The sequence below is a fragment of the Saimiri boliviensis genome, chromosome 2 (genome assembly GCF_048565385.1).
Source record: "Saimiri boliviensis isolate mSaiBol1 chromosome 2, mSaiBol1.pri, whole genome shotgun sequence".
NCBI lineage: Eukaryota > Metazoa > Chordata > Mammalia > Primates > Cebidae > Saimiri > Saimiri boliviensis.
Genome location: NC_133450.1, coordinates 122227011 through 122364605, shown reverse-complemented (window position 1 = coordinate 122364605; position 137595 = coordinate 122227011). Strand labels below are relative to the sequence as shown.

General features: G+C 42.8%; 3 protein-coding genes, 8 non-coding genes and 2 pseudogenes across 16 annotated transcripts; 8 read left to right on the top strand and 5 right to left on the bottom strand.

Annotated features, from left to right (window-relative positions):
• Window positions 1–16251: 16251 nt before the first annotated feature.
• On the bottom strand, window positions 16252–16663 carry LOC101034875 (peptidyl-prolyl cis-trans isomerase A-like; annotated as a pseudogene).
• A 16115-nt stretch (window positions 16664–32778) lies between these two features.
• On the bottom strand, window positions 32779–32850 carry TRNAP-UGG (transfer RNA proline (anticodon UGG)). Its single transcript has one exon. It is a non-coding gene; the product is annotated as a tRNA-Pro (tRNA).
• A 1767-nt stretch (window positions 32851–34617) lies between these two features.
• On the top strand, window positions 34618–34690 carry TRNAT-UGU (transfer RNA threonine (anticodon UGU)). The gene has a single exon. It is a non-coding gene; the product is annotated as a tRNA-Thr (tRNA).
• Window positions 34691–35333: 643 nt separating this feature from the next.
• Window positions 35334–35424, top strand: TRNAY-GUA (transfer RNA tyrosine (anticodon GUA)). The gene is given in 2 exon segments: window positions 35334–35370; window positions 35389–35424. It is a non-coding gene; the product is annotated as a tRNA-Tyr (tRNA).
• Window positions 35425–42824: 7400 nt separating this feature from the next.
• TRNAL-UAG (transfer RNA leucine (anticodon UAG)) lies at window positions 42825–42906 on the bottom strand. Its single transcript has one exon. It is a non-coding gene; the product is annotated as a tRNA-Leu (tRNA).
• An 8625-nt stretch (window positions 42907–51531) lies between these two features.
• On the top strand, window positions 51532–51869 carry LOC141582787 (small ribosomal subunit protein eS26 pseudogene; annotated as a pseudogene).
• Window positions 51870–55374: 3505 nt separating this feature from the next.
• Window positions 55375–55447, top strand: TRNAT-UGU (transfer RNA threonine (anticodon UGU)). Its single transcript has one exon. It is a non-coding gene; the product is annotated as a tRNA-Thr (tRNA).
• Window positions 55448–55763: 316 nt separating this feature from the next.
• Window positions 55764–55835, top strand: TRNAP-AGG (transfer RNA proline (anticodon AGG)). Its single transcript has one exon. It is a non-coding gene; the product is annotated as a tRNA-Pro (tRNA).
• Window positions 55836–59701: 3866 nt separating this feature from the next.
• TRNAL-AAG (transfer RNA leucine (anticodon AAG)) lies at window positions 59702–59783 on the bottom strand. The gene has a single exon. It is a non-coding gene; the product is annotated as a tRNA-Leu (tRNA).
• Window positions 59784–60468: 685 nt separating this feature from the next.
• On the top strand, window positions 60469–60540 carry TRNAP-AGG (transfer RNA proline (anticodon AGG)). Its single transcript has one exon. It is a non-coding gene; the product is annotated as a tRNA-Pro (tRNA).
• An 11284-nt stretch (window positions 60541–71824) lies between these two features.
• Window positions 71825–73125, top strand: RNASE12 (ribonuclease A family member 12 (inactive)). The gene is made up of 2 exons (XM_039462958.2): window positions 71825–71939; window positions 72439–73125. The coding sequence occupies exons 1-2, from the start codon at window positions 71906–71908 to the stop codon at window positions 72918–72920; spliced, it is 516 nt and encodes a 171-aa protein (XP_039318892.2). The 5' UTR covers window positions 71825–71905; the 3' UTR covers window positions 72921–73125.
• A 13915-nt stretch (window positions 73126–87040) lies between these two features.
• RNASE9 (ribonuclease A family member 9 (inactive)) lies at window positions 87041–93491 on the top strand. Of its 6 annotated transcripts, XM_010346286.1 has the most exons (5): window positions 87154–87209; window positions 88020–88054; window positions 88737–88788; window positions 90632–90742; window positions 92497–93491. In XM_010346286.1, coding segments are annotated over exons 4-5 (636 nt in total). In that variant the 5' UTR covers window positions 87154–87209; window positions 88020–88054; window positions 88737–88788; window positions 90632–90741; the 3' UTR covers window positions 93132–93491. The 6 variants fall into 6 exon arrangements, with proteins under 6 accessions (XP_074247874.1, XP_003935845.1, XP_074247878.1 ...); XM_074391773.1 differs by lacking the exon at window positions 90632–90742 and having other exon boundaries at window positions 87041–87209; XM_010346287.1 differs by lacking the exon at window positions 88020–88054.
• Window positions 93492–108686: 15195 nt separating this feature from the next.
• Window positions 108687–114788, bottom strand: RNASE10 (ribonuclease A family member 10 (inactive)). Its single transcript, XM_003935795.4, has 2 exons — window positions 114700–114788; window positions 108687–111785 (listed from the first exon to the last, which is right to left on the bottom strand). Exon 2 carries the CDS (start codon window positions 111778–111780, stop codon window positions 111130–111132), a length of 651 nt encoding a protein of 216 aa, XP_003935844.1. The 5' UTR covers window positions 111781–111785; window positions 114700–114788; the 3' UTR covers window positions 108687–111129.
• Between the last annotated feature and the right edge of the window lie 22807 nt (window positions 114789–137595).

Genomic DNA, 137595 nt, shown 5'->3' with positions numbered 1-137595 from the left:
CCACGGCCGCATTGGGCGGCGAAGGCGTGTGCCCGACGCCTGGGTGCCTTGCGGTACCTGAACCCACCTGGTCAAGTGGCCGCTGCACCGCGTCGCTGACGGACCGCGGCAGGGTGGAGTCCGTGGTCCCGGCGGTGCTGGAGGGCGACAGAAAGGCTCAGACTAGGGACTGCTCTCAACTTTGCGCCCTGCCGCTGCCTGCGCTCGCTGCCAGTGACCGCTTCCCCGCCTCCGACTTCCAGCAACTCCCAGCGCAGCTTCCCCACCTTGTGCACTCAGGCGCCGACACCGCCCACCGCACAATCCCCGCGTGGGACCCTGACGCGGCAGCCAATCAGAGAGCGCCGGCCGCACAGCGCCCGGGCCCCGTGCCGAGGGGCGGGGCGAAGGGAGGAGGTTCAGGAGGAGGCTGTAGCCTGAGGGCGCCTCGCCGGTGTGGGGGGGATGCCTTTCCGGGGTGGGGCTTTAGAAGGGCGTCTTTGCCCCCTCAGCCCTCCCTTTGTCCTCCCTGGAATGTTACGGCCATCCACCTCTCTCTAGGAGGGACAGCAGGCAACCTAGGGGCGGGCAGTGGCCCCAAGAAAAAGGAGCGAAGTGAGGGACGTCCCAAGCATTGCTGCGGACATTGGGGACCAAGCTTGGGCCTGGGACGAGGGGGATAGTGAACCAAACCTAGCTGAAAAGCCCCTTTGTCTTCGAAACTGCTGTGTAAAAGCCCAAAGTTGCCGGGCACGGTGGCTCAAGCCTGTAATCCCAGCACTTTCGGAGGCCAAGCGGGGTGGATCACGAGGTCAAGAGATCGAGACCATCCTGGTCAACATGGTGAAACCCCGTCTCTACTAAAAATACAAAAATTAGCTGGGCATGGTGGCACACACCTGTAGTTCCAGCTTCTCGGGAGGCTGAGGCAGGAGAATTGCTTGAACCCAGGAGGCGGAGGTTGTGGTGAGCCGAGATCGCGCCATTGCACTCCAGCCTGGGTAACAGGAGCGAAACTCCGTCTCAAAAAAAAAAAAAAAAAAAATGCATTATAACACTTCACACCCACCAAGATGCCTAAAATCAAAAAGATAGTAACGGTTGACAAGAATGTAAAACAAGTGGAACCCTCATACATTGCTGGTGAGAATGTAAAATGATACAGTCACTTTAGAAGACAGTTCCTCAAAATGTTAGGTACAGTTATCATATGAGCCAGCAATTCCACTGCTAGGTATACACACAGAAGAAGTAAAATCTACACAAATGTTCACAGCAGCATTATTCATAATTGCGAAAACATGAAAACAACCCAAATGTCCATCAACAACAGACAAATAAAAAGTGGTATATCCATATAACAGAATATTTGGCAACTAATAAAAAATGCATGATGATATGCAAAGATAGATAAACCTTGAAAACATGCTAATGAAAGAACTCAGACGCAAAAGACCACAAGTCGTCTGAATGCACTTACATAAAATGTCTAGTATAGGCAAATCTATAGTGACAAAGTAGATGAGTGGTTGCTTCAGGCTGAGAGGTTTGGGAAAAATAGAGAGTGACTGTGAATGGGTACAAGATTTCTTTTTTTTTTTTTTTTTTTTTTTTGAGACGGAGTTTCGCTCTTGTTACCCAGGCTGGAGTGCAATGGCGCGATCTCGGCTCACCGCAACCTCCGCCTCCTGGGTTCAGGCAATTCTCCTGCCTCAGCCTCCTGAGTAGCTGGGATTACAGGCACGCGCCACCATGTCCAGCTAATTTTTTTGTATTTTTAGTAGAGACGGGGTTTCACCATGTTGGCTTGGATGGTCTCGATCTCTTGACCTCGTGATCCACCCGCCTCGGCCTCCCAAAGTGCTGGGATTACAGGCTTGAGCCACCACGCCCGGCACAAGATTTCTTTTTGTGATGAAAATGTTACAGATAGACAGTGGTGATAGCTGTACAACTGTGAATATATTAAAACCATTGAACTGTATACTTTAAATGAGTGAGTCCTATGGTATGTGAACTATATCTTGATAAAGCTATTAAAACATATTGTGCATTATCTTTAAATAATTATAGTTTAAACCATCAAATGACATGTCTTATCAAGATGAAGTATGGACATGTTGTCACCCCAACAGCTACATTCCATAGAGTTCACAAAGTCCTCTCACAGCCCCCAGTCCCCAAGACCAAGAGTATTCCCCAGGGCATTACTGCCAGAGCTCCCAGAGAAGATGCTTTCTCTTCCTAGGATCACAGGTGGAGCTGGTTTCACTGGGGCTGCTTCTGTGACAAGAGAGAATGGGCCAACACTCTAAGAAAAGCAGAATGAGAGAGGGAGTGGGGCAGTGGGATAAAGAAGGAGGGGGAAGAGGAAAGTGAGAAAGGAGGAGACACAGAGAGGAAGAGCACAGTAATTATTGTTGGAGCATCTGCATCCAGCCATGCTGGCTAGTTTAAAGTGGGTTTCTGTAATTTGCTTTTAGGAGAGTCTTTTAATATGTTACTTTACTACAAACTATTTCCTTACTTAACTGATAAACTTTCTAAGGATATATACACAAGTAAAACTAAATCCTGGGCCTTTTTTGTTTAATAAAAAGACATATGAGGCCGGGCGCGGTGGCTCAAGCCTGTAATCCCAGCACTTTGGGAGGCCGAGGTGGGTGGATCACGAGGTCAAGAGATCGAGACCATCCTGGTCAACATTGTGAAACCCCGTCTCTACTAAAAATACTAAAAATTAGCTGGGCATGGTGGCGTGTGCCTGTAATCCCAGCCACTCAGGAGGCTGAGGCAGGAGAATTGCCTGAACCCAGGAGGCGGAGGTTGTGGTGAGCCGAGATCGCGCCATTGCACTCCAGCCTGGGTAACAAGAGCGAAACTCCGTCTCAAAAAAAAAAAAAAAAAAAAAAAAAAAAGACATATGAAACATTGGAAAGAGCACACATAGCTCAGTGGTTAAATGAACTCAGACAAACTTAGATTCAAATGTGAGTCCCAGGCTTACCTAAGTGACCTTGGGTACACACAATTTAACTTCCCCAAACTTCAGTTGCCACTTGTGTAAAATGGGAGCCTTAAGTTTGGTTTTCTTACACACAGGCCACTGTCCACATTATAATGAAATAACTCATGGCAGGGTCTCAATACAGCACCTGGCATATGAAAACACAACAATATGACCCACCATTATTAGTGGTACACTCATGATTTATCACAGATATATTTAGAGCATAAAAAAGTATTGTTTGAAAGCAAAGATAGCATGAATAAGACCAGTAGGTAAGAGCCAGAGAAAACTGTACCATGCTTCACAAAAAAATACTTCTTATTCATTTGGAGAGCATTATTTTTAAGACATGTTAGAAACTAAACCTAGTAATGGTAAACAGCAGCCAGAACCAAAAATGCTAATTCATAAAAATCAATTCTGGTTCTTAGCTAACCTTGCCCAATACATACTTTGGTCAGTTATTTCTTCTTAGCCTTCAGTCTGCAATCACTTTTGGAAGCCACTCCCCACTTGCAAATAGACAGCTTTAGACAACTATTTAGATTGCTAAGCTTTCTGTCCTTCTATAACACTGCATATTATTGCATCCACATGAGAGAGTTCCCTCCACTCATCTACTGCCCATAGATATCACTAACTTGGCTCAGACACAAGTCCTCTCCAAAAGTGACCTTGTGATCACCCAGTTCTGAGTTTATTCATTCATTCAACAAAGACTTAATGAGAACCTACTATGTGCAAGGTACTATACTAGGTACCAGAGATGAAGAGAATAAAAGAGATACCTCTTCTCTGTGTTCTCATGAGGACCTGTTGCCTCCTCATCACAACACCGACCACACTGATCACTGATTTCCTAATTACTTCTCTGCAACCCCTACAGAGACTCTAAGCAACCTGAGGTCAGGGACCATAGCAAATCTGATTTGCACGGTATCACATTATTTTGAATAATACGTCATGAAAAAAATTGAAATAGAATGAGGTGTCAGCACAATATAGCCACAGTATAGCTATTTGTATGGTCAGAGACTCATGCAGAGCAAACTCTGAAGTGTGTAGAGACACAGACTTTACAGGTCACTGAGTCTCCCATCAGTGCTGAATATAGCCTGCCCCTGAGATCTTGGCTACATCTAGAGCTTGATCCAAAGTATATGATACAGATATAAAATTATATGATAGAAATACAAAAGATACGTTTATTTTTATAAATATATGTCTTAGATTACCTTTTCATTGAAAATATGTCTATACAAGGTAAAGAATAAAACTGCACATAGATTAGCTAAAATTGAATTTTTTAGAAGAAATGCACCAATTCCAGAAAAAACACAAACTACAAAAACTCATCCGATATGAATTTAAATAGCCCTACAACTGTTAAGAAAACTGGCTTTGTAATTTAAAATCCCATAAACATATCTAGGCCAGTGAGGTGTGGTGGCTCACACTTGTAATTCTAGCACTTTAGGAGGCCGAGGTGGGCGGATCACCTGAGGTCAGGAATTCAAGACCACTCTGGCAAACCTGGTGAAACCCTTCTCTACCTCAAAATACAAAATATTAGCTGGGCGTGGTAGCGGTGTCTGTAATCCCAGCTACTCAGGAGGCTGAGGCAGAAGAATCCTTGAACCCAGGAGGTGGAGGCTGCAATGAGCCAAGGTCATGCCATTGCACTCCAGCCTGGGCAACAAGACTCCCACAAAAAAAAAAAAAAAAAAAATACTTGGCCCAGATGGTTTTATTGAAGAATTCTATCAAACTTTTCAGAAAGAATTAACACTAGTTTTATACAATCCCTCCCAGAAAATAGAAGAGGAAGGAATACGTTTCAATTCAATAAAGGGAGTGATCTAGATGTAAGGAGACTAAGGAGAGTTTAGAACCAAATGCAACCTGTAATTCCAAACTAGATCCTGTTGTTAAACAGAATTTGATGAGATAACCAGTAAAGCTTGAATAAAGTTGAAGACGTGATAACAGAAACATATTAATTTTCTAATTTTGATGGTCATTTTGATATTACACAGAAGAATGTCCTTAGGAAATGCCACGAAAATATTTGGAAGCAACTTATTAGCAAATGGTTCAGGGAAAAGCAAATGTTACCTGAATTGTACTGATAACCTTCCTGTAAATTTAATCTTGTTTTAAAACAAAGAAAAAATATTTCTTAAAAATATAGGAGGCTATCTTTATGATCTCAGGATACAGAAGAATTTCCTAAACTAGGTATAAAAACACTGCAAATATGAATGTTATAAATTCAGTCACATGAAGATTAAGAACTTTATAAATGGAACATCATTCAGCTTTTCAACAGAAAAGAAATTCTGGCTTTTATGAGTCATATAACATATATCATATGTGACAACATGGATGAACCCTGAAGACGTGCTAACTCAGATATGCCACTCACAAAAAGACAAACTAAGTTTCCACTTATATGAAGTATCTAGAATAGTCAAATTCACAGAAACAAAAGGCCAGCTGCCGGGCCTGGGGGAAATAGAGAGCTGATTAATTAATATACAGTTTCAGTTCTGTAAGATGAAAAAGTGGAGATCTAGTACTCAATGTTGTGAATACACTCATCACTACGGAACTACCCACTTAAAGATGGTTAAGATGGCAAATTTCATGCTTATTACCACATACATTTATACATTTGTTAATAACACTTGAAGAAAGAAAGGGCATGGTCGGCCGGGCGCGGTGACTCAAGCCTGTAATCCCAGCACTTTGGGAGGCCAAGGCAGGTGGATCACAAGGTCGAGAGATCGAGAACAACCTCAGCAACATGGTGGAACCCCGTCTCCACTAAAAATACAAAAAAAAATTAGCTGGGCATGGTGGCACATGCCTATAATCCCAGCTACTCAGGAGGCTGAGGCAGGAGAATTGCCTGAACCCAGGAGGTGGAGGTTGTGGTGAGCCGAGATTGCGCCATTGCACTCCAGCCTGGGTAACGAGCGAAACTCTGTCTCAAAAAAAAGAAAAAAAACAGCATAAAAGATAAAAAGTGGTATACCTATATAGGGCACTCACCGTGAATGGAGACTGCAGGACTAAAAGTTGTTTTGGGTAAGTGGGTGGTGAAAAAACGTTAAGGTCTAAGACATTGCTGTATACCACTATTGACTTTATAAAGACTTTACACTTAGGCTACACTGAAAAATTCTTGTTTCTTCTGTTAACCTTAGCTTATTGTACCTTTTTTTATTTTACAAACTATTAAACTCTTCTATAATTGCACTTAGCTTAAAACACACACTGTGCATCTGTACAAAATATTCTTTCCTTATATTCTAATTCTATAAGCTTTGTTCTATTTTTAATTTTAAAACTTTTTTGTTAACAACTAAGACACAAACACCCACTAGCCTAGGCCTACACAGGGTCCAGATCCTGCACATCACTGTCCCCCACCTCCAATCTTGTCCCACTGAAAGGTTTTCAGGGGCAATAACACACATGTAGCTGTCACCTGCTATTATGACAGTGCCTTCTTCTGGAATAAAGACCCACCTCAGGCTGTTCTATAGTTAACTTTTCTTTTTAATCAACAGAAGTACACACTAAGCCGGGTGCAGTGGCTCACGCCTGTAATCCCAGCACTTTGGGAGGCCAAGGCGGGTGGATCACGAGGTCAAGAGATCGAGATCACCCTGGTCAGTATGGTGAAACACCGTCTCTACTAAAAACACAAAAAATTAGCTGGGCATGGTGGCGCATGCCTGTAATCCCAGCTACTCAGGAGGCTGAGGCAGGAGAATTGCCTGAACCCAGAAGGCGGAGGTTGCGGTGAGCCGAGATCGCGCCATTGCACTCCAGCCTGGGTAACAAGAGTGAAACTCCTTCTCAAAAAAAAAAAGAAAAAAAAAGCAGCACACATTAAAACAATGATAAAATGGGTAGAAAATACACAAACCAATAATGTATTTAACGTTATCAAGTATTATGTACTGTATATAATTGCATATGCTACACTTTTACAGGGACTGGCTGCACAGTAAGTTTTTTTTTACACCAGCATCACCACAAAAACATGAGTCACTAAGAAATTATGAATACTACAGCTTCACTAGGCAATGGGACTTTTTCAGCTCCCTTATAATCCGTGGGACCAAAATCATATATGAGCTCTGATGACCTCACTGGCACTATGCAGTACATAAATGTACTACACAAATTAGGTGTAGTATATACGTGGCTGTACAAATTTATAGTAGTCCCAAGCTACAAACTCAAGACCTTCAGCTAAACAAAAAAAGACATGTCAAAAAGTTTGAAGTCCCGTCTCCTTCCCATGGTTCTCCTGATTATTTGAGTACTGAAAAGCACTTTCTCTGGTTGCTGAGATGTTTAAATAAGTGCATTACTATGAAATCACTTTTAAAAAGTTATAAGCATTATGTAAATTAAAAGGTATTATTAGCATAACAAAGAAAGTATTTTGGCATGGGAGGGAGGGGTAAGCCTATAGCAGACGCGGGGTTCGGAGAAAGGAAAGAAAGAGGGAAGAGAAAGAGAATGTGAACACATGCTGGTCTCCCTAAAAGAAATGTAAGGGCCGGGTGCGGTGGCTCAAGCCTGTAATCCCAGCACTTTGGGAGGCCGAGGCGAGTGAATCACGAGGTCAAGAGATCGAGACCATGCTGGTCAACATGGTGAAACCCCGTCTCTACTAAAAAATATAAAAAATTAGCTGGGCATGGTGGCGCGTGCCTGTAATCCCAGCTACTCAGGAGGCTGAGGCAGGAGAATTGCCTGAACCCAGGAGGCGGAGGATGCGGTGAGCCGAGATCGCGCCATTGCATTCCAGCCTGGGTAACAAGAGCGAAACTCCGTTTCCAAAAACAAAAAAAAAAAAAGAAAAGAAATGTAAATGGACCGGGCGCGGTGGCTCAAGCCTGTAATCCCAGCACTTTGGGAGGCCGAGGCGGGTGGATCACGAGGTCAAGAGATGGAGACCATCCTGCTCAACATGGTGAAACCCCGTCTCTACTAAAAATACAAAAAAATTAGCTGGGCATGGTGGCGCGTGCCTGTAATCCCAGCTACTCAGGAGGCTGAGGCAGGAGAATTGCCTGAGCCCAGGAGGCGGAGGTTGCGGTGAGCCGAGATCGTGCCATTGCACTCCAGCTTGGGTAACAAGACTGAAACTCCATCTCAAAAAAAAAAAAAAAAAAAAAAAAAAAAGAAATGTAAATGTATATGGGTATCTCCCCTGCTCCTCATCAGCAGTATTTTTTTTTTTTTTTTACAGACACCTACCCTGCATTTGCTGATACACTGGCAGCAGCCTGTTTAAATCAGAGTGTGACATGTTACACTGCATGTCAGGGTGGTAAACAGCGATGATCTTCCACACGGCTGAGAAGATGAAAAACACTAAATTCTGATCAATTGATTAATAAACAGAGAATAGTGTTTTCTTCAAATACACGATGAATTTCACTACCAATACTTTATTCGCAGGATACACATTATAACTGCTGTTAAAGATAGGTGGGGATGACCGCAATAAGAGATTTTAAGAGAAGGCAGAATTATTTATTTTTTTCTATTTTTTTTTTTGACACTCGTTCCACATAAGTTTATTTAAAAGAGTAAAGTGCAAGGCAGCCTGTACCCTAATGTCATGTTTCCAGCTTGCTGCTAGGAAAAGCAATCTGGGTAAGAGAGAATCTGTAGTATAAATGAAATCCCCTAAGACTAAACATGCGCACATTCCAGCTAAGGACAGTGAACCAGTATCCCCTGCAAAGTGCAAACACTTACTTCTAGTTTAAGTATGCTACAAACAGGCCGGGCGCGGTGGCTCAAGCCTGTAATCCCAGCACTTTAGGAGGCCGAGGCGGGTGGATCACGAGGTTGAGAGATCGAGACCATCCTGGTCAACATGGTGAAACCCCGTCTCTACTAAAAATACAAAAAGTTAGCTGGGCATGGTGGCACGTGCCTGTAATCCTAGCTACTCAGGAGGCTGAGGCAGGAGAATTGCCTGAACCCAGGAGGCGGAGGTTGCGGTGAGCCGAGATCGCGCCATTGCACTCCAGCCTGGGTAACAAGAGCGAAACTCCGTCTCAAAAAAAAAAAAAAAAAAAAAAAAAGTATGCTACAAACAATTGGAAGCAAAATTTCCAAAGTCATCTACTTTTAGCTTGGGGCTAGAGCAATCACTTAACTCTACCTCCCACAGCTGGCATCAACAAGTTCCTTAAATCTTATGCTACTTCCAAGCTTTCCTTGCTGAATAAAAATGGCGCTGCTTTTCCCATTACAATATTGTTGATTTCTCAGTAATCCTTAGAGCCTTTAACCATCAAACCCAATTGGCCTCATTTAAATGCCACCTTCCCTGAACACTGCCAAGTGCCTTTTTGAGGATTGGGCCAGGAAGTAAGTAAGGATGGCCGCTTCTATCTACAAGGCTGCAACTTTCTCAGCTAGAATCCTGGGGATAACTCCCTCTCACTTTTCTTCATAACCTCTGCCTTCCCCAAAACTGTTGCCTTTGTCTCCCTTAAACCGCACTCCAATTGCAAACTGTCCCCAAAGTGCAGCAGCACTTAAGCTTCTCTGTGCCCCTCGCACCCATCAGCGCCATCTCTAATGCACCGTTCACACCTAGAACCACGCATCAGCCTTTCCCGGGGTCGTTCAGAGCCACCTGCCGGGCAGGCACCACCACGCCAGCCTCTCCGAAACACAGCCTTTCGCTCCGTCTACATCCCAGCCTGTGCACCCGGAGGAACCCAACCGCTGAGTCCAGCCCCGCTGCAGCGGAGGGCAGGGACCAGCACGCACACCCTCAAGTCTATATAAAGACCCTCCCCGGGGCTGTCGCCGGCACCAACGCTGGGACCACCACCGCCCTGGGCGGCGGATGGGGGTCTGGGGGGCACACCGGAGAGGCAGGGAGGAGGCCGGTGGGAGCAGAGGTCAGCGGGACAGGCTTGCCTTCCCCTCCCTTCCAGGGGCAGCGGGTCCCAGTCCCCACCCCTCTCCCAGGGCCCCGGTCTGGCGGCACCACGGCCGCATTGGGCGGCGAAGGCGTGTGCCCGACGCCTGGGTGCCTTGCGGTACCTGAACCCACCTGGTCAAGTGGCCGCTGCACCGCGTCGCTGAGGGGCCGCGGCAGGGCGGAGTCCGTGGTCCCGGCGGTGCTGGAGGGCGACAGAAAGGCTCAGACTAGGGACTGCTCTCAACTTTGCGCCCTGCCGCTGCCTGCGCTCGCTGCCAGTGACCGCTTCCCCGCCTCCGACTTCCAGCAACTCCCAGCGCAGCTTCCCCACCTTGTGCACTCAGGCGCCGACACCGCCCACCGCACAATCCCCGCGTGGGACCCTGACGCGGCAGCCAATCAGAGAGCGCCGGCCGTACAGCGCCCGGGCCCCGTGCCGAGGGGCGGGGCGAAGGGAGGAGGTTCAGCTGGAGGCTGTAGCCTGAGGGCGCCTCGCCGGTGTAGGGGGGATGCCTTTCCGGGGTGGGGCTTTAGAAGGGCGTCTTTGCCCCCTCAGCCCTCCCTTTGTCCTCCCTGGAATGTTACGGCCATCCACCTCTCTCTAGGAGGGACAGCAGGCAACCTAGGGGCGGGCAGTGGCCCCAAGAAAAAGGAGCGAAGTGAGGGACGTCCCAAGCATTGCTGCGGACATTGGGGACCAAGCTTGGGCCTGGGACGAGGGGATAGTGAACCAAACCTAGCTGAAAAGCCCCTTTGTCTTCGAAACTGCTGTGTAAAAGCCCAAAGTTGGGAACAATCCCGTGGTCTGACCCTTTCAGTCCCCCTCCAGCCTCACCTGGGCCTTCCAGGTGGAAGGTGTTCCTGGGTTGGACGCCTGTGGTCGCAGGGAGACCAAGTCACCTTTGTTATGTCAAAGTTTAGTTCTTTGGTCGCCAGCCGCTCATATTGAACGTCCTGCCTTCCTCCTCAAAGGGTCAGTTTCTAAGCCTCCCTTCACCCCCTGAGCACAGTGACGCTCAGACTTTTGAATTCTGCATGTCCACATACCTTTTGAGTGTTGAGGGAGGGTGATATATACGTGTAATTCATTTGTCCCAAACTTCATAAAAGTTAATTCACTTGAGCTCTTTGAAAACGCAACATCGGGCAGGCGCGGTGGTTCAAGCCTGTAATCCCAGCACTTTGGGAGGCCGAGGTGGGTGGATCACGAGGTCAAGAGATCGAGACCATCCTGGTCAACATGGTGAAACCCAGTCTCTACCAAAAATACAAAAAATTAGCTGGGCATGGTGGCACGTGCCTGTAATTCCACCTACTCAGGAGGCGGAGGTTGCGGTGAGCCGAGATCGCACCATTGCACTCCAGCCTGGGTAACAAGAGCGAAATTCCGTCTCAAAAAAAAAAAAAAGAAAGAAAGAAAGAAAAGAAAATGCAACATCGACTTTTGTTCAGCAGACTTTTAGAAGAGGAATGGCACAGGAGGGTTCCTAATTCCCCTTGGGAGCTCAAGACTTAAGGGTTTGGCAGTTTGTAATTTGGGTAAAAATAGTGTTTACTGGGAGTTTAACCGCATGTTTTAATACTTTTCGTAGAATAGCTCAATAATCCTCACAATTACGCTGTGAGATAGATACTATTATACACCGTCTTTCAAATAAATTGAGGCACAGAAATGTTATGTAATTTGCCCAAGAACACACAACTAAGTAGGTTGGAATTCAAGTAACCTACCTCCAGAGCTGACATTGCCATTAGACTTTTGTCTTCCTCGCACCTAAACCCATTCCAGAAATTCCCATCAGCTAGCAGTTACACCATTTGCTTTATGACTAGTCCAGGATCTTGAATAATAGGACAACACAGATAAGAAGAATACACCCACTTTGGTAAATCGGTCCGTGGGCTTTAATTTCTTTGAAAAGGAAACAGTTGAACTAATCAATGCAGCCCCTTTCTGCCTAAAACTGAGTGGTCAATGTAATCTTAGTTTGGTAGATTCTCAACTGAAACTGAATAGAGGATGGAAGGAAAAATAAGAAAAAAACCTGGACCTTCAGTCAACCTGGGGAAGTGTTCCAGTGGGAATTGTAATCAATTAGAGAGCAACCTATTGAGTTAGGTTCTTTTTAAAGAATATTAATCCAAAAATATAGATTTCTCTATTAATACAGTATTAGAAAAAAAGATGTTTTCATTTTCTTCACTTTGGAAATGTGCAGAGGAAGCATAACAGCTGGCAGAGCATACAAACAGAAGGAAAAATTAAAATACAATTTTAAACCATTAAAGATGTGTGTTGGGAACATACAGCAACCTAGAGTAGGCAGCATGGAGATACAGTCTCTGTGTGCCACCACACCCAGCTAACTGGGCATACTGGTATTGTAGTACCAATAATGTCTACAAAAGGAGTTTCCTTAGGCTGAATTTTTATTTTAGTCATACATGACAGAACATAGCCTGTAGGCTTACTTCATCTAAAAGCCTTAACAGTTTTGTGTTTACAGAAGTAAATACGATAACAACTAGTTTTGCTCTATTTCGAGCTTTTACAAACTACACAGTAGGAAAGGATTTCAAAAAAACAAGCAGTAATTATATAATTCATGGATGAAAGTTAAGCAAATAAATGTATAACTTATTTGGATTACGGTATTACTTTGTGGCACATTTAAAATTATTACTCTGAGGGGCGGGGCGCGGTGGCTCAAGCCTGTAGTCCCAGCACTTTGGGAGGCCGAGGTGGGTGGATCACGAGGTCAAGAGCTCGAGACCATCCTGGTCAACATGGTGAAACCCCGTCTCTACTAAAAATACAAAAAATTAGCTGGGCATGGTGGTGCTTGCCTGTAATCCCAGCTACTCAGGAGGCTGAGGCAGGAGAATTGCCTGAACCCAGGAGGCGGAGGTTGCGGTGAGCCATTGCACTCCAGCCTGGGTAACAAGAGCAAAACTCCGTCTCAAAAAAAAAAAAAAAACTATTACTCTGATTGATGACTTTGAAAATTCCAGGCACCGTTAGACTCCATTCTTCTGGACAGTATTTCTCTAATTTCATACATATTTATGTTTTTTGGTTAGCGGCCACCTTTTAATTAAACAATACTTCAGGCTGGGCGTGGTGGCTCACGTCTGTAATCCAAGCACTTTGGAGACCAAGGCAGGTGGATCGCCTGAGGTCAGGAATTCAAGACCAGCCTGACCAACATGGTGAAACCCCATCTTTAAAAAATAAAAAATAAATAAATAAAAACCAATACGACATTATTCTAGGATGGGAGCCAGGAACTTTGGTCTTACAGCATAAAACTACTCTATTACTCTTTGTGTAAAATATATTCCACTACTGATTCCTAGATACTTATGTCGGAGAGTACTTAAAATTGTTCCCTTTGCCGTTGCTTGAGTGTCATTGAAAAAAAAAATCAAGTCATGTATATCTGATACAACTCAACAAGAGAGTGGGTCTCCGTGGGGTTCCAGGACCATCTTTTTTTTTTTTTTTTTTTTTTGAGATGGCGTTTCGCTCTTGTTACCCAGGCTGGAGTGCAATGGCGCGATCTTGGCTCACCGCAACCTCCGCCTCCTGGGTTCAGGCAATTCTCCTGCCTCAGCCTCCTGAGTAGCTGGGATTACAGGCACGTGCCACCATGTCCAGCTAATTTTTTGTATTTTTAGTAGAGACGGGGTTTCACCATGTTGACCATGATGGTCTCGATCTCTTGACCTCGTGATCCGCCTGCCTCAGCCTCCCAAAGTGCTGGGATTACAGGTTTGAGCCACCGTGCCCGGCTTCCAGGACCATCTTTATTAGAATCACTCAGGATGCTTATTGAAAACCCAGATTTCTAGGCAATAGTCAACCCATAAAATAATCAGAATGTGCTATGTCAGAGCCCTACAATCTGCCTTTTATCAGTGTTCATGGGTAATCCCTAAGAACCATTGCCGTGGGCCTTTAATACCTCTCGTTTTGTTAAGAACTTCATTATGATTCAGCAAATGCAAAAATAATTCACATATGCTGATACTTATACCAGAACAAGTAATTTAATCAGGTTTTATTGTTTCTAATTTACAAATAATAAACCCATACTTTTCCTATGCTAAACGTGAAGTAAATTCACTAACATTAAATCAGCACTAGTAACCATGACAACTAACATTACTAGACCCATTGTATCATTGAAATAAAGTAAGAATCAAATGCCCAGGGCCCTTATTGATTGCATATGTGTCATAAAGATATAAATACTCCTGTATATTTCTGAGTAACCATAGTTTCTTACACATCATAGTTTGTAAGATCTGTGTAGGTCTGTGTCCTAGTCAGCACAGATCTAAGCCAGCAGAAAGTTCTTTGCCCCCTCCTTCAGAAAAATCAGGTGGAATGCTTTAAACACCTGGCATTTGAAATTGTGTCATGTATTTGTGTGTGTTTACTGATTTGCTGTCTGCAACCTGACCCACAAAGTGAGAACTGTATGAGTGCAGGGGCTGTGTCTACCACTGAAGCACCAGCACCTAAAATAGTGCCTAGTGGATACAGGTGCTTTACAAATATTTATTAAACAAAAAGAAAGGGAATCGTCCCACATTAAGACAGTGCATAATATAAAAACTTCACCCTAAATCATCAATGAATCTTTGAAACCACAATGTTTATTTTCAATAGTCATTTAATTGTGTCAGTTTGTTTTATTAGCCAAAGTTTGTAGTATCATACTGCCCTTTTATGCTATTTGGTGCCTGGAAAATATCCAGCAGAGGCTTTTCTTTTTCTTTTTTCTTTCTTTTTTTTTTTTTTTTTTTTTTTTTTGAGACAGAGTTTCGCTCTTGTTACCCAGGCTGGAGTGCAACGGTGCCATCTCGGCTCACCGCAACCTCCGCCTCCTGGGTTCAGGCAATTCTCCTGCCTCAGCCTCCTGAGCAGCTGGGACTACAGGCACGTGCCACCATGCCCAGCTAATTTTTTGTATTTTTTTTTTTGTTTTGTTTTTTGTTTTGTTTTTGTTTTTTTTTATGAGACAGAGTTTCGCTCTTGTTACCCAGGCTGGAGTGCAATGGCACGATCTCGGCTCACCGCAACCTCCGCCTCCTGGGCTCAGGCAATTCTCCTGCCTCAGCCTCCTGAGTAGCTGGGATTACAGGCACGTGCCGCCATGCCCAGCTAATTTTTTGTATTTTTAGTAGAGACGGGGTTTCACCATGTTGACCAGGATGGTCTCGATCTCTCGACCTCATGATCCACCCGCCTCGGCCTCCCAAAGTGCTGGGATTACAGGCTTGAGCCACCGCGCCCGGCCAATTTTTTGTATTTTTAGTAGAGACGGGGTTTCACCATGTTGACCAGGATGGTCTCGAGCTCTTGACCTCGTGATCCACCCACCTCGGCCTCCCAAAGTGCTGGGATTACAGGTGTAAGCCACCGTGCCCGGCCATCGGAAGCTTTTCTTTCCTTCTTGGCCCCTAACATTTCTGTGGCTTAGAGGGGAGACAGGAAGGGAACAATGTTCATGTGTCTTCACTGCTGTATTGCTCTCATAGCTCAAAGGCTACGTTAGAATCATCACATCCTTCCTGAAATATGTTGCCAGCCTGTCCTTGGAAGCAGAACTCTGATAACTTTGTCCTAAAGAGTGTCTAATGCACTAGACATTTATTTAAGATCACTTATGTGCTAATAATGAGACATTCAACACAGTGCCCAATTCCCTATATTTAAACTTATCTGTTAGGTCACCTTTACAACAAAACATTTCTATTTTTTACCCTTTACGCTTCTTTCCCTAATAAAGTGTGGAAAAACTGAGAAAGAAAATTTAAAATATTTTAAGATTGCAAAAATGTAGTTAACCTTTTGAAAACGCTGCAATGTCAAGCAATGTATTAACAAAGCAATGCTGACATTTTTAAAACAGGTAACATTCAATAAGTTAATTTCGTTGTATTATCTCTAAGATCTGAGTTATTTCTTTTTCTTTTCTTTTTTGTTATTTAGTCTTTTTTTTTTTTTTTTTTTTTTTTTTGAGATGGAGTTTTGCTCTTGTTACGCAGGCTGAGTGCAATGGCGTGATCTCAGCTTACCGCAACCTCCGCCTCCTGGGTTCAGGCAATTCTCCTGCCTCAGCCTCCTAAGTAGCTGGGATTACAGGCACACGCCACCATGCCCAGCTAATATTTAGTCTTTATTTCATAATCATAAACTTAACTCTGCAATCCAGCTAAGCATGGAAGGGAACAAGGAAAACATGGAACCCAAAGGGAACTGCAGTGAGAGTACAGATTTTAGGATACTGCGAGCAAATGGGGTGGAGGGGTGCTCTCCTGAGCTACAGAAGGAATGGTCTGGTGGTTAAGATAAAACACAAGTCAAACTTATTAAAGTTGTCCACAGTCGGCAATGGTGATCTTCTTGCTGGTCTTGCCATTCCTGGACCCAAAGCGCTCCATGGGCTCCACAATATTCATGCCTTCTTTCACCTTGCCAAAGACCACATGCTTGCCATCCAACCACTCAGTCTTGACAGTGCAGATGAAAAACTGGGAACCGTTTGTGTTGGGTCCAGCATTTGCCATGGACAAGATGCCAGGACCTGTATGCTTTAGGATGAAGTTCTCATCATCAAATTTCTCCCCGTAGATTGACTTGCCACCAGCGCCCCATTATGGCATGTGAAGTCACCACCCTGACACATAAACCCTGGAATAATTCTGTGAGAGCAGGAACCCTTATATCCAAATCCTTTCTCTCCAGTGCTCAGAGCACAAAAGTTTTCTGCCGTCTTTGAAACCTTGTCTGCAAACAGCTCGAAAGAAATGCGGCCCAGTGGGTGGCCATCTACGGCAATGTCGAAGAACACGGTGGGGTTGACCGTGGCTGATACTAGAAGGCTCCACGCGGCGTCGGCGTCTGCAAAGCCTTTTTTTTTTCTTTTCTTTTGAGATGGTGTTTCACTCTTCTTGCCCAGGCTAGAGGGCAATGGCACGATCTCGGCTCACCACAACCTCTGCCTCCCAGGTTTAAGAGATTCTCCTGCCTTAGCCTCCCAAGTAGCTGGAATTCCAGGCATGTGCCACCATGCCTGGCTAATTTTATATTTTTAGTAGAGGCAGGGTTTCTTCACGTAGGTCAGGCTAGTCTCAAACTACCCGCCTCGGGTGATCCACCTGCCTCAGCCCCCACAAAGTGCTGGGGTTATTTATATTTCAAATGTCAAACGCATTAGGCCAATTCTTCCAAAGCAGGAGCAAAATGAGCTTTTAACATAATAAGCACCATAGTTACACATTTATCATATTTTTGCACAAATATCAATGTTGCTTATTATTTCTTCAGTTTTGTTCAAATATATGATACAGTCAGTAGTCTATTACACACAAACAGCATTTTTGCACATGGAAAAATTACACATACTCTACAGATACAAATAAGCTGAATAAGAATGACAAGTGTAGAAAGAGGAAAATATGCAGCGTTTTCAATCTTGTATTTGTAAAATACATAGTCACTGTTTTCCTAAATGATAATTCTTGTGTATGACACGGCTAGACATTAGAAGAAAAATAAGAGCTATAAATAAGAGACGTCAGCAAGTACCCTCCGTTTTATATTGCCATTAATGGCTGTGCCCCACTGTGAGCTCACAAGGCCCTACCTGTCCCTGCAACACACCATCATGGTCTCTGCCTTCTCTGACCCCACAGAAACTGACCCAGCACCCTTGCCAGTCTCTCCAGAGAAGATGCTTCCACTTGTCTGTGCTCACGGATGGAGGCCAGAAGCCTCCACCTCCTCATTTCACAGAACCATTTTCATCTTGGTTCCGTTGCTGCCTTATTAACCACCGTTTTGCCCATTACACTGTGCCCCCTCTTTCACTTCAGTTCATCCACCTGGATTTAGCTCTCAGGGAAGATAAGGGACAAGGCAAGAGTGATGGCTGATAAATATCCCTCAAGGGAGAACACCTGCATGAGCAGCGGCATAAGTTGGAGGAGTCTATGCGAATATTTTCTTTTCAGCATAATATTTAAACTTAGGCATCACATGGTCTCACTCACACACGGAAACTCGCAAAGTAAATCTCATGGGGACAGAGAGTGAAATGTGGTTACCAGAGGCTGGGAAGGGAAGAGGGGGATGAAGAGAAGTTGATTAAGGGACACAGAAATACAGAAAAACTAAGTTTTAGTATTTAATAGTACAGTAGGAAAATTATAGTGAACAATAATTATTGTGTATTTCAAAATAGCTGGAAAAAAATTGTAATATTAATATTCCACACAAACACAAAACGATAAATGTTTGAGGTGATGAATATTCCAGTTAGCCTGATTGCTTCCTTACACTTTCTATACAGCTATCAAAATACTACATGTAGCCACAAAATATTCACAGCCATTATATAGCAATAGATTTTTTAAAAATTAAATGTAGGTGTTATAAATAAATTTGAGTCTAACCACGGATTCTTAAGAAACAACATAAATTTAGTAACTATAAATATATAGTTAAATAATATTTTACTAAACTTTCTACAACTATCTCTATTTTAACGGCAGTGATTTAAGAGTTAGAAATAGCCGGGCGCGGTGGCTCAAGCCTGTAATCCCAGCACTTTGGGAGGCCGAGGCGGGTGGATCACGAGGTCGAGAGTTCGAGACCATCCTGGTCAACATGGTGAAACCCCATCTCTACTAAAAATACAAAAAATTAGCTGGGCATGGTGGCACGTGCCTGTAATCCCAGCTACTCAGGAGGCTGAGGCAGGAGAATTGCCTGAACCCAGGAGGCGGAGGTTTCGGTGAGCCGAGATCGCGCCATTGCACTCCAGCCTGGGTAATAAGAGCGAAACTCCGTCCCCCCCCCCCCAAAAAAAAAAGTTAGAAATAGTAACCAGAACTCTTATCACTCATATCTGCATTCTACCATAGTATCTACTCCAAACAACATATACTGAGAAAGATTACCATCTATCTGGAAGTGTATCACTAGTAAATATTAGTTAAGAACCATAGAGTCTTTATCTGTTTTGAGATTCGTTGAGTTTGATCTATCTTAGACAAATGTCAATTAGTGTTATAACCAATTTTATTGCCAGAGAGATGGCTCCATCTTCTTGAATATTTGAAGTGAAAAATGATCACCTTGAAACAGATTATGTAAAAGTATTGATACCCTGCAAAAGAATTTTTTTCTAAATTCCTCTTATAGCTTTTTAAAAAAATGAAAGTGTAAGCAATACTATATGCTAAAGGAACCCCTTTTTTGCCTCCTACTATGTCATATGGTAAAAATATGACTAACTGTATTAATAAGCAACATGTGTTTAAATAAACTTTATACCTGAAGCAACATGTGTTTAAATAAACTTTATACCTGTTATATGTAAACTGCATCTATGAAGAGAATCTGAGATGTCACTAGCTTTGAAGAGTGCCCTAACTTAGCTGAACTTCAAATGTCCATTTATATATAAAATATATATATATATATATATATATGTTTAAAAAAAAAGATATTTGTTGTCCTTTGAAAGGAAATAGACCATAATGATCACAGGATCTGCCTATGTGGAGAGCATTGACTTTCATGCATTTAGGCTCTCATTAGCAGATTTGTATGCACATCCAGAGACTGATGTTTGTTCCACGATCTGCTTATACCAGTTATGGCTTTGGCTCACCCCCCACACCTCTATGCGGAGGGCAGGCCTGTCCACAGGAGATGGTCCCATCACTGAAACTTCTTGGCTTGCTGGACAACTGACAAGACCCGAATTCGAAGATCCCCATCACCCTTGCCGAGCCCAGCGTAACGCTGCAGGCAGCGGGTAAGTCCATTTCCTTCCTAAGTGGACACCGGGGCTCCCAATTCTGTATTGCCTTCCTACTCAGGACCTAGCATACCTTCCCAGGTTTCAGTCATGGGAATTGATGGCAAGCCTTCCTGTCCTAATCAAGCCTACCCTTTAGCCTATGTCCTCGAGGGACACCCCTTTTCCCACTCCTTTTTAATCATACCCTCGTGCCCAGTCCCCCTTTTAGGACAAGACATTCTCCAGACTGTAGGGGGCCACTCTCCAACTCACTGGCACCCCCACACTCAAGCCCATCTTCCACTCACCTCCTAGTGCCACTCCTAACCGGCACCATGCCCTGTCTTAATCCCTCGCCTCAACCCCCTATCCCTCCTAATGAGGTTAATCCCTTGGTATGGGATACCTCCAAGCCTGTGGTGGCCAGACATCACACGCCAGTTAAAATACTTCTCAAAGACCCTACCCACTTTCCCTCACATCCTCAGTTTCCCATCTCAAAAACCCACTGCGAGAACCTAAAGCCTATCATCACCCGACCTTTGGCCCAGGGGCTCCTTATCCCCACCAGTTCCCCTTCTAACACTCCTGTCTTACCAGTCCAAAAGCTGTCCGGCGACTACTGCCTAGTTCAAGACCTGCACATCATCAACAAGGCGGTGGTACCCCTCCATCCAGTGGTCCCCAAAGCATACACCCTATTATCCAACATCCCCTCCACTACCTCTCATTTTACAGTTTTTAACCTCAAAGACGCCTTCTTTACCATTCCCCTTCATCCTGAGTCTTACTTCCTCTTTGCTTTCACCTGGACCGATCCTGACAGCAACCTGTCACAGCAGCTCACCTAGATGGTTCTGCCCCAGAGATTCAGGGACAGCCCCCATATGTTCAGACAAGCCTTAGCAGCTGATGCCCGCTCCAACCCAGTCTCCTGCTCTAGTACGTGGATAACCTATTACTTTGTAGCTCCTACCTCTCCATGTCTCAGCAGCACACTGTCACCCTCTTTAACTTTCTTGGATCTCAGGGGTACCGGGTATCTCCCTCCAAAGCACAGTTGTCAGTCACCTCGGTAGTCTACTTGGGCCTCACCCCCAAAACTAAGGACCTAACAACAAATTGCCAGCAGGCACTTCTTTAACTGCAGCCCCCGGGAACTGCCAACCAGATTCTCTCCTTTTTAGGATTTGTATGATTCTTCCATCATTGGATACCTAACTTTGCCACTCTAGCTAAACCTCTGTATGTGGCAGCTAAGGACACACCCATGGGACCCCTCTCCCACCCTGGGATTGTAAAACAAGCTTTTAAAACCCTACAAACTGCCTTGTCCACAGCACCCTCACTCCAACTGCCAGACCTTAACCACCCCTTCCACTTGTTCCCTGACAAAAAGCAAGGGATTGCGGTTGGGGTCTTCACCCAACCCCTGGGTCCTGTATATCGTCCTGTGGCCTACTTATCAAAACAGCTTGACCCCACAGTCAGGGGGTGGCAGCCTTGCCTGCAGGCCCTGGGAGTGACAACAGAACTTAGGAAGGAATCCCTACAACTTACCTTGGGCCAGCCCATCTCAGTGTTCCCTCCTCATCAGCTAATCAACCTTCTCTCTCACAAATCTCTCGCTCACCTAGGACCCTCTCGCCTACAGGAGTTTCATATACTCTTTATTGAAGATCCTTCAGTCAGTCTTCATCCCACTTCTCCACTCAACCCAGCTACTTTGCTTCCTCTTCCATCCCATTCCCTCTCCTCAGCCGATTCCTGCCCTGAACTAATAGATACATTTGCTAAACCTCAGGAGGGCCTGTCTGACCTTCCCCTATCTAACCCAGATCTTACCTTTTATGTAGATGGGAGTTCAACAGTGACAGCTGAGGGGCAGTGAAAAGCAGCCTATGCAACAGTCACAGATTCAGCCACCCTCGAGGCATGTCACCTCCCCGATGGAACCACATTGCAAAAGGTGGAGCTCATTGCCTTAACCCGAGCTCTCACACTAGCACAGGGAAAGCGAGTGAATATCTATACTGACTCAAAGTATGCCTTTCTTATTACCCACAGCCACTCTGCCCTTACTACGAAAGGGCCGCCCATAATCAATGCTACCCAAATCTCCAATCTCCTGCAGGCCCTATCACTGCCCAAATAAGTTGCGATCATCCACTGCCAAGGACACCAGGCCCAGCAAGATGCCATTTCCCGGGGCAATGCAAGGGCAAATGCAGCAGCAAAATCCTTCACCAGTACCAGGCTAGTCCCCACTCCTGTCCTGTTCCTCACCATGGCCACGCCGCTGGTTTACTCGCCATCAGAAAAACAGGCCCTCATATTAAGAGGAGGAACCGAGTCTGATAAGGGCTGGATCTTCCTAAACAACAGGATCACCCTTCCACGGGAACAGGCCCCTAAAATTATTGACAAAATCCACCAAGCCTTACACATAGGGCCCAAGGCGTTTGCACTGCTTTGTGCAACCCTTCTTTTTCTCACCAGGTCTACAACAGACAATTGAGCAGGTACAGAAAGCATGCGTTAGTTGCTCTAAGTTCTTGCCTCAGGGAAGCTTAAGGCCACAGTTTCCTACTTACCAAATGCATGGTAACCTACTGGCCCAAGACTGTCAAATTGACTTGACTCACATGCCCACTCACGAAAGCTCCGCTACCTCCTAACTTTTGTAGATACCTTTTCGGGTTGGATTGAAGCCTTCCCCACCTCCTGGGTGATGGCAGACACGATGGCTTCCCTCTTTACTCAAGAAATTATTCCTCATTTCAGCTTGCCTGCAACCATCCAGTCAGACAACAGTCCAACATATATAGTCCAGGTGGTCCAGCTGGTCGCCAAGTCTCTCAACATCTCCTGGAAACTACATATCCCCTACCACCCTCAGTCATCGGGTAAAGTTAAATGGGCTCACAGCATCCTCAAAGATCATTTGGCCAAACTTGCTATTGAGGTAAAGCTCTCTTGGCCCACACTCCTACCTCATGCCCTGGCCTGGGTCCGGGCCATCCCAGTGGGACCAACGGGCCTTAGCCCCTTCAAATTGCTGTACAGCTGGCCTTTCTCACAACCTCCCTGTAAACCCCCCTCCACTGGCTTCCTACCTTCCCTTCCTCTCCCTCCTCCGACACCTGTTAAGGGAGCACGCAGACCGCTCCCTCCCTATTTTTCCAGGACCAGACAACTCCCACCTAGTGGCGCCTCTCTAACTGGGCAACAGCATTCTCCTCCAAGAACTCAAACCAGGATCCTTGCAACCCAGGCGGTCGGGACCCCACATTGTTATCCTAACCACCCCCACAGCAGCCAAACTCCTAGGTCACACTCCATGGTACCATGTGTCCTGCCTGAAACTGCCCCCCTAAAATAATCACTAAACATCCGAACCCCTGGGCCCCACTCACCTCTGCCTCACCCGTGGCCCCAACCCGTCGCCCCCTAACCCTTCAGAGCCTCCTTCCCTTTCCCTTGTGCACCTGTCACCTTAGTCCCGCAGTTAGAAGTATACCAGCCAAACGCCTATCCCTCCTTCCACCTTCCCCTAATCACCAAAACAGATGAGGAGTCTTCCTCCCAGTGGTCGTTGGTCTCTCTCTAGAATCCTCTGCAGCGGCGGTCGGGCTAGAAAGCGGCGCCCTAGGCTACAGTGTCACTTCAGTCACTCAACTAGAGGACAAGCTCCGTGTGGCTATTGAAGCGTCAGCCACCTCCCTGGCCTCCCTCCAGTGACAAATCAAGTTGCTGGCCCAGGTAACCCTCCAGAACCGACGGGCCCTTGACCTGCTAACAGCCGAAGAAGGAGGTACCTGTCTATTTCTTCAGGAACAGTGCTGCTACTACATCAATGAAACAGGCCTCGTGGATGGAAACATCGGCCTCTCTATCGCCTCCAAGAAAACCTCTGCGAAAAGCAAAATGCATCAGTCTCGCCTCTCAACTGGTGGCAATCCCCCATGCTTACCTGGCTAACCCCTATTATCACTCCCATTATCGTAGTTTGTCTTCTGCTAATGCTAGCCCCTTTTTTCCTCAGGTTTTTACAGGCCCACATGAGGAAAATCTCTACGGTGACCGTAAACCAGATGCTACTTCACCCCTATGTCTGGCTCCCAACCGAGGCACCAGCCAACTGACCCGCACCCTCACTCCGCCCCTACTCAGCAGGAAGTAGCCGGAAAGAAGCGGTGTCCTATATCATCAAAAGGGTCAGAATGTAAGGCCAGACACGCCCATCCCTCTCTGGGCCTGAAAACTACGTCACCACTCCGCCAAGCCTGCTGTTGAAAAACCCCACCAAAATTTAAAAGAAGCCCTGCCGAAACCTGCCCAATAGCATTTTGCCGCGTCCATGTACCACTCCCCGTGGGCAGCCCGCTCACTGGAAATCCCGCCCACCTAACAACAGCAGCTTGCCCCAAACACATTCTGTTCCCTCATAACCAATCAAGACACCCTCACTCGCTATAAAACCCCACGCCTCGGGAAGCCACGTGACTTCTCTGGCCCCTTTCTGCGGGACCATGAAACCTCGCCCAGAAGCTGAATAAATTGGCATTTAATTTTCTTATACTGGCCTCAGTTTCCTCATTTTAAACTCGACAATAACCCTTACAACTATCATTCATTAAACAGGAATTGTCAAATTGGAGTGTGTTTGTGTACATATGGACATTGTACAAAACACAAAAATATCAAGATATAGACAGCATACTAAAATCGAAATAGTGCTGCAAAACCGGCAAACTGACTTATCAGCATCAAAAGAGTTAGCCACAAGCTTCAGTGGGCATGGAAAATAGAAATGTTTTTAATCTAGTTCTATTAATGATGCATGCAAACACACTAGATAATAATTTTATTCCAAAAGATTTCTGAGTACCAAAGGAATGGAAAGAATGATCATTGATTCCATGGGGGGAAAGAAGTCTTCTGGAGTGATCTACAAGTGTTTCCCAGGGAAGAGATGTAGTATTGCCTTAAAAATTACCTGGTTTGGCCGGGCGCGGTGGCTCAAGCCTGTAATCCCAGCACTTTGGGAGGCCGAGGCGGGTGGATCACAAGGTCAAGAGATCGTAGACCAACCTGGTCAACATGGTGAAACCCCGTCTCTACTAAAAATACAAAAAAAAATTAGCAGGACATGGTGGCGCGTGCCTGTAATCCCAGCTACTCAGGAGGCTGAGGCAGGAGAATTGCCTGAACCCAGGAGGCGGAGGTTGCAGTGAGCCGAGATCGCGCCATTGCACTCCAGCCTGGGTAACAAGAGCAAAACTCCATCTCAAAAAACAAACAAACAAAAAAATATTACCTGGTTTTATGAAACATAAAATCTGAAGTCCATCCCAACCACTGGCCAACGAAAGGAATTTGTGTAACAATTTGCAGCATTTCTTGAAGTAATACCCCCCTCCCTGCTATGGCAATAAAGCATGTTAAACCATCCATTTTCAACATTTGTTTAATTGTGAAAAATAACTTTGGGCTCAATTTAATTCAATAAAATTAATTGAATATTGTATTCTGGGAAGTAAGTTGATATGCACAGGTACAAATATTGGCCTCTGCCATCAAGAAATTCATAGATTTTTCGGGTAGACATAATACATATGAATATATAAATATAGGCATACACACATCGATCTATCATCTATCTGTCGATCTATCTACCCATATGGGACTGTGGGCTAAAACGTAATAAGACCATTTTAAAATTTTAAAGTGACTCTAACAAGATGACATTTTACTAACAAAACATAAGATAATTGAACATGATTATGGAGAGAAATATCACAATAAAAACTATACCAGGGAGCAAAATTTTAAAAAGTATGAATACTTTGTAGTGTATCTGAGAAAATAAATTTCTATTTATTTTTGAGAAGGTAAATGTGACCACATATTTATTTAATGGGCTAATTATTATACTCTGGACATAGGGGAACAAAGATTAATAAAAAAGTAAATGTTGGCCTGGTGCAGTGGCTCACGCCTATAATCACAGCACTTTGGTAGGCCGAGGGGGATGGGATCATTTGAGGTCAGGAGTTTGAGACCAGCCTGGCCAACATGTTGAAACCCTGTCTCTACTAAAAATACAAAAATTAGCTGAGCATGGTAGTGTGTGCCTGTAGTCCCAGCTACTCAGTAGGCTCAGGCAGGAGAATCACTTGAACACGAGAGGCTGAGGTTGCAGTGAGCCGAGATTGTGCACTGAACTCCTGCTTGGGTAAGAGAGCAAGACTCTGTCTCAAATAAATAAAATAGGCCAGGTGTGAATGCCTGTAATCCAAGCACTTTGGAGGCCAAAGTGGGTGGATCACCTGAGGTCGGGAGTTCAAAACCAGTCTGACCAACATGGTGAAACCCCTGTCTTAATAAATAAATAAAATAAAATAAAATAAAATAAAAAAGTAAATGTTTTCCTTTGTCCAGATTAAAATGAATCTGGTGAAATTAGCCATTTCCCTAGTATAAAAAATATATTGGTTTAATAGTACATTGACTAATCAAGTTGGTAATCATAGAGTTAACAGGAAAACCACATGTACTGTCTAGAATTTCTATAAAAGTACCTTGACAAGTGTCTTTATTCAAACTCTTATATGAAATAAATTTGCCTGAAGTTTTGGTATGATGGTATGTGTACACGGAGTGTGCATATAAGTGTGTACATGGGTATAACAGTGATAAAAACTTGAGTGTGCATGAAAGTTTGTGGTTAGGCCAGGCATGGTGGCGCATGCCTGTAATCTCAGAACTTTGGGAGGCCGAGGTGGGCGGATCACCTGAGTTCAAGAGTTCAAGACCAGCCTGGCCAACGTGGTGAAACCCTGTCTTTAAAAAAAAAAAGAAAGAAAGAAAGTTTGTGATTAAATAAAAGAAAAAATAAAAGTCTGTTTATCGATGTTTATTTCTAAGCTTTCCTTTCTAAGATCTTACCTTCATTGACATGAAATTTGTATTTTCTTTTAAAATATACAGTTAAGACAGAATATACTTAATTTAGAAAAAGCATAAAATGCTTCTGTTTGCACCACTTCACATATAAAACTCTTAATAAAGCCAGGGGCAGTGGCTCATACCTATAATCCCAGCACGTTGGGAAGCCAACAAGTGAGGGTTCCTTGAGCCTAGGAGTTAGAGGCTGCAGTAGGCCATGATCATGTCACTGCATTCCAGTTTGGGCCAAAGGGTGAGACCTTGTCTCAAAAATTAAATAAATAGGCCGAGCGCAGTGGCTCACACCTGTAATCCTAGCACCTTGGGAGGCTGAGGTGGGTGGATCACCTGAGGTCAGGAGTTTCAGACCAGCCTGATCCACATGGCAAAATCCTGTCTCTACTAAAAGTACAAAAAAATTAGCTGGGCCTGTGGGAGCCTGTAATCCCAGCTACTCGGGAGGCTGAGGCACGAGAATCACTGGAACCCAGGAGGCAGAGGTTGCGGTGCGCCAAGACCATGCCACTGCACTTCAGCCTGGGCGAGAGGAGTGAGACTTCATGTCAAACAAACAAATAAATAAATAAAGATCTTAATGACTTTGTCAATAATGACAATGATGCTAAGCTCAGCAAGTGTACTTTACTCTTTATACTTGACACAGTTTAGCACAACTGGTCTTCTTGTCTTATTTGAAATAGTCAGTGTATTCTTTGTGATTTATTTATTTTATTTCAATAGTTTAGCAGGAAGAGGTGGTTTTTGGTTACATGGAGAAGTTCTTTAGTGGTGATTTCTGAGATTTTGGTTCACCCATCACCCGAGCAGTGTATACTGTACCCAATATGGAGTCTTTTATCCCTTACCACCCTCCCACCCTTTCCCAAAGTCCATTCTATCCTCCTTATGCCTTTGCATCCTCATAGCTTAGCTTTCACTTATAAGTGAGAACATACAATATTTGGTTTTCCATTTTTGAGTTACTTTACTTACAATAATGATCTCCAACACCATCCAGTACCATTATTTTGTTCCTTTTTATGGCTGAGTAGCATTCCATAGTGTATACATACCATTTTATTTTATTTTATTTATTTCTTTTTATACATATATATAAGATGGGGTTTCACCATATTGGCCAGGCTGGTCTTGAACTCCTGACCTCCAGTGATCTGCTCACCTCGGCCTCCCAAAGTGCTGGGATTACAGGCGTGAGCTACCACGCCCGGCCCCACTTTATTTTCATTGATTTATTTTTTTTGAGATGGGGTTTCACTCTGTCACCCAGCCTGGAGTGTAGTGCTGCATTCTCGGCTCACTGCAACCTCTGCCTCGATTCGAGTGATTCTCCTGCCTCAGCCTCCCGAGGAGCTGAGATTACAGGCATGCACCACCACAGCCAGTTAGTAGAGATGGGGTTTCACTATGTTGGCCAGGCTGGTCTTGAACTCCTGGCCTCAAGTGATCCACCCGCCTGGGTGCCCCAAAGTGCTGGGATTACAGGCATGGAACACCATGTCAAGCCAATATAGCACACTTTCTTTATCCACTTGTTAATTGAAGGACATTTATGCTGGTTTCAGCATATTTTTGCAATTGCAAATTGTGCTGCTGTCTTTTTGTGCAAGTGTCTTTTTCATATATTTCATATGTTTCTATTCCTTTGGGTAGATACGCAGTCATGGGATTGGAGGATTGAATGGTAGTTCCACTTTCAGTTCTTTAAGGACTCTCTGTACTGTCTTCCATACTGGTTGTACTAGTTTATATACTCACCAGCAGTGTACAAATGTTCCCTTTTCACCATATCCATGCCAGCATCTATTATTTTTTGATTTTTAATTATGGCCATTCTTGCCATAATTAAATAAAGAGTAAAGTGATATCTCATTGTGGTTTTAATTTGTATTTCTCTGATAACTAGTGATGTTGAGTGTTTTTTCATGTTTGTTAGCCACTTGTATATCTTCTTTTGAGAAATTTCTATTCTTGTATCTGTGGAAAGGCATTTGCTATGGGAAAAAAGAAGACAAGTAGAAAAAAAAAAGAGAGAAATGTCTATTCATGTACTTTGCCCACTTTTTCACAGGATTATTTGCTTTTTTCTCTCTTTTTTTTTTTTTTTTTTTTTTTTTTGAGATGGAGTTTCGCTCTTGTTACCCAGGCTGGAGTGCAATGGCGCGATCTCGGCTCACCGCAACCTCCGCCTCCTGGGTTCAGGCAATTCTCCTGCCTCAGCCTCCTGAGTAGCTGGGATTACAGGCACACGCCACCATGCCCAGCTAATTTTTTGTATTTTTAGTAGAGACGGGGTTTCACCATGTTGACCAGGATGGTCTCGATCTCTCGACCTCGTGATCCACCCACCTCGGCCTCCCAAAGTGCTGGGATTACAGGCTTGAGCCACCGCGCCCGGCCCTTATTTGCTTTTTTCTTGCTGACTTTTTGAGTTCCTTGCAGATTCTGAATATTTGAATCCTTTGTTGGATGCATAGTTTGTGAATATTTTCTCCCACTCTGTGGGTTGTCTGTTTACTTAGCCGATTATTTCTCTTGCTGTGTAGAAGCTTTTTAGTGTAATTAGGTCTCACCATTTATTTGTATTTTTGTTGCATTTGCTTTTGGTTTCTTGGTGATGAATTCTTCGCCTAAGTCAATGTTTAGGAGAGTTTTTCTAATGCTATCTGCTAGAATTTTTATGGTTTCAGGTCTTTAAGTCTTTCACCCATCTTGTGTTGACTTTTGTATAAGGTGAGAGATGAGGATCCAATTTCATTTCTCTACATATGGCTTTCCAATTATCCCAGCACCATTCTATGAATAGGATGTCCTTTCTCCATTTTATGTTTTAGCATGCTTTGTCCAAGATTAGTTGACTGCAAGTAATTGGTTTTTTTCTAGGTTCTCTGTTCTGTTACATTGGTCTACATGGTTTGTTGTTGTTGTTGTTGTTGTTGTTGTTTGTTTGTTTGTTTTACCAGTACCATGCTGCTTTGGTAACTATAACCTTGCAGCAGAGTTTGAAGAGGGGTAATATGATGCCTCCAGATTTGTTCTTTTCACTTAGCCTTGCTTGGGAGCTATGCAGGTTCTTTTTTGGATTTATGTGAATTTTATGATTTTTTTTTCTAGTTTTGTGAAAAATGATGGTGGCATTTTGATGGGAATTGCATTGAATCTGTAGATTGCTTTTGGCAGGCAGTATGGTCATTTTCACAATATTGATTCTGTCTATGAGCACGGGATGTGCTTCCATTTGTTTGTGTGATCTACGATTTCTTTCAGCAGTGTTTTGTAATTTTCCTTGTAGAGATCTTTCACCTCTATGGTTAAGTATGCTCCTAAGTATTTTATTTTTTATTTTTGAAGCTGTTATAAAAGGGATTGAGTTCTTTTTTTTTTTTTTTAATTTTTTTTTTTTTTTTTTTTTTTTTTTTTTTTTTTTTTTTTTTGAGACGGAGTTTCGCTCTTGTTACCCAGGCTGGAGTGCAATGGCGTGATCTCGGCTCACCGCAACCTCCGCCTCCTGGGTTCAGGCAATTCTCCTGCCTCAGCCTCCTGAGCAGCTGGGATTACAGGCACACGCCACCATGCCCAGCTGATTTTTTGTATTTTTAGTAGAGACGGGGTTTCACCATGTCGACCAGGATGGTCTCGAACTCTCGACCTCGTGATCCACCCGCCTCGGCCTCCCAAAGTGCTGGGATTACAGGCTTGAGCCACCGTGCCCGGCCGGGATTGAGTTCTTGATTTGATTCATGTCTTGGTTGTTGTTGGTGTGTAGAAGTGCTACTGATTGTGTATGTTGATTTTGTGTCTTGAAACTTTGCTGAATTAATTGATCATTTCCAGGAACTTTTTGGATGAGTCGTTAGGGTTTTCTAGGTATTTGATCATATGATCAGCAAACAGTGACAGTTTGACTTCCTCTTTTCCAACTTGGATGTTCTTTATTTTTTTCTCTTGTCTAATTACTCTGGCTAGGAATTACAGTACTATGTCGAATAGAAGTTGTGAAAAAGTGGGCATCCTTGCCTTGTTTCAGGAGGAATGCTTTTTTTTTTTTTTTTTTTTTTTTTTTTTTTTTTTTTTTTACATTCAAGTTCTATTTTCAGGAGGAATGCTTTTAACTTTTCCTGGTTCAGTATGATGTTGGTCATGGGTTTGTCATAGATGGCTTTTGTTACCTTGAAATATGCCCCCTTCTATGCTGATTTTGCTGATGGTTTTGATCATAAAGGATTTCATCAAATGCTGTTTCTGCATCTATTGAGATGATCACATAACTTTTATTTTTTATTATGCTTTATGTGATGTATCACAGACTTTATATCCAACTTCCTATTGGGCATATACACTGGTAGTCTTTCAGCAAAGACAAAGTCCCAAGCTAGACAGCTCACCTTTCCCACCCGCCAACCAACCTAGAAGACAGGGCATGTTGGCAGATTCTTCCTTTTCTCGTCCCTTCCTCTAATCACCAATCACGAAAGCCTTTATTTTTATTATTTTATTTTATTTTATTTTATTTTATTTTATTTTATTTTTTGAGACGGAGTTTCGCTCTTGTTACCCAGGCTGGAGTGCAATGGCGCGATCTCGGCTCACCGCAACCTCCACCTCCTGGGTTCAGGCAATTCCTGCCTCAGCCTCCTGAGTAGCTGGGATTATAGGCATACGCCACCATGCCCAGCTAATTTTCTGTATTTTTAGTAGAGACGGGGTTTCACCATGTTCACCAGGTTGGTCTCAATCTCTCGACCTTGTGATCCACCCCCCTCGGCCTCCCAAAGTGCTGGGATTACAGGCTTGAGCCACCGCGCCCGGCTTACGAAAGCCTTTATTTTCCTTGAAACACATAACTCTTCCAAGGGAAACCTCAGAAAGGACAAATATAATTGCGCTAGACAGAAATCCTGTCAAAGATTTCTATTTATTTATTTATTTATTTTTTATAGAGACGGAGTTTCGCTCTTTTTGCCCAGGCTGGGGTACAATAGCCCAATCTAGGCTCACTGCAGATTCCATCTCCTGGTTCAAGCAATTCTGCCTCAGCCTCCCAAGTAGCTGGGAGTACAGGTGCACATCACCACATCTGGCTAAATTTTGTTTTTTTAGTAGTGATGGGGTTTCACCAAGTTGCTCAGGCTGGTCTCTAACTCCAGACCTCAGGTGATCCATCCACCTTAGTCTCCCGAAGTGCTGAGATTACAGGCATGAGCACCCTGCCTGAAGGTTCCTTTCTAAACAAGCAGTTTAGAAAGACAAGTTTGAAGCAACCGTTATCCCAGTAGTTCAGCGTGAGGGCAACTTCTACACTCCAGAATCAAACCACACTCAAAGATTGTAGGTAGACACCAAACAGTACTGCCTGTTGATTTTTCCTGTGAATCAAAGAGAGCTAAAGGATCTGATGGGTTCTTGCCAGAAGTGGCAAAAGCAACTATTCTATCCTATGTTACACTGTGTTTTCGAAAATTAAACCGGGAAATAATTCAATTGCTCTTTCTTGAGCAAAACGGTTGTCTGCGTCTTCCTCAGGTACCCAGGGCTGCGATTTTGCATTCGAACGATGCAACAGCACGTGCAACTGTGGGATAGGCAGTCTCAAGACAACAACGCCTGCGGGGCAGGCGCCAACGCCAGGGCAGGGGCTAGACTCCATCCTGCAGCTAGGTCACTGCGCAGTCAGGGACCCAGAAAGCGGGTTCTATCGGGACATTGTGACCCCAACACGTCTTCAGGTAGCAACCTTTTCCATACGAAGTTACCTAGTGAGAAGTGCACTAGTTTGTTCCACACAAAATACTGGGTAACAACTACCCCAACACTCTCCTGACAAAAATGCCTGTCAGAGCCGGTCTGGGAACCCCGGTCTGCGATGAAGACCTCGGGCCTCCGTAGTATCTTCGTTTTCTTTCGTTTAGCAATCTAATCTCATCCCCAACAGGTTGACAAGAAGCTTTCAAGCTAGGTGGACCTAACCTTGGCGGTGACTGCATTATTTGCTAATAACTGGCTTTTAAAGATGAAAGAAGACAGGGCTCGTCCGGGATTTGAACCCGGGACCTCTCACACCCAAAGCGAGAATCATACCACTAGACCAACGAGCCACAACTGGAGAAGCACTTTTCTCTTACATTATTCATTTATTTTTTAGTTGTAGCACTTTTGAACAGTTTTGATTTTTTTTCAGTCCAGTGATTTTCTCCAGATCCCGGGAAAGTCAAAGTGCGGATTCAAAAGGACCGGAGCGCCTGCGTTTCATAGGTAGAAACTCATTTCAGGATCCGGGCCGAGCTGTGAGTCGGTCAATGGACTGAAAATGTCTGGGTACTCAAAGGGACCAGAACCGTCTCAGGTGGCCTGTGGTTGGAGGACCCAGGAAAAACAAGAACGACCGATTTTACTCACCAAGAGATGAATGCCACCTGTGGGAGTGGCAGGGGAAAAGGCGGAACCAACGCTCCCAAAGAGGCTGAATTCTAAACCTCAGACCTCTCGCCTACAGCACCCAACACTCCACGTGTGTGCTTTTGCCATTTCCTTTCAGGTTTACTTGATTACCTATGTACTATAGGTTTAGATTTAAGGCATCTTTCAAGGGTGTCCAGGAGGTGCCGTCAGGGAAAAGTTGCTCTTTGCCCACACTCTCTTCTACAGAAGCCCATTTCTCTAGCACTCAAAAGGTGGTGGGTGGGTGGGAGGGGAGGGGGCTGTCCTTACTCTGCAGCCTCTTCTGCTTGGGAAACGAAGCTCCCGGGCTCTGGCCCTAATCTCCCCAGGGCGGAGCAGTGTCTGCCTTGACCTCATTGCTTACCCTGAGCCGAGCTCGCTCCCAGCCGGTGGGAGATACCCGGTCAAGAGCTGTCCAGTGAATGACTGAGCCTCCTAGGAGGCTGACACCAAAGGAGAGCAGAGAGGAGAAACTCTTCCTCCCCAACCTTCCCACGCTACGATGCCACTTCTGCTCTTTCTGGACCTCAAGCTGGAGCTTAGAAAAACCCGGAGGCCCAAAGAGAAGGAGCTACCGATGGACTCCGAGTTGGCAGGAAGACGAACATTAAAGGACCAAGGAAAGGGATGGACCCCTTCTAGCCGCCTCTGCTTCAGGTAACAGAGGAATCTGTGACCGATCCTGACTCCGCTGACAGTCTGGGGGAGATCTGGAAGCCTTGGGGCCCTCGCTGTCTCCACCTCCAAACTCTGAAGGTCCGAGGGGTACTACCGTCCTGTGCTTGAAGACAGCCGTCACCCTTTTAAAAACAGCCCCAATCTCAGACTAAGAGACCTGGACTAAGAATACAAGCGGGTTAGGGAAGATGGCTCTGATCAGTCTTGCATTCTCTTCTGTAATGAAATGCACCCTGACCCTGGCGTTACTCGAGCTTTGGGACTTGTCAAGCCTGATGCTGGGGAGCAGGTACCGTGGAGCATGCGTTGTTAAGATAACAACATATATTAAATGCTCATGTCTTTTACGATTTGTTTGTTTTTGATGAATAAGCAAACTGAAAATTCATCTCTTTTAAAGAACATAAGCCATTTGTCTATCGAAACATACATTTAAGTATCTTAATAAAAACAGAGCCATTTTTAAAAGATAATGCAACTGTCTCCAAAGAAGCAAATAATCCAGAATTTAAAAGTTGAAATAAATAATCATTACTTTTTATTCAATAATGTTGTTATTCCCTATTTTACCCTTACAGTGACTTGCACTCCAGTCTGGGCCTGGTCAAGAAAATGTTTCTTTCTTATACATAAGAGGCACGTCCTTCAAAAATTCCTTTTATCTTTTAGAGTTTATTTAAATATGAATACGTTACCTACGATTTTATCTGCATAATTGATTCATTGTTAAGCATGTCTTATGTGTTGGCTCCATAGCTCAGGGGTTAGAGCACTGGTCTTGTAAACCAGGGGTCGCGAGTTCAAATCTCGCTGGGGCCTTAAGCATAGGAGTTTTTCTCTTTCCCCAGGCAATAGGAGCTTTTACCTTCCACGGATAAGGAGCATTTTACCTTTTCCAATGTTGAAACAGACTAGTGAAGAAAGGAAGTACTTTACGATCTTTCTAGACACTGGATTTGAGACGAAAAGTCCAGCGTCGGGGTCCTATGAACGATACCGGGAAAATAGGTATTTGTACCTTTCAGTAGGCAAGGAAGAAACTAGATTGGTCACGTCTCTGGGAGAAAAATGCTAGAGTTGGTCCATACCTCCGTGTTTGTGGAAGAGATCTAATTAGCCTGCTAATAGCCATGACCCCTGGAATCCTGCGCACTTCACTTGTCGTTTGCTTGGCAGTCGGTTCCTGCGCTTCTGGGGCGAAAACTGGATCGCAGATTATTCTGAGGGCAGCCTAGCTCAGAAGCTACGCAGATTCACCCCAAGCCGGTGGCTTCTGCTCTGTTTCCATTCTCACTACCTCGGACTCAGAAATCACTTTCTGCTGCCTCAAGGCTGTTCTCCGGACTCAGTCCCATAGACCTAGCTCTCTGGAAACTTCTTGAACTCTAATTTGAGACCAAATACAAAAAAGTAAGTGGCTAATCAATGCACAAAAATCTACACCAACGCTTGTCTTGCAGCCCCTTCGATAGCTCAGCTGGTAGAGCGGAGGACTGTAGAGGTTTGCAACTACCGTTATCCTTAGGTCGGTGGTTCGATTCCGCCTCGAAGGAGTGGCATGTTTTTGTGCTTCGGTCTACTCAAACAGCACAAGGTTTTATTAGTGTATCCTCCTAACCCAAAGACTGTGAAGCTCTCTAATTTGAATTCTATTTTCAGGTAACAAAAGAACATTTTGCTGACCATGAACCTTAATTTTATGCATCCTCTGTGATCCTGGAGTAGGTGTGATTCTGTTTACTCATGAGGTATGAATTAATTATGTTCTTTTTAGATTTGAATGCATCACCTAATCTGTAAAAGTAGTTTACATTGAGCGAATAATGGGTAACATCCCTCAATCTCACCCCGATCCCTACACTTTTTCAGTATTGTGAATAATTCATACTAGACAATTCAGACTTTAAGGAGAAATACTTCGGAAAGGCCTGCTCCTCAAAAGAATCTAAACAAACAATATCGAGAATAAGCAAAAGGTCAGCATTTTCCATAAAATACTCCTTTCTTAATAAGAAATCAAATTAGCGGCCGGGCGCGGTGGCTCAAGCCTGTAATCCCAGAACTTTGGGAGGCCGAGGCGGGTGGATCACAAGGTCAAGATATGGAGACCAACCTTAGTCAACAAGGTGAAACCCCGTCTCTACTAAAAATACAAAAAATTAGCTGGGCATGGTGGTGCATGCCTGTAATCCCAGCTACTCAGGAAGCTGAGACAGGAGAATTGCCTGAACCCAGGAGGCGGCGGTTGCGGTGAGCCGAGATCGTGCCTTTGCACTCCAGCCTGGGTAACAAGAACGAAACTCCGTCTCAAAAAAAAAAAAAAAAAAAAAAAAAGAAAAGAAAAGAAATCAAATTAGAAACCATTAATATCCAATACTGACAAGAACATTCTTGAAGAATGTCTTTGCTTTCTAGAGGACAGTTGGGTGTTATATCAAAAACTCTAAAAAGATATTGTATTTAATCAAGTATTCTATTTCTACTTTTAGAAATTTATTATTCAAAAATGAAAAAGGACATATGCCGAAATCCGTTTATCTGTGGGTGATTGATACTCTTAAGACTTTTACGTATTTTTCAAATGTGCCACTTGTATACATTACATTTTAAAAAACAGTTTTTTACTTTATAAAATGAAATTTTAAAATACCTGGTGCCATTATGATAGACAATTTCTGTAGTTTCTTACCAAATCAAATATATGTTTCTCATGCAGATCACACTTTTAGGTGCTTACCCAAATGAGTTGAAAACATATCTCCACACAGTACCCTTTACATTAATGTTTATAGCAGCTTTATGTATAATTGCCAAAACCTGAAAGCAATAAAGATATCCTTCAACAGGTGAATAGATAAACTGTGATATATCCAGACAATGAAATATTAATCAGCATTTTGAATAAATTTTTTTTTTTTTTTTTTTTTTTTTTTTTGAGACGGAGTTTCGCTCTTGTTACCCAGGCTGGAGTGCAATGGCGCGATCTCGGCTCACCGCAACCTCCGCCTCCTGGGTTCAGGCAATTCTCCTGCCTCAGCCTCCTGAGTAGCTGGGATTACAGGCATGTGCCACCATGCTCAGCTAATTTTTTGTATTTTTAGTAGAGACGGGGTTTCACCATGTTGACCTGGATGGTCTCGATCTCTTGACCTCGTGATCCACCCGCCTCGGCCTCCCAAAGTGCTGGGATTACAGACTTGAGCCACCGCGCCCGGCTTGAATAAATATGTTATCAAGACATACAAAGACATGGAAGTAAATTTAAATGCATATTACTAAGTGAAAGAAGTCAATCTGAAATGCCCATATACTGTATGATTTCAATTACATGACATTCTGGAAAAGACAAAACATTGTAGACAGTAAAAGCATCAGTGGTTTCCAGGGGTTAGGTGAGAGGGATGAACATTGGAGCACAGAAGATTTTTAGGGCAGTGAAACTACTCTGTATGGTGTTACAATAGTATATACATGTCATGATTATGATGCATTTGTTCAAACTCATAGAATGTACAAAACCAAGACTGAATCTTGATTTAAACTACAGACTTTGTTTAATAATGGTGTATCAATGTTAATTATAACAAATGTACCATATTGGTGCAGGATATCTTTTTTTTTTTTTTTTTTTTTTTTTTGAGACGGAGTTTCGCTCTTGTTACCCAGGCTGGAGTGCAATGGCGCGATCTCGGTTCACCGCAACCTCTGCCTCCTGGATTCAGGCAGTTCTCCTGCCTCAGCCTCCTTAGTAGCTGGGATTACAGGCACGCGCCGCCATGCCCAGCTAATTTTTTGTATTTTTAGTAGAGACAGGGTTTCACCATGTTGACCAGGATGGTCTCGATCTCTTGACCTCGTGATCCACCCGCCTCGGCCTCCCAAAGTGCTGGGATTACAGGCTTGAGCCACCGCGCCCGGCATGATGCAGGATATCTTTGTTGAGGGAGGCCGTGGGGACAGAGGGCAGAATGTAAGAACTCACCGGACTTTCTACTCAATTTTGCTGTAAACTTAAAACTGCTCTTGCATGTAAAATCTATTAATTTTTAAAAACTTGGTAACTTAAGTAATTCACAGTTTAGTTGAAGTAACAAAATAGATAACGCTGTGTTGATATATTGTTATTGCCATAAACATTTAGAAAACTATATAGGAGCACATTCAGGACAATGAAACGGAGTGCTCAGAATGGTGAGGAGGGACTAACTGAAGAGAGCTTCTTGAAGTTGAAATTTGAGCCAGAATTTGACAGAAATATCGAGGCATGCTTAAGTGAGTAAGGGAGCTTTCAGGTACGTGTGTGTGTTGGGGAAAGTGCCAGTTAGAGTGCCAGAGAGGAGTACGGGTAGGGGATGGGGGGGGGGCACGGGGAGCGTAGAGTAGAGCTGGAGGAGTGGCTGGGACTATCAAAACAAACAAGAGGAGGGGACAGAAGGAAGGATAGGGGTTCAGGATCATTTTGGTAGTGGGAGAGGTGATGGAGGCAGAAAATAGCAGGGATGGTGAGTGGCATGAGTGATGGAGATAGAAGCAAGTCAGCATTTTTCCATCAACAGGAGAGGGAATTCGTTGAAACTAAGACAAAGTGAAACTAAGTGAAAGCAGTGAAACAATACAAACAAAAACACTCCAAGGTGGTGCTCTTGAAAGTCTGGGGAATGCTAGTGTCCTTGGTGGATGCAGAGAATGTTGGAATGTGGGAAAAGCTGGCCTGTCTGAGGAGTGGGAGGAGGAATGGAGGAAGTTTCCGTTCACTTCATTTGAATGGAGACGATGGCCTCCAGGCAGCTGAAAACAGCTAGCTACATAGATCAGGTTCCTGGGAGTCACTAGAGGGAGATGAAAAGAAAAACAAAAATTAACTCAGTCTTAAGATAAAGCACATGATTCAATTTCAGGAAGAAGGGAAGACAAACTGTAAGCCTGAAATAATCAAAAGGGTCAGAATCTAATTTAAAGAGAGTTTACTAAAGCCTAAAGTGTGAGGATGGGCCACCCAGAAACACCAACTCCAAAGCAGTAGAGTCAGCATTCTGAAGTAGGAAAGTTGAGGTTTGATTTATATAGGCAGATACAGAGGAGTTTTTAGCAAGATTATGTTACTCATTATTCAAACAACATTATTCATACAAGGTTGGCACATAGTTACAGCTATTTGATTGGTTATAGGCAGTGTTTCTTTTTGGCAAGGGTATGTTTAACATTTTTTGCAGCGGGCGTAATAATCAAATAAAAATAATCAAATAAAATAATCATAATAAAACAGAGGGTTTTCTGTTATCTGGTCTAAGCAAACAAAGCCAGACAACTCAAAGGAAATTCATCTGTAACAAAGATCGTTAATTAAGAAGGCTGTAGGTGGCCGGGCGCGGTGGCTCAAGCCTGTAATCCCAGCACTTTGGGAGGCCGAGGCGGGTGGATCACGAGGTCGAGAGATCGAGACCATCCTGGTCAACATGGTGAAACCCCCTCTCTACTAAAAATACAAAAAAATTAGCTGGGCGTGGTGGCGCGTGCCTGTAATCCCAGCTACTCAGGAGGCTGAGGCAGGAGAATTGCCTGAACCCAGGAGGCGGAGGTTGTGGTGAGCCGAGATCGTGCCATTGCACTCCAGCCTGGGTAACAAGAGCGAAACTCCGTCTCAAAAAAAAAAAAAAAAAAAAAAAAGAAGGCTGTAGGTTTTTGTTCCTGATGTTGTTTAATTCTCTCTAGTCATCGTACACACAGAACAAGAACAATAAGAAATTGAATCTATAATTTGAGAAGAGAAGTTGTAACCATATGTGACTCAGATCACAGTCACATCTCTCTGAAGGCTTAGAGTGTTGTGGCAGTGGTGGTGGTGGTGGTGGGGTTTCCAGCAGCTTTTACGTTTGATTTATTTTCATAAAACAGAATTGGAAGACAGAATAATTGCCTTGTGGAAAAAGGAAGGACAATGATATGGAAATTATGCAAACAGGGAATTTTATATAAAAGTGCCAGGAAAGTTCAATTTATCCACAGATACAGAGATATTTCCCCCAAATAGGCACTGAGAACAAAACGTACCTTGTCTCTCGATTTCAAACAAAGTAAAACAAAAGTCTCCTGTTGTGAAGATCTTGGGGGCCCAAGATATTTCTTGGTGATAGGTGTGTGAAAAGGAAGGAAACTGATCTGGAGGAGTCATCAATGTGAAATGGAAGATGTTTGGAAGTGCATGGAAAAAGATTTTAAATGAGGAGGCAGGAAGATATACAAAGGATGGCAGACCTGTAATCCCAGCACTCTGGGAGGCCGAGGTGAGTGGATCACCTGAGGTCAGGATTTCAAGGCCAGCCTGGCCAATATAGTGAAACCCCGTCTCTATGAAAAATACAAAAATTAGCCGGGTATGGTGGCACACACCTGTAATTCCAGCTACTTGGGAGGTTGAGGCAGGAGAATTGCCCCAACCCAGTGGGCAGAGGTTGCAGTGAGGCAAGATCATGCCACAGCACTCCAGCCTGGGTGAGAGAGTAAGACTCTGTCTCAGGGGGTAGGGGTAAAGGGCAGAGTCAGGAAGTGGCATGGGGCTGAGTCTGGGAGCTCAGGAGTTGGAGATCAGCCTGTGAGACATAGGGAGACCACTGTCAGCTCCTCCTCCCTTCTCCCCTCCCATATCCTCAGCTCTATACAAACAAACAGCCGGGCGTGGGAGCGATAGTGCAGAACTTTGATCCTAGCTTCTTGGGAGACAGTTGGGAGGATCGCTTGAGCCCGGCAAGTCGAGGCTGCAATGAGTAGTGATCTCACCACTGCACTCCAGTCTGGGCGACAGAGTGAGACCCTGTCTTTCTGTCTCCCCCCACCCCCACCCCCCAGAAGGAGTTTTGCTCTTGTTACCCAGGCTGGAGTGCAATGGCGCGATCTCGGCTCACCGCAACCTCCGCCTCCTGGGTTCAGGCAATTCTCCTGCCTCAGCCTCCTGAGTAGCTGGGATTACAGGCTTGAGCCACCGTGCCCGGCCTGACCCTGTCTTTTAAAAGTGGCATGACGCTTGGTTCTGCAATGAGTCGCAGCTCTCTGCTCAGTTTCTTTTATTCATTCCTCATGACATGGCAGTGAAATCTCTCCTGGAGGAAGCTGCCTGGCCAAATCCATAAGTATTTCTGTAGGTGATGGGCTGTAGTGGCTGAAAAACGCAGTGGGACAACGATTCTGAGACGATATCACTAAATAGGCCCTGAGTGTATCCCTTCCTGTTTTCCACAGTGGGTTAGTTTCTACCCCGGCATTGTAGCTAGGTAGTTCGGAAACCTGAACAGTTGCCACCACCTTAACCTGATTCACTAGGAAGGGGCAGGAGGGTGGTTAAACCCACAACATTCACAAATGCCCCCTAGGCCCAATGAATAGAGTCAGTCAAGAATCTGCTTTGAAGTGTTTTTGAATCACAAACCCATCTGCAAAGTCAAAATCAAAATAACTGTTGCCGGGCGCGGTGGCTCAAGCCTGTAATCCCAGCACTTTGGGAGGCTGAGGCGGGTGGATCACGAGGTCAAGAGATCAAGACCGCCGGGCGCGGTGGCTCAAGCCTGTAATCCCAGCACTTTGGGAGGCCGAGGCGGGTGGATCATGAGGTCGAGAGATCTAGACCATCCTGGTCAACATGTGAAACCCCGTCTCTACTAAAAATACAAAAAAAACTAGCTGGGCGTGGTGGCGCGTGCCTGTAATCCCAGCTACTTAGGAGGCTGAGGCAGGAGAATTGCCTGAGCCCAGGAGGCGGAGGTTGCGGTGAGCCGAGATCGCGCCATTGCACTCCAGCCTGGGTAACAAGAGCGAAACTCCGTCTCAAAAAAAAAAAAAAAAAAGAGAGAGATCAAGACCATCCTGGTCAACATGGTGAAACCCCGTCTCTACTAAAAATACAAAAAATTAGCTGGGCATGGTGGTGCGTGCCCGTAATCCCAGCTACTCAGGAGGCTGAGGCAGGAGAATTGCCTGAACCCAGCAGGCAGAGGTTGCAGTGAGCCGAGATCGCGCCATTGCACTCCAGCATGGGTAACAAGAGCGAAACTCCGTCTCAAAAAAAAAAAAAAAAACTGTTAACTCGTCTTCTCCCCATTCCCCAGGAGGTAATGATGCCTGAATGAGAGGATGAACCTTGCTGCAATTTTTATTTGTTTATTTATTTATTTATTAGACGGAATCTTGCTCTGTCACCAGGCTGGAGTGCAGTGGTGATCCTGGCTCTCTGCAACCTCTGCCTCCTAGGTTCAAGCGATACCCCTGCCTCGGTCTCGGAGTAGCTGGGACTACAAGTGCGCACCACCAAGCCCCGCTTTTTTTTTTTTTTGGTAGAGACGGGGTTTCACCATGTTGGCCAGGATGATCTTGATATCCTGACTTCGTTATCTGCCCTCCTTGGCCTCCGAACGTGCTGGGATTACAGACTTCAGCCACCGCGCCCGGCCGCTGAGTTTTTGGTTTCTGTATTCATTCATTCATTCATCTATTCACCGTGTTCAATTACAAAAGTAATGTGATTAGAACCAAAATTGGGTCTGGGCAGGATATCTCACAAGCACAGAGCTGCAACTTCTAAAGCAGCGCCGGCCGCGGGCTGGTAGCACCACTTGGGCAGTTTCTGGCAGAACTTCTTGACCACTTTATGCTTAAATTCGAACATGACAATGACTCAGTATAAGCGTGTATTTTAGAAGAGAACTGAAGGCTTTCCTGACTGCCGGAACCCAAACGGTGCAAAAGCCGGCATCCGGAAAGTCAGTATAACTGAGCAAGTATGCATAGGAAACCGCAGGAGACCCTGCCTAAGGGAAAGAATTCAACTGGAAGCCGAGGCGATTTGAATACGGACACGACGTTGGAGCTGATGCTGCGTACGCCGGGAGAAAGAGGATTTAAAACCCATAGTGTTTACAATCTGTTAGTACTTCAGAATCCTTGCTGTGCTAAAACATACCATTGGCAGTGGTGGGATTCGAACCCACGTCCCCGAAGAGACTGGAGCCTAAATCCAGCGCCTTAGACCGCTCGGCCACACTACCACACCGAGCACAACCATTTGTAACTACATTCTTCATTCTCTCAGCATTTTGCACCAGTGTACAAGTACAAAATTCTGGCTTTTCTTTGCAAGCAGAGCTCCTGATAGCATATTTATCCATCCTTAGGAATCGGAGCAAACCCGAGGACAGGAGGAATTACTGCATTCTTACGCGACCTGGGAAGTGGGCTAGCAGGTAATCAACGATTATTAGCGTGAACATCTTTGGAAGAACTTTACCTTTTCTTTAACCTAGGCAATAAAAACAAGGAAACTTTAAAAATCTTACCGGTGATTTGCAAGTTATTCGAGAAGACTGAGGAATAAGAATTCCTTGCTGTTGGAGCGTTGTTGTATGGGTACAAATAGTGCTTAGAGTGTCATGGGATCAAAGCTCCGGTCACTTATGAGGCGCCCTCTCCTTCAGAGACCTGCTTACGCCTGTCACGGCGTTCAAAGGAAACTCCTTGGTCGCTTCCTCCCGCAGTTTGAGCATGGCGAGGTTGGGTGTAATTGCCGGGCTTCGTGGTCAGTAATTAAGGAAGAAGTTGGCTCTGCATGCTCACGTAGACTGACGTCCATGCCCACAGCAGTAGCACCTAAACCGTCTCCCTTTTATAGGGACCGAAGCGACCTCCAGAGGGAGGTCATATTCCAAGGGCATCCCCAGCACAGAAAGGGTGATTCCCAGCCTTCCCTGTAGCCCTGGAGCTGCTCATTCTGTTCTCTTTCTTTCTTTCTTTTTTTTTTTGAGACAGTCTCACTCTGTCACCAGGCGCCAGGCTGGAGTGCAGTGACGCGATCTCGGCTCACTGCAACCTCCGCCTCCCGGGTTCCAGCAATTCTCCTGCCTCAGCCTCTGTAGTAGCTGGGACTACAGGCGCGCGCCACTACGCCCAGTTAAATTTTTTTCTATTTTTTAGTAGAGACAGGGTTTTACCATGTGGGCCTGGACCGTCTCGATCTCTTGACCTCGTGATCCGCCCACCTTGGCTTCCCAAAGTGCTGGGATTACAGGCGTGAGCCACCGCGCCTGGCCTCTTTCTAATTTCTTTCTTTCATCTTTCTTTTCCTTCCTTCCCTCCTTCCTTAATTCCTTCCCTCCTTCCTTTCCTCCTCCTCCTCCTTCTTCCTTCTCCTTCCTTCTCCTTCTCTTCTTCTTCTTCTTCTTCTTCTTCTTCTTTTCTCTCTCTCTCTCTCTCTCTCTCTCTCTCTCTCTCTCTCTCTCTCTCTCGGCAGTATGGCTACTTTCATGATGTTGATTCTTCCTATCCATAAGCATGGACTGTTTTCCTCTCTTTGTTTCTGTCCTTTCTGATTTCCTTGAGCAGTTTCTCTCCCTGAAGAAGTCCTTCACTTCCCTTGTTAGCTGTATTCCTAGGTATTTTACTCTCTTTGAAGCAATTGTGAATGGGAGTTCATTCTTAATTTGGCTATTTGCCTGTTGTTGGTGTATAGGAATGCTAGCAGTTTTTTGTACATTGATTTTGTATCCTGAGGCTTTGCTGAAGTTGCTTATCAGCTTCTTCTTTTTCTTCTCTCTTTTTTTTTTTTTTTTTCTGAGACGGAGTCTTGCTCTGTCGCCCATGCTGGAGTGCAGTGGTGCGATCTCGGCTCACTGCAACCTCCGCCTCCCGGGTTCAAGCAATTCTCTGCCTCAGCCTCCGAGTAGCTGGGATTACAGGCGCCCGCCACCATGCCCGGCTAATTTTTGAATTTTTAGTAGAGACGGGGCTTCACCATCTTGGCCAGGGTGGTCTTGAACTCCTGACCTCATGATCCACCCGCCTCGGTCTCCCAAAGTGTTGGGATTACAGGCATGAGCCGCTGCGCCCGGCCTTATGCCGGTTTTCAAGGGGAATGCTCCCAGCTTTTGTCCATTCAGTATGGTGTTGGCTGTAGGTTTGTCATACCCAGCTTTTATTACTTTCAGGTATGTTCCTTCAAAACCTACATTATTGACAGTTTTTAACATGAAGGAATGTTGAATTTTACGGAAAGCCTTTTCGGCTCTATTGAGATAGTCGAGTGTTGTACCGTTTCTTTCTGAGGGAGCACAGAAGCTAGAAAACAGTTTCAGAGGTGATACTTGGGGTCTCTCTCCTGCACCCAAAGTGGGAATCACTGATCTGCCAACAACCCCACTCGGCGCAGAGCCCTGAATCATGTATTCTTTATGTTCTTTGCTGTTTTCACTTGGTCGTTTTCTTGGTCTGTGGATCCAGAAATTCTCCTCAGAGTCTAATTAAAGGTACCTAATTTTAAATGCTCCTTCTGTCCCCCACATCGATCACCAAAAAAAACCCACAACCCTCTGTCGCCTCTCCTGGCCCTAGGCCTCTGAAGTCTCTCCCCAAGCCCTGGTGGCCTACAGGGTCGGGTTGAAGGTTAATAGAGAGGCACAAAGCGTTCTTCCCGGGCGCGAAATCCTGCGAGTTCATGGCGACCGAGGCCAGGAGCTGAGGGAGGCGAGCCCAAAGGAAGTCTTAGAAAGCAGTTTTGAAATAGGGCTCAGGGAACACCGGATAAACGTAGAACCCAGGCAGAGAAGCGATGGCGGCAGAGGAAAGGGCCCGGACATTCGGAGGTCGGAGACGGCTCTCCTCCCGCGCCCCTACCCACTCTAGTCACGGCTCGCGGCAGTGCCTCCCAAACTCAACCCGTGTTACACCCCCTCTTCGCGCCTCGTCGCCCTCTGGAGCCAGCACCCGCCTCCCCAACCTCCAACTCACAGGCAAGCTACACTCACTGGGTACCCACCGTTGGCCCTGACCAGGTCTCTTTCTCCCTAGGAGGAGATGAGCACCCAAGGCCAACGGGCAGCATCTCTTAGGTTTTGAATCCAGCCAGATGGTCAAAGTTATGGCCTCCTACGCATCACTAAAGACGGAGAGATTAAAATACCCGTCGCCAGCCCCTTTGGCTGAATGCATGACTTCTAAGAAATTTCACATTGTGTTTTGACGCTTTGGAGGAAACCTTAGAAAAAAAAAGGAATGTGAGCTTACTGCCTCCGTCAGTACATGCAAGTCTTTGCCAGGGTCAGAAGTAGAAAGACTGAAGTTCTTAAGCTGGAGAGAATCCTAGGAATCCTGTGCTACCATCTCAATGTATAGGTTTGGGAAGCATCAGCTTGAAAGAAAAAAAAGAGCCTGTGGCTCTTTGTGACTTGAAAGAGCTGTGGAGGGTGAACGGGAGCGGAGAGAACAAATATTTTAAACACCTGTTGAACTATTATGCCTAGTATTGAGCAAATAAGAGACTTAGGGCCCGTGAATGGGCCTCATATTGAAACTTTTGATGAGATCTCCAGAGGAGATTTCACAGGCACATTTATGTCTCTTTGTGTTTAAGTACTAGTTTGATGAACATACCTGCTATGGTTTGGATATGGTTAATTTGTACCCGGTAAAACTCACGGCGCAATTTGATTTCCAATGCGGCAGTGTTGGGAGATGGGGCATAGTGGGAGGTGTTGGGATCACAGTAGTAAATTCCTTACGAATGCCTTGGTCCCCTTCTCTCTGTAGTGTGTGAGTCCTGGTACTGGTGAGACTGGATTACTTCCTTTGGGCATAGATTAGTTCCCTGGGAGAGTGAGAGAGTGGGTTGTTATACAGCCAAGATGCCCCTTGGTTTTGTTTTGTTTTGTTTCTCTTTGCTCATGTCTGCTTCCCCTTTGACCTTCTCTGCCATGTTTTGACCTAGTATAGTGGCCCTCTCCAGAAGCCTGATTGATGCTGGTAACACACTTCTCTTAATTTTCAGCCTGCAGAACTGTGAGCAAAATAAACCTCTTTCTTTCTAAATTACTCAGCCTCAGGTATTCTATTACAGCAACACAAAATGTACAAAGACAATACTAATTTGACCAGGCGCGGTGGGTCACGTCTGTAATCCCAGCATTTTGGGAGACTGAGGCAGGCAGATGGTCTTTCTTTTTTTTTTTTTTTTTTTGAGACGGAGTTTCGCTCTCGTTACCCAGGCTGGAGTGCAATGGCGCGATCTCGGCTCACCGCAACCTCCGCCTCCTGGACTCAGGCAATTCTCCTGCCTCAGCCTCCTAAGTAGCTGGGATTACAGGCACACGCCACCACGCCCAGCTAGTTTTTTGTATTTTTAGTAGAGACGGGGTTTCACTATGTTGACCAGGATGGTCTCGATCTCTCGACCTCGTGATCCACCCGCCTCGGCCTCCCAAAGTGCTGGGATTACAGGTTTAAGCCACCGCGCCCGGCCTGGCAGATGGTCTTGAGGTCAAAATTTCAAGAACAGCCCAGACAACATAGTGAAACCCCATCTCTACTAAAAATACAAAAATTAGCCAGGCATAGTGGCACTGCCTGTAATCCTAGCTATTCAGGAGGCTGAGGCAAGAGAATTGCTTGAACCTGGGAGGTGGAGGTTGCAGTGAGCCAAGATCGTGCCATTGCACTCCAGCCTGGGTGACAGACTCCATTTCAAAAAAATAAATAAATAAAAGACAATAATCATAATACTTATTTAAATAACCCATAGTTTCTCTATATGTTGACTTTTTTTATTTTTGACATATGAAGATTCTCATTTGATGGAAGTGATCTGAGCCCATCTTGATCTTTTTTAGTGCCACATCAGGCAATAAAAGGAACCAGTCAATGGTAAAGAACCTAGTCACAGCAGAGCTCTCTTTGATCCTGGAATGTTGCAGGTTCAAATTCCTCAAACTGATAAGTGTCTGAGCACTTTCTTTTCAAGAGAGAAAGTACCACACTCTGCTGTTCCAGGCCAAAGTTCCTTTAATAACAAGTGGGCATGGCTTCTCCTATTCAATCTCGAAAGTTGCTTGAGCACCTGTTTCCTGTTGTGTGCTCACTGGATCCTTCAGTGGAAGGAGGACACTTGGTTTCTTCCTTTCAAGAAGTGGATCACAAGTTGGATTGCACAGCTCAAACATGAAGCTCCCTGAGACCTATAAGCCAAGTATCTCAGCTTTCTTAGTGGAATGCCAACTTTGCTGCATACTTAATTGCCCAGCATCTAAAGCAAATGTATAACCACTCTTTAGGAAAGATGCCTGATACAAATACATGCAATGAATTTGTTTGGTGGCACACGTCTATTCCTTCGGTCTTCAGCACAGAATACTGGCATTCTAGGCTCCAGCATTCTATGATATTGTCGGCGAGTTTAACCTTGAATTTCCTGCTATTCATATCTTGTTAATAGTCCAGATGATGAAAATTTAGAGACAGCAAGAGATTTACTCTAAGGCCTTAATATGCAAAGTGTGACTGGGGGCCAACAGCATCACCATCTTCTGGTTGCAGACTAGAAATGCAGAATCTCAAGCCTACTGAGTCAGAATCTTAACAAGCTCCCAAAAAGTATGAATTAAATTTTGAGAAATACTCTATGTACCAACTTCTGTATCAAATGTTCTACGCTTATTTCGATCATCTGAACTTTTTCACCAGAATCTTTCTGGATCAATCTGCAGCAGAAGGCATGTACTTCATTGTAATGTAAAGCTCTATTCCTAGCTCCAATAGACAGCCATCTCTCAATTGGCCTGAGGACCCCTCTATGTGCTATAAAATCTTGCTTAAAATTAAATGCTATGTTTAAATTAAATAATATTTGTGATGATTGCATCAGATAGTCAATGCTTTCAGCATTTATTGAACCCCACTTACATACTTAGCTCTGATATGGTTTCATATGGTTATCACATTGACCATGACAGTAATGCAAAGTACTGTGATGTACTTCGACATTTTCTAAAGTAAGTGCTCAAAGATAAAAGAGAAAATTACATTTTTTTCTTTGTATTCAGCAGGGCGATTTAAGCCTCTTATTTCTAGTTTGTATTTGTCTTTACGCTTTTCAGTGAACTTCACTGGAGAGATAGGACAAGAGGGACTTTATGGAGCAATTCAATGGAATCAATCACTTCTGCAAGCTTCAGATGAAAAGAAATGCAAACTTTGAACTATGGTATGATCAACAGGAATGGAAAAGGGAAGGATATGAGGCATTATTTATTCTTTATTTCTGTTCATTCTTCTTCTGTAGCTCTGATAAAGAGCCATCCCCCCTTTTTCTTTGAGAATTTACTTTAGAAAACTTCTAAGTACATCACAGAACTTTGCATTACTATGACGGTCAATATGATAACCATATGAAACCATATCAAAGCTAAGTATGTAAGCGGGGTTCAATAAATGCTGAAAGCATTGACTATCCGATGCAGTCATCACAAACATTATTTAATTTAAATGTAGCATTTAATTTGAAGCAAGATTTTATAGCACATAGAGGGGTTCTCAGGCCAATGGGGGATGGATCTCTATTGGAGCTTGTATCATTGTCCTCCTTCCCCTACTCCGTCCCCACAAATATTGTAATAGTCTTGGTGCTTTGCATTTAAAAAGATCATGTCTGATGTGCAATTTAATTTCTTCTTTGATTTCCCTTTACTGCTCAAAACATGGTCAGCTTCTCAATGAACACACAGGAGTGTTTATAATGGGTTTAAACATTTGAGGCAGGCCAGTGGGGTGCATCTGCCAGGATGCCTTTTGGGACTTGGAAATAGAATCTTGCTCACTTCACATCCACCAAATAAATCTGTGCTCACCATTTGATCAGGTTTGGGGAGGGGCTGAAGACAAACAATGTTATTATCCTTGCTCATTGGGAACCTGAATTTCAATAAAAGAAAATATCTTCTACATCTTTTACAATACACGCGATAAAAACCTAGAAGAATGAACAAACACACAGAGACACACACACTACAGTTAGATAGCAATACAAGTAGCAGCTGATAATCACCAGAGTGAGCATAGCCTCAGTTTCCAGAAGGTAAGATGTCTGTGGAAATCTGAAGAAAATAACTTTGAGAAAGTACAAATCAAGGCAAGTACGTGCGTGCGTGTGTGTGTGTGTGTGTGTGTGTGTGTGTGTGTGTCTAAAGCTTTACAAAGCCATGTTCCTTGATATCTGAGATATACAACCTATGTATCTCAGAAAGCAATATAGGTGTTCCTGGATGTTATTATAGTGAATAATTGGTTGGGTCCTGGTAATTTTGCCTACTTTTCTGGGATATAAATTCCTGACCTTTAAAAATACTCTATAGCTAATGAAGCTGAAAATTACAAAGTCTCTCCCATAGGATGGCATTAAAGTCTCTTTATCTGAACAGAAGCTCCTTGAAATAGTGCACTCTCATGTAAATAAGTAACACTCATTAGACTTCATTCTTCCTGCTTGGGTTACTACAAATTCAGTCCTACCTAGACCCTAGAAAAGCTATCCTGGAAAATTGGTAGTAGTGTTCTTGACAAAAATATTTAAGCTAAATCTAATCATGAGGAAATAAGTAAATGTTAAACTGAATCTTATATGAGGAAATAATCACATTCAGATTGTGAGACTTCCTATAAGACAATTGCCATGAGAAAAGGAAGTCTAAGAGGAGGGGAATTTTCTAGATTAAAGGAGACCAGAGAGATGTTACAACTAAATGCAGTGAGAAACATTGTTAGAATTTCAATTTTTTTTTTTTTTTTTTTTTTTTTTGAGGCGGAGTTTCGCTCTTGTTACCCAGGCTGGAGTGCAATGGCGCGATCTCGGCTCACCGCAACCTCCGCCTCCTTGGTTCAGGCAATTCTCCTGCCTCAGCCTCCTGAGTAGCTGGGATTACAGGCACGTGCCACCATGCCCAGCTAATTTTTTGTATTTTTAGTAGAGACGGGGTTTCACCATGTTGACCGGGATGGTCTCGATCTCTCGACCTCGTGATCCACCCGCCTCGGCCTCCCAAAGTGCTGGGATTACAGGCTTGAGCCACCGCGCCCGGCTAGAATTTCAATTATTTTAATAGGAAGGGGGTAACTAGGAAAATTGGAATATGGACTGTATGTTTATTAGAATATAAGGAATTATAAATTTTCTTAGGTGGGATATGGTACTAATATTCTGCTCTTGGACAGTATATGTAAACAGGGGGATGGGGAGGTAAGAAGGAAGCAAACGTTACTAATAATTGGTGTTCTAGGTAAAGAGTATACAGGTTTTATTGTACTGTTTCTTAAACTTTTACCTAGGGTATAACTATACAAACAGACAGGGGCCAGAACATACATGAAAATAGAACTCTGACCAGCAGTAACCTACAACAGCCAGTGCAGGAAGTCAGCCCACAGTGACCAGCCCAGGAAGCCAGCCAATTATCTTTAAGCTAAACTACTAGGAAGTCAGACCACTTTCTCTAAGCATCCAACCCAGGAAGCCAAATAATCTCTGTAAAATCCAGACCAAAATGGCTGGGAATTTATGAAGAATTGGTAGTAATGTTCTGGACAAAAATATTTAAGCTAAATATTTAATGGCTTTCCTAATACTTGCTTCTGTTTCTATGTTAGGATCAACCACAGAAGGCCAAATATGCATCCCTAACCAATCACATGGGATGCCCCGCTTCTAGTTGGCCTGCCCACCGCTTCCCCATGCCACAGCCTCAAGTCAGGGCACACCTGAAGCCTTCCTTTTGTCCACTATAAAGTTTTCCCACTCCGCTGCCTGCCTTTGAGTCTCTGCCAAGTCACAAGTGACGCTCCTTCAGGTCTTCACTTCCAAGATGACAAAAAAAAGAAGTAACAATGGTCATGCCAAAAAAAGCCATGGCCTATTCGCTGCATGAACTATGCCCGATGCTCACCCAAAGGCAAGGCTACTAAGAAGTTCATCATTCAAAACATAGTAGAGACTGCACCTGCCAGGGACATTTCTGAAGCTAGTATCTTTGATGTCTATGGGCTTCGTAAGTTGTTTGTGAAAATCTGTTACTGTGGGAGTTGTGTCATTCACAGCAAAGTAGACAGGAATTAATCTGGTGAGGCTTGCAAGGACCAAACACCCCCACCCTGATTCAGACCTGTGGGTGCTGCCACAGGACCCTTACCAAAGCCCATATAAGAAGGTGAGTAAGTACTAAAGAAAAACTATCCTCTAGAGAAAAAAAATAACTTTGCTTGGTTTCACTTAGATCATGTTCATTTATTTCACATTAGAATTAAAGTTTTTCCAAATGAAAAGTTGAGGGGAGGCTGGGCCCAGTGAGTGGCTCACGCCTGTAATCCTTACACTTTGGGAGGCCAAGGTGGGCAGATCACGAGGTCAGGAGATGGAGACCATCATGGCTGACATGGTGAAACCCTGTCTCTACTAAAAATACAAAAAATAAATTAGCTGATCATGGGGGTATGCCTCTAATCCCAGCTATTCCGGAGGCTGAGGCAAGAGAATCGCTTGAACCAGGGAGTCAGAGGTTGCAGTGAGCTGAGATCCTGCCACTGTACTCCAGCCTGGCAACAGAACCAGACTCTGTCTCAAAAAAAAAAAAAAAAAAAAAAGCAATTAAAAATATTGCTAAGATTATAACTAGGGGTCAACTTGCTCAGCAGAAGAAGTGCTCAGGATGGGCCGGAATACAGTGGAGCACAATCGTTTTGATGTTGCTCTCTAAGTTTAATAAACTAGCAGAAGCCGGGCGCGGTGGCTCAAGCCTGTAATCCCAGCACTTTGGGAGGCCGAGGTGGGTGGATCACAAGGTCAAGAGATCGAGACCATCCTGGTCAACATTGTGAAACCCGGTCTCTACGAAAAATACAAAAAATTAGCTGGGCATGGTGGGGTCTGCCTGTAATCCCAGCTACTCAGGAGGCTGAGGCAGGAGAATTGCCTGAACCCAGGAGGCGGAGGTTGCGGTGAGCCGAGATCGCGCCATTGCACTCCAACCTGGGTAACAAGAGTGAAACTCCGTCTCAAAAAAAATAAAAATAAAAATAAAAATAAAAATAAACTAGCAGAAGGGGCTCTTGGAATTTCCTAGAGTCAGACAGGCCAACTCAAATGAATTATGGACTAAGGGGCTGGAAGAATGAGAGTACAACGTAAGGTCCTGGAACAACCTTTGATGGTAGGAGGTAGGCTGAATGTGGATGGGGTCAATTGGCCAAAGATTTATTTGTACTGATAAAGGAGTGAGAACCCTCTCCGCAAAACCAGCCTCTGTCTAGGAGAAATGAAAAACATCAGATCCATGGTTGTCCCCCTAGCTTCTCTCCTTGGCATACTAGTTTTAATATTTTAAATTATTCTTAAATGTTTAGCAGTCTGTGGTGAGAAGAGAAGAAATCAATTCATGTAGGGAATAGAAGAGAGCTTGCCAAATTGTGACAGGGTGAGGACGAGGGGACAGATTCTAAGAGGAGGCGAGGAGGCAAGAATACCATCAGAGAAAGACAAGCAAAGAAACAGCAAAGAGGAAGAACGCTGTTTGAGAGACAGTTTGCATGTTGCCTATGGCCACTCTCTCTGAAAATCATAATAATGCAAAGAATACTAACTATGATGATAATAATAAACACCTGTTTCCAAAACGGACTTTGAGACCTGGCAGAGTTAAATAACTGATTTCTAACCACTGTACTAAATACTCTATGTCTATACATGCCAACAATCACACTTCATTATGACGAAAAGTGTATGTTAGTTTGTTTTCTCTGCTCTAGAAAAAAGGTAAACCTACTTGTTTCCCCCATATTAAAAAACAAAAGGTGCCAGGCGCGGTGGCTCAAGCCTGTAATCCCAGCACTTTGGGAGGCCGAGGCGGGTGGATCACGAGGTCAAGAGATCGAAACCATCCTGGTCAACATGGTGAAACCCCGTCTCTACTAAAAATACCAAAAAAATTAGCTGGGCATGGTGGCGCGTGTCTGTAATCCCAGCTACTCAGGAGGCTGAGGCAGGAGAATTGCCTGAACCCAGGAGGCGGAGGTTGCGGTGAGCCGAGATCGCGCCATTGCACTCCATCCTGGGTAACAAGAGTGAAACTCTGTCTCAAAAAAAAAAAAAAAAAAAGGTAGGCAACCTGCCATTTCCTTAAGCTATGAGGGTGTCTTTAGGCACAAAGAGATCACCTTAGAGGTTTTCTCCAGTGAAGGGTCTTGTGTAGGCAAATAGAGTATAGAAATTCAATTGTTTTACACAGTTTCACTCTTGTTACCCAGGCTGGAGTGCAATGGCGCGATCTCGGCTCACCGCAACCTCCGCCGCCTGGGTTCTTCTCAGCCTCCTGAGTAGCTGGGATTACAGGCACGCACCAGCTAATTTTTTTGTATTTTTAGTAGAGACGTGGTTTCACCATGTTGACCAGGATGGTCTCGATCTCTTGACCTCGTGATCCACCCACCTCGGCCTCACCAAAGTGCTGGGATTACAGGCTTGAGCCACCACGCCCGGCAGAAATTCAATTCTTAATTCAGTCAGTTAAAACAAAGCCTTGTAGCTCCTTTGGAGCAGGAGACTGAGAGTTAAACATCCAGGAGTTTTGGAAGGAGTAGCCCTTGTCAGGCTACAGAGGATAGTATTCATCTCACCTTAAGACAACATTGTGAGGCCTGCTCCTGACTCATCCCTAATCCAAGAATATCTGCCACAAATGCCTTACTTTGTCTGTCTAAATAGAGCAATTTTCTTCCTTGAAAATGTGTAAGGCCAACAGCATCATGTTTTACATTTAAATAATGAAAATTAAAGGAGACAATGAATCATAATAACCTTACAGATTTCTTACAAATTTTATGAACTTGGACATGAAAGCACTAAAATAATTGTGAGTTTAAGAGCAGACCTGTGGTCAGAGGGTCTAAATCTTCCTAAGTAGAGTCGGTTCACTTCTTGGGGTTGCATCAATCAGTGCTTTTTTCTCAATGTTCTCTTCTACGGCTTATTTAAATGGGTACGAGGTCTTTCTTAGTTAAAGAAATGTTTCGTTTCTGTTCACCAGCTTATATAAACAAGGCTTCTAAAAATTAAAAACAATCTTTTCTAAAAAATTGTATTATTTTCATACCAACTATGTGAAAATCTGTGTATGTCTTTAGGGAAGGATTAAACTCTTCTTCCTTAATACCCCTTTTCCCTGTTTGCTTCTACCCCTGGACCTTTGAGAGAGAGGGACTAACTCCAGAAAGGCAAGGTTAGAGGTTTGGGGCTCCAGATTCAGAAAGGAAAAAACAGTGGGAAATCTCTTCTCACCACCGTCCCTGGATTTTACCACCATATTAAGTGAAAGGAGTGCACTACAATTTCCTTGTCTATCAGAAACCCTCCATAGACGCCTTCGGGAGGTGTAGGGGGGATGTTCTCCCTTGTACCCAAAGATCTGAAATTCTTCTATCTGCACCATTTCCATGCACCCCAGAGGCACAGTAGGCAACGTCTCCACAGAGTATCAGGGTGAGGAACGGGAAGACAGCCTGGTAGTGACTCTGCTCAAAGTAGAATCTTTTCGTGAGGTTTACAGTACACAAAAATGTTCTCATGTTGTAGGGAAATGTCCTGGAATTGACTTCAACGAAAAGACGCGCAATACAAATCTATAAGAAGAAAGGTAGAGAAGCAGGGCCCAGGCGAGGGCTCCATAGCTCAGGGGTTAGAGCACTGGTCTTGTAAACCAGGGGTCGCGAGTTCAAATCTCGCTGGGGCCTGTCCTACTTTTTTTTTTTCCACCCCGCCCACAGAATTTCCACATTAGAAGATAAGCGGGGGCCGGACAACGCGGCACCAATGTGGCTTTCTCTTGGCACATCTGCTTGTCTTCGGCGCCGCTTCGGCATCTGAGCTAGGCGGGTTCACATATGCTACAAGAAGCTGCCAGTCTCAATGACTCTGGCGGCTTGCGGTTTACTTCTGCTGCGCAAATAAGCATGCATTCCTGCGATAGAAGGCAAGGACCTAGTCGGTCAGAAAATGCCTAAAGGCTTTAATGAGGCTTCAGGCAACGCCAAAAAGCTTTTGCGTCGTGGCTCGTTGGTCTAGGGGTATGATTCTCGCTTAGGGTGCGAGAGGTCCCGGGTTCAAATCCCGGACGAGCCCCCTTTTTGCACTTGAACAAGGTATATCTGGTTGAAAACTTTCCGACTACATTTTGCTCTCTCTCTACACTATACATTGAAAAATTGCAGCCAAAGACTTCCCAGGGATGTGAAACAACAAAGCAGAGAAAGTCCCAGGTTATCTTTTTTATTCTCTCTGTCAAACTGTAACACATCTTCCTCTCCCTGCCTACTTCTAGCAATCCTATTCGGTCAAATAAAAGTGTATGTGAAGTTGATAAACACAAGGAGCTGCTTTCTTTCCTGGGAATGAATTGGGAGCTGACACATACCAACATAATCACCATGTGTAACTGTATGATGGGTATCTTTTAAAGGGGTGGGTTTTGTATTATTACATAATACTGCCTTTTCTTCTTCTTTTCCTTTCTTTCTTTTTTTCCCACCCTTTCTGGTTTTTTTGTTTCGTTTTATTTTTTCTGTGAGGTAGGTAATGAATTCTGTTAACTCCAGTGGAGCAGTAAGAGATGAGGGAAAGTGTATCTCCAAAGACAAATTTTGAAATGTTAAGTTAAAAAAAAATGTTTTACAGACCCTTAGCAACTTTCTTTATTGTGTGAATAACCACTACAGAATAAAACGATTCCATTAGAAGTGAACTATATCCCTTCCTGGCAGCAGATAGACTAACTTACCCATGTCAACACTCATATTCTCTGTCTTCTGTCCTGTTTCAAGGCCCATCTTTCACTTCTCATATTTAAGGGCAACGCCTTCAGTTTCACATCAGATTAATTTTCCATTTCCTCTCCTTTAGGTAAGGACCTGGTTTCTGAAATCAACATTACTTCCTCACCTCCACCCCCAATCCCCTAACTACACACACGGCAGCTATTTCCCCTAGTGTGCCCCAATCATTCCCATCTGCATACCAACACCAAAGAGCTGCAGTATCACCAATCCTTTAAAAAATATCGTTCTTAACCATTCTTCCCAGCTATCATACCAATTCTGTTTCTTCTGTATAAATAAAACAATGTTCTTAAAAGTTCTGCCATTATCTATCTCAACTTCCTCCCCCATGCTCTGTTCTCAACCAGTTATGATCAGGCCTTTTTTCTCCTCCACACCACTGAAATAAATGGCTTTTGTCAAGGTCACCAATGACTCTGATGTTTCCAGATCTAAAGGTCTTTTCAGTCTTCATCCCACTTCACTTCTCATCTCAGGAGCCTACCTTTCAGTCTCTTTTGATGGCTCCTCCTATCCTGACCCCTCAATATTTGAGTGTTATCTTGCTCTCCCCTCACCCTTTTTGTTTTGTTTTGTTTACATATCTTTTTTTTTTTTTTTTTTTTTTTGAGACAGAGTTTCGCTCTTGTTACCCAGGCTGGAGTGCAATGGCGCGATCTCGGCTCACCGCAACCTCCGCCTCCTGGGTTCAGGCAATTCTCCTGCCTCAGCCTCCTGAGTAGCTGGGTTTACAGGCACATGCCACCATGTCCAGCTAATTTTTTGTATTTTTAGTAGAGACGGGGTTTCACCATGTTGACCAGGATGGTCTCGATCTCTCGACCTCGTGATCCACCCGCCTCGGCCTCCCAAAGTGCTGGGATTACAGGCTTGAGCCACCGCGCCCGGCCTATTTATATATCTATACTCAGTAAATCATGAGGCTTAACATAGCATTCTATACTGATGATCCCTATTAATAAGCTTTCACCTAGGTTTGTAGATATAGTTGCCTGCTTGCCCCAGTACGTGAATGAGTAATAGGCATCTCAAAATTTACTTGTCTCAAATAGCAGCCTTGATTTCCTGCCACTCCTCTCCCAGTTGCTCTCCAACCACCACCCATATCTTAGGAACAGATCCATCATTTATCCAGTTTCTCCATACATCTCATCCAATCCACTGTTCTATCTTCATCTATTTCCCAAGGCACTCATTATCACCCTAGTCTAAACTCGCCTTCGTCTCTTACAAATCCCACAATAGCCTTCTAACTTATCTTCCTACTTCTTCTCTACTTACTATTCTAGAGAATAGAGTTAATAGAGTTATCCTATTAAATTGTGCCAAATAATACTCTCCTTCACGTAAAAGCAGCCAATAACTTCTCACATGTAGAACAGAATCTGTGATCGAGCCCTAGTGTGTTCTGGTGGAAACTGTCCTTCTGATCTCAATTGCTTACCTCTCCTCCTCCTTCTCACTCATTTTCTTCTAGCTATATTGGCCCTCCCAATGTTTCTCAAATCCATGGGCCTTGTTTCATGTTCCGGACTTTTCACCAGCTGTTTCCTTTGCCTAGAGCATCATTTCCTCAAATATATGTATCCCTCTGTCTCTCACTCTTTCTGTGCTCAGATGTGACCTCTTTAGAGACACTGTCCTTGACCACTCTTTCTTTTTTTTTTTTTTTTTTTTTGAGACGGAGTTTCGCTCTTGTTACCCAGGCTGGAGTGCAATGGCTCGATCTCGGCTCACCGCAACCTCTGCCTCCTGGGTTCAGGCAATTCTCCTGCCTCAGTCTCCTGAGTAGCTGGGATTACAGGCACGCGCCACCATGCCCAGCTAATTTTTTGTATTTTTAGTAGAGACGGGGTTTCACCTTGTTGACCAGGATGGTCTCGATCTCTCGACCTCGTGATCCACCCGCCTCGGCCTCCCAAAGTGCTGGGATTACAGGCTTGAGCCACCGCGCCCGGCCAATTCCTTGACCACTCTTTCTAAAATCGCCTCCAATTGCCATTATACCCAACACTACTTTATTGGTCTTCACAGCACTTATCACTACTTAATATGATTACATGCAGTTCCTTCCTTCTTTTCTTTTTCTGTTTCCCCTATTAGGATATAAGCTCCAGGAGGGCAAACTTTTCTTGTGCTCCATTTTGCACCCTCAGCACTTAGCAATGTGTACTATGTAGTTGGCAATTAATAATGAATATATGGATGAATATGACCACACTCCTGGGCACACATGCTGGTCTCCAGAGGCCACAATGAAATGGCAAGTTATTTACCCCTGAGATATGGGTGGTGGTTGGAGAGTTATTATTGCCCGTTTTTGTAGAGTTAGATGGGAATTTTCCCAGGGATAATAGCCGTGGCTATGGAATTTAGTTACAAATGGAAACCTAAATTGATCTTTTTCATCTCTGCAGACTATACACTAAGCATCTTACACGTATTCACTAATTTTCATAGTAGAGGTATGCCTTGTCTCCATTGTGCAAATGAGGAAATAGAGGCACACAAAAGGTAAGCAGCTTGCTGAAGTCACACAGTTAATAATGTGAGAATTGGCACCGCTTGCATTCTAACAGCCCAGCCCACGGACCCTTCACCATCCTTCCCACATCACTGCACTACCTTCCTTATGCCGCATTTGTTTTCTATTCAATCATGTTATACAATGTTTCAAGACCATTTTTGGTCATTGTAGCATTCGTTTTTCCAGTTTAGACTACGAGTTTCCTTGTGGGCAGGCATTTTTTATTCATCTTTCCGTACTCCTCAACAACGGTGCAAATTAAGCTCGTTTATTTTTGCCTTTGCAAAGCGCTCAACATACGCTCGTCCACTTCAAGGCAAAGTGAAGGCTACGCGTTAATGATATTAATGTCCTAGCACTTTCCCTTCTTCAGGAAACCATGGATTCAAAAGCATCTTTATGATCTTGAGGGGATTTTACTGTCTTCATGAAGTACTTCACATTATCAAAGACTCAGAAATAAGAGACGCTGCAAAATAGCACCCAGCTACTTTCTTTACCAACTGGAGAGAAGAGATTGGGTGCTAGAGAAAGGTGAAGAGACTGTGTTAACGTCGTAGCGCCCGTACAGTCTTCGTGATACACGGATGGTTCAAAAAAAGAGAAAGAAGAAAAAAAGCTACAGATGGCAGCGGTGGGATTCGAACCCACGCCCCCGAAGAGACTGGAGCCTTAATCCAGCGCCTTAGACCGCTCGGCCACGCTACCTGCCGGCGAACGCCCGGAAGCATATTTTCTACCCTTTCCTCCTTTGCCCTCCTCACCCGCTAACTTCATGACCTTCTATCTGTAGTTTTATCGGATTTTTTCTTTCTTTTCTTTCTGGTTTGTTTACCTTCCTCATTTGAGCTGCAATAGTTGAGATTGGTGGAAAGAGTTATGATACGTGCTTCGCAAGGCGTCCCGAGAGAGGGAGGGCAACCTTGTCAGGTCTAACGGTTCGGAGCGCCAGTCCCGTGCCAGGCACAGGCGGGCGATCCGGCAGCGGCGGGGCCCTCTTCGGCCCCGGGGTCCCTCCACCGAGGGCGCCCTGCGGCGGAGCTTTCGCCAGGCGGGCCGCGGGCGCGGCGGTCGGTACCTGTCCAAACGAGATGCCTTCCGGCCGCCGGAGAACTCGGGACAGTCCCTGATTTGCCCGCCCTCTGTCCTGCGGCACCTTTGGCTCACTCGGAGGTGAAAACACGCAGCTCAATGATTCCCGCTGACGCCTAAGAGAGATCTGCAGTCTCAAGGCGCCGCCTTCCGGAGTCTGGGGGAGAAAGCCTGCAGTGATTGACTTTATCCACTAGGTGTCACCCATGCCCATGATTATAAAAGAAGACAGCGACCAACTGTAGACGTGGCTAAAACTTGCCTTATTGAAGTTTAGTAACCCAAAGAAGTCTTCGCGGGTGGCTCGTTGGTCTAGGGGTATGATTCTCGCTTAGGGTGCGAGAGGTCCCGGGTTCAAATCCCGGACGAGCCCAGTTTTTCTTCTTTCGGGCAGTTAGCCGGCCCCCATAAAATCAGATTTTCTGTAAGTGCACACCCCAATAAGACCACAGCTTTATTCATGTTAAATGCCATCGCACCAAGTAAGCACCGTATGAAGTTACTATTAGTATGTGAATACCATTTAATGCTGCATTATTTCAAATATGTGTATTTTATCTTTAGGCAAAAATGCTTTGTCATGGTATTATTACATTAGGAGGATAAATACCAGGTGCTATCACAAATGTAGTATTTCTTTTACATAGTCATTATTTTAAATCAACCAGCTTTTCTCTTTGCAGTTCTTAAGTTATTATCCAGGAATTGTTATTCAGGACAGGCATATTTTAATATTTCACATAACCCTCACTTTTCCTCTATTGTAAGCGCAGAAGGTAGCAGATGTGGTGAAGGTCTTGTCACATAATAAAGGCTAGGCTCCTTCGTTCTAGCATGAGCTCACTGAGCCCTTCTGTGTGTGCATGGGGGTGGGGGACTCTCAGGTGGTGTGTGCATGGGGGTGGGAGATTTGCAAGCGTAGCTGCATATTAGACTCACCTGTGAAACTTAAACCATTCACTGCTGGGTCCAATACCAGAACAATCACAACTGTAACCTCTGAGGATGGGATCCTGGGAATGGCTCGCTCTCTCTCTCTCTGTCTCTCTCTCTCTCTCTCTGTCTCTTTCTCTGTCTCTCTGTCTCTCTTTTTTTCTCTATTTTTGGCTACATCATCACAAAGAAAGATACTGGGTGGTTGTGCATGCACCGGAGGACATGAGTGTATTCTAGGAGGGGAGGCGGTTACGTTTGTTGGGGAGAGCGTGCACCCAGACGAGAGGCACTGTGAGCTTGCTGCATGCTGATTCCAGCACCTACACCAGCATCAGGCTTGGGTGACACAGCCAGCATGCTGTCTCCTAAGGGGAAACTGTGGGAGGTAGGTGGGCTGAGGGTAGGTGCTACCAGGGACTAATGGGGAAAGACAGGGTCAAATGGAAAGATGGCGGCCAGGAAGCTGTTGGCCACCTTGGAGAAGACGAATAGCTTGATGTTTAGAAAATGGTTATTCAAGGCAAGAAATGAGTCCTCCCATGAATTGTGCAGGGAGCCGAGGGTGGAGGGCATTGAAAAGTTAAGAGATGTGATTTGGGAGAAAGTGAGAGCTTGAGTATCCGTCTGATGCTTCTATAGAGAAAGTTGGGGGATTGGGATGACTTGGGGTGGTTTTCATGAGGGAAGACTTCATCGAAATTGGGAAAATCAAACCTTTCTTACAGGGCACTGAAGACCACCTGACCTCAACCTCAAACTCGTAATGTTTGCCGACATTGCCTTTTACCCCTTAAAAAAATTTTTTTTTTTTTTAGTTAGTAAAAGATTGATGATGAACCCAAAGCCTCTGACATCAGAGCCTGTCACTCTACTGTTTCATAACCATGATGTTATTTGATTCTCCCAGGAAGCTCAGTAAAGAGATTGAAGGGGACAGAGAGACGACGAGAGAGAGACTACAGGTGGTTCTGAGTAAGAGACAGGATGCAAGAGAGCCAAAGAAACGGAGTCAAAGGACATTGGGAAAGGCGGGTAGCGTGTTCATTTACCTAAGAGCAGAGAAAGGAGAAAGGCTGGGGGCTTTGGATGAGGTTCCTTCAGACCCATATACCCTGGTCTTCTAAATGCCTCCTATGCCCACCTCGGGAGCCAGTGGATGAGAGAGCCCCTCTACGGGCATCTACACAGCTCGAGGGATGCTGCCATGCACCTAGGGCAGTGCCAGCCAGTGGCCCGAGGCCTGGGAACATCTGGCTCTGCCAACAGGAGAAGTGGATCACTTAAGAAGCATGGGCCCAAATAGAATCTCAGGTTTGGGCCCGTTTCTCAGTTTCCTGGTCAGGCTGGTGGCAGGAGGTGAAGAGGTTAGGCTGGGTTAAGATACCCTTTTTTGCTATTGTTTTTGCTGTGTTACTGCTTGAGAGAGAGAGAAAGGAAAAGGGTATAGAGGCAGGGAGAGAAAGAAGATGGGAGAGGCTGAGAAAGGGAGAAATCTACTGTGATGAAAGTTAGGAAGAGGGAGGAGGAGAAAAGGTGACAGAGGAAGGGTTTTTTGCTGTTTGTTTTTGTTTTGCTAGGAAGCACGAAGGTGACGTTTGGAAAGAGGAGAGTGTCCAAGCCCCTTGGGCAGGGTGGGGGAGGGGAAGTGTTCCTGAATGCAGTGGTCTGTTTTCCTGTCAATCAGGGTGTGTGTCTCAGGGGGCAGTGGAAGCCTGGGGCCTCTGTTTCTGCCCCAATGCTTGTCCTCACAGCATTGTCCAGGTCTGCTGACAACTGAGGGTACACAGAGACACAACACAGGGAATGAAAGGATGTGTGTCCATGGGCGTGTTCAAGGCCAGGAGGGTCTAAAAACAGTCCTAAATGATGAACCTTTGTAATTTACCCAAACTGAGGGGTTATTAAATGAGCAACCTCTTTGTAAACATCTCCCCATCCCCATCCCCACTGCTCCATCCCAGGGACCAGAGAGGAGCTGTATTCAGAGCCTGAATCCCAGCATCAGGGTGGAGGGAGTCTTTGGCAGCAGTGCCCAACATGACGGGGGCTCAAAGGCAGGCTCAGGGAGAGCAGCAGGGGATGGGGGAAGGTAGGCATAGAGAAGGGAGACCAAGGTGCGGTGGGCAGCTGGGGGAGGGAGGCTTGGGGGGGACCCAGGCATGGGACAGGACATGGAGTTGGGGACCTGGGCACTAGCCTAATCGCTTGTTACATGGTTCTCATTCTGTAGCTGGTGCCAGCGCTCAATCTTCTTGTCTTTCTTTATTTTTCAGACACTCGTAGCAATGTTTTAAGCGCTGTCCCTTGGCTCTCCTCTTCCTTGAGTTTTGCTCTTTTTGCCCAGGCTGGAGTGCAGTGGCACAATGGCTTCCTGGGTTCAAGCAATTCTCCTGCCTCAGCCTCACCTGTAGCAGGGATTATAGGCATGCACCGCCATGCCTGGCTAATTTCTGTGTTTTTAGTAGAGACAGGGTTTCACCATGCTGCCAGGCTGGTCTCAAACTCCTGATCTCGGGTGATCCACCTGCTTCAGTCTCCCAAAGTGCTGAGATTACAGGCGTGACCACTTTGCCCAGCTTGGGAATGGTGGTTTTTCAAAAGCTCCCAAGATGTAATTGGAATTGCCCTGGGAGCTACAGATGCTACCAAGTTGCTCTACAAGCCACAGCTGGAGATCATGCCCTGCATGGTTACTTGTGTTAACTAAATCTAGGCTGCCTGTGTCCTACTCTGCGTTCCTCAGAATCAACCCCTTCCAGCCAGTACTTGATCTTCCCTAGTTACGTTTTCTTTTGGGTACAACTCTGTGCCAAATTATTTTAGCTCTGCAATCCCCCTTAGTTTCCCAAGCCACAGAAATGGACTACGCTACAAGCAGGAAACTCAAAGAGGAAAAAGACAACCTAGCGGTTCATCCTACTTGTTTGAGAGGGGTATGTGACTGTGTGTCGGGGGAGAGGTGGGCTTTCACCTTCTACACGATGGCTAGACCCTCAGAACACCCTCTTCATCTCCATTCTTCCACTACCAGTGGGATATTCAGTGTTTACATCTTACGGTTCAGCCAGATGTGTCCTGACTCATCCGATGAACAAGAGCTAGAAATCACAGGTATTTTTCACCTCACTCCTAGCGACACTGTTGAGTATTTAACTTCTGATACCTCTTCTGATATTTAGAAGAACTATGAAACAAATAATCTTGGAATTATCCTTTATTCCTCTCTCTTAAAACTCATGTTCAATCCCTTAAATAGTGATGTTGGCTCTATCATCAGACTATTTCCAGAATTCAAACACTTCTCACCACCTCCACCTCCACTACCACCATTGTAGTCAATGCCGCCATCACTTCTCACCTGCCCTATTGCAGCAGCCCCTTAGCAGGTCTCTCTGTTTTGTCCTTGTGCTCTTAAATCTATTTTCCACAAAGTACTCAGAATGATCCTGTCAAATCCTAGGAGTTCGTTGCTTCTCTGCTTACAACCCTCTGTGCATCTCTGCCATACTAAGGGTTAGTTTTCAGCCCCAGCTGAGGGATGAGGGGAGTGGGTGGACATGGGGCAGGGACGTGGAAGAACACTCAGAAGACAGAAGGTAAATGAGACATGGCTTCAGTCAGCAGCCCCTTCACAGAGTCAGTGTTGCATTTACACACTACAAAGACAATAGTGGCTGAGAGCCAAGTGGGGAGCTTCTCTATGTTGTGTCCACATGGCTATAATTATATAAGACAGGGGACTGTGCGCTTGCACCCCAATCCCGCTGAGTTATCTAGGCTGTTTACCTTGGCCATGCCTGCTGCCCTATGCCTGCCTGGCTGCAGCACAGCCATGTTCCTTACAATCTCTACTTCAATCAGCATAATTTCTCTCAGCATAAGAGTGAAACCCCTTGCCATGGCTTAGAGAAATCCCTACCTGATTTTGCCACTTTTTGGACTCTCTTCGCTTCCCTAACCTTATCTCCTGCTATTGTCTCCCTTTGCTCGCTCCATTCCAACTACATTAGCCTCTGCTGCCCTCAGAAATACTACAGTGCCATTGTATTTGCTCTCCCCTCTGCCTTGAGTCTTATCTCTCCCATATTTGCAAGTCAGTCCTTCACCTCTATAAGATCTCTGCTCAGATTCCACCCATCAGAAATGATTTCTCGGTCCACTCCATATGAGATTGCAGCCACCCACTTTACTCTCTACTCCCTCCTTCTCTACTTTGATTCTTCATTGCACATACCACCACCTGAATTTTGCTGCTGCTGCTGCTGCTGCTGTTGTGGTTAATTCTCCCTCCCCCACCACTAGAAAGGAAGCTCCTTTAGACCAGGGTCTCATTTACAGCTGAAGTCTCAGAGGCTGGAAAAGTTCTTAGCACCTAATAGATACACAATGAATATTTGGTTGATGAATTGTGTGAATTGTTTTAAATAGAAAAGTTATACAGGCTTTTAAGAGCCTACTGATCCTGGGACACTGGGGAAGGTAAGGAGTGTGGAAGCATTGGGGGCTTGACGTCAGAGAGCTCTTGCTGTGTAGGAACTACCACCCTCAGGGAAAGGCGTGAGGAGGGGCACGGCTGGATGCTATTCTGCAGTAGCTCTCCTTCCAGCCACAGTGTGGCTCTATAAATGCCCTGAAGAAGCACTAACTAGTTCTTCCAACTGGACATAAAAAGGCACAAAGTAGGCTTTCGAGAGCTGTCAACTGGGAATGAATGCCAATGACTCTTGGTGCAAACTTCCTATAGGCAGAGCTGCTTAAGTATGGGGTTGCATCAGGCTCTTAGGACTTTAAGCAAACAGTGAACCCCACAATGTTTTTGGTAACACAGCAGGGTTGCACATAGCAGAGCCATTTCATAAGAATCTATCAGAAAACTAACTTAAGATGAGGACAAAAAGCCCACAAGTAGGGAGACGAGAGGAAGAGGAAAACCAAGGCCAGGGAAGGGCATGGATAACCCAGCAGGACCTCACCAACCTCACTTCACCAGGGTTTTGTGATGAGGGATCCGTCACTATAAGTGACGATGAGTCCCAAGATTCATCTAAGATAAGTGTGAGTCCTAAGAAAACATTGCTGGTGTGCTTGGAGGATAGAAGGAGGAATGTATGGGACAGGGACAGGTCACAAAATATGTGTGAATAGGGCAAGGGTTTCTGCTTTAGGTACCCTTCACACTTTTGTGAAGTCAAACTGGAATCTGCCCCTTGCGGATAAAGCAGGTACTGTGTGGGTCTTCCATTTAGGGTCTCGGAGAGTTTGTAGATGAAAGTCAATTTCCAGGGGCCTCACTACTTTTTGCTGATTCTCTGTGTGCATAGGGTGGGGATGGAACAACGAAAGAGAGCTGTATTGATGTCCAGGGAAGCGGTGCTCCTGCAACAAGGCCGAACTGCTTATGAAGGCAGATGGCATCTCATGGATACAGAAGCAAAGCAAAGCAGAGCAGATCTGGCAGCCACTGGCCAAACTCCTGACTGGGTCTTGTGTTTTTTGTTGTTGTTGTTTTTTGAGACAGAGTCTCGCTCTGTCGCCAGGCACCAGGCTGGAGTGCAGTGGTCCGATCTTGGCTCACTGCAACCTCTGCTTCCCAGGTTCAAGCAATTCTCCTGCCTCAGCCTCCCGAGTAGCTAAGACTACAGGTGCATGCCACCACGCCCAACTAATTTTTGTATTTTTAGTAGAGACGGGGTTTCACCATGTTGACCAGAATGGTCCCCGTCTCTTGACCTTGTGATCCACCTGTTTTGGCCTCCGAAAGTGCTGGGATTACAGGCATGAGCCACCGTGCCCGGCCCTGACCGGGTCTTTAACAGCTGAAAAGAGATTCAATATAATACTAGATTTAAGGCCTTGAAGAGTAAGGAGGAATTAATCTACCTTTTTCTTTCCTTTTACTGATCTGATTTTATGTCCATAGGATGCTATTTGGTTTCACTAAAGCAACTTGAAAAAAGATGAATATGTTTTATAAAGCAAAGCTCTCTGATATTATAAAGAGCAAAATGTAGCTCTTTTAGGCCATGATAATACATTATTTCAGGAACTCAATAGTTATTGAGCAAATAGTTGTTGAACATTTATTGTATTCCGGGCACTGTGCTTAGAACAGAGATTTCTACAGGATACCAGACAGATGTTGTCTCTGCCCTCATGGAATGGTCAGATGATTTTTTAAAGCTACAAAATACAATAAATTTATTATGTTAGTGACAAGGACCATAAGGAAAATTACATGGTTTTATGCAAGCAAAGCAGACCTCACTTAGCTTACTCTGGATTTTCTGGGAAGACCTGTCTAAGAAAGGAAGGAAGGAAGGATGTATAGGTTCACCCAGGCAGAATGGGGAAGGTGAGTGGAGTAAGAAACACTCCATAGTGCGAGAGCCAGATATGTTAAAAAAAAAAAAAAGAAAAGAAAAGAAAAGAAAAAAAGAAAAAGAAAGAAAGAGAAGGAAAGAAAGGAAAAAGAAAAAAGAAAAAACCTTGAGTTGGGTTGGGTCTGGTGGCTCATGCTTGTAATCCCAGCACTTTGGGAGGCCACGGTGGGTGGATCACTTGTGGTCAAGAGTTTGAGCCCAGCCTGGTCAACATGGTGAAACCTCATCTCTTGTAAAAATACAAAGATTATCTGGGCATGGTGGTGCACACTTGTAATCCCAGCTACCTGGAAAGCTGAGGGGTAGGAGCATCGCTTGATCTGAGGAGGCAGAGGTTGCAGTGAACTGGGATCACGCCACTGCACTCCAGCCTGGGCAATAGAGCGAGACTCCATCTCAAAACAACAACAAACGACAGCAACAAAAACAAACAAACAAAAACTCTGAGTTGGAAGGAAGCCTGAGGAATTGAGGGAACTAAAAAGGAGTGTGTGGCAGGAATATGAAGACAGAGAGAGAGTGGTTTGTGGTAGGGCTGTCTATGCAAGGCCTGGTAGGCAGAGGTGAGGGCTGTGGTCATTTTCTTAAGACAAACGGAAAGCTGTTGACACATTTTAGATGGAGAAAGTGGATATCACAGGCACGTAACTGGATCTGTGTTTTGAAAAGATGACTGCGGTGAGGTAAGGTTGACAGTAAACCCCTCGGAGCCACGTTTCAGCTTTCTAATACACAAGCATAGAGCCCTGCTTTAGAAGATGGTACAGTCTGAGGTGGTTTTTCACCTCTAAAACTGTGGGTTGTTTTCATCTCCTCCATCCCACCAATTCTGCCAACTCCCGGCTACTTTCTTTTTTTGTTTTGTTTTGTTTTTTTGAGACGGAGTTTCGCTCTTGTTACCCAGGCTGGAGTGCAATGGCGCGATCTCGGCTCACCACAACCTCCGCCTCCTGGGTTCAGGCAATTCTCCTGCCTCAGCCTCCTGAGTAGCTGGGATTACAGGCACGCACCACCATGCCCAGCTAATTTTTTGTATTTTTAGTAGAGACGGGGTTTCACCATGTTGACCAGGATGGTCTCGATCTCTTGACCTCGTGATCCACCTGCCTCGGCCTCCCAAAGTGCTGGGATTACAGGCTTGAGCCACCGCGCCCAGCCTCCAGCTACTTTCAAAGGAAGCCAGTGAGGCCCATGGGGTGAAGCTCAGGGTCACAGAGCTAGTTAGCGGCAGGACCGATGTCAAGCCAGGAATCCAGCTTTCGTGACTCTCAGCTCACTGTTCATTCTGCTCCAGTCGGGTGCTTCTGAAAAGGGAGTTTGTTTGTAACACATCTGGGTTCTTTAGAGCCTTCATGATTATTTGGGGTCAGGGTACAATTATTCATGTTATTTCAAGCCTAGGAGTGTGATGAAAGATGTGAATGTCTAGGAGGTGCCATAGGGGAAGGCTGGCTAATGGTTGTTCCCCAAGGAGAATTCAAAGGGAAGTGTTGAGGGCTCAGCCTGGGGACACACAGGAGAAGCTATGATCAAAGGGGAAGCTATGATCACAGGAGAAGCTATGATCAAAGTATTCTCAGAAGTGGAAAACTGAAGGCACAGGCCTACCCAGAAGTTGTTAGAACGACGTGCTTAGGAAATGGTCCCTTAGCCTGGTCTTCCTTGGGCTATTGCCTGGCGGCAATAATTTCAGACACAAGAGGAAAGTTATAAAGCAAGAAATGACTTGTTTACCCCTCAAGGGGGAACAGGACCTCCCATGTGCATAGCACAGGGCTATAACTGCAGGGCTGAGATTGATGACTTCATCAGAACATGTCCTGCCCAAGATCAGGAGCAGCTTGTTCTGGAAAAGTACAGGCCCTAGTCTGTCTACTTCATCTGGACATATAGTAACCAAAAGACTCAAACTTAGTTTTAATTGTTTTTGTGGAATGGACTCTCACTCTGTCACCCAGGCTGGAGTGCAGTGGCATGACTTTGGTTCATTGCAGCCTCTACCTCCTGGGTTCAAGTGATCCTCCCACCTCAGCCTCCTGAGGAGCTGGGACTACAGGCATGCACCACCACACCCCACTAATTTTTGTGTTTTTATAGAGACAGGGTTTCACCTTGTTGCCCAGGCTGGTCTCAAACTCTTGGCCTCAAGCGATCTGCCTGCGTAAGCCTCCCAAAGTGCTGGAATTACAGGCATTAGCTACTGCACCCATTCTGAATTAGTTTTGATTTGGTATAGAAGCAATACTGTGATGTTTGGTTGGAGTCTACACCCAGGAGTGGGATTACAAGGTCTCAAGTCAAATTCTTAATTTTACCAAACATTTCCAGGTTACTTTTTAGTATTGCCACACCAGTTTTTATGCCCAGCAATGTTTTTACCAGCACTTGATATTATCTGGTTTTTTAAAATTCTTGGTAATCATTTTTTTGTCAATCTGATGGTTATAAAGTCTCTCTTTGTTATTTTACCTTCCATTTCTTTGATTACTAATGAAGTGGAGCATTGCTCATTACCCATTTTGGCTTCATCTTCTGAAATTGGCTTTTCTCTGATAATTTTTTCCCCCTGGGGTTTCCTGTCTTTTTAGGACTGACATGAGGGAGTTCCTTATATGTAGATGCTAATTCTTAGGTGGCTTTAAGTATTGCAAATATTTTCTTCCAAGCTGCCACACTAGTTAACATCTGGACTCAGTCTCAACTCCTTTTGCAGTGTAATACTCTAGGGATAGGTTTAGTTGCCTCCTTTGGGGAAAATCTTTGTAACAGGGATTGCTTCTCTGCCTGTACCCTTAGTAACGCATCTGACTTCAGCTACTTGGAAGTTCTGGCAGGAAATAATGAACATGTTACTGTTCATAGATATACTTCTCTTTATAAGTTGGAAATGTTACTGCAAGATATACAAAATCAAATTTTGTTCATTGAAAATCATGTCAAAAATTAAGCATGCACTTATAACTTCGTGGCATTGGGCAACACATATCTAAAACAGGATAGTCTGAATTCTGAAAGCACACCCAGAATGCACATTTTTGCTCATTTGCACAATTTGAAATTCTGCTTTCGTTGTTGTATAGAAAGGGATGCATTCTTTGAAGTCTTCCCCAGGATTCTGTTTTTTCTAAATAATTTTTTACCCTGCAATCACTTTCTCATTACCAATTAGAAAGACTCAGATATGCACAGAAGAGATTTTGTAGCTATTGTCTAGAAGAGAAATGACTTCAGGGCATGAAGTAGTAAAACTCAGTCCATTTGCCAATACCCATATCAACTCACTGGGAGATGATAGCAACAAAAAGAATTCTCTTGTCTCAATACCTTGAACCACTGTCTTTTTACTAAGCCCTATTCACTAATCTCCCATGTAGGTTTCCCATGTATACCATGGTTCAGTGGTTCCCAAATTTTGCTGTATATTAGAATCACTTGGGAATCCTTTAAGAATCCCCAACCTGGGTTGGGGTCACCCACAATATCAATTAAAGCAGAATGTAACAAGGTGGAAGCCACAATTTTTTTTTTTTTTTTTTTTTTTTTTTTGAGATGGAGTTTCGCTCTTGTTACCCAGGCTGGAGTGCAATGGCACGATCTCGGCTCACCGCAACCTCCACCTCCCGGGTTCAGGCAATTCTCCTGCCTCAGCCTCCTGAGTAGCTGGGATTACAGGCATGTGCCACCATGCCCAGCTAATTTTTTGTATTTTTAGTAGAGACGGGGTTTCACCATGTTGACCAGGATGGTCTCGATCTCTCGACCTCGTGATCCACCCGCCTCAGCCTCCCAAAGTGCTGGGATTACAGGCTTGAGCCACCGCGCCCGGCGGAAGCCACAATTTTTAAAAAATCTCCAGTTGATTCCCATGTTCAGCAGTTTGGTAATTATTTCCATGCTCCTCAGAAGACCAGGGCTTTATCAAGATTAATGTTATTACCAGGGAATTATTTTTGTCCTGTCCTGGACACCACGTGGGAATGAAACTTGCTAACACTGGAATTCAAGTGTTTGGTACTGACAGGGTGGGACTCTTGCTTTCCTTCTCACTTCCCATCTCCACCTTAACCTTTCTGCAGCTCATTTATTTGTCAGTGAAATGAAAACTTTCATGTATTTGTCATAAGGACTGACTGAAAATTTAGAAAAGAGACAGCACTGTGGCTGGTACACACTGGACTTCACTAAATGTTCTGAGAAGTCCACACTCGTTTAATGAAGACACATTCAGGACCTGCCTTACCTGACTCTCCTGCTGAAGGTAACTTCTCTTCCTCCACAGTGGTGCCTAAGAACACCCTCTGCAGGTCCCTCCTTTCTGCTCTTTCTACTTTGGCCCTCCCCACATTCAACTGGCTCTCTATCAGTTATCTTCAGGGAACAGCAAGACACAAGCGATTTTCTCAAATTCATGATCAAAAGACTATGTTACCTGTAAGAGCCACCAGAAAAATGACAGGTGAGAGGAGCTAGCACCGAGCCAAGCAGGACTGACAGAGGGAGGGACTTGGAAGGAATTGGGAAGAACAGATAAGTAGAAGGTACTAAATTCATGTGCAATTGGGTGGAGTTAGGGTTGAGAAAATTATGGGAAAGAAGGTTATTCAGGAATTTGAATAACCTTGACCACCTTCTATATGTCCAGCTCTATGTTGAGCACTTTGAAGGATTTGAGAAATAAGAGATGTGGTATCTGCTGTCAAAGAACTTGTAGAAAGAAAACAAACACAACAAGAATAATTTAGGGAACAGCTCAGTATCAAACTCTTGAGAGCTGAAATGGTCAGAAACGGCTTTCTTGGGGAACTATGCCTCTAGCTGGATCTTGCAAGTTCAGTGTGATTTTATTTAGCAGAGAGAAGGAAATAGAATACTCCAAAAATGGGGGAGCAACCAGAAGTTGGAGCAGGAGGAATCTGACTGTCCTTTGCTACTTTCTGTCTTGTCTTACTCAACAGCAGTTAAAGCCAAAGATGTAAAGGCACTCTCACCTCTGATGGTAATAATGGTGATCATTTTCTTGGTGCTTCTGTTCTGGGAAAATCAGGTGAATAATGAAGTAGTGATATCAACCTTAGAACACTTGCATGTGGACTACCCTCAGGAAGGTGTTCCTGTTCCGGCAAGGTACTGCAACCACATGATCATACAAAGAATCATCAGGGAGCCCGACCACACTTGTAAAAAGGAGCATGTCTTCATCCATGAAAGGCCTCGAAAAATCAATGGTCTTTGCACTTCTCCCAAGAAGGTAGCTTGTCAAAACCTTTCGGCCACTTTCTGCTTTCAGAGTGAGACAAAGTTCAAAATGACAGTCTGTCAGCTCATTGAAGGCACAAGATACCCTGCCTGTAGGTACCGCTATTTCCCCACAGAGGGGTTTGTTCTTATCACTTGTGATCAGTTGGGGCCAGAGAGTTTCCAGGGCTATGTTAAATAACTCAAGATCAGTGCCGGAGTCTGAACTCTCTTTTCTCAATGGCATTGGAACTGGCTGTCCCTGAAGCAGACCTGAACATGGACATGGGGCAATGCGTTGAGTGGAAGGGGAAGGCACTGGTAAGGAATTTATCCTTCCTGTATTGCTGAGTTGGGGTTGCTTTATTCTGCTTCAATAAAAGAAACTTTACTGAATTAAACCATAAGTTCTACATGTGTTTTAATTTGTCTCTTGTCTCTGGTCATTTCATGAGAGACAGAACTGGGATTAAGACAAAGTAAGTGAGACACTCACTTGAGGTGTAAAATTTAAGAGGGTACCAAAAACCAAAAAACCTAGTAACCTGGATAAATATAATTGATTTAATTTTTTTTTTTTTTGAGATAGAATTTCACTATTATTGCTCAGGCTGGAGTGCAATGGTATAATCTCAGCTAACTGCAACCTCTGTCTCCTGGGTTCAAGTGATTCTCTGCCTCAGCCTCACAAGTAGCTGGGATTACAGGCATGCCCCACCATGCTTGACTAATTTTGTATTTTTAGTAGAGATGGGGTTTCTTCATGTTGGTCAGGCTAGTCTCAAACTCTTAATATCAGGTGATCCACCTGCCTCAGCCTCCCAAAATGCTGGGATTATATGCATGAGCCACCACACCTTGATTTCAGTATTTTTTAAAAATCAAAATTAATGCAAAAATCTTGGATGCTCAAAATATCTATCACAAAATTTTGAAGATCCAATCTGACAAGGCTAGGATTAGGGTAAGATGAGTTACATGAGTTTTACTAGTGCAGGGTCAGATCCTGGTATTTAAAATTTTAGCATTTGTTCATCAGGTATTTTTTTGTGTGTTACATTTATTTTCTGGCCAGATGTGGTGGCTCACACCTGTCATCCCAGCACTTTGGGGGGTTGGCGGATGGATCACTTGAGATCAGGAGTTCAAGACCAGCTTGGCCAACATGGTGAAACCTTGTCTCTACCAAAAATGCAAAAATTAGTCAGGTGTGGTGGTGCATGCCTGTAATCCAAGCTATTTGGGAGGCTGATGCAGGAGGATTGCTTGAACCCAGGAGGTGGAGGTTGTAGTGAGCCAAGATTATGCCGCTGCACTCCAGCCTGGACAACAGAGCAAGAGTCTGTCTCAAAATCAATCAATCAAAATTTATTTCCAAAAAATGTTTCATTAAAATATTATTTATCTTGATTATTGAGTTTTGTGGTACTCTCTTAAATTTTGGTCTTGGAATGAGTGTCTCATTAACCTCAGGCTAATCCTAGTCCTGCTCCTAGCTGGAGAATCAACTGGGATCACCTCTTAGGGTCTTTTTAAAAGATGGCATATACAACTCAAGCTGCATTCGTTCCTGTTCAGCAGCTATTTTTGTGTTTTGAAATAAAGCAAGGAGACTGATTGGTCTGAAACTGTTTCCCTTCAAGACTTTAAAGGGGCATGGATAAGGATTTCCCAGGGGATTGAGGCTCTCAGAGCTCAGTGATCTCTTCTTTGCATCTCCAGAAGGAACAGAGAGGACTTTGAGCCAGACTACTAACTCCTTTCTCTTTTTAGTCCTTACAATTGAACTTATTGCTTAGTTTCCCCACATTCAGCTATGGGTGTAGTATCCTTACAGCTAGAAGGAGAAGGAAGAGAAAGAGAGGCTCCTAATTCTGGTGATTTTATGAAGTCTTCTTTTTCTCTATTCATTAGTTTTCTCATTGGTAAAGTGAGGATCTTGAATTAGATAATATTTCAAGTTCTTTGCAAGTCTATTAGTCTGTAATTCTATTTCTTAGGTAGTAAAGAAAATGGCTATATTATAGCCAATGTTGGAGGGGAGAATTTGTATTGTGAAGTCGTAACAAATAAGGGGCAATTGGAAAGTAGAGGCCAGATTATGTCATCACTAATTCTGAGCTATAGCATTTCAATCCTGGAAGTGAGAGCCGGAGACTCATCCAGTGACCTAGAGCAGGCATGAGTGGGTCACAAGCTTTAGAGAGCACTCTCCGTCCTGATCTTTTCAGTTGAGAGACTTCAGCTGTTCCTTGCTTATTTGGACGTAGTTCAAGGTCATATCAAAGAATAAGGTGCACTTATACTGGGTTTTCTTTTTTGTTTGTTTGTTTGTTTGTTTTTTTGAAATAGAGTCTTGCTCTGTTGCCAGGCGCCAGGCTGGAGTGCAGTGGTGCAATCTTGGCTCACTGCAATCTCCGCCTCCTGGGTTCAAGCAATTCTCCTGCCTCAGCCTCCCGAGTAGCTGGGACTATAGGCGCGGGCCACCATGCCCAGCTAATTTTTGTATTTTTTAGTAGAGACTGGGTTTCACCATGTTGGTCAGGATGATCTCGATCTCTTGACCTCATGATCCTCCCGCCGCAGCCTCCCAAAGTGCTGGAATTACAGGCATGAGCCACCACGCCTGGCCTATACTAGTTTTTTAGCTTTGTCTTTTGTAACCATCAAGTTCTATCTGATTGATCAGATTTAGGAGGGGAGTGGGGGATAATCATAAGTGAAGGGCACTTTGCAACCTTGTGAGTAGGCAAAGCTTACCCATTTCATGGCTTCTTCCTTCTTAGGTGGCTATTTTTCAGCTGAGTTTCATTTTCTAGTTCTCTGTGGTAATTCTGTGGTCATTGTTGTCTTCAGCAAGGAACAGCTGAAGTCTCTCAACTGAAAAGATCAGGACAGGATTTTGGGTGTTACCAGATAAACTGAGCCCTCAGCAACTAAATAGAAACTGAACAGGAACAGGTAGGTGGTCCCTAGCATATGATTTGTTGGGTCTTGGTAACATCATTTTCTGGGCAAAACCTTCAAGTTGGTGAAATGTATCCTTTAGGTTTCTACATCTGTTTTTTGAATTCTGGTTCCTTTTCCTATCCCTCTTCCTAAGTTTTGCTGTCTTTTCTTCCCTTTTCAGTGCTTTTCCTTCTCTTCCTTCCCCAACCTCCTCTTTTCTAATTAAAAATAAAATCTTGCAGATAAAAGTATAACTGAGATAGAACAATAGGATCTATCCCCAGAGTAATTTCATCCAATAGGGATCAACACTAAATTCAAATGAATTGTGACATTTTAGACATTTGTAGTTTGGGTATGTGTGTGTATCTATATCTATCTGTATCTAAATATGTTTATATATATATATATATATTACAGATATACCAAATCAGAGTCTCATTCTGTTGCTCAGGATGGAGTGCAGTGGTGTGATCATAACTCACTGCAGTCTTAAACTTTTGGGCTCAAGAAATCCTCTCTCCTCAGCCTCCCAAGTAGCTGGGACTATACGCATGTGCCACCACAACTGGCTTGTTGCTGTTGTTGTCATAGAGATGAATTCTCACTATGTTGCCTAGGCTGGTCTTGAACTTCTGACCTCAAGTGATCCTCCCACCTTGACCTCCCAAAGCACTGAGACTATAGACATGAGTGACTGTGCCTGGCCAGGTATGTATTTTTCTAATGGGCACCTCTTAGCAGTTTGAAATAAAACCCAGGCATCTGTGAATGCTGCCCACTTGAAATACATGTTTCAGAAAGACTGGAAATCTCTGCCCTGCTCTTCTTTCTATTTATTTTTCTCCTCTTGGTCTTTCTGTTTCCCTATTACTACCTCAAGACTGATGTCAGTGATATAGGATATAGAAGTTTAGGAAACAAAATAAATTCTCTATAAATCCCTCATACTTTCTCCCTTCAAAATGCATCACGTCTTTGGTCAAGGCACCCTCGAGTACACACATGAACACATATACTTAATTCTTTTTTTTTTTTTTTTTTTTTTGAGACGGAGTTTCTTGTTACCCAGGCTGGAGTGCGATGGCGCGATCTCGGCTCACCGCAACCTCCGCCTCCTGGGTTCAGGCGATTCTCCTGCCTCAGCCTCCTGAGTAGCTGGGATTACAGGCATGTGCCACCATGCCCAGCTAATTTTTTGTATTTTTAGTAGAGACGGGGTTTCACCATGTTGACCAGGATGGTCTCGATCTCTTGACCTCGTGATCCACCCGCCTCGGCCTCCCAAAGTGCTGGGATTACAGGCTTGAGCCACCGCGCCCGGCCCACATATACTTAATTCTTAATAATCTATCAATAATCCATCAACCCAATTAAAGCTTATGTATTCTTGCTGCTAGGTTTTTGCTCTAGTTTCTCACATAGACATTTTAAATTCAAATATAATTTTTAAAAAGTTCATACATAATAACATCAAATAAGAAGTATAATAAGGGAATGATAAGAAGCTCAGAGAAGTTGGAAATGGATTTAGTAGACTTAAGCAGTGATGAAATGTATAAAATAAAGAATGAGATCTGAACTGGGCTTTGAAGGATTTCAAGAGGCAGAAAAGTACAGCCATTCAAGAAAGAAGCTAAATGGGAGAAATGGCATAGGGTATATTCAAAAAAGAGAGAGTCACACTGATTGACTAGGGCAGGTTTGTAGAGCAAAATAATGGCAGATAAATCTTGAAAGGCAGATTGAGATTAGAGCAATGTACAAGGTCACATGTATAATAGGTGGTCCCCCAGGAGCAACAAGGACAGTCTGATTCTATAGGCCACACTTTTAGCTACTCATCTTTAGTTGATGGAAAGAAGCAAATTTGCTTATAACCATACAGAAAAATAAAGGTAGAACGCTCCTGAAGAAATTCTACCTCACAGGATTGTTTTCAGGATTAAATGGTAAATCATTATGATTATTTTAATTATGATTAGATAAGGACACTGTGCTAAGCAGATAATTGAAAAGAATGTGTCAAAAGGATCTATATCTTTAATAAAGAGGTCATCAGTTTAATAAGAAAAAGATGTAAATGTAATATAAATTTAAACAATGGGCTATCATATTTACCTACCCAATCCACAAAAATAAGATTAAAAATATAACATAGCGGGGGCATAGGTACAGAAAGGGGACATGCTCATGCACTCCCCTCAGGAAAGCAAATTGGTACATTTGCTGTCTTTCCTGAGAGCAATGTGACCTCAGCCCCATTCTAGTTTCCAGGCCTCTGCACATCTGGCTGCTTTGCCTCCTTGTTGACTCTCCCCTCTCCTCTTGAACCTTCTTTCAGTAAGAGGCTTGCCTCAGTCAACTTGGTTGGTCTTTGAGGTCACGGCCTCATTGGAGGATTGAATAGGCCTTGAGGCTTGTTGCACATAGGATCAGAGGACATGGCCACAAGAGCTGTCCGAGCCTGGGAATGTAAGAGCTCTGGACTAGGCTGCTATGCGTGTGTTCTCATCCTCCCCAGCTCAGGCTGTTCCAGGAACCCCATGTTCTCTATGGAAATGTGGGCTGAGCTGTCTGACCTTTTTGTCATATTAAACGTCCTTTTGGACATTTCCTGGGTACAGGAAACAGATGCCTGTTAGAAGAAGAATATGAGATGCTAGGCAGGGTTGGGAAGATAAACCCTTGACCCCGCCCACACAAAGTGTGATCACTTCCCCCTTATACTTTTCACCTTCTTCTTTTCTATTTTTTTGATACAGGGTCTCACTTTACCACCCTGGAGCAAAGTGACATAAACACAGCTCACTGCAGGCTCAACCCCATGCTCAGGTAACCCTGCCACTTCGGTCTTTCAAGTAGCTAAGGTCACAGGCACGCACAACCACATCCAGCTATTTTTACCTTTCCCTTTTATCCTTTTATATCCCTTCCTTATCCAACTTCCATGCTCGCTTCTCTTGACTAGATTGTGCCCTCAATACACAGCTCCCGTTTGCATGCTGCCACGACTTTCGTATTTTATTTTCCTTTTAGACTTTGAACTATTCAACTTTATGTACTCTTTTTTGCATTCATGCTCACTGTTTGGGTATAAAGTGACAAGCTGGGCAGATTCCTGGAGCCAAGCCAGTTATCAGACTTTCATTTAAAGGCCAATATTCAATGAGTCTTGCTTTCAGCCCCTGTGAGAATAGTCTACACACTAATGTAGGGCTTGTGGAACATGGGGGCCTACTTTGTTTTGCTGAGCGACATCATCTAGACACATAATCGCCCTCTCTGATTCTCCTTTCCCCCTTCTGAATAGTGTCCCCTCTGTGCCGCAGCGCTGGAAAATCTCCTGCTGGGAGGGACTTCACTCACGTGCAAACTCGTGCAAGCACCACCCAACTAAAGGTTGTGTGCTACTGCCACATCATGATCATATATATATATGTATGTATATATATATATATATAATTTTTTTTTCTTGATCAGCCCTCAAATCTTTCAGACTCATAAGTTGTATGGTGATCCCTTTTCCAACTCCCCAACTTCTGTGGGGCCAAGACTTTGTCTTCTCTCCCTGGCAAAGATTTTCAAGCTGAAAATTCTAAGGGTTTGACAAATGATCAGCAAATCACCACCCAAGATTTGTTACATGGCTTCATATTTTGATATTTTAAAAAGCTTTATTGAGGTATAATTGACATAAAATAAACTGCACATATTTACATAGTCTAATATCAAAAGCACATATATCTATACCCATTAAATCATAACTGCAATCAATATAGTCAACACATCCAAAACCCACAAAATTTCCTTATGTCCTTGAGTTCGTCCTCCTGTCCCCACCCCAAGCAGCCACTGATTTACTTTTTTTTTTTTTTTTGAGATGGAGTTTCACTCTTGTTGCCCAGGCTGGAGTGTGATGGTGTGATCTCGGCTCATTGCAGCCTCTGCCTCCCAGGTTCAAGCGATTCTCCTGACTCACCCTCCCGAGTAGGTGGGATTACAGGCATGCACCACCATGCCCTGCTAATTTTTTTTTTTTTTTAAATATCTAGTAGAGACGGGGTTTCTTCATGTTGGTCAGGCTGGTCTCAAACTCCCTATCTCAGGTGATCCTCCCGCCTTGGCCTCCCAAAGTGCTGGGATTACAGGCATGAGCCACCCACGACTCTTGGCCAGTTTACTTTCTTTTCATTATAGGTTAACTCCCATTTTACAGAAATTGACTTATATGCTATCTACTATTTTTTGTCTGGCTTCTTTCACTCCACTTAATCATTTTGAAATTCATTTATGTTGTTGTGTGTATCAATAATTCATTCCTTTTTTATTGCTGAGTGATATTTCATTAAATGGCTATATCACTATTTATTTATTCATCTACCTGAATAAATGAATAAATGGTAAAAATCTGGGCTGTTTCCAGGTTTTGGCAATTACAAATAAAGCTACTGTCTGTGTTCATGTAAAAGTCTTTATATGGACGTAAAATTTATTTTATTTATTTATTTTTATTTTTTATTTTTTTGATCTCTAAGTGAGAAAGTGCCTGCAGAAAATTTTATTTTCTTTTGAGGAAACACCTAGGAGGGAATGGCTGGACCTCATGGATGTTGTTTATCTTTTTTGTAAAAATTGACAAACTGCTTCTCAATTTGGTTTACCATTTACAATTCTACCAGCAATCTAGGAGAAATCCAGTTCCTCAACATTTTTACCAATACTTATTAAAGTCGGTCATTTTAATTTTAGCCATTCTGATAGGTGTCTATTGGTATCACATTGTGATTTTAAGTTGCATTTCCCTAAAAACTAATGATTTTGAACATCTTTTTTATGTGTTTGCCATTCATACATCTTTTTTGAAATGTCTGTTAAAATACTTTGCCTATTTTAAAATTGCACTATTTGTATTTTCATTGTTGAGTTTTCTGGATAATAGTCTTTTATCATAGACACGCTTTGCCTCTAACATAGATGTATAGTGCCTATCAGTTTTCTGCTCAATACTGCTTGAACAGCATCCCACAAGTTTTGTTATGCTGTTATTGTTTTCATTCATATCAAAATATTTCCTAACTTCCCTTTTGGTTTTTTGCTTGACCTACGCTTTGACATAAAAGATAGTATATCCTGGTGGATGTTCCATGTGCACTTGAAAAAAGTATATACTCTGCTGTCACTGTGCATCCTTTAAGTGTCAGTTATGGGAGGTTGATGGATAAAGTTGTTCAAGTCTTCAATACTCTTGCTGATTTTCTGCCTTCCTGATTTACCAGTTATTGAGAATAGATATTGAAAACTCAGGCTACAATTACAGATTTGTCCATTTCCCCTTTCAGTTCTTTCCATGTTTGCTTCACATAATTTGAAGCCATGTTTTCAGTGGCTTAAGTGTTTAGAATTGTTCTGTCCTGTTGATTAATGGATCCCTTTATCATTTGGAAATGACTCTTGAGCCTGGGTAATAGTCTTCCTTCTGAAATCTATATAGTCTAGTATTGATATAACCACTCCAGCTTTCTTTTGACTAATATTAGCACGGTGTATGTTTTCACATCCTTTTACAGTTAATTTCTTTGTGTTTTCATGTAATATACATTTATTATAGATAGTGTATAGTTGAGTCTTCTTTTTTTAAATCCAGTCTACATCTGGCTTTTAACTGGTATGTTTAGACCATTTACATTTAATGAGATTATTGATATGGTTAGTCTGAGTTTAATGTCTTGCTGTTTTTGTATTTATCCCATCTATTCTTTGTTCTATTTTTTGATGTATTTTTGGCCTTCATTGGGATATATCAAGTATTTTTTTATGTTCTATTTTATTTCCTTGGTTGGCTTTTTAGCTATAACTCTTTGTTTTTTTACTTCAATGGTTGCATTAGGATTTATAGTACACATCTTTAATTTGCCACAGGCTACTTTCAATGGATATTATTTTATTATTATTATTATTTTTCTTACGAGATAGAGTTTTGCTATTGACACCCAGATGGGAGTGCAGTGGTGTGATCTTGGCTCACTGCAACCTCCACTTGCCAGGTTTAAGTGATTCTCCTGCCTCGGCCTCCCAGGTAGCTGGGATTACAGGTACCAGCCATCATGCTCAGCTAATTTTTGTTTTTTTAGTAGAGATGGGGTTTCATCATATTGGCCAGGCTGGTCTCAAACTCCTGACCTCAGGTGATCCAACCACCTTGGCCTCCCAAAATTCTGGGATTACAGGCCTGAACCACTGCAACTGGCCACCAACTCATATACTACTTCGATAGCATAAGAACATTACAATAATATACTTCTATCTCCTTCAGATTTTGTGCTTATATTGTCATGCATTTTACTTTTACATATGGTGTAAACCACATTATGCCATATATAATAATTACTTTTTTTCTTTGAGACAGAGTCTTGCTCTGTCATCCAGGCTGGAGTGCAGTGGCACAATCTTGGCTCACTGCAATCTCTGCCTCCCAGGTTCAAACAATTCTCCTGCCTCAGCCTCCCGAGTAGCTGGGATTACAGATGCCCACCACCATGCCCGGCTGTTTGTGGTTTTAGTAGAGATGGGGTTTCACCATGTTGGCCAGGCTGATCTTAAACTCCTGACCTCAGGTGATCCACCCACCTCAGCCTCCCAAAGTCCTGGGATTACAGGTGTGAGCCACTGCACTCAGCAGTAATGAGAAAAATCATACATAGCTACATTTATAACATTCTTTCTTCCTTTATATAGATGTAGATCTCCATTTTCTTCCTACATGTATAACTTTTTAAAATATGTCTTGCAATGTGGATTTGCTGGTGATAAATTTTTTATGTTTTGTGTTTATTTTGCTTGAGTTTTTGAAAGATATTTTGCAAGGCATAGAATTTGCAGGAATTTCCTTTTTCATACTTTCAGAACTTTAATGATGCTTTTGCATTTTAATCTTTCTTATTTCAGATGAAAAATCTACCATCAAGTTAACCTTTGTTTCTCTGGTCATAACACATTTTTTTTTTTTTTTTTTTAAGAGTCTCACTCTCTTGCCCAGACTGGAGTGCAGTGACCCAATCTTGGCCCACTGCAACCTCTACCTCCTGGTTTCAAGCCATTCATCCACCTCAGCCTTCAGAGTAGCTGGGGTTGCAGGCATGCACCACCATGCCCTGCTAATTTTTAGTATAGATGAGGTTTCACCATGTTGGCCAGCCTGGTCTCAAACTCCTGACCTCAAGTGATCCACCTGCCTTGGCCTCCCAAAGTGCTGGGATTACAGGTGTGAGTGAGCCACTGTGCCTGGCACTGACCATAACATGCCTTTTGTTATGGGATCACTTCTATGGTTTTCCCTATCATTGCTTTCTCCCTGCCCACTTCGAGCATTGGTATACCTTGGTATATTTCCTTCATGTTTTGTGCTTTGAGCTTGCTAAGATTTTTGCATCTGTGAGTGTATATTTTTCATCAAATTTTGAAAGCTTTTGGCCATTATATTTTCAAAAAATTTTAATTTCTCCAGTTCTCCCCTTTAGAGTCTGCAGAGCCACTTGCGTTTACCATCTACTATTTTTTCTTTCACAATTTCTAATCTGCCATTAATGGCAACCAATGTATTTTTTTTTTATTTCACACATTGTAATTTTTATCTCTAAAAGTTTGATTTGGTTTTGTATTTTTATCATCTAAAATTCAACTTATCCTTTTGCCCATGCGGAATTCAGTTGCAATAACTGTTTCTCTGTTAATTCTAAAATTTGTAACTTTTCTATAACTGTAAACAGTTCAGTTTCCATTGACTGATTGTTCTCCTCATGAAGGTTTGTATTTTCCTGCTCTTTTACATGCTTGGTAATCTTTGATTGGATTTCAGATGTTCTGATTTCTACATTGTTGGCTTCCCTTGAAGGAATTTTGTATATTCCTGTAAATCTTTTTGAGTGTTGTTCAAGGACACAGTTAAGCTACTTGGAACCACTTGGATCCTTTTGGATCTTGATTTTATGATTTGTTAGGCAGCTCTGAAAAAGTGCTTAGTCTGGGGCTAATTATCAACCACTACTGAGGACAGAGCTTGCTGAGTGCTCTAATGCCCTATCATTTTTTACTTTTTCTAGTATGGCTAATAGGAATAGTCACTATTCCCTCTGATCCTTTTAGAGGGAATAGTGATCAACATGTGATCAACATTCCACTGCTGAATGCTGCAGGGAGCTGTATTAGTCAGGGTTCTCTAGAGGTACTGAACTAATAGGATAGATAGATATATAAAGGGAGTTTATTAAGTATTAATGCACACAATCACAAGGTTTCACAATAGGTCATCTGCAAGCTGAGGAGCAAGAGCCCGTCTGAGTCTCAAAACTGTAGAACTTGGAGTCTGATGTTTGAGGGCAGGAAGAATCCAGCACGGGAGGAAGATGTAGGCTGGGAGGCTAGGCCAGTCTCGACTTTTCACATTTTTCTACTGATTAGGATTTTTAAAAGTAGGGGGGAAGGGTTGGCACAGTCTAAAATGGCTATTTCTTTTACTGGTGGTGGTTTGTTTTAATTCTGTGGACCAAGCGGGTTTCTCCACTTCTCTCCCAAGTTCTGTTGTATTCAGGGATTCAGGGTGATATTCTTGTCTTTGAGTAGTTTCTAGTTATATTTTTAGGGAGGGAGTGATACCAGAGAATCTTTATTCTATCAGCTTGCTGATTTTCTCTCTCTCTCTTGTTTTTTAAAGCCAGGTCTAAAATATTTTGGTTCTCTAAAAGTATCGGGAGCCTCAGGTGCTGCTTGGGGCTATACCAGACTGAGACCCATTAGTTTCTCTTCACAGACATAAGGACCCAGAAGAAGGAACGAAGAGACTAGAGTGACTGGCTCACGATGAATACAGTCTGAATCAAGACTGGCAGCAAACATGATATGAACCATGTTATACAGCCCTCTTAAAGTGACATTTTCTACCTTGTCATATTTTAGACTGGCATTTAGTTTTTATTGCTGTAGAAGACTGGAAAAGAGAGAACCTCTTTTTTTTTTTTTTTTTTTTTTTTTTAAATAACACAAGAAGTTGTCATATCTTTGGGCTTTGATGGTTCAAGTAGAAGTTAATAGTATTAGGATTAAATTCTTAGATACCTGAAAGGCAGAGGAAAAACTCTGCTCAATAGTAAGGCCATTTATAACAGAAAGAGAAACTTTGATGATGCCAATCAACACTCACATGTAAAGGTACTGAACTTTTTGTATTAGGACAGCTTCAGATTCCTGGGTTTCTCCAATTTTGTAAGTTGGAAGGCACCTAGAATAATAACTGAGATAAATTTCACTGCCATCGTCAGTAGTTGGGGTTTTGGTACAGATACATTGGATTTAGAGGAGAAATTAACACTTTATTTACATCTGAGTTTGAGAAGTTTGTTCACATGTTTAGAAAGTATTTTTAAAAGCTGTTTGTGGTCTTTGAATCTTATATTTGGTGACTTTAGAGATTCTTATTTTGTTATTTGTTCATGGTGAAATTTTCTGTGCACTCATGTATATGGTATGCAATTCAGTTTATGTGTGTGTAATCAAGTCTTTCAGTAATTTTCTTTATGCCTGTGCTCTTGTCTTTTTTAATAAGAACATCTTTTATTTACTCAAAAGTGATTTAAAATATTCTGCTATACTTTAATTCAATATCCTTGCTATTGTTCTTAAAATATTACTTTGATTTCCAGTTCATCATAAATTGTGGAGTGTGTGTTTATGTGTGTGCATGACATGAAAACTAGCATCTATGTGATTTTTTTCTTAATATAGAACCTACTATTTCACCAGATTTATTTCCTTTTCCAATGCCAAATCTAGGAGATAGCCTATTCTTGTATATTCCATACTTCAATTTTCCTGCTATTCCTGATCCCCGAGAAATATCGACTTATGAAATCAAACAAAACCAGAGTCCACATCTCAGTCTATGCCTTCTAGACTCACTACCATTACAGGAAAAATAAATATCTATCTAAGGAAAAATAAATATCCTTCTCCAATGCCAAATCTAGGAGACAGCCTATTCTCGTATATTCCATACTTCAATTTTCCTGCTATTCCTGATCCCTGAGAAATACTGACTTATGAAATCAAACAAAACCAGAATCCACATCCCAGTCTATGCCTTCTAGACTCACTACCATTACAGGAAAAATAAATATCTATCTAAGTCTTTTTAAAATTTTGAGGAATTGTACAATTAAAAAGCTAAGTAAGATATGAGTAAAAATAAATTTGCAAAAAACTGCAATAAATTCTGAAGAGATTTCTGTGAACCCAGACCAGCTTTGACTTCATATATGAAAATTACTCTCTTCGTGCTCTTAAGGTTTTCAATTATTTAGAAACACTTGTTTTCTGTACGTCTAGTACGTATGCTGCTTTAAGCTATGACACTCAAGTTTTTATAGTGGCCCAAAGGGAGGAAATGTCTTCAATTGGGCAAAATATATAACATATCAGTAAACTTGCTGATTCTCTTACTCACAAGAATAACATTTTTCCTCCAGATTTTCCCATCCTGATACCATTCTCAGTTCAATCATGGGTGTGAAGATTTGAGGCATAAATATTGCGTCAAAATGTTTGTGAAAACTTAAATCCGGTTGAAACCCATATTTTTCTACTGGATTTAACTAAGAGATACCCTGGGATTTATTCACAAAGGTTAGTCTAATTCTAAGGATTGAAATTGTATAATCTATCTTTTCTCAACCACTCAAACTAAGTAATAGATTTTTCTGATGCTGATGAAAAGTGGATTTACTGATATAAAAATGTGGGAGTCAAAAAAAAGTAAAAATGTGGGAGTCTGGAAAATTAGCACTCATTATTTAAGAACATGTCCAATTCAGATTTGAAAACTTCACTTCTTCAATGACATTTTGTTATTTGTTCAAATTTGTAAAATTGACAATTTTAAAGATTAAAGTAAAAAAACAGAAATAAGTCATTCAGAAATAACAACTTATTAAATTTTTTTTTCTTTCCCAGGTATCTATATTTCTGTTAATTGTGAACATGCTGTAGATAGAGTATTATGATTTTCCCGCAGCTAAACAGCAAAGCACTTTTATTACTTTTGGATTTCATCTCCATTCCTTTTTTGTGTAAAGGGAACAGCCTTTCTGTCGACAATTGGAATTCTGTTGGGTTTTAATTTTACCTTTACTTCTTTACCTTTGCTTCTCAAAGAGGACATGTGTTTCAGGTAACCAATGAGAGTGCTCCACATCCCTGGATTATTCATATGACAGAAGCATGGCCAATCAGAAAAGTTCTTTTCCTTGTTGGGTGAAGGTGACAGAGAATGGCACTTCCTACTGTGACCCTAAATATAAGGCAACAAAGGTGGCAATGATTGACTCTGTCATTACACGGAGAGTCCCTACAAGAGAATAAAGTTAGCGTACAAAGGAGAAGAGTGGGAGAGAGTAAACGCAAGAGTCTAGTCAAGAATTTGATTTATTTCTCCTGCCCTACCTCTTGGACTTCCAACTTCTGTGTCAATATAGTGCCTCTTGCATTTAAGGTAATTTGTTTGGAATTTTTCTCACTGTCACCCAGAGAGTGCTAATACTATAATATTATATCACAAAATATTTCATATCTCAAAATTTTTAATTCTTTTCTTTTTTCTGTTCTCGTTTCTCAGATGATCTAAAATTTTGAATAATATATTTGTAAATTATAAAAAATAGCCTATTCTAAGAATATATAGTTCTAAGAATATAAAATACTGAGTGTGTCAATAAATATTAGCTCTTATAATAGTCATTATTGTTGCAATGTTTATTGTCATTTCTATGAACATATCAGACTCAACGTAGCCTTTTCCTTTCCCACATTTTGGGATATTTATATTTTAAAATTTCAATTTTTTCCCTTTTAAGTAAAATTTGCTAGTTGTCTTTCAATATAAATTATGGCAACTTACAATTCTAGCTATTGAAATGCTAGAGGAAAGTATCAGCTATTCTTTTTTTTTTTTTTTTTTTTGAGACAGAGTTTCGCTCTTGTTACCCAGGCTGGAGTGCAATGGCGCGATCTCGGCTCACCGCAACCTCCGCCTCCGGGGTTCAGGCAATTCTCCTGCCTCAGCCTCCCGAATAGCTGGGATTACAAGCACGTGCCACCATGCCCAGCTAATTTTTTGTATTTTTAGTAGAGACGGGGTTTCACCATGTTGACCAGGATGGTCTTGATCTCTTGACCTCGTGATCCACCTGCCTCGGCCTCCCAAAGTGCTGGGATTACAGGCTTGAGCCACCGCGCCCGGCAGCTATTCTTTTTATTATATTTCTCAAATTTAAAAAAATTATAATAATTTCTTTCTGATCAGAAACATCTCATCGGACTCTCATCAGCATTGAGTTTGTAAGTTATTATAATTAATTATTGCCAATTTAAAAGATAATATAGTTTTTCCTTTTGTGATTGAGGCTTTATAATTATTATATGATCATGATTTATTAAGGCTTCATTGTATAAGCTGTTCAAAAAAAAGATTAATTTAAACCAATTTTAAATTTTAATTTTAATCTTAAACTTAAAAATTTTAAATACCACTTAATACTTCTGAAATATATTGGTCCACCCACAAGCCCTTTACTCATTCCAGTTTTTTCTTTTTACTATAAACTTCTTATGTCTGTGGTTAAATACAGAGTTCTGATCTGGTGCTCAGAACTTGCATTTTAGGAGAGAGACTAGACAGACAGCCCCTCTCAGGCCTTTCTCAGACGGCAAATCTAAGTTGCAATAAACCTTCCAAGCAAATTTACAAGCAGGGAGGAAAAGCAGGGACTTGAACAGGTGTTTGTGCGCCCATGTTCATAGCAACATGATTCACAGTAGTCAGAAAGAGGAAGCAACTCGTCCCATTCTTCTTCCAAAGACATTTACTGAAAAGGCCAAACACTTTCCCCCACTGTTTTAGGATGTTTGCTTTATCAGAAGTTCATTTTAATGCATATTAAGAAATTCCTTCTTCAACTTTAGTGAGCTAAGAATCACCTTGTAAATTTGTTTAAAATGCAAATTTATGGATCATCCACAGAAATTTCAATTAGTGAGAACTGAGAAAAATCCAAGAAGCCTACATTCCACAGGTAGACCTGGCGTTTCTGCTGTGTGAGAATCGCCCTCCCTCCGTCACTGCCCGCGCTCTCTCTCTCTCTCTCCTCTGTCTCTCTTTCTCCCACTTATTGGTAATCGCCATTTCTACCACCCGCCCCAGGCACCCTGTCATCTGCTCTCTGCCTACGTAGTAAACATCTGAATAAGAAGAGGAATGAGGGCCGGGCGCGGTGGCTCACGCCTGTAATCCCAGCACTTTGGGAGGCCGAGGCGGGTGGATCACGAGGTCAGGAGATCGAGACCAACGTGGTCAACATGGTGAAACCCCGTCTCTACTAAAAATACAAAAAATCAGCTGCGCATGGTGGCGCGTGCCTGTAATCCCAGCTACTCAGGAGGCTGAGACAGGAGAATTGCCTGAACCCAGGAGGCGGAGGTTGCGATGAGCCGAGATCGCGCCATTGCACTCCAGCCTGGGTAACAAGAGCGAAATTCCGTCTCAAAAAAAAAAAAAGAAGAGGAATGAGTGTAGACTGCTTTACGAGACACCAAAGTGTTTCACAGAATGGTAGTAAGTACACGTACAGTGGAGCGCACTTGCAGTCCCAGCCGCTTGGTAGTCTGTGGGAGGATTCCTTGAATCCAGGAGTTCTGAGTCAGCGGAGGCAACCAGGTGAGATTATTGTAAGGGTTATTGCCGAGTTTAAAATGAGGAAACAGGCCAGCATAAGAAAATTAAATGCCAACGTATTCAGCTCCGGGCGAGGTCCCAAGGCCCCGAGGAAAGGGGCCAGAGAAGTCGCGCGGGGCTTCCCCAGGCGTAGTGAGCGACTGTCTTGATCGGTTATGAGGGAACAGGAGGTGGCCGCGGCAAGCTGCTGTTGTTGGGTGGGCGGGATTTCCGGTGAGCGGGCTGCCAGTGGGGAGCGGGACCTGGACGGGGCAAAATGCTATTGGGCAGGTTTTGGCGGGGCTTCGTTTAAATTTTGGCGGGGTTTTCCAACGGCTGGCTAGGTGCGGAGTGCAGATTCGGTGCCGAGTGCAGAAGTGGGCGTCGGGGAAGCTATGTGGGGGAGCTAGATGCCGAGCGCAGGGCTTGATGTCGAGAGCGGAGTGGTGACATAGTTTTCAGGCTCGGAGAGGGATGGGCATGTCCGAGCTCCCGGGGAGGCAACCAGCCTTGCAATCATGACTCTTAAAAAAAAACACAGTAAAAACTGGGCATAGTGGCGCGTGCCTGTCATCCCAGCTACTCAGGAGGCTGAGGCAGGAGAATTGCCTGAGCCCAGGAGGCGGAGGTTGCGGTGAGCCGAGATCGCGCCGTTGCACTCCAGCCTGGGTAACAAGAGCGAAACTCCGTCTCAAAAAATAAACAAATAAATAAGTAAATAAATAACCCCACACCGTAAAATGACAATAAGCAAAACAGCATATCATTGGCATATCAAAACACACTAAAGTGTTCAGAAACAGAATAGTTACACATAGAAAGTAGCTTTTAAAAGTAGGAATGAGAAAATCGATTTTTTTCCGAAATAATTGGTGCTGAGATGATGTATAAACCATGTGAAATAAGACCACACCTAACTTCTTACTATCCATTAAAATCAATTCCAGATGGTTGAAAGACTTCTAAAAATCAATAGTAACAGAGCAGAGTATTAAAAAATTCATATACTTTGAGATGAGAAAGGATTTTGAGAAGAATGAAATCAAAAATTGCATTCATAAATCAAGGAGTAAGAAGATTGCAGATTTAAAAAACAAAGGAGTGTTCCAGACAGGCCCTGTGCACGTCCTCGGGAAGTAGAAAGGGCAGGGCCACAGCCGCCTGAATTCTGCTTTCCACACGTGCACTGTCCATGTTCTCTCCAGCTCAAGATGTTGCCGAGGCTCCACGCTCTCATGGGAATATGTTCTGAGCTCTCTGGCCTGTCACCACAGGATCACTCTTCTGAAGAGACTTCCTGGAGGACACTGATGAGAGTGTGAAAGCAGGGATGGGAGGAACAGCAGGGAGGGGACAGACCGTGTGGCACATGGCCACCCCAGAATGCCCATTCTCCCCTCACCATTTTAGACAGCTTTTTCTTTTCTTTCCCATTCTCTGCACTCCTACCCTCAACTTTGTTATTGTCTCCACTTTAATTCCCACCCACCTTTCTTTTATTCCATCGTTCTCTAACCTTTCTATACACATATATACACACTTAGTATCCAGCCTAGAACAGGAGGCTCTCCACCTTCATCTCCTGGAGATCAAGGTCTCCAGATTAGGACTGTTAGAGAATCACTCAGGTTGTCACCAAGTAGGACTTCTTTTACAAAGAGCCTGGTAAGGTGAGAAAACTCAGGAGATTGCTTCCGCCATAAACTAATTCGTTCTTCATGGAATGTGGATCAATTTGTCAAAGCATTCAAATTCACCTTTAGTACTGGCCATTTCAGTAGTCATTGTGTTTAACAGCCTAGAGAGGGAAATACAGTCTAACGTTAGAAAGAGAAACCACACTGAGGAGGCCACAGAATAGCAGTTAGGAATAGATGTGTGGAGGCCAGGCCCCGTGGCTCACTCCTCTAATCCCAGCACTTTGGGAGACTGAGTGGGACAGATCACCTGAGGTCGGGAGTTCGAGACTAGCCTGACCAATATGGAGAAACTCCATCTCTACTAAAACTACAAAAAGTTAGTCGGGCATGGTGGCACATGTCTGTAATCCTAGCTACTCAGGAGGCAGAGGCTGAGGAGGCTTGAAGCTGGGAAGCAGAGGTTGCGGTGAGCTGAGATCACGCCATTGCCCTCCAGCCTGGGCAACAAGGATGAAACTCTGTCTCAAAACAAAAACAAAACACAGATGTGTGGAAATTAGACAAAAATAGGCTTGAACCAGGAGTCTGCCAGATCTAATGTAAGATTTTAAGGAACTTCCCTTCACAGAGAGATGTTAGTAACTTCACACTTCTTTTTTGCAACTTTTATTGTTACAACAACAATACTAAAAATATTTATTATACGGTCGTTTAGATAAGGGTAACAATGTACTTAAAGTGCTTAGTCTAGTGTTTGGCACAGAACTCCTCATTATGCTAGCAATTACTGTGTGTCATTATTTTTACTTCAGGGTGACTTCAAGAACGTATTGATCTCAGCTGCTCAAACTTGAACCTTGCTTGGCCCCTTCCCCAAGGGCATCTATGGCCAGATAAGAGCAAGAAGATAAAGAAAGACACAGTTAAGGAATTTTTCTCATCAAGTAGGATGTTTAAAAGGGGAGAGTGGATCACTTATGGCTCTTTTCAGTGCAAGTTCTCAACTCCTAGAAAGGGAAAAGATACTTTTGTTTCAGCCGGAAGGAGCATGTGAGCCTCCTCGCTGCCTCCCTCTCTTTCTCCCCACTGCTGTCTTGATTTCCTTTCTCCTTTCCTCATTCCTTAATCTCGCTCTTGCCCCATTTCTTCCTTGTTTCCTTTTCTTCCTCCTTGCCTTCATTTCTCTCCCTTTCTCGTTCTCCTTCCTTTCACCCTTTCTTCTCTTACTACAGCTCTAGGTTGACTGTAGACCTAGTAAGGTCATTTTTGTCAATAATTTAGAAGTATTCAGAAAGATTATGAGTTGGCCATTTTAAAATGGTCCAAAATCTTAGAGCCCAGAACAGCAATAAATGACATAGGCGTGCCCTGCACAGGAAATTGAAGCAAGCACATTATCACAATAGAACATATCTTCTTATCTCTTGTAGTGCCTACAGGAAACCTGATGAGAATGCTGATCACCACACACTCACTGCCTCTGCTTTTATTGTTGCTGCAGCTGCTGCAGCCACTGCAGTTTCAAGACATGTATTATGAAGATTTTTATTTACCAGTATCTAGAACTGAAGAAGACTTTGAAGACTTTATAGTAGAATTTCAAAGTACAGGGCCCACCAGACCACCTACCAAAGAAAAAGTCAAAAGACGCATCCTCGTTAATCCCGGAATGCCATTAGGTGATAGTGGCTACTGTAATTATCAAATAATGAGAAAAAACGTTTACTACAAATACAGTTGTGTGACAGAACATTACTTCCTTCTTATGCAATATGACGAGCTGGAAAAAACCTGTTACAACAGATTTGTGCCATGTAAGAATGGGATTAGGAAATGTAACAGGAGCAAGAAATTAGTAGAAGGAGTGTATTGTAATTTAACGGAAGCATCTAACCTACCAATGTGTCAATACGAATCATTTTATAGGAGGGGATATGTCCTTATCACTTGTACATGGCAAAATGAAATACAAAAACTTATTCCTTATACTATAAATGATATCGTGGAGCCACCTAACCACAGAAGTTTACTTAATGAGGATGGTGTCTTTGTCGTACCACCGTAGCAGAGTTTTCTCTGAGAGCTTACGGTGGGAGGATATAATCCTCTCCATAATGATCCTTATAGATCAAAGTTGAGAATGGCAGTTTTGCTTCCACTCACTTTAATCACCCACCTTCCTTTCTTCCTTTCCCAACGCCTCACAAAGGCACCATAAGCAAGGTTCACAGACAGTGCTCTGAGATGTGATCCCATGCAGGTCCCACAAGTTAGCATGCCTTGAATGTGTTATGGATACAAATGCCTGCAGTGGAAGGATGACCAGCACCAAGAGAAACAGAAAATGGTTGCCTGCAGTGTCCTCTAAAGACACATCCATTTGATTCTCTAGTTCACCAGAAAGAATAAAAAGTGCTTCAATCTAGTCAGTGGCTCTGGTATGGTGATGTGGGGTTTCTCAGTTTGGAATTTTCTTCCTTGTGACACAATTTAGTACCAAGGGAACACAAATCCCTTTCAGACATTTATGCAATACATCTGTCCAGGGCTATGTGTATGGCTATTTCACTTGTCTTATTCTTTCTTACAAGGCACTGCATAGATCCGGATGTGGACAGCTCAGGGTGAAGCATTTATATATTTAGGAAAAAGCACATTTCAGTCATCCAATGTTATTTGCGTGAATTCCCACATCTTTAATTTAGCTTAGATGCTTGTGTTTACAAAATTACTCACTTTTGGGAATAGTCACAATGATCTACAATTATTTTCCTCACTTTCTAGTAAATGTGGCTGCATCTGAGAATACATCACCTCAGAGAGAGGCTGGAGGATCAGTCTGGTGAAAGAAACCTCTTTGTCCAGTTTAAGTAACAATTATCTCCTCCTCTTCAAACTTATTAACAACATCTTGTTATTATTATCATTGCTTAAAACTTTCTGAAAATGGGATATAGAGTAGTGATGGGCAATGGTAGGGAGAGTGTCCATTGCTCTTCGCATGCTTTACTCCAGTCCAGTCTGTTAGTCTCCTCTTATTCCTTATCTGTGTCTTACACTTAGAGCTGAGCTCCTAATGATCACTCGGTTGATGTAAATGAGGGCCTAGCGCCAAGGACTGCTAGATCCCATTTTAGTGTCTAGAGGAGGAACACAGGAAATCAAGCCTCTAGGCAATTGTGATAGTTGATTTTATGTGTCAACTTGACTGGATTAAGGGATGCTCAGACACCTGGAGAAACATTTTTTCTGAGTGGAAGTGTGAGAGTGTTTCTGGAAAAGATGAGCATTTAATCCATAGACTGAATAAAGATCTCCCTCACCCATGTAGGTAGGCATCATCCAATCTGTTAAGGGCCTAAGTGGAACAAAAAGGCAGAGCAAGGGCAAAGGGACTCTCTCTGCTTGAACTGAGATATCCATCTTCTCCTGCCCTTGGACACCAGTGCTTCTGGTTCTTGGGCCTTTAGATTCAGACTAGGAGTTATGACATTGGCTCTCCAGATTCTCAAAACTTTGGGTTTCGACTGGAACTCCATCACTAGTCTCTCAGCTTGCAGATGGCAAATTGTGGGGCTTCTCAGCCTCAATAATTGTGTGGGCCAACTCCGCACGATAAACTTCTTTCTATGTATCTGTGTATGCTCTACTGGCTCTTTTTCTCTGAAGAATCATTGCTAATACAGCACCAATCTTCATTTGGAGGCACATGGCTTTACATTGTAATGTCTGAGTGAATAAGGTACCAACCAACTTTCTCCATGACATCTTCTAAAACCCAACCTTTGGTACATGAGCTGAAGAAATTCTGTGCTAGCCTGGGTATGTTCTACAGACCATCTCTCTGGTCATATTCATCTCATTGATCTTGGAGGTTATACAACATAAAATATATTTACAAGAGTATGGCTGGGCATGGTGGCTTATGCCTATAATCCGAGCACTTTGGGAAGCTGAGGTGGGCAGATCACTTCAGGTCAGGAGTTCAAGACCAGCCTGGCCAACATGGTGAAACCCCATCTGTACTAAAAATAAAAAGAATTAGCTGGGCATGGTGGCCTATGCCTGTAATCCCAGTTACTTGGGAGGCTGAGACAGGAGAATCACTTGAACCTGGGAGGCATGTATATACATAATATATACAGCCTCTCCTAGGAATATTTTTCTCATATCTCTAACATAACTACAACAATCCTCATACAGAAAGATCTCAAAATTTTCCTTCTGCTACAAATCAATTGTGTGGAGAAAAAAAATGCAATGTCTTTATTTTGTTGATAACTAATCTGACATTCTGATGAGATAGCACTGTTAAGAAAGCTGAAAAACAGGCCGGGTGCGGTGGCTCAAGCCTGTAATCCCAGCACTTTGGGAGGCCGAGGCGGGTGGATCACGAGGTCGAGAGATCGAGACCATCCTGATCAACATGGTGAAACCCCGTCTCTACTAAAAATACAAAAACTTAGCTGGGCATGGTGGCATGTGCCTGTAATCCCAGCTACTCAGGAGGCCGAGGCAGGAGAATTGCCTGAACGCAGGAGGTGGAGGTTGCGGTGAGCCGAGCGCCATTGCACTCCAGCCTGGGTAACAAGAGCGAAACTCCGTCTCAAAAAAAAAAAAAAAAAAAAAAAAAAAAAAGAAAGCTGAAAGCTGAAAAACAAATGAACTATATATTCAGTAAATTCCAACTGAAACACATTCAATATGTTAAACAGCCTCTTAGAAAACAGTTTCTCATTGTGATTAATTAATGTGTTCAAACTCTCAAAAGCTCCTCCCTCCCCAGATTCCCTTCTTATACGGAAGTATATGGGAAGGGAAATGTGTATGTTTCTACATTGCAGACATTCATGGCCCTCTGGTGTTCTGCCCTTCCTTCCCTTTGTCTGCAGAGATGTATCCTCTGTCTGCAGTGTGCCTGATGTGGTTGATGTAATGTGTTATTTGGAGTTTATCAGCTTGTTTAGGACCCAGTAGCATTCCCTGGCTGACTCAGCCTCACCCTGGCTCTCCTTGACTGTAGATTCATAGGTGACATGACTGCATTTGGAAGTCCAATTCAGCCTCAGCTGTTACGGGTTTTCTTGGAGAGGTCCTCTGGCTCTCCGCTCATCATCTAGGCTACGTGGAGGCTGGAAGTATTTCAAGAAGCCTGAGCATCCCCTCTGACTGTCCGTGTTGTGCTTCATCATTTACTCTGAAAAGGGTGTAACCTAAGGGCTCTTTCCTCAATGTCATCTCCAGTTTATCTAATGAAACTTTCATTCTCCAAGACTAAGCCTTACCAGAAGAAACTGAGACATGTATGAGTAATGGTTTTGCTCTCCATATTCTCCTTCTATTCTCATATCTATCATCCCTCTGGTTTTGGCTGGAAATGGGGAAAACCTTTCTTTTGCTTGACCTTGTTAAATTCTTTTACTTGCAAGTGACATTAAGCTGCATGGCCTAACTATCCTAAGCTTTTCTATAAACTTAACTGAGAAATTATTTTTTTTTCTGTTGAGGGTCTTGCCATGTTGCCCAGGCTAGTCTCAAACTCCTGAGCTCAAGTGATCTGCCCTCCTCAGCATCTCCAAAATGCTGGGATTACAGGCATGAGCCACTGTACCTGCCCAGATTTTTTCCTGACAGAAATTAATCTCAGGACTGGGAAAGGAAAAATGTAAGATAAGCCTGTAGTATCTTGTAATGCTAGAAAATACAGAGATATTTTTTAAAAGATAAGGACCTGAAGGAGCTCCTAATGGCCAAAGCTGGAACAATTTTAGCATGAAAATAAATTTTAAAATACCATCACATTGGGGATTAAGTATAAATAAATATTTTTAAAATACTGTAGAATATACACTCAGAATAGAATAAACATTCATGAAGTCGACACTAATATGAGTTTTAACTCAAAATAAAATAAATATCCAGGCTGGACATGATAGTGTGTCCCTAAATCAGTCCCTGCTATTCAGGAGGCTTAGGTAGGAGGATCCTTGAACCCAGGAGCCTAGAAATCTAAAAAGTTGAGCTTATGGAAGTACACAGTAGACTTCCACAAACTAGGGATAGAAGAAACACACCCCAAAATAATAAAAGCCATGAATGACAGCCAACATCATACTAACAGAGAAAAGTTGAAAGCATTTCACCTAAGAGCTGGAACAAGACAAGAATATTCACTTTCACCAATTTTATTCAACATAGTACTGGCAGTCTCAGCCAGAGCAATCAGGCAAGAGAAAGATAAAGGACATTCAACTTGGAATAGAGGAGGTTGAACTCTCTCTATATCCAATGATATGATCTTTTATCTTGATATGATCTTATACCTAGAAAACCGTTAAAAACTTCTCCAAAAGACTCCTAGAACTGATGAATGAATTCAGTAACTTCTCAGGTAACGAAATCAATACACACAAAATAACTGCACTGTTATACACCAACAACGACCAAGCTGAGAATCAAACCAAGAATTCAATCCCTTTTACAATTGCTACAAAAAATAAAATGTCTAGGGATATACTTAACGAAGCACATTAAAGACCTCTATAAGGAGAACTACAAAATACTGCTGAAAGAAATTGTAGATGACACAAACAAATGGAAATACATCCCATGCTCATGGATTAATGAATCAATATTGTAAAATGACCACAGTCCCCAAAGCAATCTATAGATTCAATGCAATTCCTATCAAAAGAGCAACATCATTTTTCACAGAATTATAAAAACAATTCCAAAATTCACATGGAATCAAAAAAGAGCCTGAATAGCTAAAGCAATCCTAAGCAAAAAGAACAAATCGGGAGTCATCACATGACCTGACTTTAAATTATACTACAAAACGACATCGTACTGGTATAAAACTAGATGCATAGTAGCTGTGTATGTATATTTACTATGTAGATATATTTACTACATTGTAGATACATTGTATATATATCTACATAGTTATACATTATAGATATGTATATCTACTATGTAATAGCAGATACGTTTCTTCTTAGTCTTGAAACTCTTGCAGGCATAAATGAGGCCCTTTAATCAGCCCTTTGCCTCTCTTAAGCCCCAAGCTAAGACCCAGACGGAGATTTCTAGTGCTTGGTGTCCTCAGTATCCATTATGATTTACGAACACAGGTCACAAGAAAGCTTTGTGAGATACACAAAATGCAGTCAGATATCTACTGAATTTGTGAACTGAATAATCAAATTTGCAAATTAAATTTAAAAGCTAAGGAAGAACTATGTGTCTTACATTTTAAAATATTAACCAATGGAATTCCAACTGCTAAAATAAAAATAAACTTCTGAATAGGCTTTTTGAAAAAAGTGTTTCAGTGCTTGGGAAAACACATCAGCCCTTCTGTTTTGAACCTTCTGTTCTGCAATAGCCTGATAACATCACCACATCTTCAATCGCTGCTAAGTGCTTAATGTAGAGAAAAATCCCTGTGATCATAGGCCTGCCCTGGGCCTTCTGTTTTTTTGCTGAGGGCCAAGAAGGGTACAATGATGACCATGGACCTTTCTGGCAGACTCAGGGGAACCCCTGGGGCATAGCGTGGGCATGATCAAAGGACAGAGTTGATCAGTTAAAAGAAAATGTAAGAGATATGAAACTTTCTGATATGTGCAGTCCATCACACATTGACCTCATTCTCCTCATCATCTAAGTGGGGGCAAGCATCGATTTTCTTCTTATTTCAAACAGTAAGAACACAAATTATGAAAGTAACATGCCCAGGCTTCAACAGCTTGTAAGTACAAAATAAGGCTGCACTTTCATTAAAACACACACACACACACACACACTTGAAGACTTCAAATGTCCATGTCACCAGATAGGAACATACTTTTCCTTTAACATCCTTGGGTAACATATGAGTTTCCTGGGGGTGCTAACTTCATGCATCCTCATAGGTCCTTTGAATTCTTCCTGCTGTGCCGCTTGTCCAGGGGTCATGTCCATAACTGTCCTGTCAAAGGATATCTTGAGCCTGTTCCCACAGGGGCTGCTGCTTCCGGCATCATCCATCACCACTGTCTCAGAGAATAGGTCACTGCTGCTCCCCTGTACTTTTGTATCTCAAAAAAATTACAGCTAGATTAAGAGGAGTAAGCTTTAGTGTTCCATATGATGGTAGGATGGCTATGGTTAATAATAATACACTATACAGTTTCAAATAGCTAGAAAGAGGATATTGAATGTTTCCAATGCAATCAGGTTTGGTGGTTTGCACCTGTAATCCCATGAATTCAGCAGGCTGAGGCAGGTAGATTCCTTGAGGCCAGGAGTTTGAGACCGGTCTGAGCAACATTGTGAGATCTTGTCTATAAAAGTATCTTTTAAAGGCTGGGCGGGGTGGCTCACACCTGTAATACCAGCACTTTGGGAGGCTGAGGTGGGCAGATCCCAAGGTCAGGAGTTCAAGACCAGCTTGGCCGATATGGTGAAATCCCATCTCTACTAAAAAATACAAAAAAATTAGCCAGCATGGTGGCATGCTCCTGTAGTCCCAGCTACTCGGGAGGCTAATGAAGGAGAATCACTGGAACCTGGGAGGTGGAGGTTGCAGTGAGCCAAGGTTGTGCCACTGCACTCCAGCCTGGGCAGCAGTGAGAAATTCTGTCTGAAAAAAAAAAAAAAAATTTTTTTTAAAAATGTGCTAGATGTGGTGGTGCACATATTCACCAAAATGTACATTTATGTTCTGTGCACTTTTCTAACTGTGTTATACTTCAATTTCAGTATGTTTTAAATTGTTCTGGAATCAGCAGATTTGCATTTTAAAACTTGATATACATTGACAATTTTTTTCCAAAAACTGGTATCAAAACATAGTCTAACATATCTCTAAATCCTTCTAACATTATCAGATATATTATATTCCATTCTAGTAGATATAAAATTCTATTTGTCTTGTTATTAATGAGGTTAAACATCACGTATGTTTACTAGCAATTTATTTTTGTGTGTGTGAGTTTCCTATTCATGTCTTTTGCATTATTTAGGAGCGCTTACATAACAAAATTCAATTCTTCTAGTAGATGCTGCAAATATTTATCTATTCAGATGCTTCTTTTACAAATTTGTGATATTTTTGTCACCTAGAAGTCTTAAAATTTATATAATTACATTATGAACAATGCTTTGTAATATCCCTTAATATTGTATATATTTTCCTATGTTTTCTGCATGTGCTTTTATAATGTTTTTAAAATTCTTTATGTTTTGGATATTTAATTTGTATGAGATATTTTTTAGTACACGATGTGAGGTAAAAATCCAACCCTTATTGATTTTTAAAGTATAGTCCAATAGGTCACCACTAGTTTGGAATTCTACTGTTGTAGCTTCTGTCATGCTGGAATAGGTTGTTTCATACCAATCCCTTGCTAAAATAATGAAGAGTTGAACACAAATATTTTTTAATCTGTCTGAAGTCATGAGAGCATGCCAAGGTAGTAATGAATTGTGTAACTACCATTCAGGAGTGGAGAGGCTAAGCGTGGTATTTGGGGTCACTTTCCCCCACTTCAAGTCAATGCCAATTTCAAAAGTGGCATATGAGAAGCTGACAAGAGCTTTAATAAGAACCACAGGGCTGAGGAAACAAAAACTAAAGTTTAAGACACAAGAATGAGGAGATATCTGATAGTGTCCCAGGCTTTTATTTAGAATACCAAGAGCTCTATCTCAGGAGTAAGGAGCCAAAAAAAAAAAAGAGCTACCATCACAGAAAATAAATCCCAGCCCTGTAACATGTAAAATTCTGATGAATAAATTCAATTAGAATCGATAATGGTCTAAGATCTCCTTCCTGAAGAAAGCAAAAGAAAAATATCATAGAGAGGCCAGGAGCAGTAATCCCAATACTTTGGGAGTTCAAAATTAGCCTGGGCAACATGGCGAAACTCTGTCTCTACAAAAAATACAAAACTTAGCCAGGCTGTAATCCCACCTACTTGAGAAGAGAATCACTTAAACACACGAGGTAGAGGTTGCAGTGAGCCTAGATCATGCCACTGCACTCCAGCCTGGACGACAGACCCAGACTCCATCTTGGGTGGTTGGGGTGGGGGTACTTTATGAGGGAAAATAACATCTTAACATCTTTCACGGTCTCAAACATCTTTACAATTTTGTGTATGTCGTACTCAACATACAATGAAAAATAATCAAAGATACAAGAAGATAAGTCATGATGGAAAACCAAGAACAAGAGGCAGTGAAAACGAATGATATCCACATAATCCAGAAAACAATTATTAGGTAAGAATTTTTAAATGACTATGTTGAAATACATGAAAGATCAGTGTAGTCTAATCCTGCTTCTACAAGATGACCTACAAAATACCCACTCCTGTTACATGTGCCCGCACCATGTCCTCCCCTTGAGTGCTGCAAGACTTGTGAATATGATGTGATAGTTACTTTGTGATTATGTTATGGTTTACGAAACAGTTGAATTTAAGAAAGGGATATTATCCTTGGTGGGCCTGGCCTAATTAGGTGGACTGGCAGCCGAAAAAAAGTAATTTGAAGTGTGGGAGGGATTTGGTGGGGGGAGATTCTCCATTGCTGGCTTTAAAGATGGAGGGGAAAGCACGGCAGGAAACAGCTGATGGCCTCAGGGTGCTGAGAGTACCCCTGGTCAACAGCCAAAGACAAGGACCAGCCTCATAACCAAAAAGACTGGATTTTGCCAACAAGCTGCATGAGCTTGGAAGCAAATTCTTCTCCACAGCCTCCAGATAAGAATGCAATTCAGCTGTTAGATACTGGGCTGACAACCCAGTTGAGCTGCACCCAAAATTCAGACCCACAGAACTGTGGGATAATAAATATGTGTTGTTTTAAGCCAATAAATTTGTGGTAATTTGTTATGCAGCAACAAAATAGCTGATATAACAAGACTGAGAATCTTGGCAGACAATAAGAAACAATGCCAAAGAAACATGGAATGCCAGAACTAAAAACTGTAACTGAAATAACAAGCCCAATGCGTGGGTTTAAAAACAGACAGACATAACTTAAAAAAAAGAAGAGAGAGAGAGATCTGAAAAATTGATTAGGATTAAACAACCACGGATTTTTTAAAAAAGCATAAAAAAATACTGAGAAAAAAAGTGTAAGAGACATGGAGTGTATCCAACATACATGGAATTGAGGTCTCAGAGAAAAGAGGAGAGTGAACAGGAAAGAAGCAGTCTATGAAAAGTTGGCTGGAAAAAGGCTGAAATATTTCTAAACTGTAGAAATATATTAAGCCATAGTTTCAAAAAAGGCTAAAAACCACATAGAAAGAAAACCACATTTAACAACATCATAGTAAAACTAATAATAACCAAAGAGATAAATCTTTAAAACAGCCACAGGGAAAAAAAGTATGGAGGGGAAGGCATATTACTTTCCAGGGAACAACATTTGCACAACTTCTTCAATAAATGCAAGAAATAAGAATACATAAGTTGGGCACAGTGGCTCATGCCTGTAATCCCAGCACTTTGGGAGGCTGAGGTGGGTGGATCACTTGAGGTCAGGAGTTCAAGACCAGCCTAGCCAACAAATTGAAACCCCATCTTTACCAAAAATGCAAAACATGAGCTGGGCGTGGTGACAGGCACCTGTAGTCCCAGCTACTAGGGAGGCTGAGGCAGAAGAATTGCTTGAACCTGGGAGTTAGAGGCTGCAGTTAGCCGAATCACATCATTGTACTCTAGCCTGGGCAACAAGAGTGAAACTCCAACTCAAAAAAAAAAAAAGAAAGAAAGAAATAAGAAATATACAATGTTTTAAAAGATATCAATTACTAAAATAGACACAGATGTAAACAGAAAATCTGAATAGGTGTATATCTACTACATAAATTCATAATTTATAACTTACCAACAAGAAAAAGTTAGATCCAGATACCACTACTGGTGAATTTTTTTCAAACATTTGAGGAATAAATAAAACAAATTCAACACAAAATCTTCCATAAAATAGAAAGACTTCTCAACTCATTTTATAAAGAGAAGAGAAGATAGAGAAGATAAAGATAGAGAAGACTTCTCAACTCATTTTATAAAGCCAGAATAAACTGATAGAAAAATCTGACAAACACGTTTTTAAAAAAGAAAGTTATTTAATGCCATTTCTTTTTCTTTTTCTTTTTTTTTTTTTTTTGAGACAGAGTTTCACTCTTGTTACCCAGGCTGGAGTGCAATGGCACGATCTCGGCTCACGGCAACCTCCACCTCCTGGGTTCAAGCAATTATCCTGCTCAGCCTCCTGAGTAGCTGGGATTACAGGCACACGCCACCATGCCCAGCTAATTTTTTGAATTTTTAGTAGAGGCGGGGTTTCACCATGTTGACCAGGATAGTCTCGATCTCTCGACCTCGTGATCCATCCACCTCGGCCTCCCAAAGTGCTGGGATTACAGGCTTGAGCCACCGCGCCCAGCCATTTAATGCCATTTCTTACAGTTTGTACGAAAAAAAAAGTTTTCTCAACCCAAAAATAGAAACCCTCATTTACTCTTTAACTTCCAAATCTACTCCTGAAGGCTTTATCTGACTTGGGGTGTGTGTCGCAGAAGGAGGCAGGTATAAATAAGAGAGACAGCTAAGAAAGGAGCTGGGTTTCAGGAATGAGGTCAACATGCACCTCACATGCAAAAAGAGTACTGCTGGGAACACTGTGAACCCCTTGGTAGTGACTGAGCAACCCCAAGCTTCTGGAAGAATTGGCAAAACCTGAGCTATCTGAAATAAGAAGAAGAAATTGTTACTGATTTTTAACCTGTAAATTCTCGTAGAATTTGGTTTCCCCAAAATGTTAGTTGTTTTGTGATGCTTGTTACTTACTGTATCAATTATATTTGAGAAAATGAATAATGTGAAAAGCTGAGTTGCAACTTGTAACTTTGGCTCTGCTGAGCTGTAACTTGTAACTGTGGCTCTGCTGAGCTGTTCTTGTAAAAACAGGAACTCTGTGTAAGAGACAAACTACTTAGCCTGACTGCCAGAGAGAAATAATAGCATGTAATAAGCTTCTTGTTGCAGAGAGCCTGCAAACAGATGTGTAATGGAGAGGCTTATCATTCAGATTCCTTTCCCAGGAAAGGCACATCAAGCATAGCCCTGGAGAGGGAATGCAACTTTTATGCCTATAAACGGACGCATGAGGAGGCATCTGTTTGGAGGAAAACCTCTGTGGAGATAAGGATGTAAGTCTTTCTTCTCCCACTGCTCCTCCAGGCCTGCATGTGGGTCTCCCCCGTCTTGCAGTTTTGTGGTCAGACTGCTTGTCCTGTCAGATCCTGTTCCCCCTGTGGCTTTGAGCCCAATGCATTTCTTGTGGATAGTTATAAGTTTATGTATAACCTCTATTCCTGCTAAGGTGTATGGTTTTTATGCTAACGCACAAAAAGTAACTTTTACATGGTTCTGCTTCTACAATACTATATTACGGTCTTCGGTCAATGGTATTTGCTTATGTTTCTTTTTGTATAATTATTACTGAAACTTTGTGTAACTGCACTCACCTTGCCCTATTGAAAGAGCCTAATAAAAAACTGAGGTTTTCAGGGTAAAGTCAGACATCCACGGAGGAGCATTACGTGGTGTCTCCCCTGGGCCCAACTTTAAGGAAAAATGTTTCCTTGTTTTTCTTTGTTTTCACCGACTACTCGATCACTTTGAGAGTCATTGAACCCACGTTGATAAATTGGGAGCTGGTCTCCAATTTAATGAAATAGAATATCCCAAAAGCAGAGCAGATTACAAGGACAAAAGCCTCACCAGAAGTCTGCCGAAATACATAAGAAGGGAGTTGGAGTTCTTCCATGTTACAATTCCAATCATGATACTGGCGCCATCTGGTGGCATATTTCACACACATTGTAGATATCGGAGGTTTTATCATCATCATCATCAAAGACAGGGTCTCGTTCTGCCACCCAGGCTGGAGTGCAGTGGCACAATCATAGCTCACTGCAGCCTCAACTTCCTGAGCTCAAGTGATCTTCCCATGTCAGTCTCCCAAGTAGCTGGTACCATAGCTGGTACCATAGGCATGAACTACCATGCCAGCTAATTTTTCTCTCCCTTTCTTTTTTTTCTTTCTTTCCTGGTAGACTGAGCACTTGAGGGAGATGAGGAAGTGAGTTCTTGTCAAGAGTCTGACAAGCACACAACACGTGAGACATTACCTTGGATACAGCCACAACCAGAGCTGCCTCTACTGTGTGTGGCTCTGGGCTAAACTTTTTGGGGGGAAGGGTGAGGAAGAGGACCCTATCTATATAAACAGTTTGATTTTTAAATATATTACAAAATTTATGAACCCAAGTGAAGTATTGTGATTTGTCAATGAAGTTTTAGAATAACGAGAAAAGAAGAGATACTAAATATTTCTTTATTGTCCAATTAATGTATATGCAGATTCTTTAGGGTTTCCAGATATCTCTTGCTGTTAGATCTGGGAATCATTTTTGCATGCTCTTTACTGTCAAATGTACCATTCTTGAATAATGTTATGTTTCCAACCACAAGAAAAAAGGTATTGCACTGCTATAGCTCTTCAGAATCTGTTTAAACTGAAACGATTTGTATCTTCTTGCCTCTGTACCTTTTTTTTTTTTTTTTTTTTTTTTTTTTTTTTTTTTTTGAGAGGGAGTTTCGCTCTTGTTACCCAGTCTGGAGTGCAATGACACGATCTCGGCTCACCGCAACCTCCGCCTCCTGGGTTCAGGCAATTCTCCTGCCTCAGCCTCCTGAGTAGCTGGGATTACAGGTACACGCCACCATGCCCAGCTAATTTTTTGTATTTTTTAGTAGAGACGGGGTTTCACCATGTTGATTGGTCTCGATCTCTTGACCTCGTGATCCACCCACCTCGGCCTCCCAAAGTGCTGGGATTACAGGCTTGAGCCACCGCGCCCAGCCGGCCTCTGTAGCTTTCTAATGCCATTTAATGCTGGTTACAATGTTACTCATGCAGGGAATCATTCACTGTGTTGCCTAAATACCAACTTCCAATGACTCTCTCAAAGGTTACTTTATTACTTTACATTGCTGACGATGATCACAAACGCAAGTCTTGTCCAGAATATGCAAAAAAATGAGAATGATAGTTTTCAGGCCATGTAGAATTTGCCATTTGGAATTTTGTAGCATAAACATAAAACATAACTTCTATTCATGTCTTGTCTTAAACTCTTCAAGCCATAATTATTGCATTCCTAGAATGTGACCTCTTTCACAACTAACCACATTCCTACCTTCCACACATTACCATCAGCCAGGGTCCTGTGGGCAGAGTGAAAACAGCATCCCATTCATGCAAGGAGGAATTATCCTTCACCTTGCACAGATTAAGACCAATCCAAGAGAGCATGTTATCACCCACCAGTTGGAGGCAAGAGAGAACATTGATAGGAAATACCCCATTGGGGCTGGGAAAGGTGGCTGGTGCCTGTAATCCTAGCACTTTGGGAGGTCAAGACGGGTGGATCACTTGAGGCTAGAAGTTCCAGGCCAGCCTGGCCAACTTGGTGAAACCCCATCTCTACTAAAAATACAAAAATTAGCTGGGCACAGTAGCACATACCTGTAATCCCAGCTACTCAGGAGGCCAATCCAGGAGAATTGTTTGAACCTGGGAGGCAGAGGTTGCAGTGAGCTGAGATGGTGCCACTGCACTCCAGCCTGGGTGACAGAGCAAGACTCCATCTCAAAAAAAAAAAGTGCCCCACTGGCACTGAGGAGCAAGAGTCTCAAAATCCTTACAGAAGACAGGGGTGGTCGCTGCACACCTCCACGTGGTATGTATCCTACAAAAGGGATGGAGTAACTGCTTGGGGGCCAGCAGTGGGAGTTCACAGGGTAAGAAACATGTATGCTACTACTGCCACCCCTGGGTGCTGTGAACCAGAATTAGTACAGCAGTAAGAGCATGGACAGCAAAAGCCTCCACACATGCAGCTGAACCCTTGAGATCAGTAGTAAGTGGTCACTGGTGGCCCAGAGTCCTGGATTCATCCTGCGTCCAGGATATATTTGAATCACCCAAAATCAGGTGTCAGCACCTTTCTGGTGGTCCTCTCTGGCAATCTCAAAAAACAAAACAAAACAGGAAAAACCACACCAGCCAGAGGGAGAAATCCACTTCCCAAGCCACCTTCCTGGAACAAAGGCCTGGCCTTAGGGCCCCAGATGGACTCTCTTAGGTGCAAGTCTAAGAACTCTTTGTTTTTGTTTTTTGGTTTTTTTTTTTTTTTTGAGACACAGCCTCACTCCGTCACCCAGGCTGGAGTGCAGTGGTACAATCTTCACTTATTGCAATCTCCACCTCCTAGGTTCAAGCAATTCCCCTGCCTCAGCCTCCCAAGTAGTTGGGATTACAGGTACCTGCCATCACAGCCAGCTTTATTTTGTTTTATTTTATTTTATTTTATTTTATTTTGGTATTTTGGGTAGAGACAAGGTTGTTGACCAGCCTGGTCTTGAACTTCTGACCTCAGGTGATCCACCCGCCTCAGTCTCCCAAAGTGCTGAGATTAGGCATGAGCCACCATGCCTAACCAAGTCTCAGAACTCTTTGGCAGCACCTAGTTCACCCCACACATGGCAGTGGGGAGACAGTGCTCCAAAGGGGAGAAATGGGACCCAGGCCCACACCAGTCATAGTCTAAGCTCAGAGCACTCCATCCACGTGGCACTGCTGACCTCAGCCAGTCCCAGATACTGTAGTGGGGGAATGTCCTATATGGAAGGCACTCCAAAGTGTAGGGGAGCCCTGAGGGCAGTGACCCTGCTTGCTCAGGTATAAGGACTCTACTGGCCCTAGAATATAAATTTTGTGGCCATCCAAGGAATGAAAATTTAAAAGTCCAGTAAGATCCCACATATCCACATATTGCCAACACACCTGAAACTCAAACCCGTGCTGATGGTATCACACTTCGTGTTACAGTGCTGCCTCCAGAAGGATTCCATCAATGTACCATGTGCTCTCTGTGGCAGTGAGCCATGCAACATCACCACCAAATGCAGCTGCCATCAACTGAACCCCATCATGGGCCATTTAATCTTATCTAATCCTCACAACAACCCTGTAAAGTAGCTACTGTCATTTCTCATTTTACTGATAAGAAACCTCAGATTCTGAGAGCTGAGGGCAATTCCCATAGTCACAACTGCTTTTTTTGAGTAGCAGAGCTGAGATATTCTCACGTTTATCCCAAGAATTGATTCTTTTCTCCTACAGCACACCACATCAGATTAATTACCTGAGCAGTTCAACATCTTTGTTAACAGTTTTGAAACATTAGCCGGGCGCGGTGGCTCAAGCCTGTAATCTCAGCACTTTGGGAGGCCGAGGTGGGTGGATCACGAGGTCGAGAGATCGAGACCATCCTGGTCAACATGGTGAAACCGCATCTCTACTAAAAATACAAAAAATAAGCTAGGCATGGTGGCCTGTGCCTGTAATCCCAGCTACTCAGGAGGCTGAGGCAGGAGAATTGCCTGAACCCAGGAGGTGGAGGTTGCGGTGAGCCGAGATCGCTCCATTGCACTCCAGCCTGGGTAACAAGAGCGAAACTCCATCTCAAAAAAAAAAAAAAAAAAAAAAAAGGCCGGGCACGGTGGCTCAAGCCTGTAATCCCAGCACTTTGGGAGGCCGAGGCGGGTGGATCACGAGGTCGAGAGATCGAGACCATCCTGGTCAACATGGTGAAACCCCGTCTCTACTAAAAATACAAAAAATTAGCTGGGCATGGTGGCGCGTGCCTGTAGTCCCAGCTACTCAGGAGGCTGAGGCAGGAGAATTGCTTGAACCCAGGAGGCGGAGGTTGCGGTGAGCCAAGATCGCGCCATTGCACTCCAGCCTGGGTAACAAGAGTGAAACTCCGTCTCAAAAAAAAAAAAAACAAACAGTTTTGAAACATTAATTCATAGAAAAACTAGTATGGGAGGGATAGTAATATAGGCCCCAAGATCCCTGGAGCCCACCTGATGTCTAGGCTCTGACTCAAACTAATTAAACCAATATTGCTAGAAGAGGGCCCTAGACTTTTTATTTAATTAAAAAAATTTTAAACTCCCCAAGGTAATGTTTTGTTGTTGTTGTTTGCTTGGTTGGTTGGTTGTTTATTTTGAGACAGAGTCTTGCTCGGTCACCCAGGCTGGAGTACAATGGCTTGATCTTGGCTCACTGCAACATCTGCCTCCCAGGTTCAAGTGATTTTCCTGCCTCAGCCTCCCAAGTAGGTGGGATTGCAGGCTTGCACCACCATGCCAGACTAATTTTTATATTTTTAGTAGAGACAGGGTTTTGCCATGTTGGCCAGGCTGTCTTGAATTCCTGACTGCAGGTGATCCACCCACCTCGACCTCCCAAGGTGTTGGGATTATAGGCATGAGCCACCATGCCTGGCCAGTAATGTTAATAAGCAGCCAAAGTTGAGAACAACTTAACAAAAAAAATTTTTTAAGACAAGGTCTCACTCTGTCACCAGGCTGGAGTGCAGTGGTGCAATCATAGCTCACTGCATCCTCAATCTCTGGGGCTCAAGCAATCCTCCCACCTCAGCCTCCCAAATAGCTGGGATCACAGGCATTTGCCCCCATGCCTGGCTAATTTTTATATTTTTTTGTAGAAATGAGGTCTCCATATGTTGCCCAGGCTGGTCAAGTGATCCTCTCACCTCAGCCTCCCAAAGTGATAGGATTACAGGCATAAGCCACCACACCTGGCCAAAAACTTGTACAGAGTGTTCTGAAGACAACATTTGAATATCTTGCAAACAGTAGAGGAGACATCCCTTGGTCAATAAGTAGGTAGTAATTGATTAATAAATGTGTCAATGGAGAATATAGAAAAAAACTTAATAATAGAGATCCTTCCACAAAGATGCTTGTGACCTAACTAGGATCATATAGGGTATACTCAAATTAATTAAGGGTTAATTAAGTAGTATATATAGATCCCACAATTTCTTACTTGAAACTTTTGGGGCCAGTGCATTTTGGCCAACTTTTCAGATTTTAAAAAGCAATATTGAACGTTAACGTGTGTATGCTTATTTCGTATATTACTAACACACTTCTAGAAGGGTCCACTCATAACTAAACACCGTGATATTTCCACAGTGAAATATGTAATGGTCACATAGCATAAATAAGGAAGATAAATAGCCTCACATTGTCATTCTGGTTGGGTATTATATCTAAATGAGTTTTGGAGCCACTTTGAAAAAAAAAGTTCAGTTTTCAGAGATTTAGGGATTTGGGTGCTGTAGATAAAGGACTGGGGATCTGTCAGACGGGCTCAACATAGATCCTGGAAGTGTAGAGAGGAAACTACCCTGGAATTGGAAGACTTGGTGAAAGTCTTGTGAATGAGGCAGAATGTGAGCTGCAGTGAGTTAATTTTCTGTCCCTGGGAGGTGAGGTCCCCACAATGCCTTGTCACCCTGTTATCAGCCATGGAAGCTACATTTTCCTGCTTAAGCCGCTAGGGGCCTGTAGAGTATTTTGTAAATTGCTTTCCTGAGCTAGTCTACAGGGTCAGATTTAAAAAAAAAAAAAAAAAAAAAAAAAAAAAAAAAAAAAAGTGACCACTTTTACAGCATCCACAATAGAGAAGTGCAGTTGTGCAAAGCCCAAGAGTCCTGTGATTACTATAAAGGCTCAGGGTGGGTAGCAGGGAAGAACGTGGGTAGTGGGTAAAGGATACAGGTAAAGAATGTGGGTAAACGCTTCCAGTCCACATCCAGAGGCAATCTCGGAACAGGGAACAAATTGATGGCCAGGACTACAGCAGCTCTTCACTTTTTTTTTTTCTCCCCAGGATAAGGGATAGAAAAGGAGAGACGGAGAGCTTAGAGAAACTAGGAATCATCACTCTATTCTGCCATCTCTAATCCTAGGAACAAAATGCAAGTTGGGTGACCCACAGGGCAAAGAAGAATTCATCTGCATAATTCCTAAGATCGGGAGAACAACATGAGAAAGAGAAAGTAAAAAAGAAAGAGGAAGAGAAGGGGAAGAGAAAAACGATGATGAGTTGCTTCATTGTCCAATTGGTGACTGGAGCTTCTTGTCATTACAGGTTATAATAATGTGCTTTTTAATAACAGAAGTTAGGTAGTTGCAGTTAGGAGTGACCTGATCTGGTTTGGACAACTCGCAGAACGTCAAATCAAAAGGTCGGGAGCTTTTGTGACATTTCCCCCCCTTGAGCCCACAGGCAATGACAGGACTGTCACAGACAGCTTTGACCGTGTCTGGATCCTCATGGATGAATGCATGCTGGGTTATGCAACTCTGATTGTGCTTCTTTATCTTGTGTGCCATCATATCATTGCATTCTCTATCTGTCTGGTCAACCCGAAGATAGTCTTTGTTGTTCTGAAAGAGAGACTCAGCTCTGAGCATCTCTTTTTCTCCAACCTCATCTTCATTGAGGATGGGGTCTTCTGGCCAGCCAGGTTGCACCACTTCTTTGTTGCTAAGCACCAGGGTTTCTGCGGTTTGGGTGCCCTCTCCTGCCTCAGTGGCCTCAGCTTTTTCCTGTGAGTCACTGGACCAAAATTCATTGAGCGGCTGATCGCTCTCTTCCAAGACTGCTGCAGCCATATGAAGCCCCAGCCCCAGGCCCAACCCCAGGCCCAGCAGCAGCATCAGCAACATGAAAAAGATCTGCACCAGATTCAACTTCATTTTGCCTGGAGAGGAAGCAGGAAATGGAAGAACGTGACTTTGGGATCAAAATTGGCCCTAGAAGAGACTGTAGTCTCCCTAAGCCCTACAGCACTGTATTTGGGGTCCCCTCTCTCTTCTCCACATTACTCTATCATCTTCAAGTCAGTGATTTCTCTTTCTTTTCCTATTTCTCTTGTCCCTCCCCACCACACTTCCTGTTGCTGTGTAGTAAAATGTGGACATTTCCTCATGTTCCTTCTCTTGAAGAGTAGGAAGATGACCAGAGGAAGCAGTTCTGAGGTAGTTTACATATGGGAAATCAATAAGGAAAGTTGACATCAAGTGATTTTTTTTTTCTTTGCTTTTGAGACAAGGTCTTGCTTTGTCACCCAGGCTGGAGTACAGTGTGACCATCATAGCTCACTGAAGCCTCAATCTCCCAGGGTCAAGTGACCCTCCTGCCTAAGCCTCCCACGTAGCTGGGATCACAGGCACGTACTACCATGCCCATGCCCAGCTTTTTTTTTTTTTTTTTTTCAGACAGATATTGCTAAGTTTCCCAGGCTGGTCTCAGACTCCTGGGGTCAATCAATCATCCCATTTTGGCCAAAGTGCTGGGATTACAGGTGTGAGCCACCATGCCCCTGACATCAACTGATTCTTAAACAGAAATTAGTTCTAAACAACAAGAGAATGATTGAGAAGACAAGCATGTACAGTGTCACAGTTTCCTTTAGGGAAATTCTTGTAAAAAGCCTTATTCTCAATATAGGACTACATTTACCATAGAAGACCATCTCTTTATTTTTATCTCAAATTTACTTTTGCTCATTCAAGTATCTATTATCCTTCTTGCTACCCACTTTCTCCACAAAAGATAAAAAGGAATAGAAAAAGTACCACAGTCCACTCACACTCTAAGCTGAAGCTGGAAGGAAGACATCCAATTTTACATCTTAGGCCCCTGCTAAAGTTATACCTTGTCAAGCCAGGTTCCTTCTACTACTAAAGATCCCTTAACACCTGGGTAGTCTTGCTGATTAGGTTTGTACTCTAGGGGAAGAAATAGAATAAGAATAAAACAAAAGAAAATCAAACAATTAACCTGCTGGGGGTTCCCCTACTCATAAAGATCCCTAAAGATGCCAGGTGTGGTGGCTCATGCCTGTGATTCCAGCACTTTGATAGATCAAGGCAGGTAGATCACCTGAGGTTAGGAGTTCAAGACCAGCCTGGCAAACATGGTGAAACCCCATCTCTACTAAAAATACAAAAATTAGCCGGCATGGTGGCACGCACCTGTGGTCCCAGCCATTCAGGAGGCTGAAACACGAAAACTGCTTGAACCTGGGAGAGGGAGAGTGAGCCAAGATGGTGCTACTGCACCCCAACCTGGGTGACAGAGCAAGACTCTGTCTAAATAAATAAATAAATAAATAAACAAAGATTCTAAGCGGAGTTGAGCATGCATCTTTCTCCTGCTAGGCCAGTCTCACCCCCTTATCAAAGAGAGACATTCTCTGTCAGAAAAAAAAAAAAAATTGCTATGAAGAACATCATTGAGGCAATTGATAACATTATAGTCTCTGTAGTAGATAAGAGTATTACAGCAGTCCCCCTTATCCACAGGAAATATGTTCCAAGACCCCAGGGAATGCCTAAGGCCCTATATGCACTGTTTTCTTCCTATACATACATACTTACATAAGTTTAATTTATAAGTTTGACACAGTATGATATTAACAACAACTAATAAAATAGGACAATGATAACAATATGCTGTTCAAAATTTTACAGATAAAAGATTCTTTTTTACTGTAGATCTTAGCAACTGCAACATGTTTTTTTATTCTCCCCTTTCCTTATTAAGTTGAGAAACTTTCACCCTTTCACTTAAAGGAAGCACTTTACAGGTTCTTTTTGACATATCTGTATTGCCAGGATCATCACTCTTGCACTTTGGGGCTATTATTAGGAGAGAATAAGGGCTACTTGAACACAAGCACTGAGATACCAAGACAGTGCATCTGATAACAGCTACTGAGTAGCTAATGGGCAGGTGTATCTACAACATGGATACACTGGACAAAGGGATGATTCACATCCCAGGCAGGTCAGAGGGGACAGTGAGAGATTTCATCACATTAATCAGAACAATGTGCAACTTTAAATGATTGTTTATTTCTGGAAATTGCCATTTAATATTTCAGACCACAGTTGACCATGGGTAACTGAAACTTTGGGTAGGGGGAACTATTGTATATATGTGTTTGATACACTGAATGTAAAATTGTACCCTGATTAAGAAAATATCCTTCTTCTTAGAAGATACACAGTGAAGTATTAAGGAGCAGAGGAGCACAATGTCTACAAAATCCTCTCAAATGCTTCAGAATATAGATATATGGATGTGTAGACATGTGCGTGTTTACAGAGAGAGAAAGAAAATGATAAAATAATAAATAGGGAGGTTGGGTGAGGTGGCTCACTCCCTGTAATTCCAGTACTTTGGGAGAAGGCGGATGGATCACTTGAGTCCTGGAGTTTGAGACTAGCCTGGGCAACATGGTGAAACCCTGTCTTTACAAAACATACAAAAAAAATTAGCCTGGCATGGTGGGGTGCATCTGTAGTCCCAGCTACCTGGCAGGCTGAGGTGGGAGAATGTTTTGAATCTAGAAGGTTGAGGCTGCAGTGATCCATGATCTGTCTGCTACACTCCAGCCTGGGCAAGTGGAGTAAGAATCTATTTCTAAGTAAACAAATAAATAAGGTAAAATTTTTAAAAATAATGTATCTGGATAAAGAATATTTGAGTTCCCTGAATTATTATCACAATTTTTTGTAAGGTTGAAAATATTTCAAAAAAAAATGTTTATTTTAAAAGAGAGAACTTACATGGTGTTCCTTGAAGTACCCAACACCTCTGTAACTTACCTGCATACCTAAGCAGCTTCAAAGATTCTTTTGTCCTCTCGTTCCCCAAGTTCTTCCCTCCCAGGGTTTCCTTCTTTGTGAGCAGTGCCCTGGCTGCTAGTCTGAAGAAAAATGGTTATTTCCTGGTGGTTCACGTGATCTTAAACACACACTTACTTCCTAAACCCACTCCCCCTTTCACTTCCTCTGCCTAGCACTGAACAAACAAACTCAGCCAATTCTTTCTGCTCCCACAAACACTTTGAAGTGAGGCTATTTGGGCACTGAGATGGATCCAGACACCCAAGACAGGAAACGTCTCCAGCCTGGGAAACTGCAGACGGTCTTGTTTCCTGGAACAATTGTTCCACTCCTGAGTTACACCCACTACCATGTGGTTTATGCAGCCTGACCTTGTGCATGAATTTCAAATCTAGTCCTTTCTTATATTTGCCAGTCTTCCTTTAATCCTTTCCTATAATTTCTGCAAAGTCAAGATCTTTGACCTTCATTTGGCCATCTCTCCAATATGATTATTTTGCTTTTCACACTTTACAAGTGTATCACGACAGGATTTGAGTCAATCATGAGTTTTCACATGTCTTTACCTATACTTTTATCCAGTTGTCCACTCTCCACTCCCAATTTTCCATCCCCCAACCAATAACCATATTCCCATAGGAATATTCAGATTTTGCAAATCTGATCACTTAGCCCTAGATAGGAGACTATCCAAAGCAGCACGGTCATTATCAGTCCCCATAGCCTGGGTGAATAAAACCAAGAGGGTTACAATGTTGATCCTAAGGCTCATTCTTTAGCTGAAATTGACATTATGAGATAATATTTTTTAAATCACCTTGGAGACTCTTAAGGCACTAATAAAAATCCTCTGTAGACATAAACAAGATATTTTAAGATGTTTTCCTAAACTGTGGTATAAAAAAAAAATAAAAATAAAAGAAGATCTTCTCCTTCAGGCAGGAGTTTTCAAACGGTGGTCTAAGAGCCACTTCTGTGATCTACAAAGTCGAGTGGGCTGACTTTTTGCAGTGCTGATGTTTATAATTTGCAATAATAACAATAACAGCAACTACCAGTATTGAGCACTTCCTTTGTGCAAGGCACTTATTGCGTATTGCCCTCACAATTTGCTCGTGCTATCCCTCTTTGGTGTCAATTCTGCCCATTTATTCTGGTGAGGTCTATTTGCAATGTGAAAAGAAAATCAAGAATTCTCTGCTGAGCCCAGTAGCAGTCTAGGGTCAACAAGGGTAATGTATTCAACAACCACGAATCACGTGCTTCTTTATAACTGGAGTGTTTTGTTACTACTAGAGACCATTTGAAATTAACTTTTAATTAAATAGAAAGAATCTAAGTCTGTATAACTATAACCTTTAGACTGGGCAGGTTTTTATTTTCAGTATTTTTTTCTTTTTCCAGACTACAGTTTCCTCATCTTCTAAATTTGAATAGTTATTGGACATAAAATGGTTTATAATACTAAAAAAATTTTTTAATAATAAATGAATAAATTTGGATACTAGTAGCACTTCACAGGGCTGTTGCAAATATTATATAACGTACTGCATTTACGTAAAAGGCTAAATATATTAGTTGTTGTTACTGCTCTTACATAGCAATTACCAACACATGCTCATTACCTACCCAATCAATATCACTTTCCTGTTCAGAAATAGCACATACTAAGGATTGTAGCTACCAACACTGCTCACTGTTTCTCCTAGAAGAGTCAACCAGTATCCGGAATCTCAGAGAAGGCATTATGAGAAGCCTGATATAGGATGATCCTTCATTTCACAAATAAAGAAGTGGCTCAAGTAAGTTCATGTCCCAAAAGCTATCAATAAGTAATAGTAGTACTGATACTAAAACCCCTGACTTGTAGTTAAGCAAAATGTGTTACAGAAACTAGATAGATGGTGGCTAAATGATAGATAGGTAGATAGACAGACAGAGAGGTGTAAAGAGATAGAGGTAGACAAGATTGAGTTTAAAACTGAACCTTACAGTTCTCCCAGCTTATTTCCTAGAAAGAGTTTTCAGGCTGTGGCACAGAGAGGGAGACCCGGGGAGAGTCTGCCAGTCTTCCTGAGCTGAGGAGATGAAATTGGGGGGTCCAAGGAAGCCAAAGCAACTAGAGTTCACAGAGCACAGTACCAGTGAGGACAGAAGTGCAGAGAGAACTTCAGAGAGCTGGAGGGACGAGATATCACCGTGTATCTATCAGAATGGCTAGAAAAAATAGCAAACACACCAACTGCTGGCAAGGATGCAGAGAAACCGGGTCTTGCATAAGTTGATTGTGGAAATATAAAATGTGATGGCCACTCTGGAAAATAGTTTTTCAGATTCCTTTTTTACTGATACGTAATAGTTGTACATATTTATGGGGTTTTGATACATTGTACATGTTTATGGGACTTTGATACATTCATACAATGTTCAATGATCAGATCAGAGTAATTGGGATATCTATTACCTCAAGCATTTATCATGTCTTTGTATTGAGAACTTTCCAAATCTTCTAACTATTTTGAAATATACAATAAATTATTGATAACAATGTCATCCGGCTGTGCTACTGAACACTGTAACTTATTCCTTCTAACTCTATATGCTTACCACACAACCCAGCAATTGCACTCCTTGGGATTTAACCCAGAGGAATGAAAATGTATGTTCATATAAAAACCTGTATAGAAGTAAAATAGCAGTTCTATTCTGCTGGGAATACTGTGGACCCCTCTGTGGTGACTGAGCTACCCCAAGCTTCTGGAAGAATTGGCAAAACTCCAACTATCTGAAATAACAAGAAGAAATTGTTGTTGATTTTTGTAAATTCTCTTAGAATTTGGTTTCCCCAAAATGAGTTACTTGCTTTGTGATGCTTGTTACTGTATCGATTATATTTGAAAAAATGAAGAGTAACATGAAAAGCTGAGATGTCACTTGTAACTTTGGCTCTGCTGAGATTTAACTTGTAACTTTGGCTCTGCTGAGCTGTTCTTAAAGCAGGAACTCGGCTGGGCGCGGTGGCTCAAGCCTGTAATCCCAGCACTTTGGGAGGCCGAGGCGGGTGGATCACGAGGTCAAGAGATCGAGACCATCCTGGTCAACATGGTGAAACCCCGTCTCTACTAAAAAAATACAAAAATTAGCTGGGCGTGGTGGCGCGTGCCTGTAATCCCAGCTACTCAGGAGGCTGAGGCAGGAGAATTGCCTGAACCCAGGAGGCGGAGGTTGCGGTGAGCCGAGATCGTGCCATTGCACTCCAGCCTGGGTAACAAGAGCGAAACTCCGTCTCAAAAAAAAAAAAAAAAAAAAAAAAAAAGCAACTCTGTGAAAGGTACTAACCACATAGCTTGACTGCCAGAGAGAGATGACAGCACATAACAGGCTTCTCGCTGCAGAGAGCCTATGAACAGATGTGTAATTGAGAGGCTTATTGCCCAGATTCCTTTCCCAGGAAAGGCATATTGATTATGGCTCTGGAATGCAACCCTTATGGAGAGCCTATAAACGGATGCATGAGGGGGCGTCTGTCATGAGGAAAAACCTCTGTGGTTGGGGTAAGGATGTAAAAGTCTTTCTTCTCCCACTGCTCCTCCACGCCTGCTCAGAGGCCCCTCTTCTCTTGCAGCTTTGTGGTCAGGCTGGCTGTACTGTGTCAAATCCTGTTCCCCCTGCAGCTGTGAGCCCAATATGTTCTTGCTGATAATCATAAGTTTATGTTTAACCTCTATTCTTGCTAAGGTGTTCGATTTCTATGCTGACACCCAGAAAGTTATCTTTACATTGTTCTGCTTTTATAATACCACGTTGTGATTTTTGTGCACCAGTTTTTGCAAATGTATTCTTTTTGTATAATTATCACTGAAACTTTGTGTAAATTCACTCTGAAAGAGACTAATAAAAAACTAAGATTTTTAGGGGAATGTCAGACATCCACAGAGCAGCATTATGTGGTGTCTCCCAGCTTTAAGGAAAAATGTTTTCTTGTTTCTCTTTCTTTTTCACTGACCACTTGATCACTTTGAGAGATCTTGAATCCACGTTGATATATTGGGAACTGTTCTCTTCAATATTATTCATAATATTCAAAACCTGGAAACCATACCAATGTTCTTCCATGGGTGATACATTAAGCAAACCGTGGTACATGTACCATGGAATACAACTCAGCAGTAAAAAGAAATGAAATATTGATACACATGATAAATTAGATGCATCTTTAGGGCATTATGCTAAGTAAAAAAAATATATCATCAAGTAGCCATGTACTGTATGATTCCGTTTACCTAACATGGAGAACAGATTCATAGTTGCAGCGGCAAGGATCATTGGGATAGGGAATCTGTGTGTCTACAAAGAGGTATCACCAGGTAGATCTTTGTGGTGATGGAATAGTTCTGTATCTTGATTGCAGTGGTGGTTACAGGAATAAACTCATAATAAAATGACTTGTAAGTACACACACACACATATACCCACACACACACATCACAATAATATTTATTTCCTGGTTTTGATATTGTTGTACTCTTTAAGTAAGATATAATCACTGGGAAAAACTGCTGACAGGTACATGGGAAATCTCTGTACTATCTTTACAACTTCCTGTGAATCTGTAATTATTTCAAAATAAAAAGGTTTTCAAAGTGTTAATGTTCATTATAGAAGTTTTACATAATAGTGTAGAGAAATACAGATAAACACATGAGACACTCATCCTACTGTTATTTACATTTTGGTGTGTATATTTTCCTCCACCCAACTCAACTCCATGTTGATATTAAGTTCAACTTGTCGATTAAAACTACAAGTTGGCCTGGCATGGTGGCTCATGCCTATACTCCCAGCACTTTGGGAGGCCAAGGCAGGCAGATCACTTGAGGTCATGAGTTCGAGACCAGTCTGTCCAACATGGTGAAACCCTGTCTCTACTGAAAATACAAAAATTAGCCAGGCATCGTGGGCACCTATAATTCCAGCTACTTGGAAGCCTGAGATAGGAAAATCTCTTGAACCCGGGAGTTGGAGGTTGCAATGATCTAAGACCTCACCATTGCACTCCAGCCTGGGCAAGAAGAGCAAAACTCTGTCTCAAAACAAACAAACAAAACGCACAAAAACTACAAGTTGAGAGATGGTCAAGTTTGGACGTAGTGGATATAGGAATCCGGAGTTCAGAAGAATCTAGTCTGGAAATAAAAATTTGAGACACATCAGCATATGGTTATGTATCTAAAAGTCATGAGACTGGATGACAGTGTCGAGAAGATTTTTTAAAACTTGGTTTTGTTTGTTTTTAAGACCGGGAAAAGAATAGCTTGTTTGTTGATAGTAAAGACACAGTAGGGAGAAAAAACTGTTAATGTAGAAGTGAAAGAAGTATTTGTTAGAGCAATAGTTTGAGTGCTCAGACTAGAAATAGATTCCCTGGGTTTATGTGTGTAAATGTGTTATGTTATCCTGAAGAGTAATTCAGGATAGCAAAAGGAAAACAACATATTTGCTATGAAAGGTTGGATCTGGTGATGTGGTTGAGAACCAGTGGTTTGAAAGAATCAGTAATGGTTGGGGGTCTCACTACACTGTGAGTATAGCACACATGAATTTTTCCTTAATTCTGCAATTGCAGCTGCTACTGCCTGGTGACAGTTGACTGGATATAAAAATCCAGCTCAGCTGTGGGATGGAAGCTCTCCAGGAATGAGGTCTCTCTTGGGATGCAAGACATGGGAACAGCAGAAGGGAAAGAATATTGAACATTGTTTTTCTAAAAAGGAATTAATCTCTGTTGTGGGTCCCAAAGAAGCCTTTATCTTTTTTCCTTTGGTTTTTGTTGTTCACATGCCCACCAGATAAACAAAGTTTGTGGTGGGAGGGGAGCTTTTTTTTTTTTTTTTTTTTTTTTCAGAAATTGCCATGTTATTTGGCATGACCCAATGTCTAAACATGGTCTTCCATCAGGATCCCAGAATGCTCAATTGCGTACAGATCATGGTGTCAATCTACCCACCAAACACAAAAGGACCTAACCTATCAAGCATCTTCCTAGTAAAGGCGTTCTTTTTTATTTATTTATTTATTTATTTATTTATTTTGAGATGGAGTTTTCGCTCTTGTTACCCAGGCTGGAGTGCAATGGCGCAATCTCGGCTCACCGCAACCTCCGCCTCCTGGGTTCAGGCAATTCTCCTGCCTCAGCCTCCTGAGTAGCTGGGATTACAGGCACACGCCACCATGTCCAGCTAATTTTGTTTTGTATTTTTAGTAGAGACGGGGTTTCACCATGTTGACCAGGATGGTCTCGATCTCTCGACCTCGTGATCCACCCACCTCGGCCTCCCAAAGTGCTGGGATTACAGGCGTGAGCCACCGCGCCCGGCCAGTAAAGGCTTTCTTACATATTATGTAGCATAATTCTTCTTACAGAAACATTTCTGAAGATGATGCTTTGCTTAAGGGTAGCCAGCAAATGGGATAAATAGAGATGAAAACCTAACCTATACTCTGCTAAACAAAGTGTACAAACTAGCACTGAGCTGACTTTACCAGGAGGAGGAGCCTTTCTTCCAATTCATGAAAAAGTCCTGTTTGGGCTTTCTGGGGACCTAAACAGATGGCCCTACTTTTTAGTTCATTTTCACATAAGTAACCTCATATGATCCTCACAACTTCTCCACCAAGTAAGACTGTCTCAAACTACTTCTTTGATTTTACAGTAAAACTGAGGCCTCAAGACATTAAGTGACTCGCCTGCAGCTACATAGGTAGCAGGTGGCAGAACAGGAATGAGGCCCTGATCTGCTGACTTCCATCCATTGTTTTTTTTTTCTCTTTTAGCACCTACCTAGACCCTGATCATGTGTTCCAGTTGAAGTCATTTCCTCATGGACCTAGGGAACAATTTGGTTGCCAGTGACACCAAAAACAATCGAATATATGAGATGAGTATTTTTAGTTATTATTAAGAATCACAGCTGGGCGCGGTGGCTTACATCTGTAATCACAGCACTTTGAGAGGCCAAGGTGGGTGGATCACGAGGTCAGGGGTTCGAGACCAGCCTGATCAACATGGTGAAACCCCGTCTCTACTTAAAAATACCAAAAAAAATTAGCTGGGTGTGGTGGCACACACCTGTAACCCCAGCTAATTGGGAGGCTGAGGCAGGAGAATTGCTTGAACCCAGGAGGTGGAGGTTGCAGTGAGCTCAGAGCATGCCATTGCACTTCAGCCTGGGCAACAGAGAGAGACTTTGTTTCAAAAAAAAAAAAAAAAAAAAAAAAAAAAGAATCACAATCACAATTCACATTTGTAAAATGAACTACACCAACCTGCTCACAATCCGTAGAACCTAACCCTTCTTAACTCTGCCTCCTCCTTTATTCTTAAGATTCTGTTCCCCTTCTCTAATCATTGCAGTTCCTCTGATCTAGATTTCTACCTGTTCAGGCCCTGCATAGCCATGGGTTCAGTCCATGGATTACTCTCTTGGGGAGTCATCACATTATGTCCTGTTTTTTCTAACTGAGTGATTTGGGCAGCTTCTGTCATCTTCAAAGGGTTTTGCTAATAACATATGAATCGTTAAACAAACCACAACCACTCTGGTGCTACAGAAACTTCCAGAACCAACAGTCTACAAAAGGAGCTCCACAAAATCACATCTAACCTACGAATTACTCCTGCCAAGAAGTTCTTTGTTTTTTTTTTTTTTTACAGCCCATACCTCTGCTAGAAAAGATGCTAGCTCTCTGATATGCTGGGTTGCATTCTTAATAAAAATCATCCTCGGCCGGGCGCGGTGGCTCAAGCCTGTAATCCCAGCACTTTGGGAGGCCGAGGCGGGTGGATCACGAGGTCAAGAGATCAAGACCATCCTGGTCAACATGGTGAAACCCCGTCACTACCAAAAATACAAAAAATTAGCTGGGCATGGTAGCGCGTGCCTGTAATCCCAGCTACTCAGGAGGCTAAGGCAGGAGAATTGCCTGAACCCAGGAGGCGGAGGTTGCGGTGAGCCGAGATCGCGCCATTGCACTCCAGCCTGGGTAACAAGAGCGAAACTCCCTCTCATAAAAAAAAAAAAAAAAAAAAAAAAAAAAAAAAAAAAAAATCATCCTCAGGCCAGGTGCAATGTAATTCAGCACTTTGGGAGGCTGAGGCAGATGGATCACTTGAGCTCAGGAGTTTGAGACCAGCTTAGGCAAAATGGAAAGGCCCTGTTTCTACTAAAAATATATAAATTAGGTGGGTGTGGTGGTGTGTGCCTATAATCCCAGCTACTTGGGAGACTGAGGCAGGAGAACTGATTGAACTTGGGAGGCGGAGGTTGCAGCGAGCTGAGATTGCACCACTGCACTCCAGCCTGGGCAAAAAAACCAGTCTCCAAATTAAAAAAAAAAAAAAAATGTTTTAGATCAACCTGTGAACTGACTCCAGATTTCCAAAACTCTTTTTAGTTAAAAAACAAACAAAAACACTTCATGACAGCTAACTCAAGTTTCAACAGAATAAGAATTAATTGTATATAACTGAATGAACTGATAAAGAAACAGTTATTTGTTCAGAATATTGTTTTAAAGTCCTACTTGAATGTTGATGCTGTTTTAATGTTCTATTCTGAACATATAAAGCTTTTTTTCTTCTTAAAAATCTCTCTAATTCATAGGTTAGTAGATTCTGCTTTTGTAAATTAAAATAATATTTATCTTCTTTTTTTATTCTCCTAACATATTCTATTACATTATTTTCTTCTTTATTTTTTATTTTTTTAGTTTAAAAAAAAATTTGTCTAAAATAAACATTTAAAAATGATATCTGATTCTCACTGACCCATATACTCCAACCAAGAAGTCAGAAACTCTTACCACCCTTCTTACTTTTTGTGATAGTATAGTTATCTGAATAGGTTCAGCAAGAATCTTTTCTCATTTTTTTTTTTTTTTTTTTTTTGAGACGGAGTTTCACTCTTGTTACCCAGGCTGGAGTGCAATGGCGCGATCTCGGCTCACCGCAACCTCCGCCTCCCAGGTTCAGGCAATTCTCCTGCCTCAGCCTCCTGAGTAGCTGGGATTACAGGCACGCGCCACCATGCCCAGCTAATTTTTTGTATTTTTAGTAGAGACGAGGTTTCACCACGTTGACCAGGATTGTCTTGATCTCTTCACCTCGTGATCCACCCGCCTCGGCCTCCCAAGTGCTGGGATTACAGGCTTGAGCCACCGCGCCCGGCTCTTTTCTCATTTTTACCAGGATTATAACAGAAAAAAATAGTTACACAACCAAGGTGTGGGCCAGAATGTCAGTTTTGAGAATGGTGCTCATTTAATCAGCTTTGATCAGCCAATGCCTACAAAGTCCTCTCAGGAAAACCCACCTGGGATCTGGCTTACAGGGTCCCAACCTTGCAGGAGGTGAGGAAGGTCACTTCTTAGCTCTTGGCCTCTTACCTTCTTGGCAGGTAAGGAACTTTAAGAAGGTGGGAATCTTGAGAAGAAAGAAATTCACCCAAATTTATAGATACTGTGGGTAAAATCTAGTGGAAAGAGATTCTTGAGCTTGGTTTTTCTTTTTTTTTTTTTTTCTTTTTTTTTTTTTCTTTGTGCAATTCCACTCTGAAGCAAAGAGGTTGGTTTTTCTAAACTCATAATAACAAATAAAAAGTCAGCTTTTAAAAGTCAGTCTGAGATTTTTTAAGAAAACTTCTAGAAAGAAGTTCATTCTGTGGCATTGTGCATAGTATATGGCTCTAGATTTACAAAGCGAAATTAAGGAGGCCTGTATGGTAAATAAAATTCTTCCACCTGTGGAAAAAATCAGGCCAAACTGCCAGGATTGCCCTTTTACTTATCTTCTGTCACACTGAGCTGAGAGTTTCCTCTGCCATGTCTCTTCTTGTCCTCAGTGCTTAGCAAAGTGTCTATTTATGATAACAGTAAATATCAGGTTGTGAAGTAGATTTTGCACCTGATTCCAACTGTGAGGCAGCAATGAAGAGCCAGGGAGGCAGCGGGAGGCACTGGCCTCATCAAACTTGGTTTCTTCTGCCCAGCCTCAAGTTGTACCATGGGGAAACAGACCCATTAAAAATAAACTCATAATTAACTTTAAAATACTCCAACAATAAACAAATACATAAAAATAACAAAATAAGGAGAAGAGCTTAAACAAGCTGGGCAAAATGTTGATTATTGTTGAAATAAAATTTCCATACTGGAAAAGCAAAGAAAGGAAAAGAAAAGGAAGGGAAAAGGGAAGGGAAAGGAGGAGAGGGCAGGGGAGAGAAAGGGAGGGGAGGAGAGGGAGGGGAAGGGAAGGAAAAGGAGGGAAGGAAGAAAGAAAAGAGAAAGAAAAGACAAGGAACAGAAAGGGGAAAGGAGAAAGGAATGGAAAAAAGAAGGAAGGGGAAAGGAAAAGAAACTTGGAAGGGAAGGAAATCACCAAAAGGAAGTTTGCTGGCTTTGAAAGGAAGGGGGTGATGAGTAAGCTCAGGCAGTTTCGTTTTGTTTTGGGTTTTTGTACCAGTGTTCCGAGGTGTCCTGATCAGAGTGACTCATCTTGAATGAGTCTAGATGAAGCCAAACCTGCTGGGTTCCTTTCCCAGGAAACTGGGCACTGTTCATCACAAGATGTTTATGGTTGAGGAAATGAGTTAATGGAAAAGGACATTCTTAGGTTAAAAATGGATTTCTAGGCCGGGCGCGGTGGCTCAAGCTTGTAATCCCAGCACTTTGGGAGGCCGAGGCGGGTGGATCACGAGGTCAAGAGATCAAGACCATCCTGGTCAACATGGTGGAGACCATCCTGGTCAACATGGTGAAACCCCGTTTCTACTAAAAATACAAAAAATTAGCTGGGCATGGTGGCACGTGCCTGTAATCCCAGCTACTCAGGAGGCTGAGGCAGGAGAATTGCCTGAACCCAGGGGGCGGAGGTTGCGGTGAGCCGAGATCACGCCATTGCACTCCAGCCTGGGTAACAAGAGCAAAACTCCGTCTCAAAAAAAAAAAAAAAAAAAAAATGGATTTCTTGGATGACAAGGTGGCTCACACCTGTAATCCCAGCAATTCCGGAGGCCAAGGCAAGTGGATTGCTTGATCTCAGGAGTTTGAGATCAGCCATCGGCAACATGGTGAAACCCTGTCTCTATAAAAATAAAAAATAAAAATTAGCTGGGCGTGGAGACTGAGCTGGGAGGATCGAGGAGGATCAAAGATGATTGAGTCCAGGCGGTTGAGGCTGAAGTGAGCCAAGCTCATGCCACTACACTCCAGCCTGGGCGACGAGAGTGAAACGCTGTCTCTAAAAAAAAAAGTGTGGGTGGGTGCGTGGGAAGGTTTCTTGTGGTAGTGAAGGTGTGCGCAAATAAACAAATAAAAATAAAAATGGGCTGGACGCAGTGGCTCAAGCCTGTAATCCCAGCACTTTGGGAGGCCGAGGCAGGTGGATCACGAGGTCGAGAGATCGAGACCATCCTGGTCAACATGGTGAAACCCCATCTCTACTAAAAATACAAAAAATTAGCTGGGCATGGTGGCACGTGCCTGTAATCCCAGCTACTCAGGAGGCTGAGGCAGGAGAATTGCCTGAACCCAGGAGGCGGAGGTTGCGGTGAGCCGAGATCGCGCCATTGCACTCCAGCCTGGGTAACAAGAGCGAAACTCCGTCTCAAAAAAAATAAATAAATAAAAATAAAAATGGGCCAGGCGCAGTGCCTCATACCTGTATTCCCAGCACTTTGGGAGGCTGAGGCGGGTGGATCACAAGGTCAAGAGATCGAGACCATCCTGGCCAACATGGTGAAACCCCATCTCTACTAAAAATACAAATATTACTTGGGCGCGGTAAGGGTGTGCCTGTAATCCCAGCTACTCAGGAGGCTGAGGCAGGAGAATTGCCTGAACCCGGGAGGGGGAGGTTGCAGTGAGCCGAGATCGTGCCACTGCATTTCAGCCTGGCGCCTGGTGACAGAGCAAGACTCTGTCTCAAAAAATAATAATAACAAATAAATAAAAATGGGCTTCACTTTAAAGATAATACTACACTCATAAATTCTTGGTGAAATCAATAGTTACACCAGAAAATAACAATACTAATAGCCTGTCACAACTTGATCACAAGGCTTTATAACAAAGTATACTATTCTTAACCTTAATGTCCTATATAAGCAAGCATTACATTTAAGGTAGAGGCTTTCCTACTCTCGCTTTCTGAGGACGCCCTACTCTGTACTAGAGAAGTTTCTAATGCACTGTTTTAACTATACTTTACTCTGTGACCTATCCTGAATTCTTTTCTGCCCAAGATTGAGGAAACTGCCCTTGAGGTCTGGGACAGGACTCCTTTTCCAGTAAAACCAGTTGTTCACCTCTGACTTCCTCTTTTATTTCGAGAGAGTATCTGCAAAACATTTACAAGGTTGAGAAAGAGTGAGCCTTATGTAGGGAAGTGCTCAGTGGCCATGTGCTGGGCCGGGAATTCAGCTTCACCCCACACACTGGCCCCTTCCTGAGCCCTTTCAGGTCTGAGACTGGGCAGTAGCCAGATGCTGCCATGAGTAGACAGAAGTGGAAATACTCAGAGCTGAGGAGGAGGCAGAAGAAGGGGAGCCCAAACTTTCAAACAGTTGTCACTTTGTGATATTCCAACTTGAGATAGTGGCCACATAAGTTTTAGTGGGAACTGCATTCAATCCAAATGACAAAAACCTTTAAAGTCAGAAGATACACCAGCTCAACTGGTAGCTTCTAAACTTTTAATCATCATGGGTCCTTTTTTAAAATAAATGTTTTAAAATTCCTTCCCAAGTAGCTGGGACTACACATGGTCACCACCCCACTCAGCTAATTTTTTCATTTTTTTGTAGAGAACTAGAGATGGGGCTGCCCAAGCTATTGGACCCTTTTTTTATTCCCAGTCCCCATAGTCCCTATAAATATTTGTTAAGAAATAGTTGTGACTTAACAAATGTATCTGGGGGACCATGAACTTGGTTCTCCAAGTTCATTTATGTTACAATTTCTCTTGCTTAGACTGAGAGGAGATAACAAACGTATCCAAAAAAGCCAGATGGCCACCCAGAAAGGGTTTTAGGAGATGGAGGCCACACAATTACCCAAGATACATTGGATCCTATTCTCACCTCCAGCTAATTTTCGTATTTTTAGTAGAGATGGGGTTTTACCATTTTGGTGAGGGCGATCTCGAACTCCTGACCTCAGGTGATCCACCTGCCTTGGCCTCCCAAAGTGCTGGGATTACAGACGTGAGCCACTACTCCCAGTGAGTTTTTGTTTCATGCAACTGACTCACACCAACCAATCCCCAATTAAAACTATGAACAAGATCTACATTGAAAAAGATGTGCAGTGAAAATGAACCTGCCCCATACATTCTCTCCCCGACTCAAGTGGGAGACCAAACCTTGAAGAGATGATTGCTTGGTAAGCATCAGTGGTAATCAGTGTCACCATTCCTTTGGGCCAGGATGAGGTTTGGGAAAACATCTCTGACTGGAAATTAAGAACTGAGCTAGTGTCTTACTCCTAGACAATGATGGCTTAATAGAAAGCAATTCTCAAAATTTAGAATTTCCCTTTCAAATTTCCAAACTCTCCTATCTCCTTAAAATACATTAGCATGCTTGTTGATTTGTATTCTTTTATAGGACACCTCATTCCAAGATAGGATTAAAGTCAGCTTGCAAAACTGTCTACAATAAATAATAACACAAATCAAATTTAGGTGAGAGAAAAGAGGCAGGATACAACTTGTTGATTATGCCATCATTGTATGGAAGCTAAAATCATTATGCTTCGGGAAGCCTGCATTTTGGTTACCAAAGCTGAAGTCTGTGAGTCCTTAGCCTTAGTTGATAGATTAGGAGTTTGGATGGTTTAATTCTACAAATGGTGATTACTACTTACCAAATGCTGATTTAACCTGATTTAATTATCAGGTGGTATCAATAATGTGAAGTGTTGAAGAAATTTTGCCCTTTAATATTTACACCTATGAATCACCACTTTATTTTCCCATTTGTATTAATAAAAATGAATAAATAAATAAATAAAATTTAGCCAAAAAAAGAGTTTGTAATAAGAATGAGATGACCACAAAGGATTGAATAGTTCAAACAAACTTAGTTTTAATTAGCATGTTGTAGCCTAATTCAGAGTAAATGTGTAGTTTCCAGTAAGATTTCTGACATGTTTAAATTAGCTCACGGGCCAGATGCAGTGGCTCACATCTGTAATCCCAGCACTTGGAGAGGCCAAGGTGGGCAGATCACAAGATCAAGAGTTCGAGACCAGCCTGGCCAACATAGTGAGACCTCATATCTACTAAAAATAAAAAAAAATTAGCCAGGCATGGTGGTAGGCTACTCGGAAGGCTGAAGCAGGAAAATCACTTGAATCCCAGAGGCGGAGGCTGAGTGAGCCAAGATCACACCATTGCACTGCAGCCTGGGCCACGAGAGCAAAACTCTGTCTCAAAAAAATTAAATAAATAAATAAAATAAAATTAGCTGCCGGGTGCTATGGCTCATCCCAGCTCTTTGGGAGGCTGAGGTGTTCAGATCACGAGGTGAAGAAATCAAAACCAAACATGGTCAACATGGTGAAACTCTGTCTCTACTAAAAACACAAAAATTAGCTGGGTCTGGTGGTGTCCTCCTGTAGTTCCAGCTACTCAGGAGGCTAAGACAGGAGAATTGCTTAAACCCAGGAGGTGGGGGCTGCAGTGAGCCGAGATTGCGCCACTGCACTCCAGCCTGGCAACAGAGTGAGACTTCATCTCAAAAAAATAAATAAATACAAATAAAATGAAATAAAATATAATTAGTTCACAGAATTTCATTTTTACATTTGAAGCCTAGAAACGATCTTGAAAGGACCGCCAACCACCACAATGAAAAACAAAACAAAAACCACCTAAGTCAAGAAAGTAGACACAAGTGCTCCTCAATTTGCAGATAGATATTTCCCCTGCACCAAGAATCACCTTATGGGAGGGGCAACTGAGTTAAAATTTTAGGATGAAAGGGTTTGCTTTCTCTTCATGAAACTGTGTCCAGTACTCTGGTCAGGTAGTGATGAGGATCAAGGTAATATTAGTGATCCAAGGAGCAGAGGCTTTTTCCATGCGAAGCCCATGTACCCTGGCCGGGCCACCAGGTGAACAAGCCAGTCCCATCTGCACAATGCTCCTAAAGGGTGGGTCACAGAGTCAAAGAAAGGAACGATTTGCCAAGTAGAAACTCTGTCTTTTCTGAACTTTTTTGAGATCACAGACTAAGTTCACTTGGGATGGCAGATATTGGCTGATACAGTTTGGCTCTGTTTTCCCCACCCAAATCTCCTCTTGAATTGTACTCCAGTCACTATGTTGCAGGAGGGACTGGGTAGGAGATAATTTGAATGATGGGGGCGGTTTCTCCCATACTGTTAATAAGTCTCACGAAAGCTGATTGTTTTATCAGGTGATTCCACTTTTGTATCTTCCTCATTCTCTCTCGCCTCCGCCAGGTAAGAAGTGCGTTTCGCTCTCTGCCATGATTGTGAGGCCTCCCCAGCCACGTCAAACTGTTAGTCAAATTAAACCTCCTTTTCCTCCCAGTCTCGCGTATGTCTTTATGAGCAGTATGAAAACGGACTAATACACTGGCACAGAAGTTAGCACAGAAGAGTTTCCCATTAAGGTTTGGTGAAGGAGAGAGGAAAGGAGAGGAAAGGGAAGGAAGGAAAGAGGGAAGAAGGGAGGCACGGAGCCCTGAGCAATGCATGGAGGTCAGCAGTTAAGATTAGCTCAGCAGGAAGAGTCCTAGGCTTCCCTGAGAGATGACGTCTGACAGGCTCCCAGGTTCCCGTGCTCTTTGAGAGAGTCTTTCTTATCCCCGCTCCAGTATACAGGCACTTTGGCCTGGCCTGGCTGGCCAGATACGCAGTTGACGTTTTACCTTCAAAGATGATGGCTAGAGAAATAAGAAAAGGAAAAGCATTTAGAATCCGTAGTAAGACATACTGATAAGTAACACACATGCAGATCTTATGAGTTAATGTTGATCTTCATAGGTAAAAGCATGGCAATGCTATTATATAAGAGAATGTCCTTATTCTTAGAGGTGCATGCCAATATATTCAAAAGTGAACTGATAGGATGTCTGCAACAATTGCAACAATTTACTTTCAAATGGCTCCTGAGAAAAAAATGTGTGTAGCAAATTATTTACTTTTGATGGTTTAGGTGAGAGGTACACTAGTGTTTATTACATGATCCTTTCTGCTTTTCTGTAAACTTAAGTATATTCCAAGTAAAAAGTCCAGGACAAATGGACATTAGAAATTTTCCCAAAATGTATAAAATACATGGTAGGCCAGGCGCAATGGCTCATGCCTGTAATCCCAACACTCTAGGAGGCTGAGGCGGGCAGATCATGAGATCAAGAGATCAAGACCATCCTGGCCTACATGGTAAAACTCAGTCTCTACTAAAAATACAAAATTAGCTGGATATGGTGGCTCATGCCTGTAATCCCAGCTACTCAAGAAGCTGAGGAAAGAGAATCACTTGAACCCAGGAGGTGAAGGTTGCAGTGAGCTGAAATCACATCACTGCATTCCAGCCTTGTGACAGAGCAAAACTCCGTCTCAAAAAAAAAAAAAAAAAAAGAAAAATTCATAGTAAGCACACCAAACTAGTAATAGTGCTTGCTTATCTTGGCTGAGAGGATAAGGGGTTCCTTCTTGCATTATTTTATATGTATATAATGCAAGTCAAATTAAGGATAAGGAATACCTCCTTGCTTTATTTGATATATATATAAAATGTAAGCCAAATTAAGGACATTATATAATTATATATAATTACATATATATTATACAATATATAATTATATATAATGTATAATTATATATGTAATTATATATAATGTAAGTCAAATTATCCTTAATTTGACTTATATATAAATATGTATATATAAAATAAAGAGAGGATAAGTATTTCCTCCTTGCTTTATTATATATATACACAAAATGTGTGTGTGTGTGTGTGTGTGTGTGTGTTTAAGGCCACAGCTAGGACTCTTCTTTCTGCCCCTCTGGCCTCTTTCTCTGCACAAAACCACCTGCTCCTGGGGCCCAGCAAAGCAATCCCCCTACAAACCACATTTTTCAATAAGTGCTTCTATGCCTATCAGTAGCCCTACATGCTTCTTCTCCACAAACCCTTGCCTCATAAACCATTGCCCACACAAAACACACCCCCTTTAAACTGCCCTTCTGGAACAAATGGTTTCTTCACTACTGAGTGCACCTCTGGCCAAGGCTTCCACCCACAAACCATTCTTTCTCTAAAGTTCCTGTGTAACCCTACCACACCCACCCTCTCTGGATCATTGCCTCATTTCCCTGAGGTCTATCTTGCTGCAAATTGAATTCTTACTGGTGTTGAGCCTGAATATTTCTCAGTTTGGTAAGCGATGGAATTACCCTTCCCTGACAGATGAAGCAGTGAATTGCTTCTGCTTTTGTCTGGGATCAGGCACAGACCCTACCGTTTCTGCCCTAGCACCCCACCTCCTCAGGTCCCACTTGAGTGGCATCAAGCAGAAGTAGACATTCATGGATAGACACATAATTATTGCAACATGAAAGGACAGCGTAACATCCCACCCTCCTTCTGTATAACTAGAGTGTTGGGGAACTGTAGTTGTTGCTATTCAGGTTTTTGCAAACAAGTCCCAATGTTTCAGATAAAATGACTTGAAAAGAACGGTAGAGGTCATATACTCTCTACAGCCTTGTCAAATATTCATCTAGCCCCTATTTTTTCAACATTTCAGGAATGTAACATAACAATGTCTTTTTGGTAGAGCTCTTTTTCTAATATTGAGTGCGATCTCCTGTCCTAGTCAACTCTCCACGGTTGCACGGAATAAATTTGATTCTTCTATATAAATAATGTTTAAAAATAATATAAAGCCAGGTATGCTGGCTCATGTCTGTAATTCCAATACTTTAGGAAGCTGAGTGCTAGGAACACTTGAGGCCAGGAATTTGAGACCAGCCTGGGCAACACAAGACTTTGTTTCTACAAAAAAAAAAAAAAAAAAAAAATTTAATTAGCCGGGTGTGGTGGTATGTGCCTGTTGTCCCAGCTACTCAGGAGTTTGAGGCAAGAGGATTGCTTGAGCCTAGGAGTTCAAGAATGCAGTGAGCTATGATCATATTACTGCATTCCACGGAGCCTGGGTAACAGAGTAAGACTCTATCTCTTAAAAAATGATAATAGACAGGTCCTCACTACGTCCTTTCTTCTTCTATTTACCACCAAACTTAACTACTCTCTGACTTTTCATATTCAACCTAAATGTGATGCCTTTTTACACAGTCTCTCTCCCCATCTCTATCTGTAGATCCAAAGGTATGGAGACAAAACCCCTGAGCCTGAAGGAATAGCTTAGCTATTCCTTTGCTGTGTATGTTGGAAAAGTCAGACAACCTTTCACAAAGCCTTTTTAAATCAGAAAAATGAAAATATAATATCAATGATACGTGCTCAAGGGTCTCAACAATTATCAAAACTAAAAAGGACCAAAAATGTAAAATATTTTGTGAACTCTAAAGCACTATGTACATATTACCTGCTCTGAGTATTCACATTAAAGGTCCAATCTGACATGAATGTCTTCCTTTCTCCCAGCGTAAATTGAGTCCTTCTATACTAGAGTTTTTTTTTTTTTTTATGAGATGGAGTTTTGCTCTTGTTACCCAGGCTGGAGTGCAATGGCACCATCTCGGCTCACCGCAACCTCTGCCTCCTGGATTCAAGCAATTCTCCTGCCTCAGCCTCCCATATAGCTGGGACTACAGGCACGCGCCACCATGCCCAGCTAATTTTTGTATTTTTAGTAGAGACGGGGTTTCACCTTGTTGACCAGGATGGTCTCGATCTTTTGACCTTGTGATCCACCCATCTCGGCCTCCAAAAGTGCTGGGATTATAGGCGTGAGCCACCATGCCCGGCCCTATACTAGACTTTTTTGGTAAAATTTGTAATTCAGAATTAATGGTTCTTATGGAATAATAGTGGATGGCAGTGATTCCTCTGAAAAAATCGGTCTATTTGTAATGACAATGGTCCAGACTAGTTTGTTTTACTGTTATTGTTTTGTTTTTTTCTTTATGTCTTTAGAGAGGGACAGGGTCTCACTTTGTCATCCAAGCTGGAGAGCACTGGCATGATCATTGCTCACGATAACCTGGAACTCCTGGGTTCAAGTGATCCTCCTGCCTCAGACTCCCAAGTAGTTGAGACTACAGGTGTGTGCCACTGCAATAAGCTTAAAAAAAAATCTGTAGAAACAGGTTCTTGCTGTGTTGCCCAGGTTGTTCTCAAACTCATGGCCTCAGGTGATGCTCTCACCTCATCCTCTCAAAGTGCCAGGATTATTGGCATGAGCTACTGCACCCGGCCTACCTTTTCTTTGTTTTATTTTAATGCTTCACGATAATAGCTACCTCTTCCCTCTGCACTAGCCATTCTTTTACACTCAATCAGCTTTGTAGTTGCTCCCTCCCCCGCAGGGTCAGAGTCTGCCATGTTACCAATTGTATCCCAAAGTCTGGAGGCTTTGAGGTCTCTAAGCAAGAATTTAGCACTGAGGCTCTGGGGAGGAAGGGCTGAACTTCCCTTAATATCTTTAAAGAGTTTGCTAAAAAAGTCTATACCCCGCAGGGATCACCTTGCAGAGTTTTTCTTTGTTGTTGTTATTGTTGTTGCTGTTTTTAATTTTCTAGCTCTGCTGCCCTCTTATGGACAGCTATCAAGTCAAAATCAAGCTCTTTCTTAGACTACTAACGTTCCCTATCACACAACACAGGTGTTAACTGTACTATAAGCCAGCCACAGGGTACTATATCAATAATCAGTAAAGGTGGCATTTAACTCCCAGCCTATGGTACAGGCCATCTTGTCTTCTTCAAATCACACCCAAGTCCCAGTTGGTTTCTTTCCAGTTCAAAATGCCTCCCATCATTAAAAAAAAAAAAAAAAGAAAAGAAAAAGAAAAGAAAGAAAGAAAAAAGCCTTCCCTTGAACCCACATCCTTTCCCCCAGCTACCACTCCTCTTTAAAGCAAAATTTTGTTGTTTGTGGTTGCTGCCTCTACTTCCTCATCTCTCATTCTTTCTGGTGTCTGTGCTAATAAAGATATTTCTGTTACCCCACTAAGACTACTTGTCAAGGTCAGCAGTGACCTTGATCACTCTTGTGTTAAAACACTTTCTTCATTTGCCCTCCAAGGAATCCTACTTCTTGGTTTTCTGTCTACCTCATTAATATTTCCTCAAACACATTTGCTAGATCCTTCTCCTTCTCCTCACTTCTGTCCCCAAGTGATACCATCCAGATCATTTGGTTTAAATGCCATCTAGGTGCTAACGACTTTCAAATGTATTTATCTAGCTTAAATCTCTTCCTTTGGATTCTGAACTCATATATCCATCTATGTAATTAATGTGTCCATCTAGAGGTCTAGACTTTTTTTTTTTTCTCTCTCTTTCTAAGCTGGGAGTTTCACCATGATGGCCAGGCTGGTCTTGAACTCCTGACCTCAGGTGATCACCTTGGCCTCCCAAAGTTCTAGGATTACAGGCATGAGCCACCGCGCCCGGCCCTGGACTTTTCAAATGTGACAGCTGTCAAAGAAACTTTTGATTACCATGCCAAAACTGCTCCTCTGTTAATGGTATCTTGGTAAATGGCAACTCCATTCATCCAGTAGGTCGAGCTAAAAACTTAGAAAACTTTCTAAATTCCTTTTTCACTCATATCTTATTTTCTATATATCAGCAAGTTCTATCTGTTCTACCTTCAACTATCTCCAGAATTTGACCTCTTCTTACTGAAGCAGCATTGTTTGTCTAAGGTAATACCTGAGGTTCACTGCCTCATGCCAAGGAATTCAAGGACATGGACACACAAAGAGTGAGGTTAAAAGCAAAGGTTTGGCTGGGCGCAGTGGCTCAAACCTGTAATCCCAGCACTTTGGGAGGCCGAGGCGGGTGGATCACAAGGTCAAGAGATCGAGACCATCCTGGTCAACATGGTGAAACCCTGTCTCTACTAAAAATACAAAAAAATCAACTGGGCATGGTGGTGCGTGCCTGTAATCCCAGCTACTCAGGAGGCTGAGGCAGGAGAATTACCTGAGCCCAGGAGGCGGAGGTTGCGGTGAGCGGAGGACGCGCCATTGCACTCCAGCCTGGGTAAAAAGAGCGAAACTCCGTCTCAAAAAAAAAAAAAGCAAAGGTTTAATAGGCAGAGAAAGAGAAGAGCTCTCTGTGCAAGGAACGGCCGTGGGGAAAATGGGTTGCCACTTCCACAGTGAAATGCAGGAAGTTTTATAGATGAGCTTGAGGAAGCAGTGTCTGATTTACACAGGGCATGAAAGATTGGTTAGAACAGGTGTGCCATTTGCATAGCACTTGAAGGAGCTGGCCATGCCACCCTAATCTTTTATTATACCTGGGTTTTTTACCTGGCCATCGCTGTATTGTCTGATTCTTTGCTGTGCGTTGGTGACAAAGAAAAGGGAAGATGGAGCCTTCATGATGAACATGCCTGGCCCTCAGGTAATGCTTTTCTATTGGCACAGTGGCCAGCATTCACCTGTGCACATTTTGAGATTGCTCTTCGTTAGAAAAGAAATGATTATGGGGCTGCTTTTAGTTAAAAAGGGAAACCTGGCCGGGCGCAGTGGCTCAAGCCTGTAATCCCAGCACTTTGGGAGGCTGAGGTGGGTGGATCACGAGGTCAAGAGATGGAGACCATCCTGGTCAACATGGTGAAACCCCGTCTCTACTAAAAATACAAAACATGAGCTGGGCATGGTGGTGCATGCCTGTAATCCCAGCTACTCAGGAGGCTGAGGCAGGAGAATTGCCTGAACCCAGGAGGCGGAGGTTGCGGTGAGCTGAGATCGCGCCATTGCACTCCAGCCTGAGTAACAAGAGTGAAACTCTGTCTCAAAAAAAAAAAAAAGGGAAACCTTGCCAAGGGCTGTTGGCCTCACTATCTGCCTAAAGGATTTTATCTAGCTCCTGTATCATTACCACCTCCATTACCACCACTGATCCAACCAAGCCTAAACCAACTTTTAGCCTAATCTGCCTCCGAGGTCTCCTAACCAATCTCCCTATTTTTGCTCAATACTATTGATTTTCTACAAAGCAGCCAGTGAGGTGTGTGTGTGTGTGTGTGTGTTTTTAAGTAAATTGGTTAAAAATCATTTCAGTGACCTCCTTTCATGCTCAAAATAAAACCTAAATTTATCATGATTTACAACACTTGCCTGCGTCTCCAACCTTATCTACCACCACCATTCCCCTGGTCAGTCTACTCTAGTAGCACTGGCCTTCTGTTACTGCTAAATTGTTAAATTTCCTGAGAACTTGTATGTTTGATTTACCTTCTGCTTGCACACTCTTCTCTAATTACTGCATTGTTCATGCCCTCATTTACTCAGGTCTCTGCTCAACTGCCAGCTCCTTGGAGAGGCCTTCCCAAAACCAACCTATTTGAAATCCCTCACCCTTTTATCACTTTTTTAAAAAAGATCCTTGGCAGGTGCAGTGGCTGATGCCTGTAATCCTAGCACTTTGGGAGGCCAAGGCGGGTGATTACCTGAGGTCAGGAGTTCAAGACCAGCCTGACCAACATGGAGAAACCCTGTCTGTACTAAAAATACAAAATTAGCTGGGTATGGTAGTGCATGCCTGTAATCTCAGCCTCTCGGGAAGCTGAGGCAGGAGAATCTCTTGAACCCAGGAGGCAGAGGTTGCAGTGAGCTGAGATCGCACCACTGCACTCCAGCCTGG

Coding starts and splice junctions, on each gene's coding strand:
- RNASE10 (XM_003935795.4), bottom strand. CDS start 111,780: ATGAAGTTGAATCTGGTGCAGATCTTTTTCATGTTGCTGATGCTGCTG.
- RNASE12 (XM_039462958.2), top strand. CDS start 71,906: ATGTTACCTGTAAGAGCCACCAGAAAAATGACAG. Junction 71,940..72,438: donor AGCCACCAGAAAAATGACAG/GTGAGAGGAGCT, acceptor CTTACTCAACAG/CAGTTAAAGCCAAAGATGTA.